Source organism: Cupressus sempervirens, chromosome 6 (assembly GCF_028749045.1).
Source record: "Cupressus sempervirens isolate cs-2001-9-10 chromosome 6, ASM2874904v1, whole genome shotgun sequence".
In the NCBI taxonomy this organism is placed as follows: domain Eukaryota; kingdom Viridiplantae; phylum Streptophyta; class Pinopsida; order Cupressales; family Cupressaceae; genus Cupressus; species Cupressus sempervirens.
In genome coordinates, this window is record NC_143123.1 from 412,125,481 (window position 1) to 412,269,659 (window position 144,179).

The 144,179-nt window shown below is 34.8% G+C and overlaps 2 pseudogenes; both read left to right on the plus strand.

Annotated features, from left to right (window-relative positions):
- The first annotated feature begins 6,566 nt into the window (after positions 1–6,566).
- Positions 6,567–81,940, plus strand: LOC149552810 (large ribosomal subunit protein uL30y-like; annotated as a pseudogene).
- Positions 81,940–105,386, plus strand: LOC149552811 (CBL-interacting protein kinase 2-like; annotated as a pseudogene).
- Positions 105,387–144,179: the final 38,793 nt, after the last annotated feature.

Consider the following 144,179-nt stretch of genomic DNA (forward strand, 5'->3'; position numbering starts at 1 on the left):
ATTTGACTCTCTTTCAGAAGCTACTACTGATAAAGACATTGACCAAGTGCATGTCTATGAAACCAAATCGAAGTGGGTGAAATGTCTAAGATTAGGTCACGGGGGTCTGATCCAACTAGTGTCCTAGAGTCATCAATTACTAACATTCATACTTCGAGGTGTTTGAACATACCTGTGGACAAAATTGCCATAGGTCTTGAATTGCTGGTCCATGCACTTAATGACTATACTATTAACACAATTGAACCATCCACTACTCTCTCACTCACACATCTTGAGCTTATAGATTGGAACCCCAATGCATCTAACAAAGTCCCCACATTCTAGAATGACTATGCTCTCACTTGTTACCTAAATGCTATCGAACCCGTAACGTCTTCCACCAATGAGCAGAGTATCAACATGACTGAGGCTAACATCAAATATCTTAGTCACACAATTAAAAAGAAAAAATGCAAGAGGTTTGATGGTGAAAACCACATTGTGGCAGTGTCAGATCCCAAAAAAGTAAAAACAAAAGACATATCCAAGGGTGAAAACCTCTTTGAGGTGCTCATGGATGAGATATTTGATGTCCTTCCCAGTCACTTTCAAGAGAGATCATCAGTGTTAATAGAGTTGATGCAACCAATTAACCTAGGCACAAAAGAACATCCTCATATGATACATCTGGCGCAGTCACTGTCACCTGAAGAGAAGGAACAATTCATTGCCTTTTTCAAGGAAAAGAAAATAAATTTTACCTAGACATACTTTGACACGCTAGGATTAGATCTTGATCTTATCATGGATCATTTGTCCATAGCACCAGGCATCAAATCAGTTAAACAGAAGCTTCAAAAAATGCACCCTCATGTTGCATTGCTCATCAAAGCAGAATTGGAGAAACTCCTAAAGGCTAGTTTCATCTGTGCAATTGATTATGCTGAATGGATATCCAATATTGTTCCTATTTCCAAGCATGATAAATCTATCAAGGTTTGTATAGACTTTCGTGATCTTAACTTGGCATGTCCTAAAGATGACTTTTCGCTCCCTAATATTGATACGATTGTGGACATGATGGCTGGCTTTGAGATGTACTCACTTATGGATGGTTTTTCTAGATACAATCAAATAAAAATTGCATGAGAAGATCAGGAGAAAATGGCTTTCACATGTGCATGGGGAACCTTTTGTTGGAATGTGATGCCATTTGGTTTAAATAATACTGGTGCTACATATCAGCGAGCTGTTATGACAATTTTCCATGGCATGATGCATAGAACCATGGAGGACTATGTCGATGATACCTTGGTCAAAAGTGCTAAACACAATACTCATCTACAAGATTTGGGTCCCATCCTAGATCGTATGGAAAAGTTCAATCTTCGATTCAATCCTAAGAAATGCGCATTTGGTGTCACATCAGGGAAATTGTTGGGATATATTGTTTCTACAAAAGGAATTGAAGTAGATCCAGAGAAAGTACAAGCAATAATGGACATGCCACCACCTCGAAAGATCAGTCAGATGAGAGGACTATAGGGAAGGCTTCAATCTATTCATAAGTTTATTTCACAATTGGTGGATAGATCACAACCCTTCACAAAGACCTTACATAAGGGTGTGAAATTCAATTGGAGCTAGGATTGTGAGCAAATCTTAACATAGATCAAACAATATCTTGTCAATCCACCAATCCTGATGCCTCCTATGAATGGGAAGCCTTTGCTTTTATACATTTCAGCCACTAAAACATCTTTGGGAATCCTGTTGGCTCAGGAAGACAATGACAAAAAAGAAAGAGCTATTTATTACTTGAGTCGAACATTGGTCTCTTATGAGAAGAACTACAACATTATTGAGAAAGCTTGCTTGGCAGTTGTCTTTGCTTCTGAGAAGTTGAGACACTACATGCTTGCCCACACTACATAGCTTGTGGCTAAAATAGATCCATTAACGTACTTGCTTAATAAGGCAACTCTCACAGGAAGATTGGCTAAATGGGTCATGTTAATCAGTGAGTTTGACATCCAATATATTGAACACAAGGCTATAAAGGGACATGCAATTGCAGACTAGCTGGTCGAGGCACCCATACAGAGTCTTCTACCAATGAACATTTATTTCCTAGATGAGTCAATTCTGACACTCACACACCATTCATGGGTTATGTTCTTTGATGGGTCCTTCACGCAATAGGGATCAGGTGTTGGATTACTCTTTATTACACCACAGAGATACTCATTACGCAAAGCGTACAAGATTTTGTTTCCTTGTACAAATAACATTGTTGAATATGAGGCTTTAATCAATGGTATGAAAATTGCAGCTGGATGGAGAGTGGACCAGTTGGACATCTTTGGTGACTCTCAGCTTGTTATCAACCGAGTAAATGATTTGTATCAAACAAAAGATAAGAAACTAATTCCTTACAAGCCCATGGTTGATGACTTGAAGAAGTAGTTTGCACACATCACCTTCCAGCAAGTTCCACGAGTAGATAATAAAGCAGCTAATGCCATGGCCACTTTGGCCTCCCTACTACAAATGCTTGAAAATGATCTCTGACATGAGTTCTTGGTGGAAGTGTTACACTACCCAGCCTATGACACCCCTGATTCCAAGATGATCTATTCTATTATAGGTCAAGAATCATCCCACTACCATCACATCTATTCCTATCTTCGTAATCAAACCATTCCAGAAGGTCTGACCTGGAATGAGAAATGTTACTTAATCCGTAATGCTTCACATTATGTCATTATTGCTGATGATCTGTATAGGAGAGGTCTCGATGGAACACTCCTTAGGTGTTTAGAACTTGAGGAGTCCAAACACACACTAATTGATGTTCACGAGGGCATTTTTGAATCTCATTCCAATTGCCTAACACTAGCTCGCAAACTCCTTCGTGCTAGTTACTACCAGCCCAAAATGGAGCAAGAAGCTATCAAGAATGCTAGGTCCTATAAGTAGTGTCAGCTACATGGGAATCTCATTCACACTCTAGCCAGAGAGCTGATTCCCTTTACTACAACATGGCCATTTCAACAATGGGCCTTCGACTTGGTGGGATAGATCCACCCAACCTCCTCTAATGGACATAAGTTCATTATCACAGCTATAGATTATTTCACAAAGTGGGTAGAGGTAGTACCTCTCAAAGTTGCTGATGGAAAAACTATAGCACTTTTCATCACAAACCACATCATCTGTAGATATGGTGTACTGTCCTCAATAATTACTGACAATGGAGGAAAATTCAAGAATAAAGACCTCAAGGAATTGTGCAAGAAATTCAAGATCACACAACATTGATATTCCATCTATTACCCCCAGGGTAATGGCCAAGTTGAGGCATCCAATAAGGCAATCATCAAAATTCTTCATCGCACAGTCAACAAATCAGGGAGAGACTAGTATCTCCAGATCAATCCAGCTCTGTGGGCATATAGGACAAGCATTAGAACTCCAACAGGCACAACTCCCTTTGTGTTGGTGTATGGGGTAGATGATGTACTTCTAATAGAGGTCAAGATTCCTACCTTGAGAATCTCTATGAAAGGCCTTATCATAGATGATGACTACAAGATAGCTCAGCTTCAAGAGCTTGTGTTACTAGATGAACGACAACAAGTGGCATGTGATCATCTACAAGTATATCAACAAAGAATGACATGAAGCTACAATTGGAGGGTCAGGCCACGTGACTTCCATCTAGGTGATCTTGTCTTGAGAGAGAAACCTAAGAATCAACAACAACGAGTGCAAAAGGGAAAATTCAAACCAAACTGGCTAGGTCCTTACATCATTACTACAGTATATGGATCTGGTGCCTATCAGCTTTCCACAACCGAAGGAGAAGTACTTAAAGAGCCTGTCAACACTCTCCACCTGAAGTGGTTTTACAGTTGATTTAATCTTAGCAAGCTCTCTAGACATATCTATATGTCCTGAAAAAAATAGTAAAAATAAAAAAAAGTCCTGAAAAATTTTGTAACCTTGGTAAAAATCTAGCAATAGGCACCTTGGTAACACCAAAAAACGTGAAAAATCTCAAAAAATTCAAAAAAAAATCAAAAAGAGAAAAATACAAAAAAATTGAAAAACAAAAAAAAGTGCCATTGGTGAAAACCTGAAAACAAGCATCATGGTAGCAAAAAAAGAGAATCTTGTCGAGAAGGTGAAAACTTGGTAAACAGGCACCTCTTGTTCCCAATGCTCCATCTTACAACTCATCTTCTGGCTTTCTGTATAGTTGATTTCATGCTTTCACTTTCCTGCTTTCTGCTCATGTATCCACAGATTGAGTCTTGTCACAGCTCGGGGGAATTCCCCTTTAGTGTCACTATATTCGAGATTCTCCTCATAGAATCTCCTTCGCGACAATCACCAATGGTCCTCACTACATCTGCCTACTATCACTAGTGTCACTATTTTTGAGATTCTCCTCATGGAATCTCCTTCGCAACAGTCACCAGTGGTCCTCACTGCATCTACCTATTGTCGCTAGTGTCACTCTTTTCAAGATTCTCCTCATAGAATCTCTTTTGCAACAGTCACTAGTTGCTTCAGTTGTGTCTGCCTACCGTTGCTAAGGTCATGTCTCTAGATTCCTTTATGGAAGATCTCTCTTGTGTCAGTCACCAGTCATCTTGACTGTGTCTGTCTACTGTTGCTCAGTCCTTCTTACGTTCTTCATTGTGAAGATCCCTCTTTGACCTCAGTCACCAGTCGTTCTGACTGTGTCTGCCTACTGTTGTCACCTTACTAAAGAGATTTCTTTCAAACATGTTCTGGACACTAATACTTGACATCAATCCAAAAAAAAAATAAAGAACTCAAAAATGATCTACTTGTTTGGATATACTAAGCTTTTTCTTTATTTTGCTTCATAATATCTCCTTGAACAACTCGATGATGCCATCTTCGACTAGAGAAGTAATGACTGGGGGCATGATCTTTTCTTTGCTTTCTATTTGCAGTTTAGTTCCAATTAGTTGACATATTCCTATAAGAGGGGTTTCCACTATAAGAGCCTCCATCTTGTATTGGATGGCCATGTGTACCTCGACTCCTTTTACACGGGTTTACATCAATAATGTTGGTTCTTCTCCTTGTTTGTTGGAGTGAACTCTTCATGCTACAGTAAATACTGATACTCATCCTACTAAGTGAACATACAGGTCACTGTGAGTATATCTAGCACACTTCTATCTCAGATTACGAACGCAAGGGTCATTGCAGACAGAATAAATACTGAATACTTAGCATAAGAGGGGTCTCTCGTGTGTTTGGTGTGATTGCATGCAAGCAACATTTAGGTCATCCTAGCATTTATGCTCTGATGCTTCTGTTAACTTGCTACATTAAAAGGGAAAAATGTTCTGGTCATTTTGGCTTATTGTGCCTTGAATGCTTACATTTAATCTCGACAAACCAATAACATATGTTATATTCATATTTCCATGATTGCAATGTTAGTGGGAATTGTATGACCTACGAGCTTTGTTTTATATCCGATGATGATTAAATATCAAGGCTTGGTAACCAGACCTAGGGTTGCATTTAACATAGTCTTGCATTACATACTTCATTTGCATGAGCACACAATTCAATGGTCATTCTATTCCTACCCTTTGTAATGAAGGATTGGGGGGCATCTCCACATGTATCAAATTCCTCCATGGCTGCACAAGCATCTGGTTCGTCGATTCACACTCCTCAATGGAATCCATGTCACTATCAAGTAAAAAACATGTAACACTATGTGAGATGTCAGTCCATACATATGCATTCTATCCAAGTACAACATACATCTCATGTACATCAAAGTAAAGCAAAATAGACAATGACATGTACACAAGAATACTCGGCTCAAGATCTCGTATATATATATATATATATATATATATATATATATATATATATATATATATATATATATATATATATATATATATATATATATATATATATATATATATATATATATATATATATATATATATATATAAAGAATGGGTCAGTACAAAAATGGGTGCTACTTGAGCACAATTGATAAAAAATCATACATGTGGTTCTAGCACACCAATCGATACATAACTAGGGATCAAAATCAAAGATCAAGCACAGAGCATCTAACTCTATCCCATACCCTCACCTCTAGGAGGAGAAGGAGTAGCAGGGGGCAGAGGTGGCGGTGGCATATCTGGTCTAGCAGGAGGTCATCCGCCTCCAGACTCACACATATTCAGAATAGTGCTGCACCTGGAGTGTCTCATCTAGCACCGCGCTGGTATATGCAACATAGTAATACACTGCTCGAGTTGACTGAAACCAGATCTCATCCTGTGCCAACTCCAATCTCCACTCTATAGTCTCAGTGTGCTCTCTCCAAAGATCTGTATCCTATTGTTGCTCCACTAGCTATGCATCCTGGACTGCCACTACAATCTGTAGTTCCCCCAACTGTTAGGAGGCCTGATGGATCCACTCTCGGTATCGCCGTACCACATCTTGCACCCCAGTTGCAAGCTGATCCGACATGTCCTCATCAAGCATCTTAGGTGCCTGTTGCTATGGTGGTGCCTGCGGTTGTGGTGGTGCCTGCGGTTGTGGTGGCACCTGCTGCTGTGGTTGTGCCTCCTTCTGAGCGGCCTCCTCCTCTGTCCTCTGTATGCGGTGCCAACTCTATCCAGTCTCACTACCCCCAGCACTTGGGTCTGATCTCATTTGACGTGGGGGAATCTGCATCTATTGAACTCGGTGCTAGACCCGTGACTACTGCTATGGCTGAACTGGTGGCTATAGCTATGCCTGCTATTGCTAGGGCACCTCTCTCTCTACCTACCCTACCATCCCCACTAGATCTATAAAATGTGGGAAAAAATGACTAATCAAAAATGCCTGATATGCAAGCATCATCCTGGCATCAACTACCTCTAGCAGGTAGTTCCATTAAACTGTAGCTAAGCTACGAATGTCTATCATGGATCGCCCTGGATCCATCCATGCTGACCAACCTTGCTCAATGTCCTTTTGCAACCTAGCATAGGCACAGTACTTAGCAGAAATGTCCTGTGGTTGGCCATATTGCCGCCACACCCATGATATCACAAATCTCTCAATGATAGATGTCATCTTGCTTGCAAGAGGTCGAGAACTAAACATCCATGGTAACTCTCTGGGAACATCATCCCAGTCCTCTGTCTCTCGCCAGGGTCACCATACAATAGACACTAGGTCATCAAGATGTATCCTCCACTGCTCTATCTTACCTAGGTAGGCCTAGGTAATATGCCCTCAATATCTGCAAATATAGGGCTCCATGGGCTCTTGAGCATCCTCAAAAATTGGCCTACATACGAGAAGATCCTCCCAAGCCCAGATTTGCAAAACATACACTCTGGTTGCCATGGTCTTCTTCTCATGGAAGATGATCTCGTGCATCTCATGGAAAAGGTGAGCCAGCATGCACTGACCCCACTCAAAAATTTCAGGTGCCTCTAGCATCCTGCAGAGCATGACTCACCACTCGCACTCCAAACCATGCTTTCCTCTGTCAGGACATAGGAAACAACTCAAAAATATAGCTAGGACAGCTGCCAACCTATGTGTCAGGCCATAAGTGTGCATAAGCTCATCCCAGCTGATGGCCCTGCCCCTCGGTAGCTCTCACCCAAATATAATAGATAGTGCCTCTGTCCCTATTCGGGGCACTGTATCATAGACAACCCGGGCACCATGGAAAGGAATCTACAAAATCCTCCATATGTCCTCTGGTGTGATGGTCATCTCACCCATCAAAAAGTGGAAGGTGTTCGTCTCCGAATAGAAACACTCAACCAATACAGTGAGAAGGCCATGATTCACCATCATGGCTGAAATCCGACACAAAGAAGATAAACCTAATCGAGCAATGTGTGCCCGATCTGCATCATTGAAACTCTGCAATAGCTCCCCATATGATGGGAAATGCAATATGAATGCAACGTCACCAAAAACCTCCTGCATGCACAACAACAAACAACAAAAGAAAAATCAGTATCAAGTCAAAACAATGCATCAAAAAAAATTAAAATGCAATTTTTGAGTGTAAAAATCAAACTTTTAAACATAACTATCATGGGATTTCGTGCAAAATTCATCAAATCTCACACAAAATCTTCCCAATTTCGTGCAAAAACATTCATTCTTCATGTGAAGAATCATGTCATCGTGCAAAAAAAGATCTATTTGCTTGAGAAAATAGTTGTTTGCACAAAAAGAGATCTGTTCACATGAGAAATGAATCACCTTGCGTGAAGAATCTCGTTCTTCATGCAAAACCTAATGCTTCCGGCACGAAGATCCTCCCGCCGCGTGCGAAGAAACAATGCACCCTATTTCTTTGCACAAAGAAAGAATATCTTCAAATGAAAACTGATAGGTCTCATGTGAAGAAAGATTGGACCCCCTAAAAACATGCTAAAACATGCAATAAATGACATCAAAATGCGTGAAAGCGAAAGTATGAAGGAAGGGAATCGATGACTCACCAGTGGTCCATAGTCTACTGGGTGGCTGTGACATCTAGAGCGCTCAAATCGATGATGTCTCACACTAACTGCCATGTCTCTCTCACAGCTCAAATCAATAGAAGACAAAAAGCACAAATGAATTGAAAATGACCCCTCGGGTCCTTATATAGCTGTTGACCAAATTTTTTCAAAGTGCTCGAATTTGCGTGAAATTCACACCCCTGGCTAATCTAACCATTTTGAATCCATTTTGGGGATCAAATTCAAAATTTGACACACCTAAGAGCCTAAAAAATGCGTTTTAAAATTTTGGGGACTGATGCGATTGAACGCTTGTGCAACCCAAGTCTTTCTGATACTTTGTGATTCTTGAAATCCTTTCAAATTTACATTCTCCATATTTTCAAAATTCATTTTGAAAATAGTCAACTCAAGTCAACTATACCTAAATCTGGTCAACTTTTGGTCAAACTTGGTCTTTGCGACTTCGTAATCATTTCAAATCAACTCTGAATCTTCTTTCGATCGGTCTGATCTCTTCTATATTCCATTAATTCTCAGATTTCTTCTATATCTCATGATATACCACTTCATATCATATTTTTGGTGTGTCATCTTTTGATTTCGCTCCTGAGGAGGCAGGGTGATTACATCATTGAATATTTTATTGCTCGGGACATCTCATTCCCATCTTATGTCCTTATCACTTGGGGCATCTTGTTCCCTTCTATCTACATCTTTGCCATCTATCTTATCTTTTCATCAATTGATCAACCTTATAACAACTCTTCTCAGAGTTTGATGGACAGGTATTGGGACAGTCTAAACCCTAACTCCTGAGGATCAAGCCTCATTCTAGAGATGATTCTATGACTCATGATTGGACCTTGTTATCTTTTATCAATCTCAGGTATCTAGGTGTTCTATCTAGATCCTTGAAGGTTAAGCTCCGTTCCTGAGATAATCTTCTAAATGCTATCAATCTCAGGTATCTAGGTGTTCTATCTAGATCCTTGAAGGTTAAGCTCCGTTCTGGAGATAATCTTCTAAATGCTTTCAAACTTAGGTATTTAGGTTTTTTATTTGGATCCTTGAAGATTAAACTCCATTCTGAAGATACTCTTCTAAATGCTATCAATTTCAGGTATCTAGATGTTTTGTTTGGATCCTTAAAGATTACGCTCTATTTTGAAGATAGTCTTTTAAATGCTACCAATCTTAGGTATCTAGGTGCTCTACTTGGATTCCTTGGGATTAAGCTCTGTTTTAGAGATAGTCTTTAAAAGCTTATCAATTGGTCTCTGTGTCATCAACTTCAGAACCAATCTCATCTTCGCATCATGCTTTCTAATTTTCTTTGAATTGAACGTGCTGCTTGCACATTCATTCAAAGAGGGGAAAAATGTAATACCCCAAAATTGGCTCATTGCCATGATACCAATTCTGGTCTATTTTGATCATTGCTAAAGTCCTATTCCATTAGGCAAATTCTTACTCGGCTACTGGCTACTTGACTTAATTGTCAGATGCAGAAAACCCTAATCTACATTCATCATGTTTATTATTTAATTCCTATAGTATTTACTCATATTAGTCACATTAAACCTATTGATTAATATTTAATTTAATTACTAAGTATTTATACTTTAATTAAATTAAATTATATCCTAAGGCTAATGTACTATGAAATTAAATTTATTTAATTTAATAAATGTGCCTATTTTAATTAATTAAATGAAATTATTTAATTAAACAAAGTTATTTAATTAAACGGGAAGCCATTCCTAATTAATTAAATGAAGTTATTTAATTAAATAAGAAAAGTGTCTCTGATTAATTAAATAGAATTATTTAATTAAAAATAAAAGGTAATTATGAGAGCATATCTCATTTTATTAAATTAAATATCTCATCAAAATCTCTCTTCAGTTCAAAAAAGGAAATTCCCAGTTCACTATTGATCAAAAAGGAATTAAATCAGTTAACTCCTTATTCTACTCAAATTAAATCAGTTAACTCCCTTTAATTTGGGAATCTTCCTTTATGATTGAACTTCAACTTTAATCCTGATCGTTGATTGAAATCGATCTCAACTGTTTATGGATTCTAGGAAAGTCTATATAAGAGACCCTCCTCTCTTCATTTCAGGGAGAGGTTGAATGAGGATTTGCATCGAATTGCTACTGGATTGTGCATTCATTTGAGCTCATTACTTTCATAAGATATTCATTTTCTAGTTTAATCTCATTTAGCATAATATGCATACATTTTAGCATAATCTTCTTTTACATGTTCTTAGATTAAACGTGCATACTCCATTCTAGATTAATCTACATTCTCATATAGATTAGTCTCATTTTCTTTTAAAATTTTTGTTCGTAGAGGGTTTGGTTGCTTAACACCTCAAATCTGAGGATATCTAACAAGTAATTCCCTTTAGATAGAAGGCAACAGGTCGCCTTGCCAGCTAATTTTTGGATGAACAATCCAATGTTCATTCCGAGATGAATCCGCAAATAAGGACCATGTTGAAGTGTGTGTGTTAGCATAGGCCACATTTTCACATATACACCTCTCCCTCAGCTACTATATTTTTTATTAAATCATCATGTGGAAACTTCTTTTATTTGGGAAGGTGTAATTCCTAATTCCCCTTAGAGTAGGCCTAACAAAATCTTTAGGATCATAAATTCTATATAGAGTAGTGGATAGGTTATAGTGTCTCAAATATTCATGAATTTAATCAAGGGAATATTTTCCAATTGATAAGTCTCCTACCTTAAAACACCTACATAAGAAGGTTACCTTATGTATTTTAGGACCTAGGTACTCTATATCCATCAAAATCAATTGCCATATAAACTTAGTTATAGTTAGCCTTGGAGGATTGAATTTTGGTAATATATAGGGAAGCTAAGGATAGATATAATCTTTCAAAATTGAAAACTCTTGGAATAGAGACACATCACCCCAATTATGGTTATTTTTTTCATTATCACATAAAACGGTTGGCCTCATTAATCTTTTCAAAATCTCAGGAGCTCTAATTAAGCTGTGCTTCAACATTCTCATAATTACAACACTAATTTTTTAAAAGAAGGAAAATGAATCAGAGTAATAGTAATTCCTATTCCATACTCATGTCCATGATTTCATTGGCAGAACTCCATCCCCATCTAATGTTTGGTCAATAAAATTATGCCTGAGGTATCCAACATTATAGTACAATATTAGATTGATCAACAATGAATAATGGTGCAACTTGAAATTCCCTAGGTCTCCTCTCGGAGCTCCTTCAATTTGTTCTTGCATATTTTAAATTATATACCCTACAGAATCAGACTCCATATTATGCAAAGTGTCTTGTAAATCTAGTGCCATGATGCATATTGATCCAAATATTGCTTCAAAACCATCACTTCCCAATGCTTTATGTGTACCATAAATTATTTTCTAGAAGTACTTTTTAGATTTGCTCACATGGAGCATCTTATCCACCTTCTTTGGAATATCTCCCTTTGATTTGAGGTTATAGAGGATATGGTGGATCATAATTTTTCCAATATAGAAGCTCTTACTATTCTCAAATTTCCTTTGGAAATCATCTATGTCTATTGGCACGCTTATCTTAACCTTAAGCCAAAAATCATCAATGAATGATGAGCGATCGAGTGTGCACACAATAATTTTTCATGCCTATGAAAAGATTTGGTCACAGAATTATACGACTTTATTAGGGTTGTCAAAAAATCCACATCCACATATACCTTTGGAAATATAAGTTTTGCAAGATTCCTCCTCCATGGGTTTGAAACTGACACCTTCTTAAATCTATTGCTGTAGAAGAACATGAAAAAATCTTACATGGTGGCATGGAGAATTGCATCCCTACAAAATGCATATGGATCTCTGATATCATGATCATTTTATGAAATCAAATTTGATTACCCTAGAAACAATTTCATCCATTCATCAACATACTTATTTGGTTTTCTTTGTCTAGTCTTTCTAGTCTTCGATGTTGAAGTCTCCAGAAACTCAGTGTTCTTGGACTAGACTTCTTCTATCTCCATAGCATATAGTTTCTCTACTCAAACTTTTCAATTCTTTCTTTAGAACACTTAGAAAATTTGATATCTTTGCAAGTTTAGGAGCCTAATAAATCTTTTCTTAGCAATAGGTGGCTTATTATCTCTTAGAGAGTATTTTTATGTGCATATGTGCTTCATCAAACCTATTTATTTCATTAACTATCAACATGCATGATGCTTTCAAATATGCTTTTCAAATGTTACTCAGATGTCGACTTAATGTCTAGTTGAGCACTTTTCACTTTATCTTTTCAAAGATTTGATTGGCTAAAACCCATTTTCCTTTTCCAATTTTAAAAGAGAAAACATGTGTTTTATGTCGCTTAGGGTTTCTGATATTATGCTCCATTGAAAATTTGGCTTTTTGAAACCCTAGATGAATGCCAACTTATCCATCTAATCTTACGTCTAGTAATTCCTCATAGTAGTAGAGATCTTTTCTTCCATGTTTACTTTTACCTATGATCATATGCTAATAGTCAGCTAATAGTTTGTCATAACTTCAAAAGCTTGAACTTACCCTTTTACTTAACCTCTTGATCATACGTCCAGCCTATACGATAGCATCGATAGTCATTCTCCTTCACTCTTCCAATCTTACGCTCACCATTAAGTTGTAACTTTAGAAGCTTTCATATAATACCTTACAATCCCAAAATCTTCCTTTAATTGTATCTCTAGAGACCTTTAAAGTCAGATGCCCAATTCCCTTACACTTGCATGCTAAACCCCTCCTTTGTAAGATCACAAACACTAATGAGCCTTTTAAAAAGAAACTTATGATGATACACTTTTAACATAATCATAAGGTTGGGAGACTTGATAAATGACTTTTTCGCTCATACCCTTGATCCTTAGACGTAGCTATGGAATATCTTAGAAATCAACTATTACTGCAGCTTACCCTAGACCATAAGATTGTATATATGTTAGAAAATTTTGAATTAAGCTTATGACTTCTCGCTTCATGAAAAGGACCTAGGGAAAAATGTAACAAGGGTTTATCTCTTGTACCTAGGGATCATAATTAGGGTTTTCTAAATAAAAAGAGGATCTCAAGGATAAAAATTGAGGAGAATCTTCTAAATTTTTTAACGAAAACCTACAAAACTAAAGATTTACCAACAATGGCTCTTTTTGGGAATAGTGGATGCTTGCTAGTTCACATAAGGATTCAGAATCTCTAGGTTAAGCAAACCACAAACATGACAATGATAAGAGAGAGAAATGAACAAACAATAGGAAAAGAACACACCTATATACAAAGGATAACCTATTGTTCATGGAAAAGAGAGGCATCCCTTCATGAGAAATACATTTTCAAGAATTGTCCATGTACTGGCAGTTCCATAATATCTTTGCTGAGTTCCCTCAAAATTTATGAATCTTCTCTCCACCTAGATTCTACTAAATAATGGCTAAGCCATATAGGATCAAACTTTCCTTACTTCCCCTTATCTTCAATCCTTGCATTCCACAATAGGACTAGATCTTTAGGCTCAACTTTTTTCTCTACACCCTTCTTATCAAAAAAATGTTTCATCTGTAATTGCAACTTAGCATTTTTAGCAAAGGCTTCTCTCCTATGCTCATTTAATCCAACCAATTCATCCATCATCTCTTGCATGTCATCTATGTTATCCTCATCATACACTTGGATGTATTTGTATAAACCAATCAAGTAGTTCTAAGGCATTCTTTCTTGAATTCAATACACCAAATCAAAAGGGGACACACCTATTGCTTTCTTGATTATTACTTTATCAACCCAAACTGCTAGAGGTAATTTTGAATGCCATGCCTTTTTGTTGTCATCCAATGTTCCTTTTATTATCTTCAACAAACTTGTATTTGTAGATTCAACCTTCCCATTTCCTTGTGGGTGATATAGAGATGATGTTAATCTAGTGATGCCATACTTGTCAGAAAATTGTATAAACTCATCTAATCTGAAACACATGGCATTCTCTATTACAATTATTTCTGGACACCCAAATCTAGTGATTATGTTATTCAACAAGAAAATTTTCACAACCTTATCAGTTTCTTTTCTAGTGGGAATGACTTCTACCCATTTTGTGAAATAATCAGTTGCTACAAGAATCCATGAATAGCCAGTGCTAGACTTATTTGCTATTTCTCCTATGAAATCCATTCTCCACAACTGGAAAGGTTATTCAAATTCTATTGGATTGAAAGAGGTATTTCCAAAAAAATTTAGCTTACCAGCAAACCTTTGATAGGGATCACATTTTCTTACCAAACAATGAGCATCCTTGAATAAGCTTGGCCACCATAAACTAGCTCTCATCACCTTGTGAGCTATTGTCTTATCCATATAATGACCTACATAGACTCTTGAATGCATCTCAATAAGTGTTTTGGCTGACTCTTCATGACTAATCCATTTCAATAACACTCCTTCCAAATTTCTCCACCATAGTTTCCCATTAATGATAATATACCTAATTACCTGCAATTTTAAAAATATTTTTTTATTGTCACTTAAATTAGGTGGGGCCTCTATTTGTTGCAAATAATAATTGACATTAGTATACCATTCACATTGATCCATCTCACAAGTATTTTTCCGATGGTCTTTATCTACAACATTTATTTGATTGACATCCAAATTAGACCGAGCCATCAAAATTGCTAATCCCTGGCCTCTTACTAGCTTTGTAATTTGGACATCCATGTTGAATTCTTGGATTTTGTTTATCTATCTGCATCTCCTACTAGATACCTCCTTTTGAGAGAAAATGTCCTTCACAAAAACATTAGGAACAAAGGCTATGATAGTAGAACCTACCAAGTAACACCTAAAAGCTTTAACAACTTTTACAAGAGCATATGCTTGCTTCTCATTTATGTCATATTTTAGCTCTACAACTTGCAATGATTTGCTAAAAAATGCAATTGATTTTTCAAAACCCTCTTTATTCTTTTGGAGAAAGACTGCTGCAATGGTATGACGAGAAGCAAAAGAGAAGGTGTGCATTGGTTTTGTATAGTCACGTGCTCAAAGCACTGGGGTATTCTTTATTGCATCTTTGATTTCTTGAAAAGGAATTGATGGTTCACCTTCACATCTAATTGTTGCTCCTTTTTTAAGCATCTTGGATATGGATATGCTTATCTCAGAAAATTTGGTTATAAACCTTCTCAAGATATTTACTTGGCCAAAAAATGATTGGATACCTTTAACATTCTTTGGCTTCTGAACTTTATCTCTGGTTGCAACCCTTTCTAGATCAATTCTGACTCTATCCTTAGATACTAAATGGCGTAGAAACTTCTCCTCTATGACTCAAAATAGACATTTCCTTGGATTCAAAGAAACTCCATATTATAAAGCTTTCAAAAAGATTTTATCCAAATGTTTGTAGTGATCTTCTTCTTTCTTGGAGTAGATTGTCAGATCATCTTGGTAAACAACCATGAATTTTTCTATATATTCTAAAGGAAACATCCATGACTCTTTGGAAAGTGTCTTCTACATTAATTAGGCTAAAGGGCATTCAAAAATACACATATTTTTGCCATGGTGTGGTAAAAGTCATCTTGAATTTTTTGCTTCATTAACCAGTACCTAGTTGTAACTAGAGAATCCATCCATCATATACATCAACTTAGAGCCAGTGACCTGCTACAACATAGCTTCCATGTTGGGTAAACTGCAATTGTCCTTCAAAGAGGCAATATTAAGATTTCTAAAGTCTACATATAAATTGATATCACCATTCTTCTTTATGACTAGCACTAAGTTGGATACCTAAGTAGAATTTCTTATAGGCTTAATAATTCCCCCATCCCTAAGATTCATTAACTCCTATATTTTTGGAGCTAGTGTGGGATTGATAGGTCTCTTGGTTTGTCTAAATGGTTTTAGATTATCTTTTAATGGGATAACATGCTTGAAAAAATCTTCCCTAGAGGATTCTAGATCATCATAAGACCATATAAATACATGTCTAAAATTCCTTAATAATCAATTAAGGATTTTCTTACAATAGGGGATAGAGTGTTACCTATATACACCTTTTTGGGAGACTCATTTGTTGCAATATTAATTTCTTCAAGCTCCTCTGGTCTTTTGCCTTTTACCTCTAGGTGAACCCTATCTTGATTTTCAAATACACTTTCCAACAATACTAGCCCTTTAGATACTTTATTTTTTTTCAACTACAATATCTCTTGACCAAAAATGGTGTCCTTCCCATTTATGTTCTCAAAAAAAGTACCGCAATTTAATTCCAAGCCATGGCATTTGTCTTCATTCAAAAGAAAATTTAGAATATCTTTGTCATCTTCAAATACCTTCTAATTCTCTATATTATTTGAATGGAGGGCCTATTCTGCACTTCAATCTTTGAGACCCCAGGAAAAGATATATCATCAGGTTTGATGGTTACATTAGCTAGCATACACACCATTTTATTATTAGTCCTATCCATCCAAGTGATTCCAAAAGCATCAAATGCTTCAATCTCATTCCATAAAGAATTTCTATATTGTTTCAATCTCTTATTCTTGGATGCATATGTTTGTCTAATTTGTGATACCACTGACTCAGAGTCACCAATACCATGAAATTTTTTGATGCGATGACTTATAGCTACTTTTAACCAAAGTAATAGTGCTTCATATTCTGCTATATTATTTGTACAAGTAAATTCTAAATGTGTTATTCTATGGTGATATAAAAACTACTCCAACCCCTAACCCTTCTTTGGAACTGGCCCCATGAAAATACATTGTCCAGACATTCTTTGAATCTATGCATCTTATTGCTTCTTTTGAAATAAATGGGACTACCTTTTTAGTTTCTAGAATAGTAATTTCAACCCTGAAAGCATTTACTTGTGTATCTAAAAAACATGTAGAATAGTATCAATGTTATCTTCAATCATATGAATAACCCTTGGTTCCCTATTGACTTTGATAGTGTTGTCCTCTATGTGGAATGTAGAAAAAGATAAGTCACATTGTAGGCTCCCTCCACTTGCAACACTCAACTTTCTTGAGAGTAGCTTTCCATATTGAGGAGGAATATCAACTACTAAGACACTCATGGTTAAGTCAACATCAGGATAAGTAGCTAACCTATATGGTAATGCATTGTTGGTGTCTATAATATGAACTTCCCTTGCATCCATGGCTTGCATCTACCTTGTTTGGTATCTACTTTTAAAAATAGAGACTCCATGATTTTAAAAGGCATGATAGTATTAGAAGCTCCTAAATTAATCATACAATTGTTCAAGGTCTTCCCATTTATATTTAGGCTAAGGAAAAAGGGGGTCAATATTCTCTATATATGCTGCTGATGAACTATCTAGATACATTTGGGGTACTTTAGATATGACTCCTTTATTGTCCTTTCCTTTTACTACAACTTGTACCTCATGTCCTTATGATGAGTCCCCCTTAATGAATTTTTTGTTCCTAATCCCTTCTAACCAAGAGAGGGCTTTTCTTTATGTTCTTCTATCCTAAAAATCTTAGAGAAAAGAACCTTGACAGTAATCTATGATAACATAGACATCATATCAACAGGTTTATAAACAAGGGGTTTCAATGGATTATATTTAGTTACTTGTATTTGAACAGGAGGGTCCTCAATTTTCCTGACAACATCAAAACCTAGCTTTCTTTCTTTTGTGTTTTCCTTGACAACATTTATACCTTGAGTTTGCACCTTCTTCTTTGGTTCCCACTTCTTAGCTTTATTATCCTTAATCTTGACAACCATTTGATCATCTTCTTTTTTGCCATCATTCATCTTGTGGGTTATATCCTTAATGAAAATAATTGATGCCTTCCCAACAATATTATTTCTTGTTCTATTCCTTAGATTATAAATGTTGTAAACTTGAGAAACCCTCTCAATATTTATTCTATCAATTTCTTCTTTGAAAGGTTTTCTCAAATTCATATGTTCAACACCTAAAATCATGTTGCATGTCTTGTCATCAACTTGATCTTCATCATCTGATTTTTTTTGTTGATGGTATAGCTGGTACATGTTTCACTGATCAATAATATCCATTTTAGATTCTTCATTATTATATTCTTTACAATTATCATAGGAGTTAATCATGTTGTGAGCCACATCATCATGATTCTTTTCTTCCTCCCCCTCTTCAGGTTGTGTCTGTTGAGATGTAGGAAATGATTGAGCAACTGTATAGTTGTCACAAGAATGAGGAGATTGACAAATAATACACCAAGGCATTTCTTCCATCATATTTACAAAACTTTTTTGTAATGTATCTGGTGTATTTTTATCATTTGTGCCTTGTATAGGTTATTAATAGGCTTGCCATCTTTCCATTATGTGTTGTAGGGATAGTTCTACAATCTGGTTTTCCTATTATTTTTTTATTGGACTAGGAATTTTCACTAGTATTAGGCTTATTTGCATGGTTTACTAGAGGATTCACATTCTTAAGAAAACTCAAGAACTAATCCATTTTGTCTTTCTCAAGTTTTTTGGTTGTGATAGGCTTATCTTCTTCTTTCTTGTTTTCCCTAGGATTAAACAACTTGAGATCATCTCCCCTTCCAAGTTTTCCAGATGTCCTTCTATTATTTTCAATGTTGATAGCTATCTTGAAAGCATCCCTTAATGTCATGGGATCTTTTTCTCTCATAATATAAGCTATCTTACTATCGAAATCATTGAAATAAGTAGTGAGACATACATTCTCACCTAGTCTCATGACTTGGAATACCTTATACATTCCTTTTTGGAAACTCACATTAAAATCAAATGAAGATTCATTTGGATATTTCTTAATATTGTTAAACTCATTCAACATAAAACTTGCATTATTATTATCCCCATACTAGTCCTTGAAAAAATTCTCTAGGTCATCCTAGGAACCAATGCTATCATTAGGGAGTCTCCTGAACCAATCTCTGACATCTTCTATGAGTGAGTGCACAAATAACTTCATGACAAAATCTTCATGCTCAACTTCATAACCATTCACCATATCAGTAAATATTATGAGATGTTCTTCACCACTAATGACATTGTTTCCAGAGAAGTTTGTGACTTTATCTCTCAACTCATTTGGGATAGGATGAGGAAAACTGGGGATACCTATAAAGGACATATGTTTGTATCTTTCCATATAAATGGGCCTTTTTTGAAATCCTAAATAATTTTAAGAGCTAGGTCCAACCCCTTGGGTTTTAATGAGAGTTTTGCCTTGTTGGGTTGCAACTAACTAAGCAGTGGTAGTGGAAGTGGAAGTTGGTATTGATTGGGAAAATCCTTCACTATTGATCATAAGTCCACAAGTTGGGATAGATGAAAAATCTTGTGAAGTATGGTTTTTCCAAGATGTTAAGCCAAAGGTGGATTTAAGGAAATAAAATTTCCTCCTTATCTCAGCTGCCTCAACCTCATTTTCAACTTTTTCCAATTCCTTTGCAAGATCTTCCCTCTTTTTTTTTTTTCTCTTTCCAACTCTAAATATGTCTTAGAAATAACAATCTTCTTAGGGGCAACCTGAGGCTCATTGATTTGTACACCTACAACCTTCTGCTTTCCTTTATCAACATTCTTAGTGGTAAGATCTATTACATTTTCCTCAATGGGTTTATAGGGTTGGACTTGAGAAATGATAGGTCCTTATTTCTTTCGTAGAAAACATTCTTGATCTTGGATTTTGGACCTTATTTATCCCATGTCTCCAAATATGTCTAAATATAGAGTAGAAGATTTCTCTTCCAACTTCCTACTTTTCTCTTTAAGTGTTTCAATTCTTCTGAGAAAGGCTTCCTTCTCTATGAGAGAATTCATGGTTATTACCTCCTTTTCTTTCTCCAAAAGTATATATTTGGCATCTTCCTCTACAAATTTCTTCCTAAGTGTTTCAATCTTAGATAACAAATCATCAAGATCTACAAAGGTGGTCTTTGAATCTACATGATCATTTAGATCTATGAGATTTCTATCAACATATAGAACTTGATCGAGGTTTGGCCTAATATTTAGGTTATTCTCATATCCCCACCATCAATTTACCTCCTTAGACATATTGGGTTTGAAAGTAGTATCTCCTATGGAAATAAATAGTTTTATCCTGGTATACTCTTTCTTTAGGTAATGTGGTAGTGAAAATTTTACTTAGAAGCCTAGTATTCTTAGACTCAAAATTTAGGGATGAGAATCATCTTTCTATCACATTCTTATATTTTCAATGGGTTGAGGCATTATCTCGTGGCTTTCATGTATGGCTAAAATCTCCTTTCTTCTTAGGTTGGTTCTTCCTACCAACCTGAGGTAGTTCTGTGTATACAGGGACCTCTGGATTTTTCTTCATATATGCTCTATGTTTTTCCTTCTATCAACCATTTCATACACACTCAAAATACAACACTAGTTACTAAACTGTTGACTAAGTCACCACCCACTGAGGGGAAAATATTTAATATGTAAATAAGAAAATATCATGAGAATATAATGTTTGACCACAGATCTGACACAAAGGGCCAATACAAAATATTCTTTTGTCATGATGCACTTTGGGAAAACAAAAAATCTATCATAGAAAAAAGACACTAGTTTGATGCATGACCTACCAGATAATGGGATATGACCCACATCATGTACTTCTTGTTGCATTGAAACTTTTTATATTCTCAAGGTTTGTCTACTAAAATTGACCAATACACTCCCCAATAGATTCACCATTTTGTTGGCTAACTCGGATGGGAAAAATGCAACTAAAATACGTGACTGAAAATGCACAAACTATACTAGAGATTCTAGTACTTTTAACAATGAATTTATTCACATACTTCCCAATAGAGTCACCATTTTATTGGTGTATAATTTGAAAGAATTTAAACAACCTTTTAAATGAAGAGAAATAGCTAGGAGTTAGCTAAAACCATGACAAGTATTTTCTGAGAAAAAAATTAATAAGGACCCATAGACAAGACTATAAAATGTCTTCTCCACTTAGAACTCTACAAAATTTAGGTGGGTTTACCTAGAAATTCATCTTCTCTATTCAAATTTCAAATCTCAATACGAATTCTCCTATAGAAGATAATTGGCCTTATGTCTTCTAATTCTAGGACTGTAAGAGAGATGATGAATAGCTAATCCATCAAAGCCTAAAACTCCATGAATCAAGTAGAGGTTCACTTTTCAAATCTTCAACAATAAAACATTAAAATGATGATTTATAAAAGGTTTATACCATATCTACATTCCAAATTATACCAACTTTAATGGATGATCAATGCCTTATCTATTGGGAAATTACCTCACATGAATTTCACATTTAATATCAAATCTTATCTTAACACTTTGTGAGAAGAATATCAATATTCAATTCTAGATTTCATTCTTATCAAAATCTTCATTGAAAAAAAAGGGAATTCTTCCAATTTACATCAAGAACTTACATAACCCATTAAATCATAAGAAAAATCTAAACTGAAATATAATTCAAGTGATTTACAACTGAGATTTGGTAAACTTTTCTATCAAATATCAGAGAATTAATTGGTAACAAAAGAAGAGACAAGATCTAAAATGTATAGCCAAATTTTTTTATCTTTGTATTATTTTCTTTAAAAAATATACAATTTAATGTCAACTCCTATCAGAGAAAAGTCAATTTGATTAGCCACTATTAACTCTTACTTCTTTCATTCTATGTTTTGGAAAAAAACATATACATTAAATATGGTATGACTTTCGGTCCCTCACTCCCCATCTTGGAAATCATTTTATAGAACAAGGATTGTAACAAGCTTCATATGGGAGGACACATGTTCAAAAACTAGATGTAACAATAGTGTTCCTCATATGACAAGACAGTTACACAAGACAATGTTGGAGATAGCCAAAATTGAATAGGTGTCATTCTAGATGTTGAAGATCAACTTCATTGTTTGTAATGTGAGACTCCCCACAACAAGTAAACCACAAAGATAATGTATCACATTGATATAGTTGTCCTTCCTCTACTTTTTTATTTCAACTCCTTCCATCTTTCTTAGTTGCTATCTGCAAATGGTATTTCTTTGATGTCTGCCACAACCTCTCAAATGGTAATTTTAGAATCTTCATCTAGCCAAGTGGCTTCTCTAATAGTATTAAGCTCATTCAAACACTTATTCCACTTTGCATCTGTTATAGCTTGCACCTTTGCAATTGTCTTGTTGATATCTGCCTCAAGTTTATACATAACATCAATAGCATAAAAAATTATAACAATATCAGTTTCACCATTGTAATAAGTAAAAAATTTCTCACACTTCAAGATGTTATCAAATGAATCAGACCATTCCTACCATTCCCTTAAGTTATTACTATCATCAACAATTTTATTAATAAAACTAGGTGTCCCATTTGCAATGGTCTTCATCTTCTTATTTACTAACTGCGTTTTTCCAAAAAAGAAATGATTTAGATCATTAACTCAGTTTATCATCTTCCTTGTGGGAATGATAACCTCCTTTGGTAATTCTTTCTATTTTATCAAAATTGGGACAAGCCTATCAAAGAATTAAATGTAATGGCCCCACTTAGGAAACAATGGAGAAAGTAAAGACAATGCTTATGAACATTGATACTTTGCACTTTGTAAAGAAATGTAACTACTATGAAGATTTTGTGAAGCCTTCTTTAGGAAACTTATCTTATGTGACAACATTGTTCCGATTCTCCTTATTTATATTTGTTTATCCACTTCTATCTCTTCCATTTCCATTTATTTATCTATACCCACATTTGATACATCACTATCTCTCTAGGTCTCTTCATCTTTCACCTCAGTAGCTGGTCTTATTACATTCTTCAAGGTTTTAGTATCAACTTTTCTCTCATCCATGACTTTGTGATTCTCTTTAAATGTTGTAACTTCCTTCTACAACCCTTGAGTCTTATCTTCTAGCTCTTTGATTCTCTGCAAATACACATATTCTTTTTAGAGTTCTCCTTCATAGAGCTTCCTTGGATCAATGTAATCCCTAAATGTCTAAGCTAGTCTAGTTTTAATTTGGTCAACTTTAGCCTCATTCATGAATGCAAATTTGTTTATGGCACTTCGGATGTGTTACTATCCATTGCCCACAGTATTGCACTCCCCTGTGTTGTATTCTTTACATCCATCAGCTTGGCGTCATTTGTCTCTAGTACTATGCTCCATACAACCAGTGTTTTTTAGTCTATATTAAAACCAAATCCCCTTTGAAAGCCTTTAGCAGTCTAAGCTTCATAGGATATGGACTTGTCTTGCCTCCTGATTTGATCTAGAACAAAGGCTTTCTCCAAATCCCAACTAGGTACTAGAAGCATGCCACTTCTTTTTACAAGATCTCTGGCTTCAACAGGGGTCATTAATTCAATCTCAGGGTCATAAGCTAATATCTTTTCAAAAAGCTCCTTTTTCTTTTTCAATTATTCCCTTGGCTTAAGAGCTAGTGTCAATTCATTTTGCTTGACTTTATATAGTAAGCTCTTAAACTCTATAGATTTGATGAATTCATCATCTTCAATAAAATGTTTGGCTTGGAAGATCCTATCATCCAATCTAGCAGCTCCCACTCTATCCTATAAATAATTTTTCCTTGTGTCAAAAAAATATTGGATCCTACCTGGTATTAGGTGTATTGTTCTCCCCTTTACTTTCTTAGGCATCTGGATAACCCTCTGGCGCTTGTGCCCCTTTGCCACCCATGTTAAAGTTTTAAGCTCTTCTTGTTTCAGTTCTAAGAGAACATCTAGCTTTGGTGAATTAGGACTCACTCTCCCCTCTCCACCCTCAAGTAATTATGGCATTTGTGACATAATATGAGAATAATTCTCAAGCATCTTGTAATGTCTATCAAGGTATAATACTTTGATATAAAAACCCTTGAAGTTTGGGTCTATCCTCTTCAACTCATTCTCGACTCTCAATATATCTTCATATTTTCTTAACCTTTCATCACCCTCTGCCTCTGCTATTATATTTTTGTGTAAATCCTCATGTGGAAACTCCTTGTTATTTGGCAAGGTGTAATTTCTAATTTCCCTTAGAGTATTCCTAAAAAAACCCCCTAGATCATAAATTCTATAGGGAGTAGTGCATAGGTTATAGTATCTCAAATATTCATGAATTTAATCAAGGGAATATTTTCCAATTGAGAAGTCCCCTATCTTAAAACACCTACACAAGAAGGTTCCCTTATGTAACTTGGGACCTAGTTACTCTCTATCCATCAAAATCAAACTCAATTATAGATAGCCTTGGAGGAATGAATTTTGGTAATGCATGGAGAGGTTGAGGACATGTATAACTCTAAAAATTGAGAACTCTTGGAACATAAACAAATTAAACTAATTATGGTCAAGTTTTTTTTATTAGGTAAAAGGGTTGGCCTCATTAATCTTTTCAAAATATTAGGAGCTTTGATTAAGCTATGGTTCAATATTCTCATAATTACAGTACTAAAATTATTAAAGAAAGATAATGAATTAGAGTAATGGTTATTCCTAATCCATACTTGTGTCCAAAATTTCACTAGAAGAGCTCCATGCTCATCTGATGTTTGGTCAATATAATCTAGGTTGAGGTATCCAACATTAGAGTATAGTATCAGATGCATCAATAATGAATAATGGTGGAACCTGAAATTCCCCAGGTCTCCTCTCTAGGTTACTTCAATTTTTCCTTTCATATTTTCAATTATTTACCCTACATAATCATACTCCATATTATGAAATGCATCTTGTACATATAGGGAAATGATTTATATTGATCAAAATATTGCTTTAGAGCCATCACTTTCCAATGTTTTATGTGTGCCATAAATTATTTTCTAGAAGTACTTTTTAGGTTTTCTCATAGGAAGCATCTTATCTACCTTCTTTGGAATATCTCCCTTTGATTTGAGGTTGTAGGGGATATGGTGGATCCTCACTTTTCCAGTGTAGAAGCTCTTACTATTCTTGAATTTCTTCTAGAAATCATCTATGTCAATTGGCACACTCATTTGACCCTCAAGCCCAAAAGCATCAATGAATGAAGAATGGTTGAGTTTGCACAAAATACTTTAGTCGTGCCTATGAAAAGATTTGGTTGTAATATTATATGACTTTATTAGGGCTTTCAAAAAATCCACATCCATATATACTTCTAGAAATATAAGTTTTGCAAAATTCCTCCTCCATGGGTTTGAAATTGGCACCTTCTCAAATCTATTATTGTAGAAGAACATTAACAATTCATACCTATTGGTGTTAGGGAAAATTACATCTGATCTTACACCTAGCAACTCCTTGTAGCATTAGATATCTTCTCTACCATGTCTTCATTTAATCTACGAACATATGCTAGCCTTTTATAACCCTTTTGTGTGGCGTCAAGAACCTCCTTTATACTCCTTATGCCTTTATGATTAGCCCTTATTGCAAGATCAAAAGCCTTCTTCACATGTCTTATAGCCGTACGCCTTTTAGTCTGCTATGAGATCAAAAGCCTTAGCCACCCATGTTTTCTTACACCTATGACCATACATTGACATTCAACTAATAGTTTGTCATAACTCCGAAAGCTTGAAGTTACCTTTTTACTTAACCTTTCAATCATACGTCTAGCCTTTACCATTGCATTGAAAATCCTTCTCCTTCCTTATTTTGATCTTATGCTTACCTTTAAGTCATAACTTCATAATCTTTCATATAACACCTTATGATCCCATGATCTTCCTTTAATCATATCTCCAGAGATATTTTAAGTCACATGCCTAATTCCCTTATGCTTGTACGCTAAACCAATCCTTTGTAAGATCACAAACACCAATAATATTAAGGTCGCGAGAATTAATAAATTACTTTTTCTCTTATATTATTGATCCTTAGATGTGATTATAGGATATCTTAGAAATAAACTTATGACTACACTCTTACCCTAGACCATAAGATCGTATATATGTTAGAAAATTTTGAATTAAGTTTATGATTTCCTACTTCATCAAAAGGACCTAGGAAAAAATGTAACAAGGTTTTCTCTTCTACCGTGGGCTTATAATTAGGGTTTTATGAATAAAAAGAGGATCTCAAGGCCAAAAATTGAGGAAAATCTTCTAAATTTTTTAATGAAACCTACAAAACTAAAGACTTACCAATAAGAAGGATGCACAACTATTGATGAATCAATGTTGATATGAGGCACATGTTATATTTTAAGTAATAAAATGTTAGAATTGTAGAGTGGCATTAGGGATTTTAAATACAGTAAAAAAAAAAAACATATTGTACCCTAAGATGGATCTTCTATGCTAGTAGGAGGCACAATTGCTGATGAATTAGTGTTGGTATGAGGCACAACCTATATGTTAAGTGATAAAATGTTAGAATTATAGAGTGGCATTAGGGATACCAAATAGAGTTAAAAAAAAATGTACAATAGCCTAAAATGGATCTTTGTACTATTAGAAGGGAAAAGCAATGAATGATGAATGCTGGAATGGGTTACAACCTATACAGTATGTGATAAAATGTTAGAATTGTAGAGTAGGCATTAGGGATTTCTATCATTTATGCAAGAAATCAAATCTGAGATCAAAAGAGGGATACAACTAAGAATCTACATGTATACCTCTTGCCATTATCATGTTTGACCCCATCTTTGACACTTGAAACTCCTAACAAAATGAAATGGGAAGGGATTTTTATGAAGTCTAAAAGGGTGTTGTAATAGGTAAAAGATCAATAACACATGTTAATAAGCCACAATTATTGATAATTACTATAAAACTAAAAAAAAGACATGTAGTCATTTATAAATGCAACTATTTACTATGTATATAGAAAAAATGCATATTATAACCTAAAATTTAATAGAAGGAAAATATGAAATTTTACCTCTTCCCTTTCCCAGACACTGACATTGTTAGGTGCATTCATAAACTCTACAAAACTCAATTGTTTCTACATATATCCAATAAACAAGTAAACATGTATTCATCAATATTGAGTACATGTATATACATTTATTTGTAATAAATTTCAAAATGGAAACTTGACTTTTATTTAGTACATGTTTTCATTTCGGTGTTCTTGTTGATTTCCTTCCTTTTGCTCCTAACCTTGATATATGTGGAGTACCCTAAAGTAGAAACAAATATAACATAAGAAAAATAAATAAGATACATCATGAGCTAAACTTAAATTGTAAACTTGATAAGTGAGCAAGCTATGATACTGTGTAGGTATCAAGGCCAAAGTTAATGGTAGAAAGCATGACATCATCAACTTGAGAACTTTCTGCCCTTGACAAGCCCTATAAAATAGAAAAGAGTATTGTTATAAATATGAGATAATGTTGTAAATGGAAAGAAAGCACAATAAAAACAAGAAGATCATAGGACAAAAAGAAGACACACGAAGTACTTAAAGGATGAGATTGGGAGGTAAGTTGAAAGATAGGAAAATTTGGGGCTCAAAAAGGCTACAAGGCCTAAATTGAAAATAAAGAGATTCAGAAAGGAAGAGAGAGATGAAAATGAACTTTTGGAACCTTGTCAAGAAATAAAAGTGTATATTCATGACCTCCACACTCTTGCAAGATACCCTAGGTGATATGGAGGTTGATACATTCTTTGATGGGGATGGGTATATGGAGGATGAACTCATGAGATTCATTAGATGGATTTTGGATAATGCTAGGAGCAAGAGATTTGGATGAGAATTGGATGGATTTGATGAATGAGATGGTTTCAATGATGGTAGGAGATGGAAGAGGATTTATAAGAGGGGTTTCAATAATGGTAGGAAATAGAGGAAGATTTATAAGTGGGGTGAATGAAGGAGGGACAATAGTTATGGAACATGGAAGAGGAATGATGGGTGTGAGAGACGTAAAGGTTGCAGTGTGATAGAAACTTCACATGATGTAATTAGATGACATGACTTGAAAACTTAACTTGGACATGGATATTCTATTGGCGTTGTAGTAAAACTTCTTAGAGATTGAGTGTTCCTTATAAAATAAGAGACAACATTTAGGGAATATTGTACTTTTAAGAATATTTTAAAAAATTAACCTCAGGTTTTCTTTCTCCTAGCCTCACACCTCTAGTAGAATGAGTACTTTGTGGTGTTATCATATCACTTGTTGCATCATGCATTGCATATTGTTCACATATCAATCTAGAGTGCTCTATAAAATAAAAAATATTTACTTTTATGATATTAAAATGATTAAATAATGTCATGTCAAAACTCAAACGAGTAAACTTGTGTCTCCTCTCCATTGAAGACCATTGTCATCAAATCATCTATAAGTCTGAAATCCCCACCTTCATATACATAACAAGCATGCCCACAATGTACACATGGATGAGATGACACTCTAGCCTAAGTCACCTCACTATCCATCCCATCACATATTCTCTAGAAAATAAAACAAAAATGTTGATTGGGCCTGGAAGAATGTAATGATGCACGTGATGACAATGTAGGTGATACAAGAAGGGATGATATTGGTGGTACAAGTAATGATGATGGAGTTATCACAAGTTGTGATGACCCTAAAGGAACATCTGATGATGGTTGAGGTGCCATAGGTGATGATGAAGGAGTTTTCATAGGATCTGATGATCCTAAAGGTATAACTTATGATGGTTGTGGTGTTGTAGGTGAAGTAATACCACCTAACTATGAGCCATGATCAATGATGACATCTATTAATGATGCAACTGCATGAATAGTCTGCAATAAATATACTCCTTTATGATTTTTGGGAGAACAACATGAGGAATGGTTTATCATTCTATACATCTCCTCTCATCTTGTGGTACCATCCTATGAGCCTTAGGTCTATCCTACACAAAGCATCTCCTCTACCTTGGAACTCATAGATGTCAACTTAATTTGTCTTCTCGCCAAGGATGAACTCACAAAATAACTTTCTCAAAAAATATAGAGGCACCTCATAATTATTACATGGTGGTAAGTCAAATAGCATATATCACCTATCCCAAAAATATGATCTCTTCCTAGCATGAGTGCACCAATGGATATGAAAAGTTTTCATTTTGAGTAATAGGGAGTTACTAGAAATAGGATCAATGAAAATACCACATATACTATCTTTCTTTATTTCCTTATCTTTGATAATATTATAATCCATTGGTATAAAATGCATGATACCTATCTATCCATGAACCCCATTTCACAACCTTCCTAAACACCTCATTCGCATTTTAGGCCATTTCTTCAAGTGTATTTGGGCTAGGGTTGAGTGGCAAGAAAGTGTAGATGACCGCAACCTATTGACCATTTGGGTAATGTGGGTTCTATTTTTTGTAAGGCAGTATATGAGGTCCTCTAGTGTAGTATTTACATAATGTAATGTTATAAGCAGATGGTTTATAGGTGGTGGTGGTTTTTCAATGCGAATATTGAGTGGATGGGTTTGTTTCTATGTTGAAGTGGGTGGAGGGTTTTCTATTTGTGTCACAATGGGTAGAGTGTTTTGTGGTTGTGTCACTGTGGGTGGAGGGTTTGATTGTAGTGTTTGTGCTAGAGGTGGTCTTTTAGCTCTACTGCATTTTCTTAAATTCATTGATGCATCTGATATTAATTTTATTAATAAAAAATTACAAAAACACATTACAAATTATGATGAAAAAAAACATTAACAAAAAAGAGAATGAAAACATACTTTGTTTGCGGGGTGCCATGGACAAAAATGCAAAAAAAACTAGCTTCTTTACAAACCCAATCAGGTTTTGGCCTCTCACTGTTGCCTACATGTTTTTGTTTTCATTTGAGGGTATAAAAGTGTCATCAAATGCACACACTATATATTATTTATACTTCTTAAAACCTGATTGGGTTTTTAGTAATATAAATTGAAAAAACCCAATCGGGTTTATATTTATTTTTATGGGCAAGCTTGGATACTAAGCTTGGCTCACATTTTAATTTTTGAATAACCTAAACTAGTTATTAGAAATGTGATTAGGTTATTGAGAATTTTTAATTTTTTTGGTGGCGTGTCCACTTTCTTGTACACCAACTTGGTGCACACACCCAGATCTAAATGAAAGAAAGATAAAATTAAGAAAAGAGAAGAAGAACAAAAAGGGAGAGAAAGAAGAAGAATAATCAAGAATGTATGCCAACAAGGGAGATCTAAATAGGTGATCATGAGAAAAGAGACAATTTGACTAAAATTCCACACAATAGGTAAACCTCTCTATCAGTGTTGTTAGATGAATGCAGACAGAAAGGTTTTTTGGAAAGGAAAGAAAAAGATGGTTTAAAAAGGTTTTGATATTAAAGGTAAAGGGGGATATTGTTGGGATTACAAGTTTCATTGGCATGAATTTCATATATTAGAGAGCCTAACACTTAGCGACGAATGTGTTGTCATTTTTTAGAAACCAAATGAAGGACATGTATATGCTACATTACAATTCTTCCACATGTAGAAAAAGTACATTGGTATACATATCTGTGGTAATATAGACTAAGTCACAACCAAAAAATAGTCATAAAGATTAGCTGATCATGGATCATTGAAGGAGAGTCACCATCGATGTGGGAAGAGACAAATTTAGTTAGATTTTATTTGATAGGGACACAGGTCAAAGTGGAAATAGGATGGAAGGATAGAAGCTACATTAGGCTCATAGATGGACTGGATCGGCTACCAATCTAGACCCTACTAGTAGTTGTCATGGAATTTCTAGGAATATCTTGAGTATGAATTCTGATTTTAAAATTGAGAAAGATTTTGTTCTTGGGTAATTGTGCCTTGATAGTGTAGAAATATATAAATGTGCTCAATATTGATTAGTGAATTTTATTGTGGTTGTTATCACTAATGCCAAGAAAGTATTGGTTTTTTTGAAGTGAAATTGGGTGATCAACACAATTTCAGAGTGAGGATAGTGTAATAAAAGACAAGTTATTCAAAATAATGAGAGAAAAGTGAGACTGAAGGAATCATAGGGAAAGACAAATAAGGAAGAAGATTGATGCATCTTTAATAATACACAACAAAGATCTACAAGGAAAGATAGTGATAACATTATATCATTTCACTTAGATTCCTTTCCTACCATTACATCTATTTATAATCTCTTGACATGAAAAGCTTGAGTAGAGATATTCTGTAAATCCTCTAACAAGGTGTCTCTCAGAAAGAGATTTGTAAATCCTCTAACTAGGAATCTTTCACAATCTTTTGTAATCCTAATAGGTTATTAAAATTCCTAACATATGTGATCCTAGAAGGAACAACTATAACTCTTTCACCCCCCCACCCCCACCCCCCCTTTCTTAGTACCATTTGGACCAACACTTATAAATATTTGGAGTCTAGTAACCAAAATATTTTCCTCTACATACCCTTCCATAGTAATTGGTTTAGAGAAAAAACTAGATTGGCTATGTGTACCTCATACGTGATATCTTTTTTTGGACCCCCTACATATAGTTTATTAAAATTTCCTTTGTAAGATGATTCATTCATATCTTAGATAAAGTTTAGGCTTTTTTCGTGCAGTTCTTCAATGCACCTTTTTTGGTATAATATGGTCAGCTAGATAGGCCATGTGTACCGCATATTTCATATGTTTGTTTGGACCCCATATATATAGTTTACTAAAATTTCCTTTGTAAGATGATCCACTCTTAACTTAGACAAGGTTTATGGTTTTTTATTAAATTTATTCAATGAACCCTTTTTCTTTTTATAATATGGTGATCTATAACCAAGTTAACTATCCATATTAAAATTATATCTAGAATGTGTTGTGATTTCCTCTTAGAAAATATACCACAATTTAACAATATATTCCTTGTTTTTCTTCCTCATCACATTATCAAAAATAAAAAATATATTCATCTAGTTATAAATTTATAATGATTTTATTTCAACATGGAGCATAGTGAATATCAAATAACTTCTCCAATTAGTAAATAAATTTTATTGAATAAATACCACTAAACGTATGTGTTAGTAATCAATTTTTCCCATATGATTTTTATATGTGAAATAGAGAAAAATGTATACCAACAAATGAATTCCTACACAAGGCTAAGGAATTCTCTACTTAAAGTTTCTTCAATAACAACAGGTGTAGCTATGTTTATTGCAGATAAAGAATTTTTGATCTTAAAATTCAGCATAATGACCTTTTTAGAATACAATCTACTGACATTATTTAATCAACTTATTTTATCTTATCAATACTAAACAAACTTGTGTGCTCAAGAACCACTTGATTTTAATTATCAAGATTATCCACATAACTGAAAATTAAACAATTGAGCAGGAAGATTTAATAAAACTAACTTCTCACAGCATCTCAAGTTCTGAATTGACAGCTTTAGAATCAATAACAAATACAGCTAAGAGCTTTTGAATAAATAGTATCTTTAGAAATACTGATTTAAACAAGTAGATAATAGTATCTAATTACAAGGCCTTTAACCAAAATCAAACTGCAGAGTTTTCTTTGTATTTGCAAAGTTCTGAAATGCTACTTCTAAAACTTGAAATTAAACAAACAAAAATAGTTTTGTCTATCAATCTGCTGGAGATTCACCCCTATGCCACACTAGTTATTACATATTTATAGGCATGGGGCTGGAGAAATGCCAAAATTACCCCACCAGGAGTAAGATAGTCTCTTGGTTAACATAACTGTTAACTGGAAAGCAAGAAAAGTAAAATGACAAAAAAAAAAAGAACAACTAAGCAACTATATGTAATCGCTTCTTTCAATTAGGTAGCATCATCTCCACTGGCCATGTTTCTTGCTGCTTTCCACGTTCCATAGGTAGTTAAAAAGGCTGAGATGATAGACTAATGTGGCAAACCAATGTAGGAAAACCACTACTTCCAAATTTCTTTTTCTTTCTTCAACTCAACTATTTTCTCTTGATGCATTTCGAATTGCTTCAAATTAATGATTAGCATGGTCTCAGTATGTGCTACATTAGAAAAATCTCTTAGTTGGTGCCTTCATGTCTTGGAGCTCTTGAAACTTTTTCTAAACCTTTGTGATTACCTCTTCAAATTGGGCAACAGAGTCATCTTCCTTACCTGTGAACTAGTTGACAAACCACTTAAGGTCACCTTGAATTATCTAGTGCATGATATTAAGTTCTTGCAACTTTTCCTTGATCTCGGTCACACCCTGTATCAACACTTCATTTCTCCATTCAATATAGTCTTTGATCACATATATGGCCTTCTCATCTAAGCCTACCATAGGACATTCAGCCTAGAATTTCTGCAATCCAAATTCTTGGATGTCTTCTAGCCATATCACTACCTTTGCCCAATTATTTCTCTCTTTCTCATATCCTTCGTTGCTCATTTCCACCTTTTTAGTAATGGCTAATATTTCTTTCGAAGCCTTATCCAGATAACCTATATGTTTCACAGTGTCATTCAGGATACCTTGCACCCATTCTCCTGGTATTTTTGCAACTACTTTACATTTGTGCAGGTTTTCAAGAGATTGCTAGTTAGTTGTAGAGGACACATCGACGATCACTAACATCTCACTTATAGATTTTTCTTAAGGATAAAAGATAGCAATAATAAATTGCACCATGTTCTTGATAGTTTCCTTCATTTCTTGTTTGTCTTGTCCACCTTTCCATACTCTATGCACAATCTTTTTATTAGAGGGTTCGAAGAATTCCATGTCCACTTTATGGTTCCCTTTCCCTAGATCAACTTTAGTTATCTAGTAGTCTTGAGGAGCCAAGGACTCCCATGAGCTTCCATCTGGTGGTGTAGCTATCTCGACTAACCAATGCCTAGAATTCTTATCAAATTTGATCCTTGCTTCAATCCTTGAATTCTTCACCTTAGGTGTTTTTCCCAGACACTTACTACCCAAATCATCGATTGGCATGGAAAGAGGAACCGTGCTCCTCTTCTTCTCCAAAAAAGTCTCCAACCATTTGGGTGTGACCAGTTCTTTTTTAGTAGCAGGTCAGAATTTGGCTAAGGCAAGATTAATTTTTGGGCCCTCAGTATTTACTGGCAAGTTTTGAGGTTCAGGTACACTGTCAGCCATAGGTAGTTCTTTTGCAACCTTGAGATCAACTGTTATGGTACTCTTGCTTTTCGTGGTTGACGCCTTCCTCGTGCTTGAGCGAGTCACCCACTTTATCTTAGGAGTACTCTCTCGAACTTGAAGTTGAAGTGGCTCTAGAACTGCTTCATTTTCAACTTCAACTAGACCTACAATAGGATCATGAATATCTTGATTAATGATCTCTTTTTGCTTTTTGGGAGCCTTTTTACTTTTTTTTTTGAAAACTTCCCAGAAAGGTCATAAGTGGTAATAGTTTTTGATTTTATCCAATTTGCGATTTTAGCTAGGACATCCTTAGTGCGAGAGAAAACATCATCTTCTTCTCTCCTTCACCAATCAATTTTTGGGATGGGTATGCACTCAATCTTGTTGATGTAGAATGGATCAAGTACCTCTTCAGAATCCTCCTCTTTCAGCCCACATGTATTGAGATCCACGTTAAACATAATGATTTGTTTAATAGTTAGGCATGACCAAAACATTTTCCTTACTTCAAATTCATTAAGTTAATTTGCCTAATAATCTTCCAACTACAAAGTGTGCACAAGAGAGACTACATTTTTAACATTATTTCTGACAAAAATTGTATAATCAAAATCTTCCTGAGAGGAGAAGGGTTTAAAGCATAGACGAGCCAATTATTCCTTTGCTAACATAGGTTGCTTTAGGTTGGGGCATCCATAATGTCCAATTTCAATAGGGAAAAATATAGAAGAAGACCTCTTAGGAATCTCAAAAGACTCTACCATAGAGATAAATTGTCTACATATTTCAAATAAAACTATAGAGTCTAAACAATAATGAGGTAACTTCAACTATTCACCAGAAAAGCCACCCACCCTAATATATGTGAACCTGGGAAATTGATAATAAAAGTAGCCATAGATTTGTACAACTTGCATGGCTTCTTCAGACAACCTATCATTTTCATGACCTAAAGTTCAAAGATCAACCTTCCTAGAAAGACATCATTTACCCTTCTAAACTCCTTACATAACATAGCCTCCTGAAGATCATTGTAATACTGGTAAATGGGCATTTCATTGGTCCAAGGTGCATGTGGGAGATTTTACCATTCTTTAGATGCTACTAGGATATAAATCAAATAGGAAGATAAGAAAAATGAACCAAAGTTATTGACAACTATTAAACCTTTGTGCAAATTCTCAGCAATCAAGTCAGTCCAGTCAGTGAACTTACTTCCTTTGACAATCTTTTGAATGAAGAAATACATCCAAGACTCCCAATGAAATGCATGTTCATTAACCTTAATACTATTCAATAGGAGTATGATGTCTACAATTTCCTTTATGAAATGCTCGATAGTTAAAGGTTTTCGCAACATTGAACTCCCTTTTGCAAGTTTTAGGAGCCAGGATTGGGCTACCCTACTATCGTAGCTACTTTTTCCTTCGGCATATAGGCGCTTTGCTTCTTCGAACATCCATGGCTCATAGGGCTCTTTGTGGGGAATTCTAAAGGCTGAATAGACATTGGCTCTATTAATTCTAACTATTACCTCCCCTAAAACTTTCTTGATGCACCTAGTGTCTAGGTGATAATGGTTTGCACACTCGATAACAAGTTTTGGGCATGTGATTGTAGCAGGAAAGGTAGCAACTTCTAGTAACCCACTATTAGCTAGGTTTTGATGAATGGGAATTGACTAGGTTTTTTTGGTTCTCTTGATGACATTGGATAATTTTTTACCAACCAAAAATGTATCACAAATTTTAGGCAAATAACTAAGCAAAAATGGCTTTTCAAACTTGGGCATTTTTAGGATAAAATAACGTCATGACTTGCTACTTGAAAGATGGGTTTGTAAAGATACAAATTGAATTACTTCAAAACAAAGCAAGAACACATTAAATTACAGAGAGTTATGGCAAAACACTTACAATTTGATAGAGCTACGGCCTGTTATTTGTTCTCCCTACTCAACAGCACTGGAATTTCTTTGCAAATGGTGAAATGAGTGGGAAAAAAAGGTTAAATGAATGCATTTAAGGTATGACTTATAATAGAAATCGTAGGACAGATATGGAAAGTAAATGCAATAATTAGTTATTCATGCACCACACATTGGAAATGACCCTCTGAGCAATTTGTTATAAATGCCCATCAAATTCGCAGGCATACTAGCACTCCATGTCATCATGAAATGAAATTTTTTCCCTTTTGCCAGATCTTTTTGTATTTGAACACATACACCCTTAAAGTTCTTATTTATTAAGCCGCCTACCTTGGGAAGTGTTTTTATTGGGACCCACCTTGCTTTTGGCTCAAAGATTGGGAACCTGCATGAAAACAAAATGTTAGTATACCAAATTGACATCGAAGTTGAAGTTGAAGTTTGGGTGGATCAAGCTTCAACTTTGACTTCAACTTCACCAAGAACAACTCGAGGATAGGAAGTGGACATTGACACATGGAAGATTGATGCAAGCTCAAACTTAAAGTTGAAATTCAAATGAAACTTCAAGTTCAACTTCAGGATTAAGGAAAGACTCAAGAGCTGGTCATAGAAATATTTTAACAATGGTCCTAATATAAATTAAATTTTAAACCAAAAATCATATTTTCCCTTAAAAGTCACACTTTCTTTCCAAGTCTAATGATGTGATTCCATTCATTAAGCATCCATAAAACTCTTGAAAGAAGTTTTTTTTTTTGGTGTGTTTTCTTAGTATCTTATTTATCAAATGTCCCTTCATCTCTTACCTCATTATTGAAAAAAAGGTCCTTATTAATCTTACTGGTCACTTTCTTTGCAATAGATTTAGTATCCAAGTGATCCAATTTTTTATCTAATATTTTGCCATTTTGTCAAGAGAATTTTCATTGTCACTAGATTTTTTCTATTGCTTCTCGTTGAATCCCCTCCATGATGATGCAAAAATAAATTTTACAATAACTTAACATTAATGGCATTAACGATATCAAATTTCAACAATCCATGATCTTATATGTTATGCTTCTAGATAAGATTGTGTGAGTTTTTTATCATCAATGTTTTGGATCATACTCAATGATCCATCTTTAGGATGAGAGAGCCCAAGAATGACAAAAGATGTTAGGGAGAAAATCAATACTCCATAAAAAGAAGAAGAGAGGTTAGGGAGAGGAGACACAAAAAATAAGAGAAAGGAATAAAGAAAAGACACCAAAAAATAAAGAAAGAAGACAAAGACTTAAAAATAAGAGCACCAAAAATTGATAAAAGAGAATAGAAATAACAATAACAATAAATATAATTGTGAAATAATAAGAATATAGAATGAAAATAAATAGAATTGAAAGAAAGCCTAAAAAGAAAAACAATATGAAAGAGGAAGATGAAATAAAACACAAAGGTAATTGTAAGAATTTGGCTTAGGCCAGAATTCACCCAAGAACTAAAGAACTCAACACAAGCACACAGTAGACCAAAATAGACAAAGTATGATCAGAATGACGATATTCATTCAATATATGCTAGCTTGAGAGTACACTAGGAGTGCCTATATCCTCAAGAGAGATTCTAGAATGCATAGAAGTCAGCATCATGATATGTCATACAACCAGGCACATGTCCACCAGATATGGGTTATCCTCCATTGAGCGCAGGATTAAGTGTGTTGATGTGAGCATAAGCCTACAATTGTGTAGCACACAAATTAGTGGTGTAGACAACATGTGCTAAATGAGGAGTGCGGATAACTGTGTTGTCAACATGACAACTCAGTGAATGATGCATACTCCTTTGTTGTAGACACCATGTGCATAATTAGAGTTGCGTAACTCAATGAAAGTACACAAACTCCTAAGTGCCTCACCTAAAATAATAATAAAATAATGCAAAATAATTAAGTAATGCATTAACCTAAGTAAACTTAAGTAAGTGTAATAAGTAAATACTTATTTACACCAACACCCCCCCTTAAGTGAAACTTAGGGAAATGCCCTTAAGCTTATGAAATCTAGGATGCAATGCAAAATGGGTCCTAGCTACGAGGCTATGTTAGGTACCTATGTACATAATGATGTGCAATCTCCCGTAAAGCAAGGAAAGAGGGAAAACCTCATGGGAAAAACCTGCCCTCAAAAAGAGAGATAAATAGGGATGCATGGATAGATGGAGTAATCAATACCCCCCCATTATGACATACATCCAGTATATACATAAGAGAATGATGAGAAGACGAAGAGAGACTGGATAGGCTCCCCCCCCCAAAGAAGAATTTTGAATAGTGAATGCTTCGTGAAGAAGCTGATCCAAGACTACAAAATGGTGTTCCTCCCCTTAGGAAGAAATAATGCCAAGGGTACAAATGAGACACTTCTGCTCTGTGTGGAAAGAATCCCATGAATAAGTGATGTCTCTGAAACCTGCTCAACTGGCTGAAGAGCCTGTCCGAAAGAACTGTCTATCTCTACAATTGATGAAGAACCCTACTGCAACTATTGATCATAAGTATCCACAATCACTTCAACATGTGAGGATCAATCATGTAGAGAATGAACAAGAGAGTCTAAAGGAGCCCTCATGACAACTGAATAAGGTAATTCTACATCAAGAAGAAGAGGTAGATCATGAATATTGTCCCCCCAAATCTATCATTGAACCTATATCTGGAAGACTAGATGTACCATGTTGTTTTGGACCTATCACTATGGTGATGTATGCATGTGGACTGAACTGATAAAGTGACCCCTCACTACAAATGTCAATAGAACCCCACATGTTTGAATCTGTTGAAGTATTATTGCTGAAAGCATTGTCAGTTTCCACACTATATGATGTGCAGAGAGGAGTAGAGGACAAGCATGGTGAACTTTACTCAAAATATACATCCTTCTCCACAAAGATCTGTTGTGTCTAAGGATCTAGAAGTATATATGCCTTCACACTATCTTCATAACCAATGAAGGTACAAGGTCGAGATGGCTATGCCTTGCATCCCCTAGAAGATCTCTTTGCCCATGCAAGACAACCGAAGACTCTGAAGTGTGTCACAATAGGTTGGATGAGGAGAATGATTAAGAATGTGAGTGGCACTAAAGATTGCTTCAAATTTTAATGATGGATCTAGAGACTTGGCATGAATCATGCAACTTGCCATAGACTTAAGAGTTTGGATCCTCAAAGATGCAACATCTGTCTTATGTAGACTAAATGATGGTGGAGTCTGAAGATCAATTCCCTCATCTCTACAAAAGTCCATAAGTATTTTGTTCACATCCATGTTTCTATTGTCCATTTGGAGTACTTTGATGGCCTTTCTAGATTTTTGTTCTACATGAGTCTTGAAGTCTAGAAACTTGTCCAACACTTCATTCTTGTTATGCAGAAAGTAAACCCCAGTGAATCTTGAAAAGTCATCAACAAACGTGAGTATGTAGCAACCCTGGCTAAATGCAAAAGGACATAGTAATACTATGTGAACCATCTATAGAACACCTGTTTCTCTTGAAGACTTCCCTCTCTATAATTTTCCCTCTAGATGCATATCCACTGAATCTATTGAACATTCACCCTTAGAAAAGTTTATTTGAGGTAGACCTTTGACCATTTGGTATGTGCAAAGTTGTTGAAGGTAGCGGAAGTCAAGATGACCATACTGCTCATGCCATAGTTGCATGTATGAATTAGATTGTGTTAACAAGGCCTTTGAAGGAGACTTGGGCACAAAATGGTACAACCTTTTGTTATGATTCACTTTCCCCACTGCAACCAAGGAATCATCTTTAAGACTATGCACTTTTACTGAGTCTAGAAGGAACTCAACTCTATGTCCATCTCCGAGGTGAGTGATTTGGTAGATTGATAGGAGATTTGAACTTAGGTTTGGAACATAGAGAACCTCTTGAAACTCTCCATTTTCCATCTCCATGTTTCCTTTCCCTTCAACTTCCATTTTGCTATTATTCCCCATGAAGATGTGCGGTACCTTGGACTACTTCATTGAAGAAAAATCCTCCTTTGAAGAACCCATGTGATAAGAGGCACCTGATTCAAATATCCATTCCTTTGAAGAGTTGGAATTAGCCATGAGTGCTTGCCCTTTGCTCTTTGAATCTGAAGATGACCCTTTCTCCTTATAAGCAATAGGGAATGGACCATTATGTTTCTTCATGATGTTGGTCAAATCATCTATCTTTTTGAGATAACACTCATGCTCTTCATGACCTGATTTCTTGCAATAAGAACACTTCTTCTTCTCCTTATTGTTGTTGTCCCCCTTCTTGTTGGAATTTGAGGACTTACTTTATTGATTGGATTGTGGTGTTGTCTTTTCTGCATCCTCTGATTTGTCTTTCTTCCACTTCTTTTTACCTTTTCCTTTATTTGAAGATTGTCCAGCTAAATGTTGAGAACCCTCATTGTTAACCACCAAACCTTTAGACTGAGGTGATTTGAGAATCCCTATTGACTTCAAATTCTTTTCTTCATCATCCAGTAGTTTAGCATATTCATCAAAAGTTACTTTCTTCTAGGTAGACCCTAAGGTATTCTTTGAGGTGCTAAAAGAAGATACAAATGTGGAATATTCTAATGGCATCTTGTTATGTATGGGATAGATTTGTCTATCATCTTTGATAGAACTCCCACAATTAGTGAGCTTTGTCCTTAGCTCATTCACCTTGATGATGAAATCTTGTATTGAGTCATATGACTTAGGATCTAAGGAGACAAGCTCATCTTCAATTTTGAACACATCTTTTTCAGATACTTTACCATAAGGCTTTCCAGCATATCCCAAGCCTCCTTCAATGTAGTACATTTCTTGATTTGATACATGATCTTATCATCTACCCCCAAACATATATCACCTAGGGCTTTCTTATCCATGGCTACCCAATTAGAAATTTCACTTGTTGATACATTATCACCTGTTGGTTTAGAAAGAGTACCATCTACATATTGTGAAACTCCATTATGCATTAAGTGATACAACATTTTTATTGACCATGAAGCATAGTTATGAGGGGTTAATTTAGGAAACTTAAAGTTGCCCATAATGTAGAAAATGAAAGAGATGTGCAGAAAAGAAAGAACACAACACCAAGAACACCCCCCCTTTTCACTAAATCAAGAAAACCCCCAAAATAGATGCTTTGAGCACTTTATTAGTAGTGCGATTACAATGGGCCACTTGCCAATTTTGGACTTTATGGACTTTTGATTTTGCTTGTTACAATTTCTAAATGGATTACAAATTTGGAACTTTTCAATGTGCTACAATTCTAAAGCATTACAAAGCAAAGAAAGGACCTATTGCTAAAAGTGACACTTTTGTCCACACAACACTACAATCTAATGTCAGATCTAAAAAGTAGACAAAAAATAACACACTTTCAAAAAAATGGAACCTATTTTCGACTCTAGATGTGCTCATATAGAGTTTTTGAAGTTACAAAATGCAGGATTTTCTAGTATAGTCGCCAAAAAATGCAATTTTTAAACAATCCTTGCACCAAAACTAGAAAATAGCTACACCACTAAAAAATTTAGAAAATTCTACCCAATTTCAAAAAAATAGCACTTGATTTGGAGTCTGAATGTCTAAGTTATGGCCTCCCAAAGTCAAACTGCAAAAACCAAAATCAATTTGGAGAGGGGTTGCATCAGTGAATGACAGGGTTAAATTTAACAGTCATATAATTGTCACAATAGTTATAATTTGGCTTGTTTTGACATCCAGATAGGCATCAAATTTAAGCTCATGAACCAGGTGACATCAACTACTCTAAGTCCCCAGATGACATCATCGATGATGTGGCTATATAGAATTGTATGGTGAATGATTTGATGTGGCACTGACTAGGTTTACAGTGTATGCTAACTAGGATCGATCGTACTGCTGTCTAGATGTAGTGACATGGCATTTGAGTCAGATGCTGTTGTGGCCTCTGTGTATAGTAGGTGACTAAGAATTCACTGTGTGGAGTGACATGGACCAGACACGTGTCCCTTAGTATTTTACTATAATTGTTTGCAGGGTTTCCAATCTACGGTTGCCAAAGAAGATTGCGCCAGTGCTGGGTTCTGAAGTATTAGCCGCCAGAATAGTCTGAGGCTGAGGGTTATGCAGATTTAGTCCCACATTTATGTGAAGCACTTTTGTAGTACAATTTACATAAAAGCTTGCGGTATATGAAAGGTAAAAGGAATACCGCCAATTATTTAAGGGCTTGCCTGATGGTGGGCTCTGACCACTAATGATCTGTGTCGGGTTTTGGATTTGAATTGAAAAAAATTTAGTAGCGGCTTGCTATATGGTCCAAATTATTGATGGCACTGACTAATATAATACCCTACAAAATAAATTCCCGAATATCCACCAAAAATACAGAGCCAAGCCAGGGTGTCACTGCCCGGTTTGGCAAAAAAAATTTCTCTGCCTGGGAATAAATTTGGAAAATAATTTTGAAAATACAAAATACGGAAGTAAATTGTAGAGAATGCATATCTGAACAATAATAAATCAGATCAAATAAATGATCATACCCAAACTGCAAATTGAGGACTTTGGGTTCCGATTTGCAAAATTATTTTGCCTCACGATCAACATCCACCCAACATAGGAAAATTTATAGTCGATCTTCACCGAATTGACACTTTGAACACAACGGTGAGGTTAGATCTGGCTCTAGATGCTTCCAATTTCTGTAGATCCTCCAAATTTGTGTTGAGGTGCTGAAGTATGAACAATCTCAAACGGCTATGTGTAGAGAATCTTTCTTAGCTCTAATACCATGTAAGAATTTGGCTTAGGCCAAAATTCACCCAAGAACTAAATAACTCAACACAAGCACACAATAGACCAAAATAGAAAGAGTATGATCAGAATGACGATATTCATTCAATATATGCCAGCTTGATAGTACACTAAGAGTGACTATATATAAAGGCCTCAGGAGAGCTTCTAGAATGCATAGAAGTTAGCATCATGATATGGCATAGAACTAGGCACATGTCCACTAGATATGGGTTATCCTCCATTGAGCATGGGATTAAGTATGATGATGTGAGGATAAGCCTACAATGGTGTAGCACGCAAATCAGTGGTGTAGACAACATGTGCTAAATGAGGAGTGCGGATAACTGTGTTGTCAACATGAAAACTTAGTGAATGATGCATACTCCTATGTTGTAGACACCATGTGCATAATTAGAGTTGTGTAACTCAATGAGAGCACACAAACTCCTAAGTGTCTCACCTAAAATAATAATAAAATAATGCAAAATAATTAAATAATGCATTAACCTAAGTAAACTTAAGTAATTGTAATAAGTAAATACTTATTTACACCAACAATAATGCTCAGACAATAACCAAATATATAATCAATATGAATGTCACAATATAAATAGAAATAAATAAAAAGTATGAAGAAGTGTAAGAATATAAAAAAGGAAGAAAAAAGAAAGAACTTTAATAGGAAAAATAAGCAAAAGAGAGTGAGAAAACATAAATCCTATACATAAGACTAAAATAAATAAATAAATAAATAATTAGAAAAAGTTTAATTATAAGTTAATTGAGTATTACTCTCAGTCTACTTACAAAGTTCCAAGAAACCCAACAAGTTATAGCTTGGATGTAAACTTTGTAAAATAATAATTTTTTAACCACTCGAAAAAAATTTAAATTGACCTTTATTTGGGATTATATCTACTCCAATGTGTCCTTGGTAATACATTGGAGTGTATTTTTAAGGAAACATGCAAATTAAATGTAGATATCAATCTAGTACTACAAGCTTATGTTTCAAAATAGTTACCTTACTTTTATGTCTTTTATGTGCCACGATCATGCTCTAGTACCATTTGTTATGAATTAAATTTCACAAGAGAAGAATACAATAAGAATTATGATGCAAATTTTTGATCTTTAAGCCTATGTTGTCTATTAGTGTCCAAACACTTAGTCATTTACTAGGCAAGATTACACAGTCATCACTGTGACCAAGTCATCTAGTAAAGGTCGAGTATACAAAGCTTATACCAAGCAAGATAGTGATTGCCAAGTATTTAGTTGAGAATGAGTGCATGTACATGTTGAGAAATATAGTTACAACTGAAAAAATTGACAAGTTAACAATTTTTGAGCAAGCAAGTATATAGGAGTTGAGTGATAGTATGAATGAGTTAGCATGATCGAGCGTTAGAGCATTCAAATGTCAAGCAATTCAATTTTTTCATATGAGTTTGTCATGGCACAAACACATATGTAAACCATTTTGGCCAATTTCTATATGCCATTTAATATTAGTAGAGCCAACTAAGGAGATGATCATGTGTCATTACAGAAGGAAATGATCTTGAGGTATGCAATTCAACCAATCAAAAAATCAAATACAAATGGAAAAAGATGATGAATTGTAAACCATCAATCAAGATCTAGAAGTTTCACAGAACATCTATTTAAGAAGGATTCTAACCCTAGAATCAATATGCATGAATGAACACATGAATGAAGGTGTGAATGTGTGTATGCACGCATGAATAAAAAGACTAAGTCTAAAAGCATATCAGAAAGAGGCAAATCAGAGCAGTAAAGGATTGAACAAAGATATCAAATCAAATACATTACAAAGAGGAGACCCAAGACTAGCTTATAGAGAAAACTAAGGTTCATGTATGAAATCAACTATAGTCAATTGAATGAGGTTAAATATCTTAAAAGAGTGATCTTAATAGATCTATGTAAACCTCCTAACATATTTCTTACTTTTTTGTAAGTTAAAATTATTTAACAAGGTAATACCTAATAGCTTGTACAGATTTTAACAAGGCAAACCAATCACAAGGTAGATTATATATTATGATCAAACATTGTAACCCTAACAAGTTAACTTTATTGTTGCAACAATGAAGATTTTTCGGTTTCATCTCCATCCTATTTTTACCTTTGCATTGAAGCGTTTCTTGGTTACCAAATCATTATGTTATGTGTTGAATCTTTCATATGTGATGTATTTAATTTATGTTTCAGCATTACATTTTTAATGTTAGATCTAAGGTATGAGATGAATTAGGTGTACATTTAGTAATTTGGTATTGAAGTTAAAGTTTGAGATCTTGGCTCCCATTAACCCTTCTGACAATTGGTATTAGAGAACAATTCTCTTATCAGGAAGCCTATGAGATTGAGAGGATCATATCATGGAGATGGAAGTGTATAAAATGACAAAAAATCAATGAGAACCCGATGATTGAAATCTAGATCATATTGCAACAACTAGAAGTAGCAAAAGAAGAGTTAAGGAAATCCCTAAAAAGAAGGAAAGAGATATCTATTCAAAAAATGATACAAATTACAAAGAATTTGACATTGAAGGACTACTTAACAATGGAAAGACTAGTAGTAACAATGAAACATTGACAGAACTACTAGAGAAGTATAGTTCCCAAACTAGACAAGAAAAAGATCACAAGAGGAACTAAGAAATCCAGTCAATTACACTATGTGAATGGAACAAAAGAAGATGGCAATGGAAGACAAGCTCATGGCTAAAGAAGACAAAATAAAAATGGATATCAAACTTGAGGAAATAACATTTGAAGTACAGAATCTTAGAAATAATTAGTTGAACATGATAAATCAATTAATAGTTGATAATCGGGAAGCAAACAAAAAAGACTTGGAGATCACAAACCTAAGGTCACAGAATGAGCAGTTGAGAAGTGAGTTAAGGAATGGAAAGGAGCTTATGAAAAGAATGAAAAATATAAATAAAGTTGTCAAACATTTGAATAACTATTGAGATCACCTAGAAAAAAAGACACTTCTAAACTTGGATACAACAAGAACTTTTCATCTACTGAAGAAGGATAATCATCAAAGAGTGAAGGAAAAAAATTCCAAATCCAAAGGAAAACCTACATGTCATCATTGTGGGAAAATAGGTCACACAACCAAAATTTATAGAATAAAAAATGGTATGCAAACTTCTAAACCTAAATTCATTGGTAATTGTTTTAATTGTAAGAAAGAAGGACATCAAACACATGAATGTAGATCAAAGAATAATGATTCAACAAAAAATGTATCTAAATTCTAAGGTCATTGTTATAACTATCAAAAGTATGGATATAGAGCTCATGAGTCAACAAAAAGTCCAACTGAATACCTGAGAAACAAACACATGCATGAAGGAAAGATAATTCCTACAATTGGGATTACAATACATGACATAGTTGTTGCTATTGTGGAGAATATGGACACATTCTAGAGAATTGCATCAAAAAATATTTTAGAGGAAATTACAAGAAGTGGCTAAATGGAGAAATAGTGTGTTTTAGTTGTCTCAAAGTTGGATAGATCAGTAGAAACTGTAAAACTAGAGCACCAACATCAAGTAAAGGAAATGAAAAAGTTGATGGAAAAAAAATATGGATAGAGATAGTGAGAGCTAGAAACAATTGAGCCAACGAAGTAGAGATCACCCAATTTGATGGATTAGGTGATCACTCCACATCCAACTAAATAAAAAAGGTATGTAGGAAATGTATATTTAATGATATATTTTACATCATTTCCTAGCATAGATGAATAAAAAATTCATATCAACATAAGTAAAGATGTATTAACAATAGAAAGAAAATCATCTATTATATAGAGTACCGAGAATCAGTGGTATAGTCTATATTGGCTGAGCTTTGGAGTATAAACCAAGTGATCAAGGAAGTTGATGTATTGACCAAATGAATTAGCGTTGGCCAAGTGAAGTAATCTTGACTGGGCAAGTATGAAGATAAAGCTAGCTATCATGCACCACTCAAGTATAAAGACATTAACTACAGAACTTAAAAAAATTGAGGGTATTCATTAAATTTGGGCATTCATTTTCATTCACTAGACAATCAAAAGAGTTCAAAAGAGATCCTAAGGTTATCAAGGTGATTTCAATGACCAATGCAAGAGAATCATAGTAGAATACCAGTAAATTTTTCAAAAAATGTAAGTATTACTTTCAGTGCTAAGTTGATTATTCGGAGGAGATATTGCAAAAATATTTTTTTATTGTGGAACTTTAGTTCATAATGGCATCTAGAAGAGAAATTTTGAAGGACAATAGTGCACAAATTGTAATAATGATCAATGTCCTCCACCTAATTTCAGAAATTTTGTAAACGTCAAAAATACTATTGATGATATTGGAGCTCAATCATCAATTCCGCTTAGGGTATTAACTATTCAGGATGTAAGATCCTATTACCTATGAAAAGTAGGAGAAATTGGAGACTTTGATATTAGAGAAACTTATGAGAAGCTACGTGTTGATGGATTCTTGAAGGATGAACACAAGATTATTGACAAGAAAGGGCTTACTCAAGCCCTAGGTTTTCCAAATGTTTTTAAGTTTGAATGAATAAATATCATGCTTAGCTACATTCATGACATGAAACAATGGTTAGAAGGTGGGTTGATCAAGATAAAAAAAGGCCATCATTCGTAGGGTAACTTGGTACCCTACCTTGGATCGACCAAAAAGTATAAGAAGTGCAACAAATAATGAAATTAAAAATTTGACCATGACAAAGTGGAATGGTCAAGGAATGTGAATTGATGGAACTGAGGACCCATTAATTAAATTTTATGTTTGTGTTATTGAACACAAATTTTTATCAATCTAGCAAGTTAAATAGTGTACCATGTGTAGTAGTGGATTTGGGCTACAAGATTGTGAAGAAGGATCATACCTATGACCTTGCCAAGCTACAACTTCATCAACTTATAGAGAATTTAGAGGAAATAAGGAAAGAAAAGAATACCTCTTGTAAGTTTGGATATTTATTATTTTGTACAATTTTCTATGTTCAATTTTTTTTCTACTATTGAATCAATTTCATGGGATAGGAATCGGCCAACAATGGAGTAAATAAATGAATTAATTAGCAAACTGGGAGAAAATTTTGAAGCAATAATAGATAACTATTTGGAAGAGTTCAAAATAAAGATGAGAAACAAGATAAAAATTCCCAAGTCTATAGTAGATAAGTATTAGGATGGAATATGTTTTATTATAGATACATATTTTATTTATGCACAAATGGTTTTTCTAATGGTAGCATGGCTAAGGCTAATGCCTTACGAAGTAAATATAGTCGAAGTAACTATAGCAATGAGTGCACTTTTGGCTGAAGAGATATATGGAGTTGTCAAGAAATTTGGCATGTATGAAATAGTAATTTTTGACCTAATTATTGAATCTGACACACCCAAAGTAGAGAAGAAATAGAAAAGGAAGAGCATCGAGGGTGGTAATAAAGATGAAGGAGAAGGGTTTGGACAACCTAAAGAGGCCATGAAAGGAAAAGGAAAGGCACTTGTTATTGCAAAGCCTAAGGCAACAAAGATGAGAAAGGTTATTTTAATTGAGCCTAAGGTAAAGGTTGAGTTGAAGAAGGATATGCAAGGGATGGTAACACCTTAGAAGTCAAAGCGACAGGTGATTATTACTAGGTCAAATATATCTTAGCCACATGCTGAGAAAATCAAAGGAAGTCCATCGAAGAAGAGAAAACCAACTGGAATACAAAACCAACTAACACAATAGAATATGATGAGAAAACTAGTCCTAGAACAAGAGGAGGAGGAAGATGATGAATAGATTGAGTCTGATGAACCTAGCAAACTTCAAATAGTGAAGAGACTCCCTCCAATGACTATAGATTAGGTATGTGAAAAGCTAAGAGAATCAATTTTTTTTATAGGATTGAAAGATATTAATTATGATTTGTTGAATAATGATGATCAATTTAAGCTTGAAGAATTTATGATTAACATGCTCATCAATTTTAGATGTACAACCTTGGAATTGGGAGATGTATTCCCAACAGGTTTGTACAAAAAAGTTGATGCAAAATGGAAGTGGGCATTGGCCAACAAGAAACAAATTATAGAGATAACATTGGCACAAGCTATGTAGGATTTGGAAAAGACTCGCATGTTTATAGCCCTTAAGGATTTTGTAAAGAATTTTATGCCAAGAGATAGGCCATATAAGATTTTGAAAAATAAAGCTCATGAAGTTGAGAAAGATAACATTTGGATATGGAAAAAGGAATTTGGATTGCTTACTTCAATTGTGGAAGTAAGGGAAGCCAGAGATGCAATAGAGTTTGAAGATGCCCTCAAGAAAGAAGTTGCCAAGATGATCGAGGAGATTCAACAACTAGTCCATCAGTGTGAAGAGAGAGAGATTTTCATAATTGAAGATAACATTGACACTCCTCCACCAAATCTGAATATACTAAATAAAGAGGATATTCAAAGGTTAATGTTAGATCTGAGGAAGCTTCGCACTCACCCAATTTTGTTACAAATTGTAGATTATCCAAAGCTTGAAAATAAGAAGACTGATGATATTGATGTGACATCAGTTACAGAGGATATTATTAGCATGAATGATAATGGTATTCCTTTGGGGGAGTATCCTAAGTATTGGTGAGCATGTGGAAGTATTGACATTTTGCAGTCATGGATATGTTTTCATTGATGTCAACATAGTAGTAAGTCTCTAAAGATTGGCAAAGTAGTAGATAGAGATCAAAGTCATATAGAAAGAGGTTTAATGTTCCAATGATGCACGAGTAAGGATATGTTCTACATTGTGTCTTGATGATAAGTTTAAATGCACGCAACATAAGTCAAAGTCATGTTGAAGTTATAAGTGTTTTATAGAGAGAAGCACACAAACAGAGCAACTGTTAAAAAGTTTTTGATGATTGCATTATATCTTCTAACAAAGATATAATCTAGAGATGCATAGTTAGATAGTGACATAAGATATTCTAATGGTGATGTTATCAAGTGTGCAAGCCCTAATATCACACATGTGAGAAGTTGTATAGACCATAAGCCAATAGTGTTATTATTATTATGAAATAATTAATTATCTTATTATAACTAATTGGGAAAGCCTCAAGGCTAACTCAAGGAATTATTTTGAAGATACAATATAAAGGAAATATGGTTTCCTTGTTTGTAATGCAAGTGTGATTCATATATTGAATGTGAAGTAGTCAAGGAAGTGTGAAAAGGAGCAAAGTTTTTGGTGAATGCGAGTAAGCGATCTGAGGGATTATTGGATGTGAGGGTTGTGATCTAGTAACAAGATCAAAAGGAGTAGAGGTTCAATTGATAGGATAGAGAAAGAGGAAGGAGTAGTATAGTACCATTCTATTATTCTGCAAAGAAAAATATTGAGATCATTTGGATAGTGGGTTCATTGATCTTACCCCTAAAGCTATTTGGATAGTGGGTCCATCTGCCTTCTACAACTCCTAATTGGGTTGGAACAACTCCTAACAGGGTTGGCACAACTCCTAATAAGGTTGGAATCTCCTTAGAAGGATTCAAAGTCTTCTAATAGGGACTGATATGTATTGAATATTGCTATAGACTCTTAATATGGTACATCCTCTAAAAAAGAATATTTATATTAGTACATCATCTTGTGGGTATCATCTCCACTAGGGTTTTCCCTTTGATCAAGGGTTTCCCTAGTTAACATATCTGGTGTTATTGTGCATGTGTATCTTATTGTGGTTTCTGATTATATTTCTCACATGGTTAAGTTTTAATAGGTTGATAATTGTGATAATAGTTAAATAATTGATTCAACCCCCCTCTTACTTACATTGGTCGACTATATATTCTAACAATTTGTATTAGAGCCTCAGGTCCTTGAACATAAAGCTTAACATATTTGGGAGATCAATGCAAAGTCATTTTAGAAAGGATAGTCCTAAGTTTGATGGAGTTAACTATAATAGCTGGAAAAAGAACATGAAGAGTCATCTATTGTGTATAGGTCTAGGATACTGGATTTTGACAAAAGATGGAAAAAAATTGGGGAAGAAGAAAATATTGAACAATGTAGTGAAACAGACAAAGATCTATTCATGTACAATATGAGTGTATATGAGCAATGTTAGTATGCTAATAGAAACAAATTTTAAATAAAGCTTCTACAAACTAAACAAAATTCATAAACTTCAAGATAGACTAAGATGAGCTCTCAATTGAGAATATGAACCATTAATGAGCTCTTTCAATGAGAAGCTATCTTGTTCAGTGGCTTTGTCTAAATAGATAGGATGTATGCTCAAGCTTATGATTCAAAAAGGGTTTCAAATGTAGTTGGAATTTGGGTGTGAGTGTATGATTTTGATGTAAAATGGCTTCTTAAAATGGCATTATGACTTTACTTCATGGATTGTGTTCTTTTGCAAAGGGGAAGGATCCAATTTATAGGCAAGAGGCTTGAGGGATTGAGGGAAAAGATGCAAGGATGGGGAAAAGCACATGGAGGGCTTAGATTGCATGAGAGGAGAGCACATGGATTGTGCTTCCTTATAGCCAATCAAGAAGTGACACATGTCATAGGGTGAGAGGATGGAGGAAAAGGGAAGTATGAGTCAACAAAGGAGGTTCAAGGGATAAAATTTTCATAAAGACCCTCATAATGGCTTGTAAGAGCAATGAAAGGGCTTGGAAGAGTCATTTATGGCCTAGTGGACTTTATAAAGTTTTATGGTTGGGATATTTTGAGGGAGATGAGAGAAATTTTGACTTGGGCTTGATTAGGAAGGTTTTAAGCTTGCTTAGGATTGTGCAAATGATTAGAGGATGGATTAGGATGGTTTAGGATTAGCTTAGAGATAGGCAAGTGGATGGCATTTAATGAGGGTGGGTGAAGGAAGAGATATTTGTTAACTTTGGCTTGGGTTAGTAAGTCTTAACCCATATTTAGGGAATGTGGCAAGGTTAGGATGGGATTAGGATTAGGTTTAAAGACATCTTCTAGAAGATTCTAAACTTTGGATGAGGATAAAGACTTTCTAGAATAGTCTAGAACTTCTTAGGATGAGGATGAAGACTTTCTAGAAGAGTCTAGAACTTCTTAGGATGAGGATAAATTAGATTTTTAAGAAATAAATAAAGTTTTATTTATTTCAAGGGTTTGGGTTGAGGAGATATTTAGTAAAACTTTTTTAATAAACATGAGGAATTATATTTAATCTTAATTAAATATTTTGAGTTGGGATTAGGGGTAGGAAATGATGGGATTAGCCTTTAATCAAAATTAAAGAAGGACTAGAAAATTTTGGAAGAGGTTAGTGGTCTTAAGGAAATTGGCCAAGTTTTGGGCAAAAAATAAATTATTTATTTATTTTGGGTTTTTTGGTCAATTTATTAATTAAATAATTAATAAATAAGGAAATAATGTTTAAATAAGATTTAAATATTTTTGGGAGGGATTCCTTAATTAAATATTTTTAATTAAGACAAAGGGATTTAATGGCATAAAAATAAATAAATAAATTAATTAATAAATGATGATGTCATCAGATTGTTTTTTAGAAAATAAAAATACTTTATTTTCTAAAGGATTTAGGTGTCTAAATTTTGTCCCTCTTTGATGTGATGCCGCAAGTGGCATGGCATCAAAGATAAGAAAATAAGATGCCCAAGGCTAGAGTAGAAGAGGAGAGAATGGACTGCGGGATGCCCCCTCAAGAAAGCAGTGGGGAGAGAAAGCGAGGCTCGATGGCTTCTTGAAAAGTACAAGAATCCAAGATGAGAAAGGAGACTCAGATTGGCTTAAGAGAAGAGATTTAGTTAGCTCAAACTCTCACTACGGGAGAATGATAAAGGGAGAATCAGAGGCACAAGAGGAAGCAAGCTTAAGATCTCAAGGATTGCAGAGGATGAAGGAGCGGAGTGCTATAAAAAGGAATCCAGGATAGGGAGATGGATGATGGGATGATAAAGCTGATGCAATAGGATTTCAAAGAGTCAGATTGGCGAAAGATGGGTTTCAGAGATCCCTAGGACTAGGATTGTGGAGCTCAAAAGATGAGGCTTGGTGGATTGATTGGATTGGTGGACCCCTAATGCTAAAAGTGCAGATTGATTCAAAGAGATACTGATTCATAAGTTGGGGTAGGAGAGACAGATGCTGGATATGGATGGGGGATAATGGAGATGAAGGGAAGTCATTGAAGCTTTTTGAGCAGGGGGATAATTCAAAGAAAAGTACCACCATGTAGTTGAGCACTAGATTTGCTATAGGACTATTGATTAATTTCCAAGGTTACCAAGAACATCAAGGCCTTTTCACCAACTATCCAGAGGACTGACAGACTGAATCAAAACAAACACGCAAGGATTGCCCCAGCATCACACATGAATCCCAGAGGAAGCAGCGTGGAACCAACACTAGGTAACCCACAAGCAGAAAAGAAAAACAAACAAAAGACCTGATCAAGACTTTACACTTAGATTGCCCCATTCGTAGTATACCATGATATGGAAGATCGTGGCAACCTTGAGGAGGGAACAAGGAGATTTCTTGGAAAAGATACTTCAAGACCCAAAAGAGAAGATTCCAAATCAAAAGAAAGAGAAAATCCAAAAGAGAACCATTTGCCAATGAGATGGGTAGGATGAGGTACTAACGGACCAAGATCAAACATGTGGAAAGCTATATCCTGCAAGGATCTATTGGAGAGAAGCTAAGCTAATGGATTTTGGATGAGTGAAGCATCTGGGAAGCTGAACTAAGAAGGATAACACTTTGGTGACAAGAGATCTAGCTAAAGGATGCATTGGAATAGCTAACCAAGGGTTGTGCGATGTGTGTAAGATGTTGATCAAGGAGGAACTGACACGAAAGCTGGATAGATATAATGGTACTAAGCTAAAGAGGATGTACAAGCTGACGGACCAAGATATGTTACAAATGTACAAGATTGTTCATGTTTTGGTTTTTGTGAGATGGAAATGTTCGTGAAGGGTGGGATGTCTACAATAGTTGATAGGCAGATAGGTAGATGGTTTGCGAAAAGCTTAAGGAAAATGGGATTCTTTGTGTGCATGTGATAGGATACAAGCTAGGATACAAGAATTGGCATATAATACAAGCTGGAATATGGTACAAGCTTTGGACAAGATTTGGATATACAAGCTATGATATAAGGGATGATACAAGATTTATAAGTTGGGGTACAAGATTTACAAGCTGAGGTACAAGATTTACAAGCTATACAGGAGGTATTTACAAGCTTCATTAGATTTTGGATATTTGGTTGGAACACCAAGGGAATAAGCAGGTATTTTATGGGATGGTGAGTGGATGGATGAGGGATAGGATAGTGATAGATAATGGATTAGTCTTAGTACACAAGGTGCCTGAATTACCAAGTTTTCACTAAGGTACCTATCTAAGGTGCTTGAATTGCCAAGTTTTCACCATTAGACGCTTATTTCTCTTTACTAATTTTTTTAAAATTTTTTTTTAAAAATTTATTTATATTTATTTTTGTATTTTCAAAAGCTAGGTATACCAAGGATCTTCAAGCATAGAACTTCTTGAGATGAATGATGTTAGTAGGATCATTCAAGAGTTCTCCTTTCGGTGTAGATAGCTGATAGGCTCCGGAGCCAAAGGAGGTAGTGACAACATAAGGACTAAGCCAGGTAGGTTCAAACTTGCCTTTCTTTTCTCGATCAACTTGGACTTTCATATTTTCTTTGAGGACCATGTCGCCCGGCTAAAAGTGTCATGGAACCACCTTATTGTTGAAATTCCTTTTGAGATGAGTTTGATAGACTATGAGATTATCATATGCTTGTTGTCACTTCTCATCTAAGAGATCTAGCTGGGTGAGCCGAGCTACTCTATATTCTTCATCTGATATTTTCCCTTGTAAAGATATGCGCAAGGAGGGAAGTTCAACCTCTATGGGTAGTACTACTTCAGCACCATAGATTAAGGAGTATGGAGTTGTGCCTATGGATGTATGGAAGGAAGTTCGATAGGCCCATATGACTGGATTTATTTGTAGGTGCCAATCATGGCCAGAATCATTGACAACTTTCTTTAGGATTTTGAGGAGGATTTTATTAGTTTCCTCTGCCTGGTCGTTACCTTGTGGGAAATATGGGCTAGAAAGGCGGTGATGGATGTAGAGGGAAGTGCATAATTCTTCCATGTTGAGATTTTCAAAGTTACCTCCATGGTCGATGAAGATGGTGGATGGGATGCAAAAGCGACAAACAATGTGGTACAAGATGAACTTGGAGACCTGAACACCTGTAGTTGAGACTAGGGGGACTGCTTCCACCCATTTAGTGAAATAGTTTGTAGCTGTTATTATCCATTTATGTCCATTAGATGAGAGAGGTGTGATAGTTCCAACTAGATCAAGGCCCCAACAAGCGAAAGGCCAAGGTGGTGCAATAAGCTGTAGATCTTGTGTTGGAGTGTGCACAAGATTTGCATGCTGCTGACATGGGAGACACTTTCTGAAAAAGTCACAAGAGTCTTCCTCAATGGTAGGCCAATAGTAGCCTACTCTAAGGATTTTTCACGTGAGGAAAATACCACTCGTGTGGGCACCACAAAGTTTGGAGTGTACTTCTTTTAACGCCATCACTGCCTCATTTTCATCTAAACATCGAGAGAGAGTATCATGATAACCCCAATGATATAGGGTATTGGCTATGATAACATAGCAGGATAATCTTTGGATGAGGTTTTGGCATTGGATACGTGTGAGGTGAGGGGAGATGATACCATCTTTAAGGTAAGCATGAATCTCATGGTACCAAGGGGATTGGGGACCAACCAAGATACAAACATTTGAGTCATCATTCACATAGGCAGGTGTGAGGAGTTGCTTGACTAAAAACTCATACTGTGTAACCGCTTGGGGAATTTCCAAGAGCAAGCCAATAGTAGCCATAGCATCTGCTGCTTTGTTCTGCATTTGAGGCACTTGTGTAAACTGAAGCTTTGTAAAATGTTGGGTTAGCTGATCAACTAGCTCTTTGTAGGGTAATAACTTTTCATCTTTAGTTTGATATTCATTTAGGGCTTGCTTGATGATGAGCTGAGAATCACCAAAGATTTGTAACTCAATGATGTTCCATTCTACAGCTATCTTTAATCCTGCTATGAGAGCCTCATATTCAGCTATATTGTTGGTGCTAGGGAACTGTAGCTTGAAAGCTTTTGGAATGTAATCTCCTTGAGGTGTGACCAACAATATTCTTGCCCCTGATCCATGAGATGTATATGAGCCATCAAAATAAAGTTTCCATGTGGGTTGTTCTTCAATTAGACAAATATGCTCATCTGAAAATTTTGTGATCAAAGGATATGTATCTACTAGAGGTGCATCAGCTAGGTGATCTGCTATAGCTTGCCCTTTGATTGCCTTTCTGTCCACATATTGGATGTCAAATTCGTTAAGGAGCATAACCCATTTGGCCAAATGGCCTGTAAGTGCTATTCTGGAGAGCATATACTTGAGAGGGTCGATCTTGGAGACTAGTTGGATGGTATGACTTAGCATGTAGTGGTGAAGCTTTTGAGTTGAGAAAACAACTGCCAAACAATCTTTTTCCATAGGCATGTAATTGAGTTCATAACCAACTAGGGTTCTACTAATGTAGTAGATGGCTCTTTCTCTACCGTAGTCATCGAGCTGTGCTAAAAGTGCCCCTAGAGCTGTAGGCACTGTTGATATGTACAAGATCAAGGGACGACCAAGAACTAGTGGAACCAAGATAGGGGGATTGATGAGATACTTCTTGAGTTGATCAAAGCTGCGTTGACATAAAGGATCCCACTTGAAGTTTTCATCCTTCTTTAGTAAATGTGCAAATGGTGTACACTTATCTGCAAGCTAGGAGATGAAGCATCGAATGGATTGAAGCTTTCCCTAAAGAGTGCAAAGCTGTCACAGTGTCTGGGGAAGAGGCATGTCTAAGATAGCCTTGACCTTCTTGGGGTCGATCTCTATACCTCATTTAGAAATTATAAAGCCTAGAAGCTTGGCAGATGTGACCCCAAAGACACATTTCTTTGGATTCAGCATAAGATGATATTTGGCTAACCTATCAAAGACTTTCTTCAGGTCAGCAAGATGATCCATGAAGGTGTGAGATTTAACCAAGATATGATTCACATAATCCTCCAAAATGCTATGGATAAGATCATGGAAAATGGCTGTCATAGCTCATTGATAGGTAGCCCCAACATTCTTTAGGCCAAAAGGCATCATGTTGTAGCAAAAGGTTCCCCAAGGGGTAGTGAATGCTATCTTATGCTGATCCTCTTCTACAATCTTGATTTGATTATACTCAAAAAATCCATCCATAAGGGATAGAATTTCATGTCCAGCTGTAAGGTCTACAATCATATCTATGTTGGGTAAGGGAAAATCATCTTTTGGACAAGCTTTGTTAAGATCTCTGGAATCAGTGCAGATTCTGATGTCATCGAAAGGCTTAGTGATGGGGACCATGTTGGAGATCCACTCTGAGTAGTTGATAGGTCAGATAACCTTAACAGCTAACATTCTTTCTAATTCAGCTTTGACCAGATATGCCACCTTGGGGTGCATTTTTCTAAGCTTTTGTCTAACGGGCTTGATCTTTGGATCGATTGCAAGATGATGCACTACAAGCTTTGGATCAAGTCCTGGCATGTCCTGATATGACCATGCAAATCGGCCAATGTTCTCTCTTAAGACCTCAAAGAGGAGGTCAGCTTGGTCATGTGATAGGGATGCAACAATGTGAAAAAAGTTTGGAGATCTCTGAAGAACCGATGTTGACTTCTCTAGTATCCTCAATTAGAATAGAAGACACCTCTGGTCGATTATCTTGAGGAGGTAATGTTAAATCCTCATGTTCTACTTGTGACTCTGGATTTTCTTGCTGAGGGGTCCTCTTCACTGCTTTAGCTAGTCCTGGATTCACCTTAGTTTCAATTTTGGGTGTATCAAAACTAGGTTGGAGATTTTCTCCAAAATACCCCTTGGAATCGAGCTTATAGATATAGGTAGAATCTGGCTTTGTTTTCTTGTGAGGAGTTTTGGCTCCCATGAATCTCAAAAGTGCTTCCTCTGATGTGAATTCATCAATGTGTATGATGCTTGCTTGGTCCCAATCTCTGAGTTGTGGATGGGTGAGTGGCAGGTCAATGAAATGGATGGATAGTTCTTGGAGAACAGAGTCTCCCAAGGAGATTTGGTCTAGGATATCATCATAGGCTCTCTTTTCAACTTCCTCAGGAATGTCTTTGATTTTGACAAGGTCATGGTGAATGTTCAAAAAATCGTGACCATTTGTATTGGTGCCCCCAGTTGTGGGAATGCCAAAGCCAAGACCTGACTTCGTTTCCCACTTATGTGCTTCGATGGGCACTGAATGCCTCTTTCCTCTAGTCCTAGACCACCACCTTGATAGTTCCATTTTTTAGTGATGAGCTTATGTTCTTGGGGATACTTCTAGTTGAAGTGATCAAGGCGTGCTTGATTTCTTGGAGGTGCATCCTTATGGAACCAATTTTTTATATCTAGAGTGAGCTCCCCATGAAGAGGGACTTTCGAGGATACAAAGGTTGTTGGGCCAAACTGTTTGGATCAAGGAGGTGGAATCTCCTTAGCTTTGTGATATGTCGATCGTCCATGGGCATGTGGTTCAAGTGGGAGTGCCCCGACAGCAAATGCATTTGACAGACTATACTCTCCACAACCTTTGTTATTGATCTTCACAGTAGATAGGGTGGAGGCGAGGATGGTTTCTGGGTCATTACAAGTGTGGGATGAGCTGGCGATGGCTATGCCGATATCAATTCTAGGGAAATGGTTTGCATATGAAGCTTTAACTGCATTGCAGTAAGCAAAGGGTTCTGGATCGGCATGGATGGTTACCTCAATGCCCTGATGCAAAAATTTGACGCACTGATGGTAAGTGGATGGAACGGTTTTCATGGCATGAATCCATGGGCGATCAAGGAGGATGTTAAATGGTAGATTTAGATCAATAACATGGTAAAGTGTTTCTTGGATGACTGGCTCAACCTTGATTGGCAGCAAAATAGTTCCTTCTATGGTTCTTTCCAAGTTGTCATAAGCTTTGAATGTGATAACCTCAATGATGATATCTGCCTTAGTATACCCAGCTTGTTTTATGAATTTAGGTTGCAAATATTCAAGGCTGATCCATTATCTATCATTACTCTTTTTACGGCAAAATTGGATACCATAATGGCTATGCGGAGCGAAAGGGTGTGATCTAGGTCGACCATGGGTATGTTGGTGGGTTTGAATGATAGGGCACATGAGGAGGATAGGTGTCCAACGAGATTACAAAAATCAGTAGCGTAGATATCTAAAGGGACACAAGATTCTATGAGAGCACTGTCAAGGATGTTTTTGTACACAAGACTAGTGCAGAGAAGGTCTAAAATGGAGATTTGGGCTGGCATGTTCCCAAGGTGTTCCAAGATATTGTACTAGCTTTTTGATGGAGCTGATGGTGCTGGTGAAACTTGTGGGCCTATGATGTTAAATCGTGCTCTTCGAGTGGTGACTACACACTCATTGTTTGGTCCTTGGATATTGATAACATTGACAGAAGGCTCTTTCTTGGATATACAACCTATGAGGCTACCATAATCTATATAGGATGAAGTGTGATCATTGTTCTTCCCATGCTGTTGGTTTGGCTGGTAGTTGTTGGTGTTGTTGCTATTGGTTTGGATAGGTGCTTTTCCAAGATTTTGGTTGTTGTGAGGGGGAAAAGCATTTTGATAGATCTGTAAGCTTGCATTGGGAGGGGTTTGGGCACCGACGGTGATTTCTTGCCGATCAATGAGGTCCTGCACATAATCTTTCAGTTTCATGCATCTGAGGGTGATGTGAGCTTTTACCCTATGAAATTTGTAGTACTCATTGTCTTTGTACCATGCAGCTTTGGATTGGCCTAGGTCAATTTGCTGGGTAGGAGGAAATTTGATGAGGTTTTCCTTAGTCAATTTCTCAAAAATGACATCCAATGGCTCACGAAGGGGTGTATAATTTCTAGGTGCAGGTTGGAACTTGGGCTTTGGTCCTGCAGCTACATTGATGGCATTAGCTTGATTGCTAGACCCTTGAAAGCTAGGTCTTGGATTGTGGCCTTGATAGCTTTGGTGATTCTGGTGTTGGTAGTTGATAGTTTGTTGATTGTTTGGTTGATAAGTTGGGTTGGACTGATTTTGGGAAGGACCAACAATATTCACATGTTTGGTGTCAGTGATGTTGTTTGTTGCAATGTGCTTGTTTTTGTTCCAATACCTAGACTTGCTATTGGAATGTGATTGATTTTGGTTGGCTTCCTTGTAAATCTTAACCACACCATCTTTAATGAGTCCTTGCTCAAGGATCATTCCTTTTTCTTTGATATCTTTGTAGGTCTGCAAACAGTTCATGGTCATGTGGTGAGCCAAGCTGGGATGGGCATTATCAATAAACATTTTCACCAAATGGTGTTCTGGAAAGGTGCAAGATATGCGGGTGGTAAGAGTTTTCCATCTTTACAGATATTCGAGAAGGCTTTCTCCACCTTTTTTCTTAGTGTAGACAAGATCAACTACTGAGAGCTCTATTTTAACAAGATGGGCATATTGGGCTACAAATGCCTTAGACAATTCAGCAAAGTTTTTAATTGTGCCATATGGGATTCTATAAAACCATTCAAGAGCTGGTCTAGCCAAGCTTTTGGGAAAAAGATGTAAGAGGAAGACGTCACTGTATGCCACTTCTTGGCAGTGCATGTAAACTTCTTTGATATGTGTGATAGGGTCTCCTTTTCCTCTGAATTTGTCAAACTTGGATATTTCAAACTGTTTGGAAAATGGTGTCATGGTAATGGCTCTGTCAAATGGGTAAGGACACACATTCTCAAACTTGAAGGTTTTTGGATCATTTCCCTCCTGGATGTTCTTCAAATCTATCTTCATGGCTTCCCATTCTAAATTAATGGGTGATGGCTGGGGTGCACCCAATGTAAGAGTGCCTTGAGGTAGGTATGTGCTAGATGGAGAATTGGAACATGGATGGCTTTGAGGTATGGGCTAGCAGGGATTGTACATGGCTTGAGAAATTGAATGGTTGATGATGGGTTGCTAAGGTGGAGGAGGCACATATTGTTGCATGTGTTGTGAGGCTTGCTGCTGATATGGGATTTGGGATAGGGATTGAGGGACATAGGCTGGCTATGGGATAAATGGATTGCTTTGTGGAGGTAAGGTATAAGATGGTTGTGAAGCTTGGAGAAAGGATCAGGGAGCTTATGGAACTTGACTTGGGATTTGAGGAGTTTGACCAATATATGTGGGTTGTGCCCCCATTTGGGAGGGTATCATGGCAAAGGAGGCCAAGTAATTGGTGGTTGGTGGTGGTGGATTTCCTCTTAGAAGTGGCATAGAAAAATAGTAAGTAATAGGAGGTAATGGATTAGTTGGTGGTGGAGGTGGTGGGAATTGAAAGCTTGGGAATGGAACTGATGGGGTTTGATAGCTTGGTGGCTGGATTTGAAATCTTGGTAGAGTGGTGGCAGGAGCTTGGGTCACTTGAGAGCTTGGTAGAACATTGGTAGTAGCTTTTAGGGTTTGATAGCTTTGTGGAGTGAGGGTAGTAGCTTGTGGATTTGTGGCTGATGGCACTAAGCTCCAAGGACCTAGTGGAAATGATGGGATTTTGTTTTGAGCTGAGGTAAACAAGTTGGGGGTGATGAAAGGTTGATTACTTGGCCCCATGGGTGGCATCCTGGTTGTATATTATTGAGGTTGGTCAAAGATGCTAGCACTAAATTGGGAGATGGGTGGATTTGGAAGGCTGGGTTGGAGAGTAGCAGCAGCAATAGTGAAGGGAGTGAATGATGAGGTGTTTTGGGTAAAGGGGGTTTGGGATGGAGTGGTATGGACCAATGGTGGAGTGGTGGTGGCTGGATTGGCTTGCGGAAGGGAGTTTTCAACTTGAGTGGAGGCTGGTATGTTTGGGTCTATTGGATCATAAGGATTGGCTTGAGACTATTCTTTTGGCACATATTGAGGATAATCTGAATCATAAGAGCCTATTGGGAGTGGTAGTTTTCCAAACAACGGGTGAGATGGATCTGATAAGGGAGGAGATCTTCCAAAGTCGAAGGCTCCTATATTGTCCCTTCGAAAGTTAGCCATGATTGTTTCTTTGTTCTTGTCTATAATGGTGTTCACCAATACTGCATTTCTCGGTTGGTTCATGAAAGCTTCAATGTCAGTAGGTGATGGTATAGTGTTCTCTGGGCTGAAGGATGGTTGAGTGCTCAATGGGAGTGATGTTGTTTGATCCAAATGATAGGGCTCCATTGTTTCCTTCTTCTTCTTGGCTAAGCAAGTGACGGGTGGCATGAAAACGTTCCTAGGGATGAGATGCAACAATGCTGATGGATGCAAAGGGGGAAGGCTTTTCTATGCAAATGATTTCCTGGGTTGAGGCAAAGCTATATGACAAACCTAAGGAGGATTGGGTTGGGGATTCTAACTTCAAAGATATGTCACCAAATCATGAAAGGTCTGCTTTCCTATGTGCACGCTTGGTGGTGATTGTGTCAACTTAAGGATAGACTAATGATCCTTTAGGAAAAATATGAGATTGACCACTTGTGGATCCCAACCTTTAGCTCAAGGTGATGAGGGATAACAAGTGACAAAGCTAGATTACCCTAGACAAAGCTCTGTCAAAGGGATAACCTTAGTGAGATTGGTGGATTTGCAAGATGGTAGGAATGGCAAACTTTCAAGTTTTTTCCTTTGAGCATTCAAGATTGAGATTTTGTGTGTTGTTTTAAGAACTTTGAGGTGATTTTTTTTAACTTTAGATCATTCAAGATTGTTTTGGACTCAAAAGTGAAAATGACTCTTTGGACTTTGGTTTTCATTCAATATTTTGTGTTCTAGTTTGTATGTTTTAAGCTCAAAAATTATATTTCTAGATTGTTTTGATGCATGAAAAACCTAAGAAACATTCAAGATTTTGCAACAAGACATTTGTTTGGAACAAATAACAAAGCTTTTAGGAAAATTTTCGCAACCATTTAGGACTCTTAATTTTCATGAGATTTTTAAAAGAACTTTAAAATATTTGCAAATGAGGTTCATTTTATCCTTGATTGATGCTTTGAATTTGATTTAGATTTTAGTGTGCACTTAGTGTTGATTTTGAACCTTTTGAAATGGAAACTTGAAGTTCTTTTTAAATTCCCAAAAATGAAGTGTTCCTAACTTTGCATGAACGCATCTAAAACCTTGATGTTGCAAGGATGCAAATGATTGGATTGGTTTAGTTTCACTTGTTAAAAGATTTAATTTTTTTTTGCAAATTTTTAGTTTTTAATGAATTTAAGTATGATTTGGGGGTTCATTTTAAGCACTAAAAAGAAGTGTGTGTGATTTTTCTTCTTAAAAAAAAATTGCCAAGATCTCCCACAAGAAGAAGAAGAAGAAGTAGATGGAATAAGAAGAATATAGACAAGAAGAGGAAGAAGAATTCCAAGTGCTTTGTCCACCTATAAGCTTGAAAAATCTGCAAACACTATGAGATAGACTATGAGTTCCTTTGTCTTCTTCATGCTCATGTGGACCTACAAAACCAATTTATACAGTCCTACCAATCACAAAAATAAGTAAAATTAGCCAAAATTAGCAAATGACATACAAAACTTGACTAAAAAAGCTAATGAAGATGACCCATGCGGGGTTCCATCAGGCATGCCAAAATGTATATGAGCAATGTTAGTATGCTAATAGAAACCAAATTTAAATAAAGCTTCTACAAACTAGACAAAATTTATAAACTTCAAGATAGACTAAGATGAGCTCTCAATTGAGAATATGAATCATTAATGGGCTCTCTCAATGAGAAGCTCTCTTGTTGAGTGGCTTTGTCTAAATAGATAGGATGTATGTTCAAGCTTATGCTTCAAAAAGGGCTTCAAATGGAGTTGGAATTTGGGTGTGAGTGTATGGTTTTGATGTAAAATGGCTTCTTAAAATGGCATTATGACTTTACTTCATGGATTGTATTCTTTTACAAAGGGGAAGGATCCAATTTATAGGCAAGAGCCTTGAGGGATTGAGGGCTAAGATGCAAGGATGGGGAAAAGCTCATGGAGGGCTCAGATTGCATGAGAGGAGAGCACATGGATTGTGCTTCCTTATAGCCAATCAGGAAGTGACACATGTCATAGGGTGAGAGGATGGAGGAAAGGGGAAGGATGAGTCAACAAAAGAGGCTCAAGGGATAAAATCTTCATAAAGACCCTCATAATGTCTTGTAAGAGCAATGAAAGGGATTGAAAGAGTCATTTATGGCCTAGTGGGCTTCATAAATTATTTATTTATTTTAGGTTTTTTTGGTCAATTTATTAATTAAATAATTAATAAATAAGGAAATAATGTTTAAATAAGATTTAAACATTTTTGGGAGGGATTCTTTAATTAAATATTTTTAATTAAGATAAAGGGATTTAATGGCATAAAAATTAATTAATTAATTAATTAATAAATGATGATGTCATCAGGAATTTTTTCAGAAAATAAAAATACTTTATTTTCTAATGGATTTAGGTGTCTACAATGAGAGCTAGAGAAAACTTATTGACAAATCTTGCTGAGAATGAATACAGTTAGGTAAAATCTTTGGCAAAATCCCATCTAAATTGGAAAGCATTAGAATCTACATTTGAAGGTGATACACATAAAAAGAATAAGATTATAGAACTGTATATGTTCATTTCAAGATGCTAACATGATGGAAGATGAATCTCTAAGAAGCTATGTTGGTAAGATATATGAGATTGTTGTAGGAATCAAATCATATGGTGGAACTAAGGAAGAAGATGAGGTCATGTAGAAGATCTTGAAAATTTTGAGAACACCATTCAAGCAAGTAGCATAGATGATTGAACTACTAATAACTTGTACTAAAAAGTTTTCCAAGGAAACTTTGCTTGGATGATTAAAGAAAAAAAAGCAAGTTTGAGATAGTCTAGAGAATTGACAAGAGTTGAAATAGCTTTTAGTGCCTTAAGTCTTTGACCAAGTTTTTTAAGTAGTGTGAGCAAACATGGAGATTTTTCTAGAAACAATAGAACAAGATCTGATGACGATAAGAAGATTGAAGAAGGTATATCCCTTCTTTTTTAGAAGAGAACCATATGGTAAGAATATCTTTAAATGCTGGATTTGTAATGAATTTGGTCATGATGCATCTAAATGCGCTAAAAGAGATAAAAGTTATAAGGGAAGGTTAAAGTTTGGAAGACCTATAAATTATTTGTATGCAAATGAAGATGAGGAACCTGATGAAAAGGTTTTGAGTGAAAGTGATGATGAGCTAGAATTTGTAGTGATTAAAGAAGATGATCTTGACAAAGAAATTAGAGAAGAAAAAGCTCTAGTTTCCCAAGTTGAAAAGAAATTATATTGGATAATATATAGTTGATGTTCACATCACATGACTAGTGATATGAACAAGTTTGTTAAATTCAGGAATCATGATGAAGGTATTGTTAGAATTGGTAACAATGCAACCTTTCACATTACAAGGATATGATCTATTACTCTTGATGGAAAGACTAATACTGATGATGTTTACTTTGTTGTTGGATTGAAGCATAACTTGTTGAGTGTTGGACAGTTGGTGGATAAAGGTTACCAGCTGCAATTCACAGAAAAGAATTGCATTATTAAAGATAAATATGGTAAGTTGATTGGAATAGGAACAAGGTCCAAAGGTAATGTATTTTAGTTTAATCCCACTCAGATGAAATGTTTGGTTATAAAAGTGGATAACAATTGGTTATGGCATATGAGGTTTTTTCATATAAACTTTGATAACATTGTGAAGATTAGCAGCACATTTATAGTTAGAGATCTGCCTAAGATAATAAAGCATACTAATATTATTTGCAAATAATTTATCTTGGCTAAGAAGAAGAAGGTATCATTCCCCAAAAAGAAATTGACTACTACAAAGAAGCTAGAGATTGTTCACACATATTTATGTGGCCCTACCAGGACAATAGAATTCTATGGAGAAAGGTATTTTATGATTTTTGTTGATGATTTCACTAGAATGATGTGGGTAGCATTTCTAAAAGAGAAATCTAAAGAATTTGAGAAGTTTAAGATATTTAAGAATAGATTTGATAATGAATCTAGTGTTAAGATAAAATAGAGGAGGAGAGTTTACCTCTAGAGAGTTTAACATGTTTTGTGAAGAGAATGGAATCAAGAGATAGTTGTCTTCACCCAAGACCCCTGAGTAGAATGAGATTGCAAAAAGAATAAATAGATCAATATCATAGGAAAGAATAGAAATGATGTTTGAGAATGATGCATCCAAGACATTTTGGAGAGAAGCAATCAATATAATAGTGTACACTATGAACAAGGTACAAATAAAAAAATGTATGGATAAGACCCCTTATGAATTATGGTTTGGTCATTCACCCTCAGTACGTATTTTAGAATCTTTGGAAGAAAATGTTACATAAAGAGAGATGATGATATTGGTAACTTTTATTCAAGAAGTGATGAAGGTATGTTTCTTGGTTATTCATTGAAAAGTATAGCTTATAGATGTTTTAATCATAGAACCAAGACAATAGTTGAATGCATAAATGTAAAAGTTGATGAAAAGTATGGAATTAAGGAAAAGATGATAGATTACAATTTTGATGAAGAAGAAGATAATATCGGAATTGTTAGACATAATGTAGAAGTTTCCTTTGAGACTAAAAATGATCTACACAATAATGTGCAAATTATTGAGCAAAGAGGGGAAAGATTTGAACCAATAGAAGATGTAAGAGTTATGTTAGAAACTCTTACCTCTGATAGGAATCTAACAAAGAATCACCCTCCAAAGTAGATAATTGAGAAAAAAGATAAAGGAGTGATGACAAGGAAAAAATTTAATGCAGAGATATGTTTGATTTCTCAAGTAGAACCTAAGAGTATAAATGAAGCATGTAAAATGATCATTTGATTTAAGCAATGAAGGAAGAATTAGATTAGATTATGAAGAATGAAAGATGGGAATTAGTTCCAAGACCTAAAGACAAGAATGTTATTGGAACCAAATGGGTATTCAAAAACAAGATGAATGAATAAGGTGAAGTTGTAAGAAATAAGGCCAAACTTGTGTGCAAAGGATATTCACAACAAGAAGGAATAGATTATGAGTAGGCATATGCCGTTGTAGCTAGAACAAAAGTAGTGAGAATGTTCTTGTCTTATGTAAAAAATAAGAAATTCAAAGTGTATTAGATGAATGTTAAATTAGCCTTCCTAAATGGAGAAATTGAAGAAGAGGTACACATTGAGTAGCCTGAAGGTTTCCCTCTAATAGAAGAAAATGATATGGTATGCAGATTGAAGATAGCTCTATATGGTCTAAAGCAAGAACCTAGAACCTAGTATGCAAGGTTGGACAAATATTTGGCAAAACTTGGATTTGCTAAAGGCATGACATATAGTAACTTGTATTTGAAGGAAATAGAGAATGGTTTGTGAATAATAGTAATACTTTTTGATGACATAATATATGAAGGCAATGATGAAGCAAGTAATAAGTTTGCTAAAGAAATGAAGAATGAGTTTGAAATGAGTATGATAGGAAAAATGAAGTTTTTCCCAAGTTTGTAGATTGTACAAAATAGTGGTGGCATTTTTAATTCACAAGCAAAGTATTTGAAGGACTTTTTAAAGGGATTTAGCTTGGAAAGTTGTAAGCATGTTGGTACATCAATGATAGCTGGTCACAATTTATCTAGCAAAGATGAGACAACTATAGTTGAGAAGAAGAAGTAAAGATCCATGATTGGAGGTTTGCAATATCTAACTCACAATAGACCTAATGTAGAAAATGCAGTTGATATTGTAGCTAGATTTAAAGCTAATCCTAAGGAGTATCATTATGCAATAGTAAAGAGGATATTTAGATATTTGAAGGGAACATCTGATTATGGAATATGGTATGATAGATCAAGCGATTTCACTCTATGTTCTTATATTGATGCAAGTTGGGAAGGCAATATGGATGACAAAAATAACACTAGTGGTGGAGCATTCTTTCTTGGAGGAAGATTGGTTTCTTGGCTGAGCAAGAAACAAGATTTCATTTTGTAGACTACAACTAAGGCAGAGTATGTAGCAACAACAAATAATTGTAATCAAGCTATGTGGATGAAGAAAATTCTCACTACTATATTTTGGCCCAAATTATGATGACAGACAGTCACAATTAGATATCTACCTATCGCCCAATCCATAGAATCCTGAATTAGCTCCTGTTGAATGGGTGTCAGACTTTTTTTGTTCCAAATTACGATGGCAAGGGCAGGCATCAGCTGTAATTATGATAGATAAAACTGTGGTAACATGGAAGAAGGAAGGGGCAAGAGTTCATGTTGATGATGTCACAATTGGGATATTATGCCATCGTAATTACTACATCTTAAGCTTCTAGTCTGTCATCACAATTGTGACATCCATGCAATATTTGTGATGTGGAAGTTGTTGGTGCTTTTACACTATTAAGAAAAAAATTCTTAATACTAAGATAAAAAAGATCACAACAACCTAAGGATTAGCTAATTCCCATAAATAGTTATGTGTGCTTCAGATATGGACCCAACTTCAACAAAATCATAAATATTTTCTACTCTTTAGGCTTTGCAAAACCAAGGCAAGTGCACCTAAGGGATGAAAGATTTACAACATGACACTACATACATATTTCACTCATTCCATGACATTATATAACAATATACATCCCTTATAGTAGATTGAACATAATTCTTCTTAGATTTATAGGTAACTTTGGGCAATAGCACCCAACTAAAACTTGGAAATTATGTGTAAACAAATGCTAACCAGATTTGATATTCTTTAAACATTAAATTAAAATTGATTTTGAAATTAATGTTGATGATTATTCATGGTTTCTTCATATGTAGACTAAACTAATTGATTAGTGCCTTATCTATTTAGATTCAGAATCTATCCAATTTATGGACCTAATTGACTGCATTACAATCAATATTATCAACAATTCTCATGGAACTCATTCTTACACACATCCTCAATAATACAATGGAGATCCTATCATATTCATTGAAGCATTTACCTAATTCATTGAATTAAAAACAATATTGAAAATGATATACAACTTAGCATAATTGCACTCAATTGAACAAGCCTTGCTCATACAATTTTAAAATAACTAGGTAATGAAAAGGAGACAAGATTCAGGAAGAAAAGATATGGGGACAGCTCATCTTTATATTAATTTCCTTTGTAAATTGTATAAAAATTGTGATAGAACTCAAAATGACTCAAGATAAGACATCAAGATCCTATGACATCAATTTATTCTCAGATACTTGTAGAGAAAATACATCACAAAGTTTGCATCAAGACTGGACCAAATAAAAATTAGTAAAACCTAAAATTATGTAATGACTCAAAACTTTTCTCTAGCCTTGGAATCTCACTTATATAGTATGAGATGCAATAAGCTCCAAGCATAGAGGAACTGATAGCTATCCTTAAGACCGAAAAATAACTACAGTGTTACCATCATAAAAGACAAAATTTTGTGCAACAAGAAAAACTTTACATCATAACATTCTTTTGTGGGACCACTTTCTATTACACCCTTTGTTGTATTTCTTTGTGTGCAAAAATTTGATGATTGGCCTTATTACTATTGTAGCTCCTTGGAGGTTGTAGCCAATGGGACTGATTGTGATATATCAGGATTTTCTTGTTGTAGGCTAACTTCCACTCGAGGCTCTACATGTATATCATCATGAACCGATAAGACAATAGTTATATCTAATTTCTCTTTTGCCAAGTCACCAGTTTGGGTTTCTATGCTTGCAATTGCAGTTGGTTGCTCATCTTTATCCTCTTCTTTTCTTTCTGATGTGTCAATAATTTGTAGTTCATCTTGTTCCATATCTTCATCATCAATTTTAGCATGTTCTAACTACATTGCATCAACAAATTTTTTCATCCACTTGTCAAAAAGTGTGTCATCTAGCTAATTAAATTGTAAAATATCATGTTGTTTATTTATAACATATTCTGCCACTTTGTCAATTTCAACAAAATCTTTCCTTAACGAATCAAAGAATAATTGAACTTATACAATTGCTTTAGTAGTAGCTACCCAACATGCATTTCGTTTTTCATTTATGACTCTATTCATCCTTAAATAGAATAAGTCATTCAATTCTTGGGCCCATTCCTCTTTATTTTTTAATTTATCCTTTTTGTTTATGGCATGTGGGAAAATTCTAAAAGTAACACTCTTATATTTGTCCAAATAGCTAATGATCCTCCTTTATAACTCATTCTTTTATCATCAAATTCTGAGAGATCATTGGCAACATCATAAATCTTTTCTATATGTTCATATGATAAACTGATGACAGAAAAACATAAAAGAGTAACCTCTTCACTCCTCTTGCTCCACTTATTGACAATTGGCTTCAAGGATTCATCATTTTCCTTTATCTCATCTCATATATTTATTGTCTTTATTAATTTCTCATAAAATGAGGGCTAATCAATTTTATTAACCAAATACATAAGAGCTTTCCTTAGCTTATCCTCATATTGTACATCCAATTCCACATGCAATGCCCATAGTTTACTCTTTTCTTCTTCAAAATCTTTTGCAATATAATACTATGGCCTTTGTGATGTATCTAGAATCTCAATGAGAGGAGTGGATTTAAAAAGCTCCATTGGTGGGCAAGGATAAGTAATTCTTGGCCTAGTGAATTGCCCCATCAATTTATTCTCTAGTTCAATCCTCTTTTGAACTTCTTTATTTTATGAAGCCAAAAATTTCTCATATTTGTCTTGTAATTCCAACCTTTCCCTTTCATCTCTTTGAGTTGTGGCTAAGGTAAAGTTGGTTGATCCAATACCCAGATGTTTAGCTTCTACACTAGTAGTTTCTTCAACTCTTTTCACAATTAGGCTGCCTATCAAGCTAATATCATCAAGCTAGGAAGAGCCAATCCTAGATCCTTTTTTCATTGACCAAATGACCAATGCAGCATGGTCCTCAGCAAATTTAGCACCTTTCATTTCTTTATTCCCCTTTTCCTCTACACTCATTTTATCTATAACAAAATTAAAAACCATACCATCTGCAATATCCTAATTGGGTAGCAATAATACCCTAGATGCTTTTATCATTTGTCTCCCTTCTTTAGGGGTCAAGCTCTTGAATTCCTACATCATCTCTTCTTTAACTTGGTTTTGCACATTTGCCTCTTCCATCTCTGGATGCTCTATATTCAATTTTCTACATCTTTCCTCAAACATTTTGATGTTTTTTCTCCAAGCAAATTGGTAAAAAGGCTCTGGATTTGATAAAATCATCATCAACGATGAATTCATGGCAAGCTTGTTCCATCACAGGGTCCAACTCCCTTCTTCTATAATCTACCACAGTTAACTCAAGGCTTGGCACTGGAGGTTCTTGAGGATTTCCCTCTTCTAATTCTACTTGAGTAATGAACACTCCTCCTTGGGATCCCACCTGCTCTCTAGTGAGATTTTCATCTCCTATTTGTAATGGGGATTGAGGGGGTGAATATTCCTCCATTTGAAGTGTTTGTTCCTTTGCTATTTTTGGCCTCTTGGGCAAGGGCTCATCGGGTCTTTCCTCAAGAACAACACTGGTTGATCCCATTATCTATTTTCCTTTATCTATAGTGGCCCTTTTATTTTGGATCACACTATAGCTAGGTCTCTTTTGAACAATCAATTTCCCTAATCCTACTATAGGAGTAAAAGATAATCTCCTCATGACCTCTTTGTCTTTTTTTGGAAAAGAATTGATAAAGAATAGTTTCTTTTCATTCATGACCTCCATAATTTTAAGAAAAGTGGTCATTAGTTTATTTAACATGTCTGCCTCTATTTTTGCATAAGCTAGCTAGAGGCTTGTAATTATTATAAAAACAATGAATGAATTCCAAAAATCTAGAATAAACTCTTCATTTTTCTTTCTTGATCTCTTGCTCTTCCAAAGAGAGCTCATTTCTTATTATATCATCAGTAAAGTAGGGTTCATGATTTTTTGAACCAACTTTAGCCCTTCATCTGAACACATTAGAAAAACCTTCAGTGTCACAAAAATGGGGATGAGACATAGCCATCTTGTATTGGTACAAGAATTTATGCAAGAATAACCAACCACCCTTTGTGATTATGAAATGGTGGGCCACAGTACAAGTGGGGAAAATTGAGCCTTTGTTTCTTCTAGCCAATTGTGTTTCCTCTAATCCCCCTATCTACTACAACATCTCAGTTATCCCTACCTTCAAAGGCACCTAGTAGGGTAGTACATGGGGAGTCCCTTGGAAACCATAAACCCTAAAAACTATTGAAATAGGGTATGGTATGATATTTTCCCAATTGTGGGACACTTCCAAATTAGAAGGATTATCTATGGGTTTGATAAAATCCACTAGTTCCTTGGGGACTTTGGAATTGTCCCTTAACAAGAGGTTTCTCAATCTAGAGGCAAAATACCTATCAAACCTAACAAAACTAGCCTCCTATGCATCCTAGGTAATGTCTGCACTCCACAACTGGATTAGAAGAGCCTCTTCTTCATATTTTTGGTTCAGGACCATCTCCTTTTCAAAATATGTAACCACTTTAAATAAGAACATCTGCATTAATAGTGAATAATGGCCAAAAGTCTTTTCCACCTTGCTCTTTGCAATTCCAAGTAATCCTATGTGGATCTTTTCTTCTATATAAGATGCAAAATAAAAAATGATATCCACCCCAAAAGAAAAAAATCTAAGTCATCATATACATAATTTTATTGGCATGAACGTTTGTACATCCTCACCAAAAACCCTACACAGAGTCATATATATTTCTATAGCCCTAGAAGTGAAAAATTTCTTTTTAAAGGGCCCTTTTGTAGATGCTGTAACCACTGGAAAAATTCCAATTGAACCCAAGTGTGCCCTCAATGTGCCCTGCCTGATCTTATCCCTCTTAGAAAAGTATTCTTTCTCTTGTCTTGGTAGGTCAATGGTTACATGATAATCTAAAAATGGTTCTAAACCAAAAAATTCTCAAATTTCTTCAGCATTTATTCTTACTAGGCATTCCCCATCTATTCTTCTCATTATCCTAGCTGTTGGGTCACAATTTTGGGGCAATGGCCATGAGTAGGTCAGAATCCATAAAAACACCAAGGACCACTAATTTTCCCAAATCAAAATTTCAAATGTTTCCATGGGGAGAAAATGAGTTTCTTTCTGAAAACCACTTTTTAAAAAGATGGTGCCTTGTTTTAGTAGTAGTAGCATCCTTAATCCAATTCCCTCTATCATATAGACCATGCACAATCATGAGCCTAAGGTTCGCAAAAAATAATTTTTTCATTTGGGCGGACCCATTCATAGACTCAGGCAATAGTTCAATAAATTCATCATGTATATTTCTACTCACATAATCTATCTTTCCTGAGAAAACTTTCTTTGGAGGCATGTTTACTAGTGATGGAGAATACCAAAATTCTTTACTGTCTAATGGATTCAGATACTTACTTGGTTTTTTGGTACTCTTTCACTACAATTCTACAACATGCTTTGGATATTAGAAATTCTTTTTCACTTTAATCACACAAGGAAAAATTCTTCAATGGCTCTTAGCTCTCTGAAATTCTAAAATTTGTTTGCGTAGAGAAAAAATGGCAAAATCTTGCAATATATCTCTGGTTCTAGTTCGCACAGGGAGCTTTCAACTTTCATAAATTAATTATAAGGAGAAAAAAGGTGGCATTAGCTTCTAACTTTTAAAACACACTGTCAATTCTAAAAAATCTAACGATCTAGGAAATAAAATCGTGAATGACTCACTTTCAATTTGTCAGGTTGGTAGTCAACACAATCAAGTTTCTCCACATAATATTTTCCATCCACTATTGGCAACTTATTCTAGACCCATTGGTGTCTTTTGACACATGTCACACTCTCACTATGTCGCTATGCATAAACATCAAGCAACTCCTACATACAGCATAGTGACCATCATTGATGCATCTTTGATCTGATGATGTACATTTTATGAGTGTTTTATTACAATTGTGCTAGGTCCTTCTATTTTTCCTTTGGTCACCATGTCATGTGCACTAAAGTTCAAGAAAGTTCCTATAGTGACATGGCACCCACTGTCGATCTAGGAGAGATCTGATGACATCAATCAACATGAATCCTCTTTTGAGTGAAAATCCCAATGGCATGTGACACAATACTAACTTGACATGTTGGCATGGTTGTTTATAAAAATTAACCCTTTTGGTGCTACTTTTTGAAAATAGGTCCCACCATGTTTTTCCTTTCATGGGAGGTCACTATGTCGCAACTGGTGAAGTTCTTATAACTTCCAATGGCAACATAGTGACCACCATATTTTTTGAAGAAATTCAGCATCGTGAAGTAACACACATTCATTTCATGGTTCACTCTTTACTGCACTTGACACATATGACATTCCATAATGATGACAAGGCTTATTAATGACAGACAAAATTTACGGTGCCGTATTTACTTTTGGCCCCATCGTGTTTCTCTTTTTGTAGGAGGTTGCCATGTTGTGACCAATAAAAATCTTGAAATTCCCAGAGGTGACATAGCAACCACCATTGATCTTGAAAGATCTAATAGCATGGGCAATACACATTAAAATCATGCTTTTTTTATTGTGTCCCAATTGTAATACTTACTTGGTTGCTATGTCACATGAAGTAAAATAAAATGCAATTTTTCATAGCAACAAGATGACTACCGTAGATCTTTAAAATATTTAATGTTGAGGAACCTTTTAGGGAATAATGAAGCAAAAATGAAAATTCTTTAATAAGTCCCAAAAAAATACTTATTTCAAGAATGATTTGTCTGGCTCAATTTAAAAGGTGAAACATATGACCTAAAGGACTTGCTTAGGGAACAAATCTTGTTTGATTAGTGTTTTTCCTAGGGTTAACCAATTTTGATAAGAAAAAACCCTAATTTTTTCATAAAAGAAGGAAAATTCACAGAATGACATATTCAGAAAAACATGAGGCTAAAACTATGACCAAAAGTGGCTATGTCTGGGGACAATGAATATGCAAAAATCATATGAGGGCTCAGAATCCTTGGGAGAACCAGACCAAAAAATTGACACAAAATATTTCTTGATAAGTATGGAGAGGGCAAGAAAATTAGAAAAGAAATATACAAGAACCATACAAAAGACACCAAGGATTTATAGAATGTACAAAAACCCTAAACTACTTCTCATGGAAGAAGAAAGTATTTTAGCAAAAATACCTCTTCAAGAATTGTCCATGAACTGGTAGTTCAAGAATATTTCTTGATAGATCCTTTAGAGTATAAGAGTCCTCCCCCCATGTGGCTTCAATCAGATAGGGACCTAACCATATAGGACCAAATTTACCATGTTTTCCCTTATCTTCAACCCTGGCATTCCACATTAGGACTACATCTTCAATTTCAAACTTCTTCTTTACTATTTTTCTATCATAAAGTGTCTTGACTTGCAACTATAATTTCTAATTATTGAGAGATGTTTCTTTCCTAGTCTTAGTTAGCCATACTAACTCATCCAACCTCTCTCGCATGTCATCAATAATGTCCTCATCATACATTTGGATATAATTATATAGACCCACTAAATTATTTTGAGGCATCCTTTCCTAGATTCCATATACAATGTCAAAAGGTTCTACACCTATGGCTTGCTTCACAGTTACTCTGTTAGCCCATATTGCTAACTGTAATTTGGAATCCTAGGCCTTCTTGTTATCTTCTAGAGTCCTTTTAATGACTTTTAAAAAGCTTTTATTTGTGGATTCAGTTTGTCCATTTCCTTGGGGATGATAAGGGGAAGTTGCTAACCTTTTTATACCATATTTGTCACAGAATTTTATGAATTCCTTAGATCTAAAACACATTGCATTATCTATCACAATCTTCTAAGGGCATCCAAATCTTGAAATGATATTATTTAGAAGAAAATTATTCACAGGCTTAATAGTAGCATTCCTTGTTGGAATAGCTTGTACCCACTTTGTAAAATAGTTAGTAGCTACCGGAATCCATGAATAACCAGTGCTAGAATTAGGAGAGATTTCTCCTATCAAATGCATCCCCCATTGCTCTAATGGTGCTTGGACCTCAACTAGTTTTAACAGAGTATTTCCTGAGAATTTTAGTTTACCTGCAAATCTTTGGCAAGCATCACACTTTCTAATCAATACCTGAGAATCTTTGAAAAGGGAAGGCCACCAAAATCCAGCTCTCATCACTTTGTGGGTAGTAGTTTTGGCCATTTAATGTTCACCACAAACTCCAACATGAATTTAATTCAATATCTCTTTGGATTTGTCTTGATCAACACATTTTAATAGCACTCCCTGAAAGTTTCTCCACCATAAATTGTTCCTAACAATAATATATATGATGGCTCGTAATTTTATACTTCTCTTCTCATTTTCTATCAAATAGGAAGCCTCCATGTGTTGCAAATAAAATATGGCATTAGTATGCCATTCACAGTGAGCCATGTCACATAATTCTGATCTTAGGTCATCTGCTCCTACATTTATCTTATTAGCATCCAAGTTGGATTAAGCCATTAGGTTTGCTAGTCCTTGATCTCTCACCAATTTTTTGATTTGGATATCAATGTTAAATTCCTAGATCCTGTTGATTCATCTGTACCTTCTACCTGACACCTCCTGCTGAGAAAATATATCTTTTACAACTACACTAGGTACAAATGCAATGACAATGGTGCCTACCAAATAACATCTAAAGACTTTTACAACTTTTACCAAGCCATAAGCCTATTTCTCATTTATTTCATACTTCATTTTGGCAAGCTGTAAGGATTTGCTAAAGAATGCAATTGGTTGTTCATATCCCTCCTCATTCTTCTATAAAAAAATTGTAGCCACAGTAAGGAAGGATGCAAAAGAAAATATATGCATGGACTTTGTGTAATCTGGGGTCCTAAGGAGTGGAGCATTCTTTATAGCAGTTTTAATGTCCTAAAAGGCTTGTGAAGGTTCACCATCCCAATTAATAATAGCTACCTTCTTGATCATTTTGGAGATAGGTCTACTAATTTCTATAAAAAAATTGTAACAAAACTTCTCAAAAAATTGACTTGCCTAAAGAATGATTGTATTCCCTTCACATTCTTTCGCTTAGGAACCTTATCAATGGAAACCACTCTTTTAGGATCTATTTTCACACCATCCTTTGACACTAAATGTCCCAACAATTTTCCTTGTCACCCCAAATGTACACTTTTTTTGGATTCAAAGATACCCCATATTCCAAGGCTTTGATGAAAGTCTTCTCCAAATGTCTATAATGGTCCTCAGCCTTCTTGGAGTATGTTGTGAGGTCATCTTGGCATACTACCATAAATTTGTTAATATAATCATGGAAAGCTACGTCTATAGCACTTTGAAAAGTTGTCCCTACATTAATTAACCCAAAAGGCATCCTCACATATACATAGGCACCCCATGGAGTTGTAAAAGGTGTCTTAAATTGTTCATTTTCCTTCACAAGGACATGACTGTATCTTAAGAATCCATCCATCATGGACATCAATTCAAAACCAGTCACTTGTTGCAATATAGCTTCCATGTTTGGTAAAACATAATTGTCATTTAAGGAAGCAATATTCAAGTTTATGAAGTCTACACATAGCCTTATGTCCCCATTCTTCTTTCTGATAGGCAAAAAATTTGAAACCCAAGTAGAATGCCTAATTGGTTTGATTATCCCTGCATCCCTTAGCTTCATTAACTCTTCTTGCATTTTAGGGGATAAGGTAGGATTCAGTGGTTTCTGCTTCTGCCTAAAAGGTTTGACATTCTCTTTCAGTGGTATGACATGTTGGAATAGGTTTTCTGTATAGGCCTTAAGGTCCTCATAAGACCATGCAAAAACATGCCTATACTCCCTTAGCAGATCAATCAAAGGGTTTTTAATTTTAGCTACTAAATTTTGACCAATCTAAACCTTCTTTAGAGTCTCTGAGGTACCTAGGTTTATTTATTCTAGTTCTTGAGGCTTATGATCTCTACTTCCAAGTTTTACCTTTTCTTGGTTGTCAAACATGTTCTCTAAAACAACCAACCCTTTAGGTACTTTATTAGTCTTCAACTGTATGATCTCTTGACCGAAAATTGTTTCCTTATCATCTGTGGTTTCAATTAAATCACTACAATCTAATTCTTGACCATGATATTTCTCTTCATTCAACAAGAAATTTACAATATCTTTATCATCCTCAAAAACTTTCCAATGCTCTATATTGTCAAGTATTGAAGGCTGATTTTTAACCTCAATTTATAAAATTCCTACAAATGATACATCCTTGGGCTTAATAGCTACATTTTCCAATAGATCAGCCATCTTATTTTGACTTCTATCCCTCCAAGAAATACAAAATGCATCAAATAGTTCAATTTGATCCCACAAAACATTTCTATACTATTTCAACCTTTTGTTCTTAGAGGCATATGTTTCCTTTATTTGTGAAATAACCATTCAGAATCACCTATACATGAAACCTTTCGATTCCATGATGGGTTGCAACTCTCAATCCTAATAGAAGAGCCTCATATTTTGCTATATTGTTGATGCATGAAAAATTCAATGTAAATGAATATCTAAATGTATTCTTTTTAGGGGCAACAAAAACTACTCCTGCCCCTGAACCTTCTTTAGAGCTGGCACCATCAAAGTATATGGTCCACAATCTTGGGGAGTCCATGCAACATTCAACTTCATTTGCAATTACAATAGCGATTTTTTTAACTTCATGTGCAATTACATATTTAGAAAAACATGAGGCTAAAACCATGACCAACAGAAGCGACGTTGATCTATCAGGGACTAGTCATCATAATTGTGACTCTCTTGTGACAATTGTGGTGTCCAAGTGATGGCTAGTTGTTGGAACATGTCATCACAGTTGTGATGACTAGTCAAATAATTACGAATAAATGTTGCTTGTAATGCCTAGGCTGCTTCTTCTATCAGAGAGGCCTCAACCTCTCCAATCAATTATAGTTAAGTGATTTAGTTGTAGTTAATAAGAAGCCTTCCAATCAATTTGGATTACAGTCTAGTTTGAGAGAATATTGTCCACGTGAAGTGGAAAATGATGGAGTGTGACAATTATGTTTAGTGAGAACAAGACCTTTCCAAAATGAAGTGAAAATGTAATTGCCCTACTTTCACCCCTACTTGTTCAAATCAAAAAATTATATAAATCTCTTCATATAATTCAATCCTTAGGATGAATTCTCTCTAAAGGAAACTAAAAAAAATTAAGGAATTTGAAAAAAATAAAAATGTAAATGCAAATGCCTTTTTTTCCCTCACAAGCACACCAAAGTTCTTATTTATGCATTCAAAACCTAAAATAGTTAAAACTCTTTAACAAATATTTTATGGTAAGAAATGCTTTTTTTGTAGTAGTGTTTTACATAGAGAGACCAATGAGATTGTTTCACTTATCATATTTCTGAGAGTTAGTTGTCATTTTAAAGAAATACCCAACTCACATAAAGATCCATATCAACACATCTAGTGCATAATTGACAACTATAATTGTCTTTATTTTTCTAATTATATAATATATTGTGGTGATTTTCCATAGAAATTCTAAATTGCTTACTGCTTCTAGAAAATATTTTCCTATTTAATGTATAATTTTTCCAAATAATTTAATTTTTTTTGTTATTTCAGATATCAGTTCAGGAGAAGCAAAGCTTGTGCCTAAGCCAGTTCTCAAGAAGAGGAAAAGAAATGAAGAATGGGAGAATGAAAAGAAGTGGTAATTGGAAGTTGCAAAAGTAAAAAATGCTACAAACCGCAAAGTCATATTTAAGAAGGATAAGGATTATTCAAAGGAGTATACGAAACAGGTAATAAATTGCTTGATTTGTTAATGATGTGTCACCATTCTATCTAATGTTAAGTGTGTACGTTATCTTCTTTTTAGGAAGTTTTATATCAATTTATGAGTCACCAAGGAGTATGTGGATCCTTTAATAAATTATTGGGTTTTTTATCAATGTGTCATCATGTCATCTAGGGTTGAATAATGTACCTTAGTAAGTTTCTTGTGTACTTTATGTCCAAAATTAGGAATGAGAGGTTATCAGATTGAAGAGAGATGCAAAAATGAAAGGAGGCTTTTATGTCGAGTTAGAAGCTAAGCTATTGTCCATTATTTGTATTTGTGGGTAAGTAGCTAATTTGTAGTATTTATATACCTTATACTTTCTTGCTCTTTATATAGTGATGGATTTGGTAGACTATTAGCTCTCTAGTCTATTTTTCATAAAAAAGAGAAAACATTTTTTTTTCTAGATTTTATTATAATATATTTACATCTCTTCTATTTTAAATAAAGAGGAACACAAAATTATTAGTCTTCCCCAAAATTCTAATATACATTTTTAAGTATTTTTTTAAAAAAATTGAGTTTCTTATTTTTCTTATTGAGTATCAATAATATGCATCCAAAGACAAGAACAATTTTGCAACTTTTGCATTTAAGGCAGGTTGGTCATTTTTTAGCTTGACCCATCCCTTTTGGACTTTTTAATTCTAAAATAGTGGTTAGTGATCACTTTTGGATGTATATACAATATTCCAATGATATTGACTTGCTATGGTACTTCATTTTAGATCTTCAATGGCGTGTTTCTAAAAGTGAACATGTTGCATCAAGTTTAGCCATATGTGACCTTTGGGTATGTTCTTGATCAGTTATAAGCATTATGTAGATCATTTTTTTGTTAATTCATAGATTCTTGTGTCTATTATTATTTAATTCTCTTGCTTAATTCTTTCTAGATTTTCAAATTTAAAAATCATAAACTTGGTTTGCAACAAAGGTTATGGAAAGGTTGATAAGCAACGAATTGCTTTGACTGACAACTTTTTCATTGAAAAGGTACTTGTGTTGAATGATGCATTTTTCTATTAGTCAATATGCTTTCCTAGTGCTTATTATTTCTACCTTGTTTCTTGTGAACAAGTTTTAGGTAAATGTGGCATAATCTGTATTGAAGATCTTATCCACGAGATTGTTACTATTGGCTCCAAATTCAAAAGACCGAACAACTTTTTGTGGCCATTTAAACTTAGTGCTCCATCTGGTGGACTAAAGAAGAAACACAACCACTACATTGAAGGTGGCGATGCTGGAAATCATGAAAAGTCATACATTAAGATTAGATTGGTCAACCATCCCAACATTACACAATAATGATTAGACTGATCAAGCATCCCTACATTGGACAACTATTTTAAGTCATGGAAAGAAATACCAAAATCTATTTTGATATGGAACGTATTACTGGAGAACTTTTCAAAAAAGTTGCCAAAGGATAGATAAAGGAGGATGTTGCAAGTAAATACTCGCAACAAGTTACCAATGTAGTGGACTTTTGTGATAGCATGGGAGTTTATTACATGGATTTGAAACTACAAAAGTTGAGTCTAGATCAAAGCATCAATTTGAATATCTTAGAATTTGGATTAAGTTCAATGACTCAACAAATCAAGCATGACAATCTCTTGTATACAAGTTTTGGTACTCCTACATATGTTTCGCAAGAGATGATTACAAGAAAAGACTATGATGGTGCTAAGGTAGATGTATGGTCATGAGGGGCTATTTTGTTTGTTTTGATGGCTGGTTGTCTATCTTTTCAAGATCCCAATCTGATGGTCATGTACAATAAGATATACAATGATAAATTAAATGCACATCTTAGTATTCACATATATGAAGTTAGAAGGATAATGTACACATTATTAGATCCCATCCTAAAACTTGACTCAGTATTCCCTAGTTGATGGAAGTTCTACTATTCAAAACTCAATGCAAACCTTTACATTTTGAGATAATGGATATGACCTTGTTAGTAGAATGTTTGACAAAGAGAGCTTCAAGATGAGTCATAATTCATCCCCTTATAATACCCATGTAAAGAGTTTATCAATCTTAAAATATATTTGATGTCATTTATTTTTCTCATGGCTTTTTATATTACACCTACTTGAAGAGAAAAAACAAAGCAAAAAGTGAGAAGTGCTTTACATCTACTCAACCCTTTTCTAGTATATGAACAAAGATTGAGGAAGGAGATAAACTTTTGAACTTCAATATGAAGAAAATAGATTGCATAATCAAGATGCAAGGAAATAAGAATGGAAGAAAGGGTAACTTGGTATCTTTTGCAAATATTTATGAGATGACACATTCATTCTTTGTAGTGGAGTTGAGAAAATCCAATGGAGATACAGGGTGACTGCAAGAAGTTGGGTCACAATTCCACAGAAGTCAAATCTGTGGAATTGTACTTCTCAAAAATGGGTACCCAATTTTTCTAAAATTGGGTACCCGTTTCTAAAATTGGGTACCCGTTTCTAAAATCAAGCTTCGGGCACCCAAGTTGAAATTCAAAAATTGGGTACCCAATATTTAAAAGCGGATCGGGTGCCTGAGCCGCTCAAATATCGGACACCTGGTTGCTTTTAGAATCGGGTGCCCGATTTCATTCAAACCAGGTACCCAATTTTTTAAAAATCGGGTACCCAATTTGAAAGACTTTATTAAACCCATTTTTTGGCATTTTTGAAGTGATTTTCATGACTTCAAAAATAGGAGCCCGATTAGATATGCATACGAGAACCCAATTTTCAGCCCTATCGACCACCTCGTGCTACTAGTTTTTGATATACTAGGTATTTTAATATGTTTTGTACTATTTTACTTGTTTTTTTTTCAATTTTACATTTTATATGTATGTTAATTTATTGTTTTCTTTCAGTTTTAATATACCTAAAATTGTAAATTTACATTGTTAATGAGTAGATGTTTAAGTTTTTGTATCTGTTAATTAAAATATAGTTTCTTAAATGTTTATTTAAAAAATTATTATTTTAGATGTTTTGAAATGTATTTAATTTATGTATTTATTATAATGTTGAATGATTAGATTATATGTAAATTCATTGTTTAAACATGTAATTACAAATAAATATAACCTCGACCTAGAACCATATTGTAGACACCTAAATTTGATTACACCGCTTTGGTAATCCTATTTAGTTATCTCTAAAGGCATCATTAATTAAATTTCTATTTAATTAATCCTTTTCCATCCCCTAGTTGATCAATTTAATTAATCATCTATAGTCCTAATTGATAAATCAAATAACCTATTATTTATCAATTAAATCCTATTCTTCTATCTAATTCCAAAATCTCCATTTATTAAATAAATCTATTTGATAAATAAAACCCTCAAATCTAATAAGCCCCTAACTTATCCCTAAATCCCCTTTTTAGCCTAATCCACCCCATCCACCCATACTAACTAAGCTTAGTCACTAACTCACCCACCCTCATGAATGCCATCCACTTGCAAATCTCTAACATCCCTAATCTAATCCTAAACCCAAGCCTAATCCACCCCCTAAACTTGTCAGATTCCCTAAGCAAGCTTAAGACTTTCCTAAGCCAAGGAAAGTCAACAATCTCAACTCCCTCCAAAATATCCCAACCACCCAACAATGAATGCTCTTACAAAAGCCATAAAGACTCTTACAAGCTCTTACAAGCCATAATGAAGGGTCTTTATGAAGATATTATCCCTTGAGCCTCCTTTATTGACTCATCCATCCCCTTTCCTCCATCCACTCACCCTATGGCATGTGTCACTCCCTGATTGGTGCTAAACAAGCACAATCCATGTGCTCCCCTTTGAGTGCATCCTAGCCCTCCTTAATCATTTCCCCATCCTTACATCCTAGTCCTCCATCCCTCAAGCCCTTAGCCTATAAATTTAATCCCCTCCCAAGCCATTTCATCACAACCTTTTGAACTAAAGTTATAATGCTAGTTTTGAGAAGCAAAAGCCTTAACCATACCCTTATAATGCCAAATTGAGAGCTCACAAAGCTACCAATTTTCCATTTTCATCTCCATTGAAGCTATTTTGAGAACCTTGAGCATACATCCCACATCCACATACTAGACTCATCTCTAAATCAAGTGACCATTCTCATTGGGAGAGCAATTCCATGGCTCATATTCTCATTTGAGGGTTTTCACTTTGTCTCTCATGTATGTTATGGTTTTTATGCTAGTTAATGCTTTGTTCTCTTAATATAACCTCGACCTAGAACCATATAACCTCGACCTTGTTTAAAATATAACCTCGACCTAAATTCATTGTTTAAACTATAACCTTGACCTAACCATATAGTTATGTACAATAAAACTCTAAACATATATAAGTACTTAATCACATAACACCTCGCCAAGGGATCCAAACAAAAAACTTAGTATTTAAAATGATTTTACTTAAATTGCATTGTACTTTGTTTCATGGATCGAAAATGGATGATGTAAACTATTTTATAAATGTATATTCTTTCAACCTTTCATACCCTATGACATGTACAGTGGATGATTGTGCATTCCAAATTAATTTGCCAAGTGGCATTTGAAACAAATGTATATATTATTTAAATGGATTGAACTGAAGTAGTTAATATTTTTTCATGTGGATGTGTTATTTATTTAACTTTTAGTACTTGTAATTATTTAAAAATGAAATTTAAATGTGCTCATTAAGGAATGCAATCTCTTATGTTTTTTATAAATGTAAATTATTGTATGTATGTTATTGCTTGCTTAGTAAAACTTTTGATTAGTTCTTTGGATCCCTTGGCTGGGCATCATTTAGGATTAACTATAATGTCAATTTGTATTGAATTTAACTATAATCATAACCCTTACTATCATCTTAACCTTAATCTTAATTTGCTAAAACCTACACTAGGGTAATATATAAATAATTAAATAACTTTCCTATCTTACCTTGAGTACTAATTTTATAAATGTCAAACCCGAAAATTGTAACCTTATTTATGGTAAACTAAATTATCCTAGAGGAGCATCATATCTACATCTACATGTCATGTACATGTGAATCTAAAAACATTTGTACATATCTAATTACATCATTTATTGCATAGGAAGGATTTAATATTCTCATTATATATATTATCCATGCATATCATATCAAAAGAATCATATAGAGAAATGACATTTACGACATATCCATCATAGATAATCAAGAAGGGTACTTAGGCAAATTTATATATATAACACTATATATTATAAGAAAAGAAAAACACCATATATAGGAGCATCTCATGTACATAAACTAAAAAAAATTACCATGACACATGTAATGAGATCAAATAATATTTGTAAGATTCATCACATATACTATCAATGTATAGGGGTGATATAATCAAAAAATCAAAAAATGAGTGATATCAAAGCATTATATCTTAATATTTAACACTAAAATAAACTAACCCCTGGGTAACCCTAAACCAAATTGAATATATCAAATTAGATTGAAAGGTAACCCTGGCCCTTAACTAATTAATAATATACTTATAAACCAAATTGAATTAAACCATTATCATAAACCTAATTATATATCCCAACTTAAAAGTACAAACCTTAAATTTAACCTTGAATTCTTTCCCCAACCATTAACCAAATTGAACCGTTACCCTAAGATTGAACCAAGTTAAACGTTGACCTTAAGACTAAACCAAATCACCCTAAACTAGAACTCAATAATATATTCAACACTTTAAAACAAAATTCAAACCTAACTTTTTTGAATTAATGTTGGTTTTTAATCTAAAAGCTCTAACTATAATTCTATATCTAAAACCAAATTTAGCATTGTAAAATTTAATTCAATTTATTAACTCTTGTCCTAATTGAAACCTAAGCATGTAAACTTAATCAAATAGTAAACCAAATTGAACCCTAATCCTAAAACTAATTAAACATTGATATCAAGGTCTCAAAATGATACATCATAAAAAAATTAGAAGAGACTTGAATGAATTAGGCATCTAATTAAGTAACCCTCCCTCACCATCAAGAGGTGGAGGTGGAACATCAGTGCGAGTAGGAGCTCGAACTACACCCTTGGATGCCTAAGAATATATCTAAAGAAGTGAATAACTTATCTTTCCACTGAATGCCTAAACCTTTATATCTTAAGTGAGTATTCATCATGTAATATCTAATTAGGAGGGTATTGAAGCACTCTAACACCCCAATCCCTAACTAGATAATTATGTTAGGGTGGACTAATTTCTATTTATCTTGGGTTGGAAGCGCCTAAAAGTTTTTTTTTGGAGACTAGAGATTGCCCTATTTGTTTCCTATTTTCCTATATGGGTAGTCTAAATGTTTATTGCCTTTGCAGAATGGAAGGCCACATAAGAAAATATTGCCTTATTCTATAAAAAGAAATACCCACCCCCTAGTGATATATAGTAAGATCTTTTTCCTAATTTTACTATCAATTTTTTTGGTTAGAAGATGATGATAGAAAAATGATTTAGAAGATAGGGATAAAATGAGAACCATAATTCCTAATGAAGATGCATTATTCATTGATAAACCCATTTCTATCATAAATCAGCTCCTCCATCCAAAAAAATAGTAATGAGAAATCCCTAGGTCAAGTAATCAATGGAGGGCTCATAAAATTGATCCCCAAGGGGAGATAAGAATCTCATTAAAAATTAGAGATAGGACACTCCTAAATACATATCATACAAAATTCTTGCCAAGGTCTTAGCCTCTAGACTAGAAGATATCCTACCCAAGATCATTAACCCTATACAAAAGTTTTTTGTTAAGGATATTTATACACATTGGAGAACTTGATAACCTATTGGAAGACTTTGGATTGGGAAACATTTCCAGGATAGAGTGTAGGCATGCTCAAGTAATTGATTATGAAAATGTCTACAAAAGGGTGGAATGGAGTTTCACTATGATGATGTTGCAAGCCTAGGATTCTATCCAATATTATGTCAAATGGTGTCCTCTCTTATGATTGGTGTTAGGGTTTTAGTAAAGAAATTAATGGGGTTAGATCATAATTTTTAGGACTCTCTAGATCAATTATGAAAGGGTATCCTCTTGCATCCTCTTTATTTTTTATTGTTGTTGACTCATTACATTATCTCCTTAGAGATAACCAGTTGTCTCTAAAAGTTAGAGGATCTACTCTCCAAATAATTAATAAGTATCTAACATATAGTTTGTTGATAATATTTGTATTCTTTTTAAGCTAGAAGAGTGCAACACGAGTCATTTAATGATCAAATTGAACCTCTTTTCTTTGTATCAGGTAGTAAGATTTATGTCTCTACATCTATCTTATTGGGGCTAAATATTACACATGATGATCCATCTGAGTCCTCTTCACGTGGAGTAAAGAGGACATTCAATAATATAGATTAGGTCTTGTTGGCACCTGTAGATTGTGTTTTTATGATGTATATTGTTTTTGATGTATACACTTTGTGTTAGGACAGTTAAAACTATATGTTAGACCATGTATTTTTTCACTTCATAGATCATGTTATGATGTACGTTAGATCGTGTACTATTTTTTTATGATTTCTTATCATGCTTGTGTATGCAGTATATATTATTATGTTTCATCATGTTTTAAGTATATTCAAACCATTTTCTTTATTCTGACATATTTTATTCATGAACATATGACACGTTTTGTAACTATATATGCAAGATGAACAATAATTTTAACTATCTATAGAGCATTATTGGATAAATATCACATCAAATTTATGCATTGAGATTCATACAAATAAAATTGACCTATTAGATTAAAAAATGTATTGATAACGTACCTAACAATGTATCATATGTGATCTTAATGTGTTGTTTGGTAATTTAAGACTCATTATCACCTAATAAGACCTATTATGTGTTAGTAAACATATGAATACCTATCATAACTTATAACAGACATAATGACCTATTAGGACTCCTATGTCCCCTTAAGACATACATGTATGGATAATGTACCTAGCAATGTATCATAAGTGATATTAATGTGTTGTTTGGTAATGTAAGAGTCATTATTACCTAATAAGACCTTATTATGTGGTAGTAAACATATGAATACCTATCATAACTTATAACAGACATAATGACCTATTAGGACTCCTATGTCCCCTTAAGACACAGATGTATGGATAACGTACCTAACAATGTATCATAAGTGATCTTAATGTGTTGTTTGGTAATGTAAGACTCATTATCACCTAATAATACCTATTATGTGCTAGTAAACATATTAAGACTTATTAAAATGTATAGAAATTATTATGACCTATTAGGACTCCCATGTCCCCTTAAGAGACACATGTATGAATAACATACGTAACAATGTATCATAAGTGATCTTAATGTGTTGTTTGGTAATGTAAGATATAATCAATACAATGAATACAATGAGTAATGATATAACATATAATCAATACAATGAGTAATGATCTTTAAATTATCATGTACAAGTGACTTGTTTTTAATATTACAATCAATAGTAATTTGAAACTTCAAACAAACATTAATTTAAACATGCTTGAATGCAAAAATAATGGAACAAAATAGGAGGTCATTAGTTAAATTGACAATTAATTTATAATCTATCAAGTGCATACCTTTAACTTTCAAATAGAAGTAAACTCTCATTTTTTTAATTAGTTTGTACAACATATTTCACAATATATGTAAGACAATGTCAATGATATATTTATAGTTCAGTGAACTCAAAACATAAAATTGGTTCAACACATCTCTTCAAATGAGGTCTTGTAAAATAAAATTGTACAACAAAAACACACATTAATAAACACATAAATTAATATTCAAGGTATCTGAACTATGTAAATATATGTGTAATTTGTATGTACTTACTATGTGAAATTGCACAAGATGTTGATGTTCGATCCACTTTAACATTTAAATTTGCATAAATTGTAATTGAGACCTGAATAAGAGGTATATAAGTTCTCTAAATTGGTATTGACAACACAAACATACATGTAATTAAATTATATAAGTACATATATATAAATAATACAATAATGAAAAAACTTACATGTGTTTGATTTAAATGTAGTCATCCCATTGTACCATCTACATCCTCTCTCTTTTGCAATGCATCTATGATTGTCTTGTGCTCGTCCATTGAAATTGTCCATAATACCTTATTGGCGGGTCTCCCTTTGTATCTTTCTAATTTGATATTTGTTGCCACAATCAAATGAGAATAGTGTAAAATCTTCTTTTCAGTTTGGTAGTCTTCAAATGTTGGCAAACCATTTCTTCTTGTTAGGTATCTACATAGCCAGGTGCCAGCTACAATGACAGACCCAATTGGATACTCAAAACCATCATCGTCTACTTGATGACATGTCAATTTTTTCTTAGGTTCCACACATCTAGCTAGCCAATACTTAGTCTATTCATCATTATCACTAGATGCAATAACATCATAAACATGTCCTACAAGATAAGATAAAGTATAGAAACACTTTAATCACAAGTGTACATATGAAAATTATATAAATTGAAGCATGAGATCAGAAAAAAATCTAATTAAATTGTGCATTCCAAGTTCTATGAGGTCTAAAATATGATCATAGTCTTCTGATGCAAAAGTAAAATTCTATCCTTCATTTACTATATCATCTTCAAAATGCATGTCAGTAGGTACTAATGATCTTTGTTGCCAATCTTCAACCCATTCTGTATTCTCACATTCTTCCCATTCATCTGCAAGACAAAATTGACAAAAACAAGCAAGCTCCCTAGTCCATATAGTCCAAGTGCTAGAATCTGAACTCCTAAATGAATGCCATTTAGCTGACCCACTAATTGTATCACAGTTATGTCTTGAAGGGATATTATTTTATTCAACTAGGTAGAAGAAACATTTGATTGTAGAGTTTTGACTTGATCCCGTGTATAAATATTTGTTACACCATTCGAAAATCTCATGTGCATTTTTGAATTTAGCTTTTTCCTCAAATTTTAATTGCTCTCTACTAAGGGCTCTCTTCATGCCTACACCAACACCATCATGTTCTCCTTTACCATGTCCAGCCTCAAAAAAACTCCACACATGTTGGATGTTAGTTTGCCTATGTGTCCTACTCAACCAATAGAACATTCTAGCATTCTTGAATTGTCCTATACAATTATCTGACCATATCCAATGTTGTGTCATTTGAATTTGTCTCTCTTTTACATTATCATAAAAGACCTTGAAAAAATATTGGACAAACTCAGATGAATGGATTTTATTATCACTCGTATAAAAATGGTACTCTCTCAATATTTTTCAATCCTCCTTTGTACTATTAAGTGCATGCCTATAAACTATATTAACATAAATTGTTACTTGCATTGAATTGCAATATTGTGGTTGTACCTCTTCTTATGGTGCAAGTGTGTAGTTCTCTGCAAAGTCAACAACTAAAAGTATAGTACCAATTGAAAATGTATGCTTACATATGGGTATGTGCAGGATCATGGTTAACCAAACTATGGCCTTAAGTGGCAATGAAAAACTAACAAATCAAGGTTATGTCAACTTGACACATAATTTTAAAGTGGCTATGGACTTTATATCAAAAATTTGTAAGAAAATAATTTGTAAGATATTGAATGTAGTTTCTAAACTACTAGGCCTTATCAGGAGAAAAAAAAAATTGATTGCTCAAAAGTTTGAATTTAAATGCAGTACTACAAAAATTTCAGGGCAGAAATAAAAAGTAGGTGTATGTCTGACCACCTTAATCAAAATCAAATGATAATATTTTTTTAATATAATTATAGATATGAAAATTAGACTTATGCTCGGATGTGATGCATATTTTTTAGTATTTTTATTCCAAATAAATAATTAAATATGAATTTTCTACCAAAAATTTTTCGAAAAAAAAGTCACGTGTCTGACCACCTTAACTAATAGAAAATTTTACCAAATTAAATTTATTTATTTTTTATTATACTAGACGAAGCATAGAATGTGACGCAACTTTTAGATTTAAAAAATGTTATACCGTTTGAAAGTTATAGCTATTTTTCAATCAGTATGTCAATCAACACTTTACAAGAATCTTCATTGATAATTAACTAGTAAATACTTATCGAACTCAGAATTTGACAGAAATTATATTGATGGAATCTCAAGAGCGATATTAAAGAACCCTTTTCATTTCATTCAATTTTAATCAAAATAACATTGTCAGACGGCTACTCGAAGTCTGAGTATCACTAAAACCCTCTTCAAGCACGTCTTTTGGATTGACCGGAAAGGGTTGGTAAATACCAAGCCTAATCGGATATCCGATATGGATCGGTGAATTTTGCTGGAAATTTTGAAATGCCAACCCATTTTGGAGGGAAAACTGGGTTTAAGAGTTATAGCTTATGATTTATAAATTATTTCAGTTATATTACTATGTAAAGATGTATTTTAATATTATATATATATATATATATATATATATATGTAAAGATATAAGATATAATCTATTAATATATAATAATATATTACGTTATTCTTATTATAATCTCTAAATATAATTTATATTATTATTATTTTTACTAAATATAATAACGTAATATATTCATTAAATATAATATATGTATAATAACGTAACATATTATATATATATATAATATGTATTATATATTATTATATTAATATATATGAGTCAAAGGGGGTCATAGATTGACCTATGAGCCCCTTCGACCCATTAAATGATGACATATGTCCCTAGGGGTCCTAGGATCCGTAGGAACATATTAGAATCGTTCTTATGGGTCGAAGTCAACCTATGACCCCCTTCGACCCATTACATGACCACATATGTCCCTAAGGGTCCTAGGGACATATGTGGTCATGTAATGGGTCGAAGGGGGTCATAGGTCAACCTATGAACCCCTTTGACTCATATATATTAATAATATATATATATCTTAATAACATACATATTAATATTATAATATATATTAATAACACACACACACACACATATATATCATGTTATTATATTTAATAAAAATATTACATTATTATATATATTAATAACATACATATTAATATAATAATATATAATACATATTATATTTAATGAAAATATTATGTTATTATATATATATATATATATATATATATATATATATATATATATATATATAAGAGTGATTCTCATATGTCCCTAACGGTCCTAAGGACATATGTCGTCATGTAAAGGGTTGAAAGGGGTGATAGGTCAACCTATGACCCCCTTTGACCTATATGAACAATTCTAATATGTCCCTAGGGGTCCTAGTACCCCTAGGAACATATGCCATCATTTAATGGGTCATGGTGACCTATGACCCCTTTAGACCCATATTAACAATTCTAATATGTCCCTAGGGGTCTTAGGACCCCTATGGACATATGTCATCATTTAATGGGTCGAAGCCCTTTGACCCATAAGAATGAAATATGTCCCTAGGGGTCCTAGGACCCCTAGGGACATATGTCATCATGTAATGTGTCGAAGGGGGTCATTGGTCAAACCCATAAGAGCAATTCTCATATGTCCCTAGGGGTCTTAGGGACATATGTCATCATGTTATGGGTCAAAAGGGGTGATAGGTCAACCTATGACCTCCATTGACCCATATGAACAATTCTAATATGTCCCTAGGGGTCCTAGGACCCCTAGGGACATATGTCATCATTTAATGGATCGAAGAGGGTCATAGGTAAACCTATGACCCCAATTCACCCATATGAACGATTCTAATATGTCACCAGGGGTTCTAGGACCCCTAGGGACATATGTCATCATTTAATGGATCAAAGGGGGTCATAGGTCAACCTATGACCCTCTTTGACCCATATTAACCATTCTAATATGTCCCTAGGGGTCTTAGGACCCATAGGGACATATGTCGTCATCTAATGGGTTGACCTATATGAACAATTCTAATATGTCCCTAGGAGTCCGAGGACCTTTACACACATATGTCATCATTTAATAGATCAATGAGAGTCATAGGGTGAACCTATGATCCCCTTTGACCCATATGAAAAATTCTAATATGTCCCTAGTGGTCCTAAATGAATCAAAGTCACCCTATGACCCCCTTTGATCCATTAAATGATGACATATGTCCCTAGGGGTCGTAGAACCCCTTGTGATATATTAAAATTGCTCATATGAGTGAAAGACCCCCTTCGACCTATTAAATGATGACATATGTCCCTAGGACCCCTAGGGGCATATTAGAATTGTTCATATTGGTGAACCTATGACCCACTTTGACCAATTAAATTACAACATATGTCCCTAGGGGGACATATTAAAATTGTTCATATGGGTCAAAGGGGGCCATAGGGTGACCTATGACCCCCTTTGACCCATTAAATGACGATATATGTCCCTAGGGGTCCTAGGACCTCTAGGGATGTATTAGAATTGTTCATATGGGTCAAAGGGGGCCATAGGGTGACCTATGACCCCCTTTGACCTATTAAATGACGATATATGTCCCTAGGGGTCCTAGGACCTCTAGGGATGTATTAGAATTATTCATATGGGTCAAAGGGGGTCATAGGGTGACCTATGACCCCCTTTGACCCATTAAATGACGACATATTAGAATTGTTCATATGGGTCAAAGGGGGTCATAGGGTGACTTATGAACCCCTTTGACCCATTAAATGATGACACGTGTCTCTAGGGGTCCTAGGACCCCTAAGGACGTATTAGAATTGTTCATATGGGTCAAAGGAGGCCATAGGGTTATCTATGACCCCCTTTGACCCATTAAATGATGGCATATGTCCCTAGGGGTCCTAGGAGCCCTAGGGACGTATTAGAATTGTTCATATGGGTCAAAGGGGGTTATACGGTGACCTATGACTCTCTTTGACCCATTAAATGATGACATATGTTCTTACGGGTCCTAAGACCCCTAGGGACGTATTAGAATTGTTCATATGAGTCAAAGGGGGTCAAAGGGTGACCTATGACCCCCTTTGACCTATTAAATGATGACGTATGTCCCTAGGGGTCTTAGGACCCTTACGGACATATTAGAATTGTTCATATGGGTCAAAGGGGGTTAAAGGGTGTACTATGACCCCCTTTGACCCATTAAATGATGACATATGTAGAATTGTTCATATGGGTCAAAGGGGGTCATAGATTGACCTATGACCCTTGTTGACCTATTAAATGACAACATATGTCTGTAGGTGTCTTAGGAGCCCTAGGGACATATTAGAATAGTTAATATGTTTGATCCATTAAATGATGACATATGTCCTTAGGGGTCCTAGGACCCCTAGGGATGTATTAGAATTGTTCATATGGGTCAAAGGTGGTCATACGATGACCTATGACTCACTTTGACCAATTAAATGATGACATATGTCCCTAGGGGTCCAAGGACTCCTAGGAACATATTAGAATTGTTCATATGGGTCAAAGAGGGTCATAGGGTGACCTATGAACCCCTTTGACCCATTAAATGATGACATATGTCACTAGGGGTCCTAAGACCCCTAGAGATGTATTAGAATTGTTCATATGGGTCAAAGTGGGTCATAGGTCCCTTTGACACATTAAATGATGACGTATGTCCCTAGGGGTCCTAGGACCCCTAGTGACATATTAGAATTATTAATATTGGTCAAAAGAGGTCATAGGTTCACCCTGTGACCCCCTTTGACCCATTAAATGATGACATATATCCCTAGGGCTCCTAGGACCCCTAGGGATGTATTAGAATTATTCATATGGGTCATAGGTTTGACTCATTAAATGATGACATATGTCCCTAGGGGTCCTAAGAACCCTAGCGATATATTAGAATTGTTCATATGGATCAAAAAGGGTCATAGGGTGACCTATGACCCCCTTTGACCCATTAAATGATGACATATGTCCCTAAGGGTCCTAGGACCCCTAGGGATGTATTAGAATCATTTATTTCGGTCAAAGGAGGTCATAGGTCTTTTTGATCGATTAAATGATGACATATGTCTCTAGGGGTCCTAGGACCCCTAGGGACATAGTAGAATTGTTCATATGGTCAAAATGGTTAATAGGTTCACCCTATACCCCCTTTGACCTATTAAATGATGACATATGTTTCTACGTGTCCAAGGACCCCTAAGGACATATTAGAATTGTTTATATGAGTTCACCCTATGACCTCCGTTGACCCATTAAATGACGACATATTTCCCTAGGGGTCCTAAGACTCCTAGAGACATATTAGAATGGTTAATATGGGTCAAAGGTCATAGGGTGACATATGACCCCTTTTGACCCATTAAATGATGACATATGTCCCTAGGAGTCCTAGGTCCACTAAGGATGTATTAGAATTGTTCATATGGGTCAAAGGGGGTCATAGGGTGACCTATGACCTCCTTTGACCCATTAAATGATGACATATGTCCCTAGGGATCCAAGGATCCCTAGGGACATATTAGAATTGTTCATATGGGTCAAAGCAAGTCATAGGGTGACCTATGACCCTCTTTAACCCATTAAATGATGACATATGTCCCTAGGGGTCCAAGGACCCCTAAGGACATATTAGAATTATTCATATGTGTCAAAAGGGGTCATAGGGTGACCTATGATCGCCGTTGACCCATTAAATGATGACATATGTCCCTAGGGGTCTTAAGATCACTAGGGATATATTAGAATGGTTAATATGGGTAAAACGGGGTCATAGGGTGACCTATGACCTCCTTTGACCCATTAAATGATGGCATATGTCCCTAGGGGTCCAAGGACCCTTAGGGACATATTAGAATTGTTCGTATGGGTCAAAAGGGGTCATAGGGTGACCTATGACCCCCTTTGACCTATTAAATGATGACATATGTCCCTAGGGGTCCTAGGACTCCTAATGACATATTAGAATTGTTAATATTGGTCAAAGGGGGTCATAAGTTTTTTTTATGACCCCGTTTGACTCATTAAATGATGACATATGTTCCTATGGGTCCTAGGACCTCTAGGGACGTATTAAAATTGTTCATATGGGTCACCCTATGACCCCCTTTGACCCATAAAATGATAACATATATCCCTAGGGGTCCTAGGACCCCTAGTGATGTATTAAAATTGTTCATATGGGTCAAAGGGGGTCATAGGTCCCTTTGACCCAATAAATGACAACATATGTCCCTATGGGTCCTAGGACCCCTAGGGACGTATTAGAATTGTTCATATGGGTCAAAGGGTGTCATAGGGTAACCTATGACCCTCTTTGACCCATTAAATGATGACATATGTCCTTAGGGGTCCTAGGACCCCTAGGGACGTATTAGAATTGTTCATATGGGTCAAAGGGGGTCATAAGGTGACCTATGACCCTCTTTGACCCATTAAATGATGATATATGTCCCTAGGGGTCTTAGGGACCCTAGCGACATATTAGAATTGTTCATATTGGTTAAAGAGGGTCATAGGTTTTTTCTATGACCCCCTTTGACCCATTAAATGATGACATATGTCCTTATGGGTCCTAGGACCCCTAGGGACGTATTAGAATTGTTCATATGGGTCAAAGGGGGTCATAGGTCACCCTATGACCCCCCTTTGATCCATTAAATGATGACATATGTCTTTGGGCGTCCTAGGACCCCTAGCGACATATTAGAATTGTTCATATGGGTCAAAGAGGGTCATAGGTCATATGGGTCAAACGGGGTCATAGGTTATAGGGTGACCTATGACCCCCTTTGACCCATTAAATGATGACATATGTCCCTAGAGGTCCTGGGACCCCTAAGTACATATTAGAATTGTTCATATGAGTCAAAAGGGGTCATAGGGTGACCTATGACCCCCTTTGACTCATTAAATGATGACATATATCCCTAGGGGTCCTAGGACCCCTAGGGACATATTAGAATTGTTCATATGGGTCAAAGGGGGTCATAGTGTGACCTATGACCCCCTTTGACCCATTAAATGACGACATATGTCTCTAGGGGTCCAAGTACCCCTAGGGACATATTAGAATTGTTCATATGGGTCAAAGGGGGTCATAGGGTGACCCATGACCCCTTTTGACCCATTATATTATGACATATTTATATACTATTAATACTATTGTAGCATAATAATAATAATATAAATAAACACTAAATATTAATACTATTATATCTATAGTAATAATAATAATACTATTATAAGTATTATAATAATATTGATACTATATATTAATACTATAGCTATAATAATAATATATATATTAATACTCTTATAGCTCTAATACTATATATTAATACTAATAAACTAAAGTCAGTTTCCCTCCAATAATTATTATAAGATTAATACTATTATAGAAAAGGCTATTTTCCCTCCAAATGTCATTAGAGAATCGGATATCCGATTTTCTCTGGCACCAATTTCCAACATATCCCTGTTCCTGCAAACTCGACAACATCACTTTTTCTGTTCTTTTTTCACGAGTTTTGCAAAAAAGTGTGTTTTGGGGCCCAACCAATCGAAAAAAATTTGAAAATATAACCTTAAGTGTTTGAATTTGTCATTTAAATGGGGAGCAGCAGTCGTCGAAAGGATAAATGCAAAAGGAAGATATCCAATGAAGATATTGCGGCATATGGGGAAAGAGACAAAATGGAACACCAAATAAAAAGACAATGTATGTTGAATATCATTAAAGTTGACGATGAATTAGTCGAAGGTGAAATCGTAGAGTCAGATAATGAATATGTACAGTTGGGGAATGAAAATGTACCTATTGAAAACAATAATGCCGAAATTGAAAATTTAGAGAATGAAAATTTTGAAGATGAAATGCTACCAAGTCATAATCCAAATTGCATAATTGACCATGTCGAACATGACAATGCACAGAAACCTAATGCACAAAATCATTACATATCTTCTAATTATAATTAACACTATATCAAATGTTTTTCGGCAATAAGATAGTGGTAGAGCAACATCAGCTTTTCATGCACTTATTAAAGATGCAAAAAAAGAGACCTATGCTTTCCAAATTAAAGATTTGTGTCAATAAAAATTTGGAAAGAAATGCCATTATTGTGAAGAATCTTTTCAGTGCTCTCAATAGCATTGGAAAAAATAACAGGGAGAAGGATAACAGAGCTGTTCAAAGGGTTATTACAACCTCTTTGGTAAGTCATCATTTGAGAAAGGGTAGATATATGAGAAAAACTTGTATTGATTTGAATCTAAATCGTATTACTTTGAGAAGAGCACTTAGTTGACGAGAAAAAATTGATGATCGTCTTAAAAATGAAATATGGGCATTTGGTGGGAGACTTCCATGTTTTGATAAGAAGCTATCTGATGATGTGAAGGAAGAAATTACACAATTTTGGCACTCTAACTCATGAGTATCACCCAATGCTAAAGACGTGTTAAAGTTGAGAATTGGCATCAAAGACCGCACGCCACATCCTAAACATTGTTTGGAGGTAAGTCAAACTATGTTGTTTAAACAACTTAGAGAGAGTCATCCAAGTCTTCATATATCACAAAGGGTTTTTGAATCTTTGAAGTCATTTTATTGTGTGCCACTCAAAATTCAAAATACATGTTGTTGCAAATATCATGTTGAGTTTTCTATGCACTATGAACTATTACACTCCATCCGTTCTACTTTGCATAGTAAAAAAATGTTGGAGGATTGTGGTGCTAGTGAGATTCCAAAATCATCAAGAGACTTGCTAGATCAACTTTTATGTCGTAGAGTTGATGGTTGTTTCTTTTATAAAAATGCTTGCTTAAATGATAAGTGTTTAGAATGTGGTGGCTTATCCAAGTTTGACACATGTTTCCATGAGGGGTGTGAATAAGATCTTGGAAAGACAATAGTGAAAAAAGAGGTATATGAAATGGTGAAATACACATTGAAGAGTGGAGGTGAGAGCTCTAGATGTGAATTGGTTGGAAAAGATATCAGTGTGGCTAGTTTTATTTTAGATTTCAAGGCAAATCTTTTTTACAAGTATGCAAGACATAGTCACAGGTCTCAGTGGTTGGTTGAACAATTTAGAATGTGCAAGGAGACTTTTCCCATTGGCACTATTATTTCAATTGTTGATTTTGGTGAAAACTATACATTGCAACCTCAAAATGAGACACAATCTCACTATTACAACTCTATTTAGATTGCTATTTTTGTTCACATAACATATAGACATGCCCCTAATAGTGCGAAAGATAATCGAAAGATTATTAGAGAGTATCACCATCCTATAGCATTTGATAGTTTATCAATATCCCTCACAAGCTCTGAGTTATGACCCTCAGAAGATCGACCTCAAAACACACTTAGAGAACCTTGGGGACTCCTCGGTATGAGGTGGCATGGATAAAAGAAAAATTAGCAACCATATATGCTACAATATCAAATAGAAAAAAAATGTGAACACAACATAATGTACCATAGATGTCTCAAAGCCAAATGAAATGGTCGAGAGTGTGGCGTCATCAATCTGTCTGAGCTCCTCCTCGGTCATCAACTAAATGTGAATGAAGATCACATACATATAAAAGTCAGTATGGCTTAAAAATTAAAATTACTCTATTATAAAAATTAACTTTAAATCACATATGTCATAACAAAAAAAATATACATGTACCGACACCGAAGGAGTCCATGCCTCTGCATTCCCCTCCTATCTCGAATCAGGGTCTGTAGCCTCTACGTGTCTGTCTAGTGTATCCTCGTCTAATACAAAATGATACTCAGGAAGATCACCTATGGGACCCAGGAAAATATTCTTGCACATAATGCAAGTATAAGACACACAAACGTGTGATGAGCTAGTCGGTGATGAACTAGCACCAGCATCATCAACACAAGGAGGCAGGATTGACCTAGCCTGAGATATCATTAGGCTACTCAGCCTATGAATGGCTCTGATAGTTTGAGAGCTAGCCTCTATCATAATATCTGGATACTACACTCGAGGAGGAGGGGAGATATTAGTGGGGGGGACAAAAGTGCCAGCTTTCTTTCATTGGGAAGAGGGTCTATCCTGAGGAGCTCCTAGTCCTAAGCCCATGTTGGGCTTCATATTCCAATAGTTCACTTTAAGTTTCAACACAAATTCAGCATATAATTTTCTAAGGAAATAAAATAGTATGTCTAAATTTCCATGTGGAGGGATATCAAAGACCATCCACCAACGATCCCAAAAGTTTGCACGTATGGCATCATTTGTGCACCATTTAATTGATAGTTTGGATTTTTTTGGGTCAACTGGTAAATCCTTTGTCGGGTTCGCAAAAAAGCTGGCCAAATTATCTTTGCTTATGTTGAGGGCTGCAACCTCATCATAATCCAAACCATCATCAAACATCTCGTGCATTTGATCATGCCAATGAAGAGCGACATTTTGTTGGTTTATAAGGGTTTCAATGTTATCCACTATGGTGTTTAATGTGGATAATATAGGAGCCAATGCGAGTATATTATTATATGTTCTATGCAAACTTCTCAACTCGGTGAGATTTTTATTTATCAAATCCTCAATTCAAGGAGAGTTTTGAGGGGGTAGAGGATCATTTGGTGGATAGTTTTGTGGGGAACTGGATCATTTGGTGGGGGGTTATGAGGAATATTATTCCCTACCTCAGTGTCATCATTCTGATCAGCCATTCCTATTGAATTGCAAAACATAATATATATTTAAAAAAATCCTTAATTTTAACCTTTTTTTTTCAAAAAAACCCTAGATTCAACTAAAAAAACAAAATCATGCTAAAATCTATCGAATTTAGATTAAAAATTAGTTAAAAAAACAAAAAAAAACATACCTTAATATCCGATATCCAATCTTATATCTGATATCCAGTCGCGCACTAATACTAACCCCCAAATGTGAGAAATAAGGGCCCGCGGGTTTGGTCTTTTTTAATATGTAATGTTATAGATATCGGATATCCAATATTGAATCAGATATCCAATCGCCCGCATATCTTATATTTTATATATAACATATAACATATAACATATATAACATATAACATATAGCTTTGAAATATTATATTATATTATATTTTATATTTTTTTAAATTATATTTTATATATATTATATTACATTAATATATATTATAATATAAAATATTATATTATATTATTATGATGTTATATTATATTATATTATTATAGTTTATAATATATTATACTTTATTATTATTATATTATATTATATATATATTATATTACATTAATATATATTATAATATTAAATATTATATTATATTATTATAATATAATACATTATAATATAATATTATTATAGTATAATATTATACGATTATAATATAATAATATTATTATTATTATATTATAGTATAATTATTATTATTATTATTATATTATATTATATTAAATAATATATTATACTATTATAATATAATGTTTTTATATTATTATAATATTATAATAATAATGTCATATGATTATTGGATATCCGATATTAGATCAGATATCCAATAAGGCTTGGCATTTCCTTCCAGGCTTGGTACTTGGATAGGTCTAAAAAAGTTAGAGTGGATTTTGAAGCGCTTTTAGACGTGTTCAAACTCTATTTTTTTCACATCGCCACTTTTTGGCACACCATGATCCTACACATACCCATATGCTGAATTGTCCATCAAGCCATCTAGAATATTGAGAGTGTTTAACATATTTTGGTATGATCACACTCTTAAATTGATCCATAAATGCATGACAACTAACTTTATCTGTAACTAGATCACACTTTCTTCCAATCTTGCCATCCTTCAATGGATATTCAATAGTTTTGAATCTTTTTACCTCAACTAATTGTTGTCCAAAAGTAGTCAAAGCATTTTCATGCAAACATTTATCTAACAAAGAAAGATTGCCACACATATCACATGTACTAGAAAGACATGCATTGAAAAGAAAGTATTGATCATTAGGTGGCTTACAAAACAAACCTGATATGAAATCTTTTATAGTTTGAGGTTGTATTTTTATACCACATTCCTGCAACATTTCTTTACTATGCATGGTACCACATATAGATCGAAATACATCATAATGGTAACAAAATTGAATATGAGTTTTACAAAAACATGTGATTCTTTCCTTGTTAATCCTTACATACCATGGTTTACACTTTTCAAAAGATCTTTTACTAATGGCAATATTTAATACCTTACCATCTACTAATTTTTTAAACAATTCAGTTTGCGTCATGTCCAAAAGGTGTTTAGGATGTGGATCACAAATTTTTGACCCAATTCTCAATTTAAGAACATCTCTTGAATTAGGTGATACTCTTTTATTATCATGCCAAAAAATTTAAATCAAACTTTTGACTTCACTAGTAAGTTTCATATCACATCTCGGGAGTCTACCACTAGAAGTCCATAAAATATTTGTTGGATCACATTTAAAGTTAACCCTTCTCTTTACAGCTCTTTCTAAAGTCTTACGATTCATATTAAGATATCCACTTATGTTACTAATCAATCTTTTGTCAGATGTTGATTTGTTAACTAAAGTTGTTGTTATTGCTTGTCATGCTACATTCTTATCTTTAGACCGACTTCTCTTTCTGATAACATCAAAGGCACTAGCAATAGTGGATACAACTTGTTTTAAAGACTCATTTTTATTTTTGGGTTTTGCATACATTTCCAACCTTCTCATTACTTTTCACATTTTAGAAATTTTAATTAGTTGCAACATTAGCTGACATTGAAACCCAAATTTCTTATTATAAAAAAAATGCCTATACAATCTATTAGCATGTGTCCTAATTTTTCTCCATGAAACCAATCCCTCAAGATTATCCAACACATCATTAGGAATACTATAATTATGTTTAGACACTTTACTATCATTCTGACATGTTTGTTCAATAGTTGGTGTTTCTATGTCTACATTCATGCAATTTTTATTTTCAAACATTTTACTATTTTCACTGTTATTTGGGATTTGAATAGCATTTTCAAATTTTCTTGGTATTTCTTTTGGGGCATGCATTTCAATTGGAGTTTTTTGTGCATGATTGTTTGACAATTGCTTCTCATGAAGAAAATCTAAATCATTTAAATCGTAACCTGCTTCTAAAAAATCACCAATTTCATCGCAAGAGAAAATTTGAGGGTTTGGAGACACACCTATACTGAATGCATGATTAGAATATGCATCTGAATTTTCTTGTATTGGGTTCTCTTCTTTGACCTCTTCATCCATCGTGGTATCCTCAATGTCTTTCTCTTTTGAAACATTGTTCAAGTCTCTAATTCTCTGTCTTCTCTCTCGTTGACGTCGTGCTTCATTCTCTTTATTTTCTACAATCTCCTCATCTATCATAACTTTTTCTTTCTTCTTTCTTTGTTGTTTTGATCCCATGTTTGCACTAATTTTGAATTTGAATCAGTAGCTTGCAAATTGTATAAGAGGACAAGAAAACAGAATAAGAATGACAAAATTCGTTGTTGCAGATCAAAACTGTTATTCAATCATTTCAATCATTGAAACTCGATCTGTGGGGTAGGTTTTGGGGCCCAACGAGTACATTTGAAATGGGTACCTAATTTCTTTAAAATTAGGTACCTAATTCTTTAAAAATTGGGTACCCATTTATAAATCGGGTACCCAATTTTTAAGCAGTCAGATACAATGGTTGAAAGCAATCAGGCACCCAATTTTTGAATTACAAATTGGGTACCTGATTCTTGAAACATGAGAAAGAATTTGGTATGGCACCCAAATTTTGCATGGGGTTTTTCCTTGGGGAAAGGCATGGAATAGGCTTGGTCCCACCAAGCCATGCCTTTATGATCTATTTTTTTTCTAAGGCATTTAATCGACAATTTCTGGTATTGTCATAATTTTTTTATAGTCATCCTCATTGAATTTTTTGATGAGACAAAAACTCATTATAGGTCTTACTGTTCTAATTCCAAAAATGTAAATTTTATAGTGTTATTAGTTTATTTGCTATTTTTTCATTATTTATTAATCAAAACTATCTCCTAAACATTAAAAAGTGACATTCACTAAAACTTTAATAACTTTTTTATTTTATAAATTTTTAAAAATTAATTTATATTTCATCAATCTACATACAATTCATTTGATGTTAATTTTTTTTTTTTTTGAATAAAGTGAGATTTTGATCAAATTATGTGGTCTGTACACGAGAGGTTTTAAAATTTACCTTTATAGCCAATTAATAATTAATAATAATAAAATTATTCAATAAAAAATTAAGAAAAAATATTTTCATCAATTTTATGTGTATTGGGTAACTCCCTTTAAAAGGATTTGCAAAAATTCATTTATTTGTGTCAAATTATGGTGTCCATACATGAGCATGGTATGGTCCTGAAACAAGCATTTTGAAAAAGCAGTTTTTAAAAATTCATACCAAAAAAATAATCTATCATATGGGTACACAAATAAATTACATATTCAAAAACTAGATTTCGAACACAAAAAATTTTATTTCTAGAGTTTTTTTATATTCAATCTCTAAATACCTCAAATTTTGACATCAATTGAAGAAAAAAAATCAAAAATAGGAAAAACACTTGCACTTTTTGGCCAAAAGTGAGACCCAACTTCTTGCACTGACCCTACAATATAATATGAAAAATTATGTAATCAACAACTTAAACCTTCTCTCAAAGATATCATACAGGCTTGGCAAGATATGATCATGCTTTGGGGCTTGGGACTTGGGTGATTCTTAAGGAAGAATCTAAGTCAAATTTGAAGAAACTAGATTGCAAAATCAAGATGTTGGGATAAATGGTTTGTACATTTGAAACTAGAAAAATAAAAATCCAAAATCATTAATCCTACATACATCACTTCATATTTTAATGCAATCCTAGTAAACTAGTTTGTATTATATCTAGAAAGCATAATCCATTTGTCACTATCAACAAGTATTAGAACAATAAAATCTAATGTTAGAAAACTGCCACAATTAAAAACATTTACATAAGTTTTAGATTAAAACAATTGACATAAGTTCTAGAAAATTTATACACTTAACCAATTCTTTTTTAGGTAATCCTTAAATTGGTCTCCATGTCTCCATATTGCAAAGACAAAAGGCCATAGAGTCTCCAATCTACAGGGTTCAACTGATAATACCATCTCCCCCATAAAAGAATCATCAGTCAAGTTGCAGGTGCCCACCCTACTTTTTAGATTGTACTTCAACATAAATTAATAATTTATTAATGAGGGACAAGGCCAATTACCTGATGAGGGATCATGAATCCTAAGAAAATATTCTATAGCATGAAGAAAGGTCCTATTGTAATTGCAACAACATTATGTTATGAGTGATTACCATAGTCATCATCCCAAAGAATATGAAGTACATAAAGGTAAAATATGTGAAAAAGAAATGCCAAAATACTTTCACCAAAAGGAAGCCATGGAGTAAATGATCACTCAATAGATGACTACTTGGAGTAGTATGTATGAAAATTCTATTGCAGCCTACTTGAATTTCAATATCGTTAGCCCATATGAATATATAAAATATATTATTTCCATTATTTATCCTCATCAGTAGATGACTAGTAGCTTGTCAAACACCTAGCATGAAGACATATATCACTTCCTCCAATAGACATCCTATGTGACATACACTTCTATACTCATAACCAAACATTTGATCTTAGACACTTTCACCATAGACATTAAACCCATAGCTAGATATAAGTTTTAATCATATGCATGAACATTTTCATTAGGTTATTGATGTTCAATATTGAGATTTTTTAAGTATTTGATCTCACAATTCATAGAGTTTTCATACTAGATATTCTTTTTCCTTTGTTGACTGATTGCTGATCTGAATTTATGTTGTTAGATGAAATTGAAAATATATGTAAAATGATATTATTAATAGGTTGTTTAATGTAGCAATGTGTACACAAATATAATCAGATTGTGTTTTGCATTTTAATATTAAAGTATTCAATATAAAATAGATGTGTCATCTTCTATGCTTCAAACGATAATAGCAGTTTAATTTTAAACTAATTTTGTTTTAGTATTTTACAGAGTGAATATAGTTGAGTAGACACCATAGACATTAAACCCATATCTAGATATAAGTTTTTATCAGATGCATGAACATTTTCATTAGGTTATTGATGTTCAATATTGAGATTTCTTAAGGATTTGATCTCACAATTTATAGAGTTCTCATACTAGTATTCTTTTTCGTTTGTTGACTGATTGTTGATCTAACTTTATGTTGTTGGCTGACGTTGAAAATATATGTAAAATGTTATTATTAATAGGCTATGTAATGTGGAAATGTGTACAGAAATATAATTAGACCATGTTTTGCAATTTAATATTAAAGTATTAAATATAAAATGGATGTGTCATCTTCTATGCTTCAAACGATAATAGCAATTTAATTTTAAACTAATTTTGTTTTAGTATTTTATAGAGTGAATATAGTTGAGTAGACACACCACACTTTTGAAACTTGACATCTTAGGATGAATATGGATCAAATAAATTATTGCATAGCCCTTTAGCATGTTTAGACCAATGCATTTTTTATTCTTCTATGATGGTTATACTCTAGAGTGAAGTAATTGCCAAAACATATGCCCTTGTACATTACATTATAAATATTTAAAAGCATGCAGGGAATGTAGTCTATGCAATCATCTTGAATCACTTTGTTAGCCTTTAGTCTTTGATAATAGGAAAATGAATTCATTCACTTTCTTAAAAAATTAGATCCCAAAACTAAGTTTAAGTATATGTATAGTTTGCAAAAATAACCTAGTAATTAACTAAAATCACTAATGCAAAATTGTAGATGTGAATGACATCATACCATTGACTTGATAAACTTGTGAATGCCACTTTGAATCGAGAATGCACAGGCAACTGCATTCTATATGCATGGAGAATAGGCAGAGCTGAAAAAATCCACCACATTTACATTTATTTAATAAGTCTATTAGGTTTTTAAAGTTATCTAGACCATCATGAATGTTAGAACTCTAACTATTATGGATAAGAGAATGCCCTCAACAAGCCAGGACATAGAAAGTCTTGATTTTCTTGCATGCTAAGGATATTGCCCTTTCCTATAAGATTCAAAGTTACAATGTTCGTGATGGTCTATAACTTAAAATACCTAATTAAAGACCTCTAAAAAATTGCAAAATTTTTGGATTTTTTCATCTTCATCTAATGTCGTTCGCATATGAATTGAGATTGCATATTGAAATATGGTCTCCTTCTGCATTACAAAAACAATATAACAAACAAATTACCAATGGATGATAATTAAAACCCCCTTTAATGTGACCATTATCCCTACAATGTCTCTTAGTTTTTTTTATTTTGATTCTTCTTGTCTTTAAGTTGTTACAACTCTTGCAAGGACAATAACATTTGTCAGATCACCTTCTCTTTGAAAGTTAGACAACTATCTAGCGATTGTCTCACTATTTTAATCAAATTCCCTTGCATTATCTGACATGACCCTTCTTCATGAGAATAACTTATTCTTGTACCCTTATTTAATTGGTTGTACTTGCTAGATCTATCATTAATAACCATTGCAACATACACATTTACATTAGAGAGAAAACCTTAACAAAATTGGACATGGTGTTCTTAATGTTTATATTTGTACATATGGTTTTCAAAGAAAATATTTGGTGTACTTAATGTGTATATTTTTAAAATAATTGGACATGTTGTGCTTAATGTTTATATTTACAAATATGGTTTTGAAAGAAAAATTTGGTATGTGTATATCTGCAAAAATATTGGACATGTTGTACTTAATGATTATATCTACACATATGGTTTTGAAAGAAATATTTTGTGTAATTAATGCGTATATCTACAAAAATATTGGAAATATTGTACTTAATGTTTATATCTACACATATGGTTTTGAAAGAAAAATTTGGTGTAATTAATGTGTATACCTACAAAAATATTGGACATGTTGTACTTAATGTTTATATCTACACATGGTGTTTTGAAGATGGTAGAATTATTGAATAAGTTAGTCTTTTAGAACCTACTCAAAACTCATAAGTGGTAGACTTAAATATGGTGTTAAATTAAACTCATAAGTGATTGGAAAACTCAAAACAATTTTGGGAAAATGTATTTTACCTCACCTCACTCAAATTCACCATTATTCCTCTTCAATATCGCACTAGCTATCTTAGGGTGACAAAGAAATGCCAATTTGAGGTACTTCAATAGCAGCAAGCAACAACAACATATGCTCAATAGCAAGCCTCAGCTTCTATGGGCAGTGGGATTCACGTAAACAATTCCATGGGTGCACCTTAGTTGAGTTTGAAGGAAGTGATTAAAATATATCCACAAGAACATGACATCCAAATTTTCCCTAAAGTGGGATGCACACATGATGATCTTTAGGTTTATGGCTTTGGAATTGTCTATATCTATCTAGATTTTGTAAAATAACAAGTGCTTGAAAAATCTAGAGATAGATAGGTGATTGCATCATTGGAGCAGCTAGTTGAGATGCACCATAATCAAGCTGGAGGAAATCATTGATAAACCAAACATATAATGAAGAGAAAATGTACATTGTTTGATAAAGTTCAAAAATTATCATATGTGGCATTTCTATGGAGCTTAAAATGGATTTCATTGGAATGGTATGTTGTGGAGCTTCTTCCAAATGATGTAAAGTTGTACCAAAAACATGTATTCTCACCAATCAAAATAGTGTATTACTGACCATTTTTGTTCATCTGCACTTTCTCTATTTTCTACATTACATGGAAAATCATTTTTAAATCATTGTAAATTAATTCAAAAGCCTTGTTGGTAGGTATGTTAGAAAATCTATATTTTTTTCATTTCTTGACAATGACATGCCTTTGAACCCTTGTTAGTTGATAGGTTATATTGCATGGGGTTAAACTTGTCTCACCCCTAAAACAAATTCTTGGAAACCACTGTCCATAATACAAGCTCGGTAAACTATCAGGCAACTCAAACATTCCTTACTTCAAGTCTGATAACAATTCATTTTTTCAAGTCTGATAACCATCATACTTGTAGCAACTCATGTCTAATCGTTTTGAATGCTCTAATTTTGCATATTCAATTTGATATTCCAATCTTATAGGATTTCAAAGCCCTAAAATGACATGTACTATCTATAGATTGAAGGATTGATTTCGACATGTTGTACTTAATGTTTATATTTGCACATATGGTTTTGAAGATGGTAGAATTATTGAACAAGGTATTTCTTCATTGAACTACATTAAAATCACCATGTATTCCTTCACTCAACTAAATTAAAATGTGCCTACAGGATGCAGGTAATGTGACACATAAATACAATTTGAACATACGATATCATTTGAGTACTTTTTGTTGTAAACATACCCCAAATTCTTTTAAACTTTAAAATTTAAATCCAATGAACCATTTGCAATGTGCTAGAATATAGTATTACATATTATCTTCTCCAAGAATTTCATTCTTATAGAATAAATACAATTTATAAATATTGAATATAGCGGTAACTGCAAGCGATGACATAGCTAGAAGAATAACTCAATAATAAACAGATTACTCTCAAGCAAAACCAGAGAATTTATGTGAAGAATAAACAATGTCATCATAATTTGTTACCACCCCCAATGTCTTCCTATTACAAAGATAGAAATACAAATTTTCATGGAGAATTTGAAGACAATTATAAGAGATTGAAGGAAACAGCCATCAATTTTGTTAAAGAGAACCTTAGAATTTTTATATATTATTTTAAGTTTATCTTTAAAAGTCCTCTTTTCCATTTGTATCATGGTTCCAAAAATAGGAGAACCAAGAAATTTAGTACATTAATCATTTTAAACAGAAAAAACTTATGTACCCTACAAACAACAAATGCTAAGAAAATTCTCATAAATCCATTGCATATAAACAAATTGCAGACAACAAAATTGATAGAAAATGTCCCTATAGCCATAAGAACTGAACCAAAAAACTCAACATTCAATTATGTGGCCCTATGAACTTGCCTCATTTAGAAATAGGACATAACTCTATCTACAAGTTTGGTGAAGAAGTTATCATAGGGAGAGGTGACTTTGTTTTGGGCCACAGATGGATAGTTTTCGCATGTAAGGGAATGAATTTCTATGGGATATATTTTCTATCCAAGTTGAGGAAAACAAAAAACATTATTTCATAAAATTTAATATATTTAGATACAAGGATTAAGGGCACAAGAATTTCTTCTATACACCTGATTTAATATAAAACAAGAAAATTTTCCTTGATGGACTTCAAAAAAAAATCACATTTTTGAAAGATTATCTAATTAGCACTATTATAGTGATTTTTCTTCCAAAAATGCATTTATAATTACAATTAGATACTTTAGTTAAGCCATTTATTTGAATAAATTTATGGATAACATGTTGTATAAATAAAAAATAGGTGGGGGAAAGAGGAGCACAACTTTCTGGAGGGCAGAAACAACGAATTGCACTAGAAAGAGAAATTGTGAAGAATCCAAAGATCTTGTTGCAAGATGAGGCCACCAATGCCCTTAATTCTACTTCAGAGCATCTTGTTCAACTAGCTCTTGATGAGTTCATGATTGGCAGAACAACAATGGCTATAGCACATTACTTGTCTACTATCAAGAATATTGATATGATAGCAGTTATGAAAGATGGGTGTATTGTTGAAATGGGAAGCCATGATCAACTAATGACCAAACAAGATATAGGCACATGCCTTTCTCTCATAAATTTTTAGGCACCAAACTACTCCAATAATGACACAAATCAAATGGTACAAGTAATGACAAATACAAGGTATGTAAAATATAGGGCACAATATAAATAAGAAGTATTTAAGTTTATTTTAAGATCTTTATAGACAATGAAGCAATTGCAATTCATCTATCATGAATTAACTAGGATTTTAATCATTTATTTGAGTGTTGATTAATTACTTTGATTTCTCCCAACTTGGAATGAGTATCTTTTAAATGAAAACAAAATATTTTTACACGAATTAAAATAGGCATTCTAAATCTATATTGGTTCTTCCAGAGGTTCGTGTAAGAAAATCTGAGCAAGCAAGAATTGAAAGGAATAGTTAGAATATATGACATTCTGAGGTGGAATTCCTTTGAAGACTTGCAATTTCTTAACATCTCAAGGAGCAACTTGAGAAGAGAGAATAAAAGTCATATCCATATTTATTCAATGGAAAGGAAGGTGTGTGTGAGAGGAAAGGAGGGAGAGTGGATGGAGGATACATCCTTTAGCACTAGTAGTAACAGTAGGAGCAGCACATGGCAAGAATTGAGCCTTGACAGGTACTATGTATCAAAGATTAACACTTTTGGTTGAAGCAATAGCTTCGATTGTAGTGAGATTAAAGGAAATGATTTTGATTCTAAACTTTGTAATTTTGGGGAATCTTATTTTTTCCCAGAGATTGATCAAAATGGGGGATCTGGTGATTTTCATTATAGTCTAAGATCTATAGTGAATATGATCTCAACAAAACACCAAATATTCAATGTCATTTGTAATCGGTATGAGGGATCTGTTTCTTGTATTCAAAATGATAATAAGATTTCTTCATCACCTCTCATTATGATTCCTTTGAATTTCATGTTGCAAATGGTTGAGGTGACTTCAATTGACAATGTTGAATTAGACTCCAAAGATATTGAAGTAAATCTCTTTTTCTTTTCCTTTCATTTCCATGAAAGGATCCTCTCATTTTGCACCTTCTCTCAAACCCTTTTGTTCCTAGTATCTACTCCTTTGCACTTCTAAAATGATCTAAAATTTGAAACCCTAAATTTAATTTTTATGAAATACTAAAATGTGCACTTGAGACTTTGTGCAGTAGAAAGAAAAAGAAAGAAGTTGGGGACAATTTTGGCATTTTAACATCCGATTTTGGTGGATTTATGTTGGAAAGTCGCATTTGTCAAGTGAAGAAAAACTAATGCAACTTGCTTTATGTCTATTAATATCTTATAAAACAAAGATTTCCTTACCTATTATTGATGAAGTTTAACTAGTTTTGTGATGAAAATGAGAAAGAATGCATGGAGAGAGGTAGTAGTGAGAATGAGGAAGTGGAACAACAAATTCTGATTTTTGTTATTGACTCCTCTAGCTTTGACTTTGAAGAGAGATTAGAAAACATACAGACTTCATTTTTTGCACTGTTTCCACTTTTCTAGTCTCTTGCTTTTCTACTACATTTTCAATGTCATTGGATTTTTTTTCATGAGATTAACTTTTTGTGATAGGGACTAGAAATCATTTTCTTAGGAAGATATGTGAATATGAGCAGCTTGCCGAAATGAATATAATAGTTTTGGAAAGGAAAGTGTATAGATGGGGCCATTTGTGTCTATAGGAAGGAAAAGGAGAGGAGCTCATGAAAATGATAGGAAGAGGAGAATGGAAGAGAAGGCTCAACGTGGAAAGGAAAGAAATAGGGTTCAAAATTGAAGTAGCAATATTCCAACTATTGTTGGAGGAACTTCTCCTCAATCTTCTTGCATGAACCTCTGGAAGCACCACTTTTTCCATTGTCAATATATGCTTGTCATTCTATATAAAATTTCACACAAAAGGCCAATATTGCACAATATTTAATACAACACTCCTACCATGATCCAAAAAAAAATTGGGTACTTATGAAGGTCGGGGTAGTCGATACTAATACTTTTCCCTAGCTCAGCAAATTCACCGCCCAAGTTGTTCACCTTAGCTATAGCTCTCCACTGGCATCTTCACAATTCTCCAATATCACAATCAATAAAATGAAAAATAAAATAAAAATCACACACAAATTACACTCCCATCATAAATTACCATCGTAATTTGACCCCAACTATTGTAGTAGCTAAAGGACATTGTGATAGAATTTTTAGAGCCTATTATCATATACTGTGATAACACAAGTACAATAAGTATGTCTAATAATCATGTATTTCATTCTAAGACTAAGCAGATATCTATTAAGTATGTTGTCTTGAGAGAGAAGGCTATAGAAAAGGAGATCAGATAAGAGTATGTGAGTACTAAAGATCAAATTGCAGATATCTTTACGAAGCCCTTACCTAAAGAAATATTTGAGTACTTGAGAGGTATGCTTGGGGTTATACCCCTTTCTACTTCTAAGTAGATGATGTAGAGATTACATCAGTCCAGTGGTACAGAGCACTATTGTTTGACTGGATTAAATGTTTAAGCTTCATGTATAGGGGACTATCTCTGATGAGAAGAGTTGTTGAGGACTCTTGGTATTTGGTATTGAACAGTGTCTTTGGACACTTGAGCTAATTGAAGACATGAAGCAGTAAATTGACATAATGAAGCCTTTGTCATTAATGTCAATGGGGGAGAGAATACATGAAAAACATCTCCTAAGTATGTATGGGGGAGAGATAATTATTAGGGAGATTTAGAAAGATTTGTGTAAAAGAGAAGGAATATCTCAATGGGGGAGATATGCAACATGAAGAGTTATTAATGTCAAAGGGAAAGTTAAGAGTACCTTTGAATGGGGGAGAAGTTAAGATGTTGTTAGTGAACAACTCATGATGTTGATCTAGAAGATGCAGAAAAGAGAAGTGTTTATAGAGGATCTTAGATTTGATTGATGATGAGGATACTCCCCCAAAGGAATACCATCAAACATAGATCTTAGATTTGGTTTCAACATAGCAATAAGTTTTTGAAGAGTGGTAGAGTAGTAGATAGAGATAAAGGTCATATGGAAAGAGGCTTAATGTTTTGGTGATGAGTGGGTAAGGACATGTTCCATATTGTGTCTTAATGATGAGGTTAAATACACATAATATAAGTCAAAGTCATGCAAAATTTATAAGTGATTTGCAGAGAGTAGCACTGAGATAAAGTAATTGCTAAGCAATTTTTGATAATTGCATTATATCTTCTAACAGAGATATAATTTGGAGATGCACAATTAGACAGTGACAGAAGATCGTCTGATAGTGATGTTATTGAGTGTACAAGCCCCTGTTTCACACGTGTGAGAATTTTTGTTAATGTTATTAATTCTAACTCAACATTTTAAATAGTGATCTCTAGTTTGAATGGTTATAACATAGTCTCCAGTCTTCTTTACATGTTTAAACTCAAAGACAAATGGGTTAATTTTATCACAATTTCTCCTTAAAATAGTTGAGCATGTAATGGACACCCTTGGATGTCCCAAAAAACTAAACCAAATTGCTGAAAGGAATTATGTCAAACAATTTGCATTCAACTTCTTAAAACCCCTTATCAATCTGGAAATTAAACGTTTATTTATTTTTTGTGTTTTGTGCATGGAATTTGTATCATACAACATAAACAAGAAAGAAACTACAATAATATGCAAAGTGGAAATGAATGGCTGCTAATAAAATGTTATTTTCAGAATTCATAAAACCAAATACATGGAAGATTTATCAACTCACTAATTACTTCAGTAATATTGTCATAATACTCCAGCCCATGCTTACGAACTTGCTGCTACAATACTTTGTCCTCCAATCAATCCACTACCTTCATAATACCATTCCCTCCAAGCAGCATAAGCGTCGGACAAGTAGTGAAGAAGATATGAGCAAAATATCAAATCTGCCTGTAGCCGGAAATGCAACTAAACTGCCTGATAATGAAGCCAATAAGAAAGAATTCCAAAGGCCAAACCCCAAGGGAATGACGTCTAGAATGTTACAAGAGAGGATCGATGTCCTCAAATGCCAAGAACAAAGCTGCAACTCACACACCAATTTCTTCTCATATTCAACCTGTCTAATGAAGCTACAAATGCTTCCTTTTATTCTATTCCCATGGGTCCGCTCAACTCATATGGGCAATGTGTGATAAAGATATGTAATATAAAACATATATTAAAATACCCCTTATGTCTCCCTTGGGTACACATCACCATAAAATAAATATTAAAGTAACACTTTAATATTTTACAATTAAATTAGACGTTACTTTAATAAAACTTCAGACATTAAAATGTATTAGCAATCGGACTCTGAATAATGTGAGTGATAGCTCATCAGAAAGCTCTCACTGAGGAGTATCGAATCCAATCACCAAAATTGACCTGCACTGTGTCCTGCCGACTTACTAAAAATAGTAAGTATGCCTGAAACTGAGTAAATCAACTTCATTTTGGCCCAAACTGGAAATGACTAGGCCAAAACACTCCAAGATACCATTAAACCCTTCGTTAGCCCTCGGGACCATGTAGAACAAGGCTAATGCACACACACTTGGTCAACTGCTAAAATGGGGACATTACAGTCCGCCCCCCTTGAAATTGCTTGTCCTCAAGCAATCTCAGTCCAGCCTGCTGAATAACCTGCTCACTCTCCCATGTAGAATCTTCCTCTGACAGATCTTTCCATCTGACCAAATACTCCTTCACTATCCTATTTCTAAGCTTCCTCTCTCTGGTATCCAGAATAGCCTTAGGTACTAACACAAGCTTCCCCTCCTCATCCAAAGGGGGTAAATCTGTAGAAGGCACTACACTCTGACCAATGGCTTTCTTAAGCCTAGACACATGAAACACATTGTGCACTCGATTGCCCTCTGGAAGCTCAAGCTCATAGGCGACTTTGCCCACTTTGCGAATCACCCTGTAGGGACCATAAAATCTAGGTTTCAACTTTTTAGCTCTGCTCTTCTTGAGTGATGACTGTCTATATGGTTGTAGCCTCAAGTAAACCATATCCCCTACCTCGAAACTGTGCTCTATTCGGTGCTGATCAACATACAATTTTTGTTGATTCTGGGCCTGTTGTATATTCTCTTTGAGCACTTTCAGGATGTCTTGACTATCTTGCAATAAGTTTTTGGCTTTGGGCACTCTACTGTCCCCCAAAACTAAATCCATGAAGCTAGGTGCTTCATAACCATAGAGTGCCATGAAAGGAGTCATCTTGATGGACATATGATAAGTGGTGTTATAACAATACTCTCCCATATGCAACCATCTGATCCAAGCCTTTTGTTGTGTAGTTACATAGTTCCTCAAATATCCTTCTACCAATTTATTCACAATCTTTATTTGCCCATCTGTTTGCGGATGATAACTAGTGCTAGGTGTAAGATCTGTACCACACAACCTAAACAACTCTTGCCAAAAAACACTCATAAACTTACTATCCCAGTCGCTGACAATGAATCTGGGCAACCCATGTAACTTGAATATCTCTTTAAAGAAAAGATCTGCCACCTGTGATGCTGTGTAAGTGGACAGAATAGCAATGAAGTGAGAAAACTTTGTCAAGTGATCCACCACCACATAGATGCAATCCCTTCCCTACACTTGTGGTAAACCAGTGATGAAGTCCATCGAAATACTTTCCCATTTCCTATCAGGAATGGGCAAGGGCTGTAATAAACCTGCAGGAAATGTGTGTTCTCCCTTATTCTGTTGACAAACCACACACTCCCTCACATACCTCTAAACATCATCCTTGAGCCCTTTCCATGAAAACCGCTCTCGAATCTGCCTGTAGGTCTTGAAGACCCCTGGATGTCCAGTTGTGGGTGCATCATGAAATGCCTTCAGTATCGCCTCTCTCAAATGTGATGACAGAATCAAATAAACCCTATCTTGAACTTTGATCAATCCATCTATCACCTCATAGCAATCATCCTGTATGGTACCTGAAATCAATCCAGAAGCCCAAGCATCTCCGACATACTCTTCTATAATCCGATCTCTCCAATCTCCTGAAATCTCTGCCAGAGCACATAAGTGAGGTCTCCGAGATAAGGCATCAGCCACCACATTTTTCTTACCTTTGACAAACTCTATGTCAAGGTCATAAGCCTGCAATTTAGTCACCCATTTTTGTTGCCGGTCATTAAGATCATGCTGGCTCATGAAGTATTTAATACTGTTGTGATCAGTCTTGATCACAAAACGTCCACCTACCAAATATGATCGAAATTTGGCCAATGCATGCATTATGGCCAACATCTCCCAGTCATAGACAGAATAACTTTTCTCAACTCCTCAGAGATTCCTACTCTCGAATGCAATGGGATGCTTGTCCTACATCTATACTGCTCTAATCCCATCACCTGATGCATCACAATGAAGCTCAAAAGGCTTCGTGAAATCCGATAGAGCTAGAACTGGACATGAAGACATTACCTACTTGAAATGCTCAAAACACCTCTGTGTTGCCCCTGTCCACACGAAGGCTCCTTTCCTAGTAAGATCTGTCAAGGGTGTAGCAATCTGTGAGAATCCCTTAACAAACCTCCTATAAAAACCACATAAACCAAAGAATCCCTTTAGCTGTGTAAGGTTTGTGGGAGTAGGCCATTCTACAATAGCTCTAATCTTTTTGGGATCAACCCGAATGCCATCTACACTAATGATATGCCCCAGGTAAAGGAGCTCAGTCATGCCAAACTCACATTTAGATTCCTTGGCATACAATGACTCTCTCTCCAAAATAGATAACACCTCCTCTAGATGATGTAAGTGCTCCTCCCAGGTCTTACTGAAGACCAAGATGTCATCAAAGAAGATCAAGACAAATCTCCTCAGCTGCTTCCTGAATACCTGGTTCATACAACTTTGAAATGTAGCAGGTGCATTGGTTAGACCAAATGGCATAACCATGAATTCAAAGTGGCCATAGTGACATTGGAAGGCTGTTTTCTCAATGTCCTTTTCTCTCATCTTGATTTGATGGTATCCGGATTGCAAATCAATTTTGGTGAAGAAGCATACCCCATGCAACTCATCAATCAGCTCATCAATCCTAGGAATGGGATACCTGTTTTTAATTGTTTTCTTATTCAGTGCCCTGTAATCAATACACATGCGCATCGTCCCATCCTTCTTCTTTACCAATACTACTGTTGAAGCAAAAGGGCTCTTACTGGGCCTGATATGCCCCATCTCCAACAAATCCTTAATCGCCTTCTCTATCTCATCCTTGTGTTTCTTAGGATGACGATAGGGAGTAATCATAACTGGTTTGGCTCCCTCCTCGAGCTCAATAACATGTTCCATCCCTCTATCAGGAGGAACCCCATGAGGAATATCGCTAAATACTTTAGCGTGTTTATCAAGTATCTTCTAGACATCTAGTGGATGACTCTTTTCTTGTGGCTTGGGTGAAGTTGGCATAATGTGGCACTCTGTCGCCCACTCTATGTCATCATGATGAAAAAGTCTCTGCATTCTCCTCAAGGACACTACTCTGCAACCTCCATCTGAAAGCGCTCTAAGTACCACAGTTCTACCCTCATGCTGGAATCTCATCTCCAATTTTGCTAGATTGAGTGTGAACTCAACTAGTGAAGCCATCCATGTCATGCCGAGGATGACATCATAATCTCCCATGTCCACAACATAGAACTCATCCTCCAACTCGTAGCCATCTCCAAACCTGATGTGAAGATTAGATATCTTCCGAGTGCATAATAACTTATCACCGTTAGCCACCATGACTGTAAACCCATCATGATCCTCTGTCTGTAACCCTCTCCTGGCTACCAATTGTGCATCTATGAAGTTATGTGTAGCCCCAGTGTCAATAAGAGATATCACTTTCTGCCCCTGGATAGTACCCCTGACCTTAAATGTGATTGCCTTTTGGGCCCCTGTCAAGCATGCCAACGATCTATCATCCTTAGGAATGTTGCTGTCCTCTATAGTGTTACCCTCATCTGAATCGGAGTGCTGATCCTCCCCTTCTAACTCTGACTCTTCTGCTGAAAAATACTCCATTTGATTTGCCTTAGCCTTGAGAGAACATTTATGAGATAAGTCCCAAGGCTCTCTACAATGGAAGCACAGCTTCTTCTTTCGAAGTTCATTCAAGGTTTCATTGTCTAGTCCTTTTGATCCTTCTTTGGGTTTGCTATACTCTTTGTGAAATGATTTTTTGTCTTTGTCCTTGCGGTAGGAAGAATCTGTTGAATGGTTTTTTCCTTTGTATACCGAAGGGGCTAAATCTCGTGCCTTTTTAGTTGCTTCAGCTAACATGAGTGGATCATGTCCCTTCACCCAACCTTGTAATGGATCAGCAAGACCATCACAAAATAACACCACCAATCTCCTAGGAGAGATATCGGTAACAAGTACAAACAAGCGATGAAACTCGGCAATGTAAGCATCCATAGAACCTGACTGTTTTAACTGTGCTAGCTCCTTGAAATGTAACTTGGGATCCTTAGTGTCAAATCTCCCAATCAATGTTTCGGTGAATTCCTCATAGGATGTAATCTGATTATGCCCCAAAGTCACCATGCCATGATGCCACCATTCATGTGCAACGCCATCCAAGTGCATAGCCACATACTTGATAGCCTCCTCCTCAGGCATAGGATTTAGTTGCAAGTATGTATCTACCTTCTGTACCCAAGCTCGTGCAGTCATCTTCCCTGAAGCATCATAATAAGGTAAAGAAAGTTTTCCAACTTTCTTCCTCAGCTCAAAGTTTTGATTCCTCCCTCCTGCTTTAGGCATGTGTCTCATCCTCAAGTCCATATAATCTCTAAGAGAAATATCTGCCTGAAACTCTGGTCCACTAGCCTCCCAGTCCCTCCTGAACTGATCCTGTAACTCGGTAATCTGTGGTTCGTTTACTGGTTGAACCGGATCTCTGGGTGGAAAAGTGGGTAGAAGAGGTCTCAAGTTCGTAGTCTGTGCTGGGTGTGCAACGTGTCTAAAGTTATCAGCCTCATTCCCATTGTTGTCGTGTCCATTATTACCATTAATGTTATTCTCAGAACCATTGTTGTTTCCTTGGCCTTCATGGTTATTGTTTCCCCCATTGTTATTGTTTCTCTCGTTGTTATTGTTTTTGTTGTTGGCATCACCTAGATTAATATTGACACCCATCTGTCTAGCCATGAGCTGCAACATCATGTCCATTCGCCTATTCTGCTCCTGCTGTATACGCTGCCCCTGCTCTAATGTATCCAGTAACTATCGGAACAGTACCTCCCCCTGATCTGGACCAGCATTTCTGCCTCTGCCTAATCCTGTATTCCTGTCATCTTGATCACCCATATTATTGTCCTGATCACAGAATATCTCCTCTATGTCTGTATGGTTGAATTCAATGTCCCCCTGCATGGATGTACTAGACTGTTTGCTTTGCAAGTCTGAAATCCTATTTTGTCTTGCTCTGGTATCGCAGAAATTATAAGACCCCTGTCGCATGCTCAAACATAAATGCTTAGCCTGTGTTTTTTACTTACTTTTTCCCTCTATCTGGCTGTTCCAAATTCCCTATAAGACCTCCATAGGATGGCAAGACTTATAACTCTGATACCACTATAATGGACACCCTTGGATGTCCCAAAAAACTAAACCAAATTGCTGAAAGGAATTATGTCAAACAGTTTGCATTCAACTTCTTAAAACCCCTTATCACTTTGGAAATTAAACGTTTATTTATTTTTTTTGTTTCGTGCATGGAATTGGTATCATACAACATAAACAAGAAAGAAACTACAATAATATGCAAAGTGGAAATGAACGGCTGCTAATAAAATGTTATTTTCAGAATTCATAAAACCAAATACATGGCAGATTTATCAACTCACTAATTACTTCAGCAATATTGTCATAATACTCTAGCCCATGCTTACGAACTTGCTTCTACAATACTTTATCCTCCAATCAGTCCACTACCTTCATAATACCATTCCCTCCAAGCGGCATAAGCGTCGGACAAGTAGTGAAGAAGATATGAGCAAAATATCAAATCTGCCTGTAGCCGGAAATGCAACTAAACTCCCTGATAATGAAGCCAATAAGAAAGAATTCCAAAGGCCAAACCCCAAGGGAATGACGTCTAGAATGTTACAAGAGAGAATAGACGTCCTCAAATGCCAAGAACAAAGCTGCAACTCACACACCAATTTCTTCTCATATTCAACCTGTCTAATGAAGCTACAAATGCTTCCTTTTATTCTATTCCCATGGGTCCGCTCAACTCATATGGGCAATGTGGGATAAAGATGGGTAATATAAAACATATATTAAAATACCCCTTATGTCTCCCTTGGGTACACATCACCGTAAAATAAATATTAAAGTAACACTTTAATATTTTACAATTAAATTAGACGTTACTTTAATAAAACTTCAGGCATTAAAATGTATTAGCAATCGGACTCCGAATAATGTGAGTGATAGCTCATCAAAAAGCTCTCACCGAGGAGTATCGAATCCAATCACCAAAATTGACCTGCACTATGTCCTGCCGACTTACTAAAAATAGTAAGTATGCCTGAAACTGAGTAAATCAACTTCGTTTTGGCCCAAACTGGAAATGACTAGGCCAAAACACTCCAAGATCCCATTAAACCCTTCGTTAGCCCTCGGGACCATGTAGAACAAGGCTAACGCACACACACTTGGTCAACTACTAAAATGGGGACATTACAGAGCACTAGTTTTAAATTTATAAATTCAAGCATGGATTTGTTATATAAATTATGCGATATTGTAATAAAATAATGGAGAGCATAATATAATCAATACATTCTTTTTAATCTTTGAAGCTCTATATTTCTTCAATATTTTTTCTCTACATGTTTGTTTTCAATTCTTAGCTAGATCTATAGCTATAGAAAATTTTACATGGTATCAAAGCTAAGGTTGCTAAGAAAAGAAATGCATTTTTTTGTTTGTAGGTATTGAAGATTGAGTTTTCTAAGATAGAGTTTTCTACATTTGTCTCTCATGCCATTCAATTATTTTGAACAAAAGCCACCTATTCTACTTAGGCCCACAAGTAGAGGCTTGCATCAAAATGTCATGGCATCAAATGTTGGACCTAATTCATAGATAGGTCAAGATCAGGCTCTCTTTACATGGATCTTGCCTTTCTTTTCTCTCTAGTGACACACTCTAATTTGTGTATTTGTCATGGCTTTTGGTGTGAATTCTTTCTTTGCTTCCATACTTGATCAGATTTATAGACAATTGACACCTATATTTTCAATCAAAAATTTATTCATTCATTATTGAGCAGTGTCGCTAGGGTCACTCATACAAACTCATGTGTTATTTGTATTCTTGAATGGTATATGTTTTACCTCTATTTGTCATTATTCTTTGTTTGAGGGAGCTATGCAGATTATTGTCTACTCTATCTTTGATTTGATTGACATATGTTTTTCCTTTGTTTGCCATCTGTTCATTGTTTGAGAAGTGCAATTAGGGTCACCCATACAAATTGATCTTGATCTTCATTTTGGTTTTCAAAGGATGTTATTCATTTAATACTATGGTGGTTATGATTTGACAGATATCCACAATATTTTTCATGTCACAGAAGAATTTCTCTCTATAGATTTTAAAGCGGGGTTTGTAGATTTTCCCTCTTATCTCCTTTCTTTCATTTTCTTCTATTTTCCTTAGTTAGAATTAAGGGGGTTTGTTGACATTATTAAATCAAACTCAATGTTTTAAACAATGAGCTCTAATTTGAACAATGATACCGCAGTCTCTGGTCTTCTTTGTACATTTAAACTCAAAGACAACTAGGTTAATTTTATCATAATTACTCCAACCAGTTGAGAGCTAGTTTCAAATTTCTAAATTCATGCATTGATTTTCTATGTAAATCATGAAATATTGTAATAAAATAACGGAGAGTACAATGTAATCAATACAATTTTTAAATCTTCAAAGCTTTGTATTTCTTCAATATTTTTTCTCTCGATGTTTATTTTCAATTCCTAGATAGATCTATAGTTGTAGAAAATTTTACAAGTTTTATAGATTGTGAGCCGACAGTGCTATTGTTATTATGAAATAGTTAATTATCTCATTATAATTGATTGGGAAAGCCTCAAGGCCAACTCAAGGAATTATTTTGAAGATACAGTAAAAGGGAAAGATGTTTTCCTTGTTTGTAATGCAAGTGTGATTCATGTATTGAATGCGAAGTAGTCAAGGAAGTGAAAAAAGGAGAAAAATGTTTGATGAATGTGAGTAAGCAATCCAAGGGATTATTGGATGCAAGGTTTGTGATCTAGTAACAAAATCAAGAGTAGACATCCAGTTGATAGGAAAGAGAAAGAGGAAAGAGCAATACAATACCATCCTATTATTCTACAAGGAATAATCTAGAGATCATTTGGAGAGTGGGTTCATTGATCTTTCCTGTAAAGATGTTTGGACAGTGGGTTCATCTGCATTCTACAACTCCTAACAAGGATTCAAAGTCTCCTAATACAAACTGATATGTATTGAATGTTGTTATAGAATCCTAATAGGGTCCATCCTCTAACAAAGAATATTTATATTAGTACATTATCTTGTGGGTATCATCTCTACCAGGGTTTTCCCTCTCATCAAGGGTTTCCCTAGTTAACATATCTTGTGTTATTGTGCATGAGGATCTTGTTGTGGTTTTTTATTATATTTCTCTTATGGTTAAGTTTTAATAAGGTTTATAATTGTGATGTTAGTTGGATAACTTATTCTACCCCACCCCCCCAGTTATATTGGTGGACTTCTAACAAATAAAAGTGTTGAGAAACTTAGCAAGGCTATAATTATGTTTACACCACTTACTTGTATGCCTATTTTGCAAACAGAGGAAAAATTTGTAAAAGACATATTGACAAAATCGACAACACAAGAAGTGTCACAAAAAGAGAAAGAGGCCACTCAAGATCTTATTCAATTGTCGAGTGAAAAGGCTATAGAAACCACAACTGAGACACCTATACAAAAGGTGATTCCTACACAAGAGCATCAACAAAGATTGAGATTGAGTGACAAGGGGAAACAACTACAACTACCACTATCAAGTGATCCACCCCCACAATCTCAAGATGTGACTCAAACAGGCGAGGCAGATGAGTCAGTGAGTCTTGATGAGGTAATAAAATTACTTATGTATGATTTGAATAACTTGACATTTATGAAAATGCAAGAGCTACAAAAAATTTTGAGCCACAAGAAAAAGCAAGAACATCTGAGCAGAGAGAATAAGAGGAAGTAGGTATTACACACTCTCAAAGACATTTTTGTAGATGCATTTGAGATTATAGATTTGACTAATCAACATCCAATTTTGGATGAACTAGTGTATTTAGTTGATAAGATTTAGACAAAAGATATGGAAACCAATGATAAATTGTTGGAATGGTTTGAAATAAGAGTTGAGTATAAAGCATTAGAGAAAGTCTCACAGGAACTTGTACATAGAAAAGATGAGCTTTCTACATCGGTCACACAACTAGAAATAATTTTGCAAACTATTCATTCTTTGTATTTGAAATTTTTTGATATTTATTTCTTCATAGTTGATAATAAATACTCATTATAAATTATAAATGTAGACATAAGAGAAACTGTAATTACATTGGGCAAGAACGCAAGTTCAAGCTCATCCTCGTATAATGAATTGAAATTTGGTCAAAAGAGGTTAGCTAAGATTATGACTAAAGATACAAAAATAAGGAATAAGGTGACACTGATTCAATTTTAGTTACTACCATATATAGAAATCATTCAGAAGGAGATATCTCATGCCAAGAACATTTTGAAGAAAGATACACAATTTTCACATATTGTAGGATTTATTGATCTAGCTAGCGAGCTAGGAATTTAGTTTCAAATTCTGAACCAAGTTAAGGAGAGATAGAATAAAGGCTATTCCAATATTGTGGAAAGTCATCAACAATTCTTTGATAAGCACAAATTAGCCCCAGTAGCCCCAAGCCGTTCATGACAAAAACAAGGGGAAAATATTAGTGAAATAAATAATCAAAATAAAAGAGAAAGTGAAATAAAACACAAAGGGAAACATTTGTGAAGTGTTAATAAAGGCATCAGAACAGAACTAAGCAACATTAGAAGACATAAAGTGATCAAATGAGCATCTGAGCTATGGTCTTAGGGAGAGTATTTATTTTGAAGGAACCAATTATTCATGACAATTTTTTTTGCCACTAATGTCAAAGGGGGAGATTTTTGATCTCTTAGCATATGATTTCTATTAGTGTTCAAACACTTAGTCATTTACTAGGCAAGATTACATGGTCATCACTACGACTAAGTCATCTAATAAAGGCCAAGTATACAAATCTTATATCGAGTAGGATAGTGATTGTTGAGTATTCAGTTGAGACCAAGCACATGTACACATTGAGAAATATTGTTGGAACTAAGCACATTGACAAGTTAACAATTTTTGATCAAGGAGGTATATACAAGCTAAGTGATAGTATGAATGAGTCAACATAATCAAATGTCAAAGAATTCAAATGTCGAGTAGTTTATTTTTATCATATGAGTTTGTAATCACACACACACACACACACACACACATATGTAAACTATTTTGTCCAACTTTTATATGATATTTAATATTTTTAGATTCAACTAAGGAGATGATCACATGTCATGAAAAAATATAATGATCCTGAGGTATGCAATTCAACCAATTAGAAAATCAGTTAGAAATGATGAAAGATGATGAATTGTAAACCATTGATAAAGATCTAGAACTTTCACAGAAAATCCATTTAAGAAGTATTCTAACCCTAGAATTAGTATGCATGAATGAACGAATGAATGAAGGAGTGAATGTGTGTATGTGCATGTGAAGGAAAAGACAAAGCCTGAAAACATATTAGAAAGATGGAAATCAAAATAGTGAATGACTAAACAAAGATATCAGATTAGGAGATCAAATCAAAGACATTGCAAAGAGGAGACCCAAGACCATCTTATAGAGAAAACTAAGGGTTGCGTTGTGAATTAGTTATAGTGTATTGAATCAAGGTAAATCTCTTAACAAAGTGGTCTTAATAGATCTATGTAAACCTCCTAATAGAGTCCTTACCTTGTTGTAAGTGTAAAGTCCTTTAACAAGGTGAGACCTAATAGTCTTTAAATATTTTAATAGGGAAGACCCCTCACAAGGTAGATCATATCTTATGATTAAATATTGTAACCCTAATAGGTTAACTTTGAAGGATTTGAGCAATACAAATCCACAAAGTCCGAAGAATACCTATGTGTAAAAACTTGTCATAGAGAAGAAAAAGACAAGCAGAGGCAAGGGTTTGCTCTGGAAATATGAAAATTGTATTCTTAGAAATGAAAAACATGTAAGATAATTACAAATGATCTATCCTTATAGAAGGAAATTGAAACCCAAAAAGGGTAACCTAAGAGGTAAAATCCATTTGATAAATGTGAATGCAAAAGTGCATAAAAGTGAAATCTTAAGAAGGGAGAAAAGATAATTTAGTAAATAAAATAAAATTAACCTTTTTCTCTGACACTCTCCTGAAGATGAGCAACAATACAGCTACAAACAATGTAGAAAGAGAAAGAAAACTAAAATTCAATGTTAAAAGAAAACTTGGGTCTTGATAACAAGGCCTAATAAGGTACCCGATCATAACCAAATCTCTATGAAACAGAGAAATAGAGAAAACCCAATGGGAAAAATTCTATAGAAAAATAATGCACAAATGAAACATCTCAAGAGAATCTCTCAAGGCCATAAGTATAATGAAATTTTTCATGATAGAAGCTTGAGACTCCATAGTCCCCCAAAATGGCATAACTCTTGTGTCGATAGACATACCAATGTGGCTCCAATATGAAGGAAACAAAAGCAGTGGACAAGGATGATAAAACCCATGTATGTAAGGTGTAGCTGGAAGTCCTAGTTGATGCTCAAAGGAGAAAGCATGAGAATCCTAGAATGGAATCTCCAATGAAGGTGATATAATAGGTATGTTGAATCTACCATCTAAGAGGATATGTGTGTCCTCTGACATATCCTCAACAACGGTAGTAGGTAGCTCAATGACTAGAGCTACAATAGTAGGCAATGCTGAAGAGTAATCCTATGCAAGAGATGGAATCTGAATAAAAGGTGGAGCTGTAGAAGTCACAACACTAGTCTCAAGAACAACACATAAGTTCAAGTGACCTAACTTCACCTCAATAGACTCTCATGAAAAAAGAGAGTGATTCTCCAATAGTGGAGATGGTGGACCAAAATGTGAGAAGGAATATAGTTGGGAAGCATGATCAAAAGTCATCGTAGCAATAATATTGCATGTCTCACTATCTCTAATGTGCACTGAATCCTATGCAAACTCAATTGATTTCCCTATCCCACTATGTGTAATTTGATAAATAGAGAGAAAGTTGGAGGAAAAAGATGGAACACAAAGTACATCATGAAATGTACCATCATCAATGTCAATAGATCCTTTCCACCATACAGTCATAACAATATTATTCCCCATTAAAATGTGTGGAATAAGAGAAGCCTCAAAAGAAGAGAAAAAATCCTGAGAAGATGACATATTGTGTAAAGTGCCTGAATTTAGTAACCATCTAAATGAGGAATAGTAGTTGGACATAGTGCATGACCCTTTTCTATATCTTTACCATTAGACTGAAATGATGTTGAAGAAGAAGGTCTATGAGAAGTAGAAGGAATACTAGTGTTTCTCTTCTAAAGGAGAGTTGTCAAATCTAAAACTTGTTTGGCATTCTTCTCATAGCAATGTGACTCATCATGATTAGGCTTATTACAATAAGAAAATTTCAATATTTCTAGATTTGATTTACCTCCTTTAGGAGGAGGTGGCTTTGATGAACTAAGTGCTAGAATCAATCTAAGGTTCTATAGAATGAGATTCCAAAGTCTTCTCCTTCGCCCTTGAAGATGGCCAAGCTACCAATGCATGAGTATGTGAGCCTATGAGAGAATCCAATTGAGAGAGCTTATCTTTCTCTTTCTCTTGAGTCAAACAATCATAAAAACCCTAAAAGGATGGCATGGAAAATCTATTACCCAAAGCATCTTTGGTGGAATTGAAGGTAGAAGAAAAAATGTGAAAGTTTCTATGAATATTAGAAAGAATCAAGTAGATTGAACTTCATGAAGAAGTCCTCAATGGAAGGAAAATAATCTGGTACAAGAAAGGTAAGCTTTGCCCCAATATGAAGTGCCCTGAACTCATTCAATGTACCAAACAAGCTTTCAACCTTGGTCCACATAGCTAGAGGGGTATTGCACCCATCAAGATGAAACTATAGACTGTCAGAGACCTATAAAGCAATCAATCCTATTGCCTCATCCATCTTGTTCCTATGTTGCATGACCTCAAAATTTCTAGACAAGAAGAGGTCTCAACCATTGTTTTAGAAGGTGTTGGATTATTTTTTATAGGTAAAAAAATGACCAAATGCTTAAAGTACTATGTCCACTCAATATTACTCCAAACTGATACCAAATCTGGAAAGTAGACCAAAAAATTATGCACTTTAAAAAAACTAACACCTGAATATGTGTCCATATGAGATCAAATGAAGCCTTTGAAGTTGCAAAAATTAGGATTTGCAATTTTTGAAAAAAAATTAGTAAAATAGATTACAAACAACATACAACAATGTGTAGATCACGCAATTCTACCCCAAAACAAAAAAACTTGCTTGGAAAAAGGAGTTTGTATGAGTGAGATATCATCATTTATTAATCACCTCTGTAATTTTTTTTTTGAATCACTGCTATCGCACCTCCAAAAATAAAATAAAAATCCTAAAAAATGTTAGATCTATTTTGTCAAACCCTAGTTCTTTTTTCTTTTTTTTCCTAAATACTGAACAAGCTATAATAGATTTGGCTTTGATACCATGAAGGATTTGAGCAATAGAAATCCACAAAGCCTGAAGAATACTTGCATGTAAAAACTTGTCATAGAGAAGAAAAAGACAAGAAGAGGCAAGGGTTTGCTCTGAAAATATGCAAGTTGTATTCTCAGAAATAAAAAAGATGTAAGATAATTACAAACGATCTATCCTTATAGAAGGAGATTGAAACCCAAAAAGGGTAACCTAAAAGGTAAAAGCCATTTAATAATTACTAATTATTAAATGTGAATGCAAAAGTGCATAAAGGTGAAATCTTAAGAAGGGAGAAAAGGTAATTTAATAAATTAAATTAAATTAAACTTTTTCTCTAACAAACTTTATTGTTGCAATAGTGAAGATTTGTGCGTTTCATGCCAACTCCAATTTTACCTTCGCATTGAAGTGTTTTTGGATTATGAAATCATTGTTTTATGTGTTGAATCTTTCATGGATGTGATGTATTTCATTTATGTTTCAACATTAAAGTTTTAATATTAGATCTAAGGTATTAGATGAATTAGGTGTGAATTCAATAATTTGGTTTTGAAGTTAAATTTTTAGATCCTGATTCACACCACCTCCCCCCCACCCCCCGGCCTCCTCTTAGTATCTTGTTTTCCATTAACTCTTCCAACTACAAAAAATGCTCTAAATGGAGGGGATACCCTTGAAAATCATTCAATAAGACTATTTTTTTATTTGATACTTAATTAATACTTCATACCTTCTATTTATAAGTATCATCATGTAATATTATTATTTTAATCCCAATGAAATCAACCTAATATTCAATTTTGTACTTACGATCATATAAGAAAATTAAGTAAGAAATATGATAGATATAAGTCAACCACATAGTCCAATACATACTATAAGTTATTAATAAAGAAAAAGTATCATATGCAACAAAATACATTTATAGAGGCTCATCACAAGAAAAATTAAAATAATTTGAAGTAAATACACAAGGCCCTTCAGAAAATGAATGGAGGTGATCTATTATTTTGATTTGTTATATTAAAATAAGTTCAATAATCTCCACTCATTTGGATAACACAATTTCAAAATCCACATAAATGAGAGAAGCATTATGTAACCACTTCAAGTAATAAATATATACAAATGAGTAAGCATTGGAACTTCTTTAACATGAGCTCAAGGAGAGCTTGAGTTCCTACCTTTGGCAAGGGTCAGGCAATAGAGATTCTTAATAAACATAGTGCAAGCTTTAAGATGGACATCATACATGAAAAAATTAATTAGAGAGCTTAGGTGTAATATCTGTAGCCCTACATGTTGATCGTAATGGTCCAAGTTTAGGTTATTTTGATTAACAATGGTGTACATTTGGATTAAGAAAATAAAGAAAATAAGTTTTTGGGTTTGTATTAAATCCCCAAAAAAATAACCCCTTATATTTTTGAAATAGGTAGAGTCTCTTAAGCTTTGTAAATGAGCTCTATTGTCATATTTTTTGTAGAATATGGGCAATGGTTACTAGGAAATTCTTTTTAAAAAAAATTGAACTAAAAGAAGTTCAAATTTATATTATCTTACCTTAGTTTAATTCAAAAGACATTAACACTTGTAGAATTTAAATATTCCATATTGTAGATGGTAGATCTAGATGTTTCCTAATAAAATGAATGTTCAAGGTATATCCTTGTTCTTCCACTTTTTTGCATAGAAGTTTGATTTCTATTGAAAAAATATCAATAGAATTGTACTAATTCATAATATCTCTATCATCTCATAATTGAAGTATATATTTGAGTAGAAATATAGGAAGAAACTTTTTTAAAAAATCCACAAATATAAAGTGGTTAATACAAAATTTATTTTGTAATTTGTATAGCTGAGTTTTGCGAAGGAAATGACTGTGAAAAGGAGTTGAGAGAGAAGGCATGAAACCACACATTGTGGTCATGTGTGGAGATCTCCATAGAGCATGGTGCTAGTATAATATTTTTGACCTCCTACAAAAGGATGGTCATGTGGTGATAGTCATAGATCTGACAAGTGCAGGAATACACCCATTACAACTCATTCTATCAAGTCCTTTGAGGAATACAATCAACCTCTCATGGACATTTTAGTGGATCAAAAAAAGGTATAAAAATTTCATGTAATGTTGTGACCATTATTTAGAATGACTCAATTGGGCTTATACATTTTTCTCTATTATTAATACTCTACTTTCTTACCAATTATTTTCTCCCCATATCAACAATTGATTGATTATAATTTTATGCAAACTTTGTAATTGGGTGTTGCATATTTTACAATATTACAATGTTATGAAATATTTTATTATCATCATTTCAAAATCTTAGATAGGTAAGTTGGGCATGGATATTTGGTGAAGTAAAAAATCCAATTTCAACATTTTATTAGTTCAATTGGCTTTGCAGAGATTTTGCAAAGAACCAAAGCTAATATTCTTATAGCTATTTGATTTTGTTTAGCATGTTCTAAGATTCTACTAGAGAGATCAAAAAATTGCCCATGCATTTATATTTATGTTTTTGATTTAAAAAAATTTAACCCCTAGGGAAATTTATCCTACCCAATAGAAAATTAGAAATGATTCTATATAAATGCATTTTAAAAATAAAATTGATAAGAACTAATAAAAACATTAGTTCCCTACTTAGACAAATGATTATTTTATTATCAATTATATATATGTGAAGTTCATATAGGTGAAGGGAGAGTTTATAGGAGATCAGTTAACCCTACATTAATTTAACATTAATTTGTTGCAAACAAGTTTCACATTAAGGCAATTTAAATTGCTTCCCATTTAAAAAACCATAATCCATTGATTGCATATTACAAAATTTTCATTATTAAGGTTATGTATCCCATTCATTGACAATATCCACCAAAATATGATTTTGAATTTAGAGTCTCAAATTATAATATATTTTACAAAAATCAATTTTCATAGTTATTGGTCAAATTCAATAATACATATCCATGAGTAGTGTTTCACATGAATCCATATTTCATGAACATACATGATGTTTAGTTCATTTAGGTGATGCTATGAGGAGTAAATAAAAAGACTTCCAAAGAGTTCTCTCTTCTTATAAATCACTTTGACTCAATCATATTTACCATAGATTTGTCCCTATAAATAAGCCTACTAACCATGTAGCCTTGTTCAAATCTCTAACAAGTTTGATGTCTTTTGAAAAAATCATTAGAGAGTTGTGTTACCTTATCCAGTTATGAGTAGAAGTTACTTTTCTAGTGTACCAAATTATTGATATCTGATCAATACTCAACTTTGACTAGTGGTTGTACAAACCTAGACCTTTTATTAAAACTAAGCATTTCATTTCAAGTCCATGCCAACTTGGTGATTCTTAAAAAATCAAGAAACAAGACTTAGGAAAAATAAATAAGCATTCCTTTATCGCTATCTATTCATTATGCTTAATATATCCTTTCTACGATTAAAGAGTTCACTGATTCTACTATTTATAGATGGAGTGGGCAAATTAATTATATATATTTTAGAATTTTTTAAACTGCACTAAGGCAAAGGGCATTTATTGATGCATTGCTACTATTTGCAAATCATCACTCTTTTGTAGTGCTAGTGCACAATTGTTGTGGTTTCATAATGCATGCCTCATTTTTGCCTAGAAATGGGGACCCCCAACTTTATTTTTTAGGTTTTCGGATCCCTGGTTTGGGGTTCAAGTTTTATTTAGGGTTTTACCTAGTGTTTTTACCTAATTCAAGGTCTCTACCCAAAAACCTAGTTGTCAAAAATAGTGTTCTAAAGGAGAAATGTCATTTTTTTTCTATGAAGGGGCACACTAGTGCACCTAGCACATCTCATGAGCTGCGCTAGTACGCTAGTTACTTAAGGATTACACATTCCCCTTGGAAGTGTGCAGAGATGTACATGTGTAGTTGTGCACCTTGAAGGAGTGCATTTAATCTCAAGCCTATAAAGCCTAAAACTCCCACCCCTTTCCTCATCATTTCTCTCCTTGAGCTCCCACCTTCCACACCTTCATAGCTCTTAAGGTGAGCTACTCTACTCACTCTGCTCTCCATCACCTGCACACAAAGCATACATACATTAAAAAATAACTAAGGTAAAGGTGTACACCTTGCACACCTCCTGAGGTGCACAAGGTATGCACCTTTTGCATTAACTAAAACTTTAAAACTTAAAAAGCTAACAAACACAAGCTTCACCTAGTATAAGGAGCATAGATGTGAACCTTTACTAAGGATTAAGCATCACCAAGGATAGTAAAGTGTGTGCACTTAGTGCACCTCATGAGGTGCGTTAGTGCACACACTTTTCTCACTAGGTGTGCACCCTTAGTGCTAAAGATATAATGAAGGGAAAAGGATCACCTAGTGCACCTCCAAGGTGTACAAGGTGCACCCTTTTTTTTCAAAGGTGTTTGAGGGATTTCTAGTTGTTTTTTGACAGTTTTAAGAATTAGGATTTATGGGTTGTGCTTTTGTCATAAATTAAGCTTTTTAAATCTTCTAAACTAATGAATGTTGATTTTATGCAGATTCAATGGCTTCTTCATCAGCTTCCCTCACTACAAAGATGGCCTCGATGTAATGCCCCACCTGAAGATCCTTGGGAACAAGGATGAAATACAAGCTAGAATATATTTTTTTGTACACAAGTGTAAAAGCACATGTCAACAACATACACGGATCACAAAGATCACAACGAAAGACTGAACCACCATCTTGGCAACCAATGAATCTTCAAATGCCACTACTAACCAAAAGACCAAAAATAAAAGATGCAAAATTGAATTTGAATCAAACACATCCCAAATTCAAAATGCGGCACCATAGGGTTGAAGGACACAAAAGAGGGTATTTGAAACAACTCCCAAAAAGTTCAGATCAAACTGAAAAGTGCTCACTACCCACCCACACAGGTTTTTACAAAACCTAGGTGATACTTTAATACAACACTGCAAAGTATCGCATGACATTCCTAAAGAAGGAGAGCGACACTTTCAGGGACTGGGTGATACTTCTCTGAAAGGCATGCAATACTTTAAGGGTATCATATGACAATTCTTACAAGGAGGTGCGATACTAGAAAGTATTGCACAATATTTCTCCAAGAGGTGTGCAATAGAATTAAGGGACACATGATACAATTTTAATGGGCATGTGATACAATATTGTATCACACCATGTTGATAAATGGTCACCTAGGAAACTCAAGAAACATTTAAAGATAAACAACAGACTAAAACTGAGTTTAGAACCTCCACATCAGGGAGTATTGGATCCACAATTTGAGTCATGAACACTCGAACACACTACTGGAAGACGTAATCTACATCTAACCATCTAACAAGTAGTGAAGTAAAAAAATATTGAAGTAAACATCACAGTGTACGAAAGCAACGTCATAATGAACAAAATAACCAAACTAAGTACACGGTTCTTCTCAGCCATTAATGGCATCATAAGATCATCGTGGGCCCCAGCCATCCCCCATGCATAACATCCCAATCCCCTGATTAGATCATCAGTACTATCATAATAGGGATGTCACTACTAAAACATGCAATAAAAAAAGCATAAGGAAATCTAACATGCTAGTAGTAAAGCATAAGATAAACTTGCACGTAGATAAGATCACCTATCACATGCTAATCATCATAATAAGGAATGTGTCAAAACTAAGATCATATAACATGATTAAAAAACATCCCAATGAAAGCATAAATCACAAGAAGCATACTCCAAAACCTGAAGTACCAAGTGAACACATCCAACAATGGTCACGCTAGAATGATAGACCGTCTTTGTACATCGATCCCTAGTAGTGGTGAAGGTAGCTACACCTCCCAACCATGTGGCACCCATAGGTCCACACCCATCATGATGATGGAGATAAAGATCCAACCACAAACACACATAAACAACACCCATGGCTAACGCACATGCCAAGCAATATGATGACTAAGTCTAGGATATAGACAATGCATAAACTACAGGTCCTAGTCAGACATCTCAATGGGCTACTATGTAGGGACTGACATCATGGAGAGTGATTTGGCATCGAAGATTCTCCAAGCTCGAATCACATGTGGCAACACTCTCAAGAGACTCCCTTGGAACCATCACACGATTGCGAAACTTTTCATTATATTAAGTTTTATTACCACCCAATGTTTTGTTTAGTTATCACTTATATAAAGCTCCCTCTGCCAACCTCCAGTGCCATGAACACCAAGCTACAAGATAGAAGCCCCTCCATATGCTACCCTATGCTACCCATGCTCATCCAATGATGAATTCTCGTAGGCATGCAAACTCCCAACCCAACCCCAATGATCAAAATTTCTAGAAAAACCACGGAAGGTCAAAACCTGCAAGTCCTCCAACAATCGTACATATACTCATGTGTGGCACACCACCATCAAAAATATCATAACACAAGGACTAGATGAGAACACAAAGAAAAAATTCACTCAATTGAAAATGGAATTGAAAGGATGGATGCATCATGCATCCCAATGCAACATAAAGTGCAAAAGTTATCTGACAGATATCCCAATGAATCATCTAGGTCCACGAACCACATTATGCCAAGAAAATCTAAGAAAATAGGTCAACATGCAAAATGAGGTAAAACCCTAAATTTTGGAAAAATTCTGACATAAAAACCCATTTGGCCTTTGGGTGCAAAAACTCCCAAAAATCCAAAAATAAATGAAATTGGATACCATATGCAAAAGCGGCCATCATAATGGCTCAAAATCCCAAATCCCCATTTCATAAATAGGGAAAATATTTATACCCGACCAATCGGGTAGAACCAACATACAAAAACAAAGGGGAATGCTAGTTCTCAACCTCCTAACATACTCCTACAAGAAATGGAAGTTGAAACAAAGTGAAAAAAATAAAATGGGAAAGCCTTACCTGATAGCAAAAGGGGCTGAAATTGAAATCTGCAGAATAAAATAAATCACCCGCCAAATCTATTGAAAGTGATGGCAAAGCATAAATTCCCTGAGCCAAATCCAACAATACTGACCTTGCAAAAAACTCATGCTCACAGCCCCTAGAATCAACAAAACAAGAATCCTTCAAAAGAGGATTTCTAAAATAGCTCTCAAATTCTATTTCTGAAAAGTGAGAAGTGAGTAATGAATTCACTTTTCTAATACTTATTCATTTTTGAGTGAATAGTCGGCTATGGAAAATAGCCAGCTAGAGCAGCTAAACTTTGAATCAACCCAAATGAATATAGATTATTATCCATAATGAAAATTCGCCTAAGGTAAAGCTACCAAAAATAAAATCGGAAAAGATTAAAAACCCAAAAACCCAAAGTCAAAAAAAATCACCTAACACTTTCAGGACAATGCAAACTTCTAAATGCACAAACACGCTTACAGGTCTAATCATGTAATGTAGATGAGTTTGGATTTACTAATCACCAAAAGGTTTTAATTAAATAATTAAAATAAGGATACATAGACCATATAGGGGTGACATTGGCAAAATATGAACAACTTGATCACTAACTCCATGTGCCACTACCAGGGATATAATTCCTATACACTAAAACACATGATCAAGTGCAATTGCATATAATATCATAGCCAAAGCAATATGTATTATAATACCTATTTAATCCATTTACATCACTCACATTCGTAGAAAGCATAAAAATACAAGAATGAAGTAAATAACCATGGCATAAAATTCATCTTATAACATAACCAACAATTATGTCCAAATAAACCATATAACCAGATATCATCATAGATCTACTATCATCTCAAAATAGCATCAACATGCAAATATGATAAACTGAACAACATAGCAGTATAGCATCTATGGTACTGAATCAAAATATAACATCTGACCCTCTGGTGATCTCAAAATACATATAATAAGAGTATCAAGTGTCTCTCAAATCAAAATAGAAAAGGTATAGACTGCAAACACGAGAGGCACTAAACTCAAAACTAGTAGTTTTCAAATTTTAAGGTGTTCTGGAAAAGTCACATTTCTAGGATGAATATTCAAAGATCTGAGATATTGAGTTAGGACATATTGACCAGATTTTCTTCCTAGTTTTATGCAAAAAACTAATTGAGAGGTCTCCAATGATATCTTCTCTTATAAGATTAGAGCTAGTCAAATAGTGTCTCACTTGATATTGGTACAATCTTCAGAATTGATCATGGCATTGGTAGAGAACTATGTCTCAAAAGAAAGGGTTGTCAAAAGTATAATTGGAGAGGTTATGCTAGATCTGAGACCTAAGAATATAGAGAATATATTCCATCTTCCAAGAGCAGATTAGTACATCTAATTGACATATCATTAGGCAGAAAGGTGGTACAGAGAACATGGAGAGGAAGCATCAGAAATCATCCAATCCTCATACCTCATTGATAAGACTCCTCTTGGATGCAAAGCAAGAAAAGTGGACATGACAAGAAGCTATATCAAATATGGTATTGAATATTCTATAATACTTTTGAGTAGAGTCATGGGGTTACCGGCATTAGGACACCTAAACATATGGATGGTACACTTCATTGAGATCATCAGAACAATAAAGATGTCAATTTATTGGGCTTCAATTCTCAGTGAGAATTTTGATGAGAAACTAGTGGCATTCAAGAACAACCAAAGGTTCTACATGACATCCTATTTGTTGTACGTATTAGCTACAAGAGCAACAGATTATCTGAGATTGTTCAAAAGGGGTAATATTCAAGATGCAAATGCATGGACTTATGTTGTATACCCCTAGTTGGTGAGGAAAAACCTTTTAGAGCACAACAAGGAATACAAGATAGTGAATGATGCCTTCATCTTCACAATCATCCAATTCATTAAAGGAGATTAAGTGAAAAGGATGTCAGATGAGGTAGCCGAAAAGATTATAGAAATTGGTGCCTACTACATCCAATATAAGACATTCATCTATTTGAAAGTAGCATTTATGACTTTCAATCCCAAGAAGCTCCCTAGGCATCCATGTGACAGGCTCATATTGTTGGAGATTACACGACAACTCTTGTCTACATATGAGAGAGTAAGGAAGCAACACAAGAAAACCTAGGTATGGCCTATTACTATAGGACTGTTTAATGTGGTTTGAAAACAAGATATTCTGACTTTTGAGTCTGAGTGGGATCAATATCCCTTGGAAGAATATAACTCTCCTCGTCCCTATTTTGATAACATTGGCAGAGTCTAGTACTTGGTAGGAAAATAGTTCCAACATGAAGATGCCATAGAAGACCATTGGATGAATGCAGTGGACAACTACAAAATCTGTATAAGAGATTATTGTAGGATGACTCTATTTGGCAAGCAATGCCTTGAAGATAAAGGTTCCTTTAAAGATAGTACAACAAGATACTAAAGAGGTCCTAGATCATTTGTATGACAGAGATAAGATATTTGATCAACCTATGGGTATGTGCAGGATCATGGTGTACCTAACTATGGCCTTAAGTGGTAGTGAAAAATCAGCAAATCAGGTTTATGTCAACTTGACACATAATTTTGAAGTGGTTATGGACTTTATATCAAAAAGTTGTAAGAAAATAATCTGTAAGAAATTGAATGTAGTTTCTAAACTACTAGGTCTTATCAAGAGAAAAAAATAATTAATTGGTCAAAAGTTTGAATTTTAATGCAATACTAAGAAAATTTCAGGGCGAAAATAAAAAGTAGGTGTATGTTTGACCACCTTAATCAAAATCAAATCATAATTTTTTTAAATATAATTATAGATATGAAAAGTAGACTCATGCCCGAATGTGACGCATATTTTTTGGTATTTTTATTCCAAATAAATAATTAACTATGAATTTTCTACCAAAACTTTTTTGGAAAAAAAAAAGTCCCGTGTCTGACACCCTAACTAATAGAAAATTTTACCAAATTTTTTTTAAAATTTTTTTTCTTATACTAGTCGAAGTATAGAATGTGACACAACTTTTAGATTTAAAAAATGTTATACCATTTGAAAGTTATAGCTATTTTTCAACCAGTATGTCAATCAACACTTTACAATTATCTTCATTGATAATTATCTAATAAATACTTATCGAACTCAGAATTTGACTGAAATTATATTTATGGAATCTAAAGATCGATATTAAAAAACTTTTTTTTGTTTTATTCAATTTCGATCAAAATAACATTGTTAGACGGCTACCCGAAGTTTGAGTATCACTAAAACCCTCTTCAAACACGTCTTTTGGGTTGACTGGGTAGGATTGGTATTTACCACGCCTAATCAAATATCCGATTATAAATCGTATATCCGATATGTTGAGGTGGGAAAATTTAAAATCTCAACCCATTTTGGAGGGAAAATTGGGTTTAAACGTCACAACTTATTATTTTAAAATTATTTCACTTATATTACTATGTAAAGATGTATTTTAATATTATATATATATATATAAATAATAACATAATGTAAAGATATAAGATATAATCTAACAATATATACTAATATATTATGTTAATCTTATTACAATCTATAAATATAATTTATATTATTATTATTTTTACTAAATATAATAACGTAATTTATATATATATATATAATATGTATTATATATTATTGTATTAATATGTATGTTATTAATATATATATATATAATAACATAATATTTTCATTAAATATAATATGTATTATATATTATTATTATATTAAGATGTATGCTATTAATATATATATATAATAACATAATATTTTCATTAAATATAATAAAGTAATACATATATATATGTTATTAATCTATATATAATAATGTAATATATATATATATATATATATATATATATATATATATATATATATATATGTTATTAATAGATATGTATATTATTAATATATATGAGTCAAAGGGGGTGATAGGTCAACCATTGACCCCCTTTGATGCATTAAACGACGACATATGTCCTTAGGGGTCCTAAGAGCCCTATGGACATGTTACAATGGTTAATATGGGTCAAAGCGGGTCATAAGGTGGCCTATGACCCATTTTGATCGATTAAATGACGATATATGTCCCTACGGGTCCTAGGACCCCGAGGGACATATTTGAATCGTTCATATGGGTCAAAGGGGGTCATAGGGTGACCTATGACCCCCTTTGACCCATTAAACGATGACATATGTCTCTAGAGGTCCTAGGACCCCTAGAGACATATTTGAATGAGTAATATGGGACAAAGGGGGTCATAGGTCCCTTTGACCCATTAAATGATGACATATGTCCCTAGGGGTTCTAGGACCCCTAGGGACATATTTGAATGGGTAATATGAGTCAAAGGGGGTAATAGGGTGACCTATGACTCACTTTGACCAATTAAACGACAACATATGTCTCTAGGTGTCCTAGAACCCCTAGGGACATATTCAAGCAGGTAATATGGGTCAAAGGGGGTCATAGGGTGACCTATGACCCTCTTTGACCCATTAAATGACAACATATGTCGGTAGAGGTCCTTAGACCCCTAAGAACATATTCAAATGGGTTATATGGGTCAAAGGGGGTTTTGACCCATATGAACGATTCAAATATGTCGCTAGGGGTCTTAGGACCCCTAGGGACATATTCGAATCGTTCATATGGGTCAGGGGGGTCATAGGTGACCTATGACCCCCTTTGACCCATTAAATGATGACATATGTCTCTAGGGGTCCTAGCACCCTTAGAGACATATTCAAATTGTTCATATGGGTCAAAGAGGGTCATAGGTTTGACCCATTAAACGAGGAGATATGTCTCTAGGGGTCCTATAACCCCTAGGGACATATTCGAATCGTTCATATGGGTCAAAGGGGGTCATAGGGTGACCTATGACACTCTTTGACCCATTAAATGACGACATATGTCCCTAGGAGTCCTAGGACCCCTAGGGACATATTCGGATCGTTCATATGGATCAAAGGGGGTCATAGGGTGACCTATGACCCCCTTTGACCCATTAAATGATGACATACCCCTTTGACCCATATGAACGATTCGAATATTTCCTTAGAGGTCTTTGAATCGTTCATATGGGTCAAAGGGGGTCATAGGGCTGTTTGACCCATTAAACGATGACATATGTCCCTAAGGGTCCTAGGGCCATATTTGAATGGGTCATATGGGTCAAAGGGGGTGTGACCTATGACCCCCTTTGACCCATTAAACAACAACATATGTCCCTAGGAGTCTCAAGACCCTTAGGGACATATTCGAATCGTTCATATGGGTCAAAGGGGGTCATAGGGTGCCTTATGACACCTTTTGACCCATTAAATGATGAAATATGTTCCTAGGGGTCCTAGGACCCATAAGGACATATTTGAATTGTTCATATGGGTCAAAGGGGGTCATAAGGTGACCTATGACCCCCTTTGACCCATTAAACGACGACATATGTCCCTTCGGGTTCTAGGACCCCTAGGGACATATTTGAATGGGTAATATGGGTCAAACGAGGTCATAGGGTGACCTATGACTCTCTTTGACCCATTAAATGAACACATATGTCTCTAGGGGTCCTAGAACCCCTAGAGACATATTCGAATGGGTAATATGGGTCAAAGGGGGTCATAGGGTGACCTATGACTCTCTTTGACCCATTATATGACAACATATGTTGCTAGGGGTCATTGAACCCCTAAGAACATATTCGAATGGGTCATATGGGTCAAAGGGGGTCATAGGGTGACCTATGACCCCCTTTGACCTATTAAATGACAACATGTCTCTAGGGGTCCTAGAACCCCTAGGAAGATATTTGAATTGTTCATATGGGTCCCTTTGACCCATTAAACGATGACATATGTCCCTAGGGGTCTTGGGACCCCTAAGGACATATTTGAATCGTTCATATGGGTCAAAGGGGGTCATAGGGTGACCTATGACTCTCTTTGACCCATTAAACGATGACATATGTCCCTAGGGGTTCTAGGACCCCTAGGGACATATTCGAATGGGTAATATGGGTCAAAGGGGGTCATAGGGTGACCTATGACTCTCTTTGACCCATTAAATGATAACATATGTCTTTAGGGGTCCTAGAACCCCTAGGGACATATTTAATGGGTAATATGGGTCAAAGGGGGCCATAGGGTGACCTATGACCCTCTTTGACCCATTAAACGATGACATATGTCGCTAGGGGTCCTTGGACCCCTAAGAACATATTCGAATGGGTCATATGGGTCAAAGGGGGTCATAGGTCACCTTTGACTCATTAAACGACGACATATGTCTCTAGGGGTCCTAGAACCTCTAGGGACATATTCGAATTGTTCATATGGGTCAAAGGGGGTCATAGGGTGACTTATGAGCCCCTTTAACCCATTAAACGATGACATATGTCTCTAGGGGTCCTATAACCCCTAGGGACATATTCGAATCATTCATATGGGTCATAGGGTGACCCATGACACCCTTTGACGCATTAAACGATGACATATGTCCCTAGGGGTCTTAGGACCCTTAGGGATATATTTGAATTATTCATATGGGTCAAAGGGGGTCATAAGGCGACCTATGACCCCCTTTGACCCATTAAACGATGACACATGTCGCTAGAGATCCTCGGACCCCTACGAACATATTCGAATGGGTCATATGGGTCAAAGGGGGTCATAGGGTGACCTATGACCCCCTTTGACCCATTAAATGACGACATATGTCTCTAGGGCTCCTATAATCCCTAGGGACATATTCAAATTGTTCATATGGGTCAAAGGGGGTCATAGGGTGACCTATGACCCCCTTTGACCCATTAAATGATGACATATGTCCCTAGGGGTCCTAGGACACCTAGGGATATATTCGAATCATTCATATGGGTCAAAAGGCATCATAGGGTGACCTATGACCCCCTTTGATGCATTAAACAATGACATATGTTGTTAGAGGTCCTTGGACCCCTAGGAACATATTCGAGTGGGTCATATAGGTCAAAGGGGGTCATAGGGTGACCTATGAACCCCTTTGATCCATTAAACGACGACATGTGTCTCTAGGGGTCCTAGAACCTCTAGGGACATATTCGAATTGTTCATATGGGTCAAAGGGGGTCATAGGGTGACTTATGACCCCCTTTGACCCATTAAACGACAACATATGTCTCTAGGGGTTCTATAACCCCTATATGGGTCAAAGGGGGTCATAGGGTGACCTATGACACCCTTTGACCCATTAAACGATGACATATGTCCCTAGGGGTCGAATCGTTCATATGGGTCAAAGAGGGTCATAGGGTGACCTATGACCCCTTTTGACCTATTAAATAACGACATATGTCTCTAGGGGTCCTATAACCCCTAGGGACATATTCGAATCATTTATATGGGTCAAAAGGGGTCATAGAGTGACCTATGACACCTTTTGACCCATTAAATGATGACATATGTCCTTAGGGGTCATGGGACCCCTAAGGACATATTCGAATTGTTCATATTGGTCAAAGGGGGTCATAGGGTGCCCTATGACCCCCTTTGACTCATTAAACGATGACATATGTCCCTAAGGGTCCTAGGGACATATTCAAATGGGCCATATGGGTCAAAGGGGGTCATAGGCCCCTTTGACTCATTAAACGATGACATATGTCCCTAAGGGTCCTAAGACCCCTAGGGACATATTCGAATCATTCATATGGGTCAAAGGGGGTCATAGGGTGCCTTATGACACCCTTTGACCCATTAAACAATGACATATGTCCCTAGGGGTCCTAGGACTCATAGGGACATATTTGAATCGTT